Below are 144,179 nucleotides of genomic sequence, written 5' to 3' on the forward strand. Positions count from 1 at the left end.
ACTTAGAAGGTACTAATTTGGGGGATGGGGGGTGAGTAAAGAAATTTCTGGGAGATAAAAGAGAAGGCCAAATGTCCAGGCCACAGGTCCTAGATAGTATATTGTTGGACATCTTGACCTCCAGATGTTGCCAGCTCCACATGTAATAAGACCTTCTCCCTACACAATTTTGTTAAGGAAGAACAAGCAGAGTGAAAATGTATAACCAAGATTTGGTTGGGTAAAGATGAGGGTACTTCTAAGTGCTTCAGCAACTGTGATTTTAAGGCTAGGAAGAACAGGTGAGAATGTTGCTGTGAACAGATTTGGATGCAAGTAGATGCTCTGTTCCATGGATGGCTGGGTATAAACGCCTGTATTTGAATCTGGGATGTAAGGACAAGTTGGGGTGTGCCTACTGGATGTGATTGCCTCCAAGTGGCCAATCCCTGTTTGCTGCTCCCAAAGGGCTTCATGATGTATTGAGGAACTCTGGAAAATAAAGCAGCATAAGTGATGCCTGGAGGTTGTTGGCAGAAGAAAAAAAGTGAATACAACCAAGCTCAGCTACATGATCAGGTTTGGGCCTACATCCTGGCAATAAGGACAGGCAGTATTTCTTCACTTGTGCTGCATCAGTGGAGTGTTGCCCAGTGGCTCTTTTTAAGGTAGCTAGTATCCCATACCCTGGGTAAGAATATTTTCCACTGGGCTACTGTAACTTGTTTGCAGATAAAATTGCTCATATTTATTCTGAATTACTTGCCATTTGTACCAAAGAGGTAACTGTAATGGTTGCCTCATCCCAAATACTCAGTCTCACAAGCCAGGGCTTAAAGATAACTGATTTATTAAAGGAATAGTATGCAAATACAGAGAAAGCTGAGAATGAGCAAAAGCGCGCCAAATACAAACTTAAAAGCCTTGCGTCCGAACCAGTCCTGCCCCCAATGCTCGTTAGCAACCACCCCCCTCCCAGGTGCTAGCAACCGTTACATGCGCCTGGGAAAATAACCTTGAAAGGAGTTTCTAACCCAAACATACATTCCGAAGTAGCAAGATAAAGAACACAGTAGAAATGGAAAATACCAGCAAACGTGCAAGCATGTAATACACGGATTAGAGGTTTGACAGGTTTGACATGAGAAACGTCACGATGTTAACAGAACATTGAAATGATGAACATGACAGTAACTGGGATAACTTATTGTGAAATATCTAGGATAATTTGTAGAATCTAAGAATGTGGGCAAAGTTCTCTGCTACTCCAGGTCTTCTACCTATGAACTAGATCCATACTTCTCTTGGATCCTTTGGGCAGCTTGGCTATGTGTAAAAGCCTGGATTTGGAAAATGGTCAGTGCTTCTTTGGGGAGGGGCTGTTCCTGCTGTCTTAAAGTTGCAGAAGGTGGTATTCCCACTCCTGAATAAATCTCAATCTAGCTATGTTGGACAACTCTCATCCAGTCTCCAAGCTCTCCTTTTTGAGGAAGAGTTTGGAGACAGTAATAGAGTAACATTTGCAGAGAATCTTGGATATTGTGGATTATCATAACCATTTAAGTTCAAAGTATTGTTTATGACTCTTTATGGTTCATGTCCAAGTTATCTTTGGGACCATCTGCTCTGGATACAATCTGCTCATTCTGTGCATTCTCCCTGAGAAGGAATACTCTGGATCCCTGCTCCTCCTGGAGGCTGGGGAGTAGGAGCTCAAAAACAGGCCCTCTCCACACTATCCCCTACTATGTAAAATACCTCCCAAGGTCAGGATGACTTCCATATTGGTTGCTTTCAGAAGCCCAGCTAAAATGATTCTTTTTCACTACCCATCTTTTAACTGTCAACTATATGCATCCATCAGGCTTAAATATTTATCTCCACTATTGGAAAGAACAGCATACTGGGACCCGAATTTTAGATTGTCTTATTTTCTCCAGGGCACTAATATATATATTGTACGCAGAATTTCTATGTTCCTATTGAAGGCTGAGACTTTAAGATCTCAATATATTGAACAAATTGGGGTATCCTGTAAAGGCGACTCTCTCATCTAATTTCTGTCTCCTTGTACTGTGATCACATATATATGTATCTTATTTTATTATTGTATCCCTTTCTATTATTTGATTATGCTTTGTTTATATTTTAATTCTATCTTGCTGTATTGATAAGGTCAATTCAGCTAATCAATAAAATGAAATTACTTCCTTCATTACCCATCTGAGGAATGAAACAGATTTGTAGCATTGTTAGTGATTTTAATTTTAAGTGAATTGGTTTTGAATTTTTATTGTCAGGATTAATATCATTTTTTTATTTTTTGACATTTATTGCTTATTGATGGCTAACTTCATGTTTTAATGGATTGTATTATTTGATGTGATGTGGGATGCCCAGAGTAGCTGGATGGGGTGTAGGATATAAATCTGTCAAAAAAAGAAATAAAAGCAGTCTATCTCTATATAAATACCTATTGCATTTAGGCATGAAAGCCATCTGGGTGACCCTTGGGCCAGTCCCTCTCTCAGCCCAACTCACCTCACAGGGTTGTTGTTGCGGGGAAGATAGGAGGAGGAAGGAGTATTCGGTATGTCCCCTGCCTTGAGTTATTTATAAAAATAATATAGGCGGGATAGAAAATAAATAAATAAATAAATTTAGTAATTGTTTTTCTACTAGAAATAACAAACAACTGTTAAACACATTCAAACAGATAAATACATTCAAATAAATAAATTACTCTTCTAAATCATTGTAATACAGATAGAGGTTCAAGGATGGATCTGGATTTGAAGGGGGGGAAAGGAATTTAATATAATCAAAATATTTATGACACCCCACTCCAGAATTCCAAATGCTCTTTTATCACTCTTAGTTGAAATATGCAGATGAAGATATGGTGTGTGTGTGTAGGCATTGTACCTATCAAAATGAGTGTTTTATCTTGCTTTATGGTGGAATTACATATATCCCACCTTTTATCTTGCATTTTCCTTTTTGGGTAAACAACCTTATGCAAAACACAGAAAAAGGGTAAGAAATAGTAAACCAAAAGCACTAAAGGCTTGAGATAAGAAAAGAAAATGAAACACAGATAAATCTAGTTTACATCAGTCACAATCCTTCTCCATCCCTCTCTGTCCTTGTGAACCATCTTTGCTTCCATCAAACTCATAAACAACTTTATACATTGCTTTTTGTTCAAGTTTTTGCTTCTCTCTTTTTGAGGATCTCATTGACTCCATCCAACCATGGCTTTCTTCATCTTCTCTTTTCTCATGACCCATCACGTTTCCTTCCTATATTTGTAATGCTAATTACAATGCTCCTTACTCATCTCTACCCTTACTTACACTCTATATGCCCAAACCAACACAACATACTTCTGCTGAATCAATGGTCAACTCACATTTACATTTAATCCAAATTCATTCAGCACACATTTATTTATTACCTAATCTTTTCTTCTTTTACTACACTGCATTAAATTTAATTTTGTGTCAGGCTCTGCCTGAGACCCAATAAAAACACAGACGCTAGAGTAGACTTTAGGTTCTGGTTTTATTTAGGACTAGAATGCATGCCCTTAGAAAGCTGAGAGTGAGGGGAGCGTGCCGGAACGGGATTTAAATAGCCCGCGCCGGTCAGCGCTCCACCCCACCTTACCCCAGGTGCACCCCACGAGTCCCACCAGTTCGTCCTTGCCAGGTGAGAGGTCGTCCAGCCCCCTGCGCCCCGGGCATCGCCTCGATCGCCTTCCTGTGCGGTGATGATCCATTGCCAGGTGATCAGGCTTCTAATTCCTCGAAAGCCCGGGCACGCCCTTCTGAACCTTGCCTGTTCAGTTGTTATTCAATTTCTTGTCAGTTACCTTTTATTGTTGCTTCCTGGGTTGCTGGCCTCGGTCGTTACATTGTTTCTTTAGACCCATTACTGCTTTTTGTGTTTCTCTATTGCCCTTGCCTTATCAGCCAGGGACCCATATTCTTGTATTGTCATGTGAGCCGTTGCGATGTTTGTGACATCGCAACGGCTCACATGACATACTGCCCCCCCTGAGAAAAATCAAGCCGAGGGTTTGGAGGGATATGCAGTATGGAAGTTGCGGATTAGCTCGGGAGCCTGGATGTCGCGGGCAGCGACCCACTCAGGGTGTGGAAAGTGTTTCCATTTTACCAGGTATTGGAGGGAGCCCCGCAGCTTGCGGGAGTCGAGTACCTCCTTGACCTCAAAATGTTGCTGTCCGTCTATCATAACTGGTGTGGGGGGGGGGGAGTGCGCAGGTGCCACCGGGAAGAGTCTCTTGCCGGCTTGAGTAAGCTGCAGTGGAACACTGGGTGCAGCTGCTTTAAATTATGGGGCAGGTCCAAGCGCACCATGACTGGGTTCACGATTTGTGTCACCTGGAATGGCCCAATAAATTTGGGGGCCAGTTTCTTAGACGGTTGCGGTGATTTATTGAATTTGGTGGATAGGTAAACCAGGTCCCCTACCCGAAAAGTTGGTTGTTGGCGCCGGTGTTTATCCGCCTGCAGTTTGTATGCGGCTTGTACCTCCTTAAGCACGTCCTTGATGATGGGCCAGGAGTCTGCGAGTTTTGAACCCCAGTCACAGGCGGCCACTGCTGGGGATGGGGGCTGAGGGAGCTCTGGGATGGGGACGAATTCCCGACCTGACACCACCCCAAAGGGGGTTTGTCCCATGCTTTGATGTATCGCGTTATTGTATGCGACCACTGCAAACCGGAGTAAGTCCACCCAGTCGTCCTGGTGGTAATTTATATAGGAGCGGAGGAATTGTTTCAGTGTGGCATTGAGGATCTCTGTAGATCCATCTGTCTGGGGATGCCAGGAGGTTGACAGGGCTTGCTGGGTACCTATTAGCTTCAAAAAAGCCCGCCAAAACCTCGAGGTAAATTGTGTGCCCCTATCGGTCACCAAGCGGGAGGGGCAGCCATGGAGGCGGTACACGTGTACCAGGAAGAGTTTCGCCAGCTGTTGTGCTGACGGGATCAAGGCACAGGGGATAAAATGGGCTTGTTTTGAGAAGTAGCCTTTGACTGCCCAGATTACCGTTTTCTTTTGGCTGGGCGGTAAATCCACGATGAAATCCATCGAGATTTCATCCCAAGGGCATGAAGGTGCAGCCACGGACTGCAGCAGCCCCTGGGGTTTGCCGGCCAGTCGCTTGGCCATCGCAGACACCGGGCAGGACGCCACATACGTTTTGACGTCCTTTCTCAGTGAGGGCCACCAAAATTGTTGTCGAGTTAGGTGGAGGGATTTTAGGAACCCAAAGTGACCAGCCTGTTTGCTATCATGCGACCTGCTGAGGATAGTCGGTCTTTGTGAGTCAGGGACATATAACCTTCCCTCCACCCAGGCGAGGTCCTGTTTCATAGTCACTTTGTTAGGGTTGGCGAGGAGCCAGGGGTCAGATTTTAATGCTGTTATAAAATCTGTACGTAACCCACCTGGCATCTGTGGTTGCCTGCGGCTCGGGGCGGGCTGCGCCGGAGTCGTTTGCAAGGGGGGGGGAAGGCTGTCCCTGAGTGCGGCTCTGGGTGACAGCTGCTAAACCCAATTGGGAGTCAGAAAGCACAGTCCCTACGATGTCGGAGATAGGCTCCACGTCCTGGGGTAATCAGGAGAGTGCATCTGCCAGGAAATTATTTTTTCCTGGGATGAACTTCAGCTGGAATTTGAACCGGCTGAAAAACTGAGCCCAGCGTATCTGCTTGGGACTGAGGCGCCGGGGCGTACAGAGCGCCTCGAGGTTGCGGTGGTCTGTCCAGACCTCGAAAGGGCAAGTCGCCCCTTCCAAAAGGTGATGCCAAGCCTCCAGTGCTGCTTTAACCGCAAATGCCTCTTTCTCCCACACATGCCAGCGCCTCTCTGTTTCAGAAAATTTCTGGGAGAGATAGGCGCAGGGCTTCAGGATTCCGGCGGAATCCTTTTGCAGTAGGATAGCCCCAATTGAAAAGTCAGAGGCATCAGCCTGCACCACAAAAGGCTGTTTGGGGTCGGGGTGGGACAGGATTGGCTCCACTGTGAACAGCGCTTTCAGCCTGTCGAAAGCGGTTTGACAGTCGGGAGTCCAATTAAGTATGGCCCCTGGGTTTTTGACCTTGCGCGTCTCCCCGACGCCTTTGGTCTTCAATAAATCGGTCAAGGGCAGGGCAATTTCAGCGAACCCTTTTGCGAAGGACCTATAGAAATTTGCGAACCCAAGGAAACTTTGAAGCTGGCGCCGGGTGCGTGGGCGCTCCCAGCTCAAAACAGCCTGAACCTTCACAGGGTCCATTTCTATGCCCTTGTCTGAGATTCTGTACCCTAAGTAATCCAAGCGCGACTTGTGAAATTCGCACTTGGAGAGCTTAGCGTAGAATTTGGCTTTCCGGAGCTTAGTGAGAACTTGTCTCACTAATCTCTTGTGTTCCCTCTGAGTCTTAGAGTAGATTAGGACATCATCTAGGTAAACTAAGACTCCCTTGAACAGATGTTCATGCAGCACCTCATTGATCAGTTGCATGAAGACCCCCGGGGCCCCCGCAAGACCGAAAGGCAGTACCTTGTACTGGAAGGACCCCAAGGGACAGTTGAACGCTGTTTTTCACTCGCCCCCCTCCCTGATGCGAATTCTGTAATATGCTTTGTGGATGTCAAGTTTGGAGAACACCCTTCCCTTTGACAAGTGTGCCAGCATGTCTTTTACGAGGGGGAGGGGGTATTTGTTTGACAGGGAGGTGGAATTTAACCCGCAGTAATCTGTGCATAGTCTTAGGGTGCCGTCCTTCTTCTCCCGGAATAGGACGGGCGCTCCAACCGGTGAGTTTGCCAGTTCGATGAAGCCCCTAGCGAGGTTTTTGTCTAAAAAGTCCCGCAGCGCCGCCAATTCCCTCTGAGTCATGGGGTAAATTTTGGGTTTGGGTAGTGGGACGTTCGGGAGCAGTTCAATTGCACAGTCCGTCTTGCGATGGGGGGGTAATTGGTCTGCCTCCTCCTCCCCGAAGACGTCGGCAAAGTCCGAGTATTGCTCCGGCAGTTCTTCTGGGGGGGGAGGAGCGTGGGCTTGATAGTCGACGATCTCAGCCCTCCCCACCGTCAAAGCGGAGGATTTCTCCCTTGCTGGTGCCTGGTAGAACCCGTCCTCGAATGTTATCGAACGGGTCCTCCAATTAATGTAGGGGTTGTGGCGGGTTAGCCAGGGGATCCCCAACACCACTATGGGCTTGCCTACCGGGGTGACCACAAAGACTATGGTCTCCTTGTGGGTGCCCATTTTCAGGGTGACCTTCCTTGTACCCTGGGTGGCCGGTCCCCCCCCCCCCCCCGCCGTGGAGCCATCGAGTTGCTGAAAGATCAGCGGCTTTGGGAGGGGGAAGCAGGGTAGGTTTAATGTGGCAGCAATGTCCGGGTGGATCAGGTTTCTGGAGCACCCAGAGTCCACCAAAGCTCCAACCGTGATGGCTTTGGGGCAGTAGGTCAGTTCGATTTCCCCTGCCAGGATGGGACAATCCCCACTCACCCTGGGGGTGTCGCGCCCATTCTTCACCACCTGCCCGGCGGCGCTGCTTTGGGCAGGTGGAAGGCGTTTCCCGCCAGCTGCTCCTGGGCGTCCAACACGTCCCCTGCAAGGTAGGCGTCCTCTTCCTCGTCCGGGGTCGCTAGCGCTCCTGTCAGCCGTCTGGGAGGGCTGGGTGGCTTGTGCGGTGCCTTCTGCGTTGGTCTGGGTGGGCGATCTGTCGTTCTGGCCTTGAGGCATTCAGCTGCCCGGTGGCCCATCTTCCCACACCTGACACATTGCCCGCAGGCAAACCAACGTTGTCGCTCCGCGTCCCATGTCGAGCCCGACTGTGGAACTGGCCCTTTCCCGCTGGGAGGGGGTCTGTCTTTCTCGGTTGCTAGCGTGAAGGTGCGCTGGGCGTGCTCAGCCTTCCCGGCAAGACAGATCCACTTGTGCAGGGAGTCTGGATCGTCTCTGTATAGTGCCCATTGCAGCACCTCACAGTTGAGGCCATCCTTGAACATGTCGATCAAGGTGGCCTCGGACCATTCCGGGATTTTCCCCGCTAGGACCTTAAATTCAAGGGCGTAGTCCGCCACCGCTTTTTGTCCTTGGCGAAGTCCTTTAAGGGTACTCTTGGCCCTTTCCTTTGCCAGGGGGTCTTCGAAGTACCACTTTAGAGCGGCTAGGAAGGTATGGAAGGCAGCCAGGGCTGAGGCTCCAGACTCTGACATCTGGACATACCAGTCCGCAGCCCTGCCCTTAAGTTTTGTGGCCACCACTGAGATTTTGGCCCCTTCCGTTGCAAAGCAACGTCCATATTGTGTTATATAGTTTGTGGTGTTCGTCAAGAAAAATGACAGGTTCGTGGGGTCTCCGTCGAATTTCACGGGGAAGTCTTTGGCGAACCCCCCAACTTGCGAGACCCCCACCTGTGGGTGGCTAGGGATGACCCCCACCGGAATGGGACCACGGGGCCCTGAGAAAGAGTCCCGTGCTTGGCCCCTTCCTCTCGGGGTTGTCGATAGGGTGGGTGGGGTGCCACGATCCCCCCCTACCCCCTGTGCAGTAGCAGTCTTTGTGAGCTCGCTCATTACTGATGCCATGGACTGGAGCATGTGTTCCAGGGCTTGTACCTTGGACTCCAGGGCTCTGATCCTGTCGGGTGTGACAGGGTCGTCCATCCTCGGTGCTGCCGATTGCTGCCCGATCGGCAGTCCTGCGACTTCCCTCTTGGGCTTTTGGGGGTAGTGGAGTCTCCAGGTGGTGTAGGATGCCCCTGGCCGGGGTCCCGTTACGCCGTCCCAAGTGAAGAGTTGTTGGCTCCTGATTTCCTCTTCCAACGGGGCTCTCCACTCCGGGCTGGAGCTCCAGGTTTGGAACTGGGGTGCGGTGTGGGCAGGGAGGGAGCCCATGTCCCATCTCGGGCACGCCGACTCCAGAAGCTGTCTGGTTGTCTCTCCCACTTGTGTTGTGTCTTTCACGCCTCCGGTCTGAAGCACCGACTCCATGGCCGTCCCCGGTTCCGTCATCACCGGTGTTCTCTCCCACGGAAAAATTTTTCCGGTGGAGACTGGCGAGGTTCGTTTTAAATGACTCTCAGCTTTATGTCAGGCTCTGCCTGAGACCCAGTAAAAACACAGACGCTAGAGTAGACTTTAGGTTCTGGTTTTATTTAGGACTAGAATGCATGCCCTTAGAAAGCTGAGAGTGAGGGGAGCGCGCTGGAACGGGATTTAAATAGCCCGCGCCGGTCAGCGCTCCACCCCACCTTACCCCAGGTGCACCCCACGAGTCCCACCAGTTCATCCTTGCCAGGTGAGAGGTCATCCAGCCCCCTGCGCCCCGGGCATCGCCTCGATCGCCTTACTGTGCGGTGATGATCCATTGCCGGGCGATCAGGCTTCTAATTCCTCGAAAGCCCGGGCGCGCCCTTCCGAACCTCGCCTGTTCAGTTGTTATTCAATTTCTTGTCAGTTACCTTTTATTGTTGCTTCCTGGGTTGCCGGCCTCGGTCATTACATTGTTTCTTTAGACCCATTACTGCTTTTTGTGTTTCTCTATTGCCCTTGCCTTATCAGCCAGGGACCCATATTCTTGTATTGTCATGTGAGCCGTTGCGATGTCACAAACATCGCAACGGCGATCATGACATTTTGTTTCTCCTGTTATATGTTTTTCACTTCCAGTTATATGTTTTTCACTTCCATATAACGAAGTGAAAATACTTTGTTATGCAGATACTCACCAATCACCAATTCTTATTCCTGGATCTCTAAATGATGCAATTACTTTTTTTCTGTGCTCTTCACCTTGTTTCCACCCATTCATTATTCTAAATCACATTTATTCAGACTGTTGAAGATTTCCCCAATTTCATCCCTAGATTTTTCCATTATCATTATTCACTGAAACATAAGATGCAACTATCACTAACTCCCTAAAGCACTATTTGATTGCTCTCTCATTAAATCCAGACAACGTAGCTAAAATCAGGATTGATGGGATTTGTTTTCCATCTGGACAACTACTAGTTCCTAACCCATATTTAACCATATACCAAGTGATTCCATTCTATCTTCTCCTACTTGTAACACATAATCCTATGAAAATTTCAAACAATGGAAGTTTGGAAGATCATTTCCAAGTATGTATTTCTAGAATTCTGCACATGTATTTGTGGAATTGGTTCAATGACAGTCTTGCCTCATTAGGCAAGACTGGCAAGTCTGTGGTCTTGTTAAGAGCCAAAGCATTGCAAACTTTATTCTGGTTGCAAGTGCTAAAATCGTATAAATGAATAATTATGTCTAGAAGTGTCAGTGAGTGTCTGCATAATTAAAGAAGAGCTGGTACTCCACACTCAGTTCAAATGCTGGTATTCTAGGTTTATTGTATACCTTCAGACATGTTGGTTTTTTTATAAAATAAAATGTTAATTAAAAATGGTTATATAGGTGAAAGTTTTAACAGAATATTCTCAACATATTCTTAGTTGTGTACTCAGAATATTCTTAGTTGTGTACTAAGTTGGAGAAATGCATTCCTAAAAGTTTGCAGTATGATTACTGGCCTTATTCTGTGCTGTCCCTATACAGGCATTGTACCTATCAAAAGGATAAATGCTTAATTTACATGGCACATGACAGATGTGTTGACCTTCCCTCCCAACTTTTTTTCCCTTCAAAAATCCATTACCCTCATGCTTTTGTGATACACCTTTGGGGCAATTCTGGCTTCCTTATGATGACAAGTATACTATCTTTCAAAATTGCAGTAGTATCTGTTTTACTTGTGGGATGCTACTAGGGATGTACTGTGCCGTACGATCAGCCTAGCATTGGGAAATTGAGTATTGCCTTAAGTTAAACGGATGTGGATCAACCTGTTCTTTCTTTTCTCCCAATGACTAATTGCTTGACATTAGCCGTGGATGGTTATGGAAGCCACATGAGCTCATCAGGGCAATGGGGTAGTAGAAAGCAGCCAATGACTTTGAGTCACTGGAAGAAGCAACGATGGAAAGAAAAAGGTTCCTCCACTCAGAGAAGCAGCCACTTGCCCACACAGCATGAACACCACCCTTATGTCTTCTCCTTTGTTGCCTGGAGATGGATCTCATTTTCCTTAAAGACTGAAGTTCAAATTACTACATTCTTCATATTTTTAAATTCCCATCTGTACTGGGAGCAGTCCTGAAACACAAGGAAAGAAGAACACTCTTTCTCAACAGTATGGACTCCATTTGGAGAGTAGGTTCTCAGGCAAGATTCTTGTAATGGCCTTGTTTGCTGAGGCAGCCCCCTTCTTTGTCACTGTCCTAATTGCTCACCTGCTTATTACCATCTCAGCAATCTATTATGCTGCTTGATAAAACAAGATGATGCATTTTCCATTCTAATTACAAAATCTGACCAGAGTGGTAACCGAATCTGGTGATGAGAATAGAATGCTGGTGTTCTTGACTGTGTCAGAAGAATGGAGTTTAGAGCAGGATAGGGCATATGTCAGCTATACCCCACAAACAGAAGGATCAGGCATAGGTTGCCACTGCTTCTGTCACCTAAAGCAGCCAACTCCTTCTGTCCAGTGACAGAGCTAGCCCATCTTTTACTCTGGGCTTAATCCATAGCATTTACAGAAGGAGAAATAAAGGCAGGTAAAGCTGCTGCTTCCGCCTGTCTTTGTTACTATCCTGGAGAGCAAACCTAAATAGGCAGCAACAGTAAATATAAGAAAAATGTCAGAAACAGCATACTTAGATGGTTGCTAATTCATCTTGCATTGGTGGTGTGGGCCTTGGCAGGCACCTGTTACTTACTTTTGAGAGTAGCCTTGAAGCAAATATTGTTGGCTCCAGTTTAGAAGTACTTCAAACTTTTTGGATTATCTGTCCAGGTATTTGCTAGAAATCTGTTTTATCGTTTCAGGGTTTCATTTGTTCTGATAAGCTTGGTGTTCATATCAGCCCTAGCCAGCATGACAAATACTGAAGGATTGTGAGAACTGTAATGCAAAATATTTACATGTATACACACCCATAACATTATTCCTTTTCAGGGTAAGCAATAGTATGCATAGCAGAGGGGGAAAAAAAGATAAGAAATAGTAAACCAAAGATACTAAAAGTATGATTTCTTGTCTTGTTCCCATCCATCTATTAATGTCACCTAACAAAATACTTTCCCCCTCTGACAGGATTTATTCAGAATCATGCACAATTAGTCTCCAAATTCATTCATGCTTCTTCCATTATCATCATTCACTGAAATGTAACATGCAACTATCACCAACCTATGGATTCCTACTTTCATATGTACCCACAATGACCCAGATGACACCAATTCAAACTTTTTGATATAGATCTTAGCTCTTTTGTTCATGATGAAGGCTATACCTTCACTTTTCTACATGTATTCATGAATTCAGTTCCACAAGATCAGGCCACCTTCATTCAGATCTAAAGTATTACATCCTTGCCCTTTATCTTGGTTTCACAAATACACAATATATACTCCTTTCTTCCCTTCCCTTTGTTAATTCTTGCTTTTTAAATCATTTATACCTCCTCTTACAAGGTGCATTCTTCCATATTCAATGGTTATAACCACAAGACCATAAACATTGACCTCTGCCCCCATTAGGTCTTTGGTCAATAATGGATTTAACATAATACTTTTTAGTAACATAAACTAGAATACCAGTTTTAATCATGCCCTTGACACATGCAGTATTCCATGCTAATGGTAAGAATAGTGCCAGTAGGTTTTGGCATATTTTGGCCAGTATGCCAGAAGTGCAACAAAAATTCAATTGTACTTCAAGCTTGCTCATACTATTCTATGCGAGCTAGAATCTCAAATGTAGAGATTGCTTGCAAACCAACATACTGTTTACTGCATTTCACCAATAAGGAGGTACATGCAGTATACTAACATACACTCATGATGCTCCAAAACATTTGAAGGGCACTGTAATTTTGCTCTACATCTTATTTGTGCCTTTTATGTACATCAGTGGGCTAGAAATACAGTATTGTGAGTGAAATAAATAATATTAAATAGATTACAACAGAGTGATCCTGGCATCCCTAACTTGGTCCCCAGATGTCTATCAAATTCCTTAATCCTTAATATTTTAACATTAAAAAAATTAAAGCAATAATGGAAGCTGACATGATAAAAAGCAAACCACCAGATTCCAGAATGTTATTTGTTTCTAGTAATGTTTCTGGATACCAAATAGATCACACAGACAGACTTAGTAAATAAAAATAGTGGGTGGAGTTTTCATTTCTAAGTATATGCCTATCTGTCAGAAGAGAAAGAGACAGAAAATAGAGTCTGGTTCAAGGCTCAGTGTAGCAGGAAGTAGCTTTGCCATTTTGTCTTCTAGAAACTTGAGACTGGAGAAAGATGATTAAACTTCCTTTCCTTCTGTACTCCAACCCTATATGTGGAAGCAAAAGAAAAACAAATAATACCACAACAAGATAAAGCTTCCAGTTATGTCGTGAATGTGAATTTTGGTTCTGTTGTAGAGAAAGGCTTAGGCCCACTTTTTGAAATGTTCTAATGCAATTTCTGATTGTCTCCAGCAAAACAAAAGATCTGACAATAGATTAAATACAGGGAAATCAATTGCCATTAATAACCTGTCATTTAACCTCAATTATTTTCCTCTCATTCAACAGTCCTGGATCTGAATCCCAATAAAGTATTCCATTTCCACAACTGTCACCTTGGATCTTGGTTGCTTCAAAAAAAAATCCAGTTGTTAGGATTAAAGGGCCTAATAAGAGCTGGTGGGACTCACACACTACTTTTTCCAAAGCTCAGGTTTTGTGCCTTTCATTTTTCAACTCAAAGGATTCACAGGAGAACTCTGTGGCCACATTGATGCTGCTCTCTAGGACAAGAATGGATGGGGTGGTGGCTTACCTGTGTTCTTCCAGAGTCTCTTAGGTAACCTTCTCTGTCTTCCTTTTGTCTTACAATTTTTCTTGATTAATCTTGAAAAGGTGCATTTTATCTACATGGCTCTAACAATTCATTATTGGTTTGAATGCCCTTGTATTTCAGGCCTGAAATGGCAGCAGCTGAATTTTAAATGGGAAAGATCCTTGCTCTGCAAAGTATATAGTTCTTGAACATGCACCTGTCTTGGTAGAACTTGTGACACAAAGCTACACGTAATTCCAGTCTTGCATTAAGGGCAAAGGTGACATTTTACAAACTTCTGGTGCCCAGTTTCTGTTTCTGTTTGCTGGTTCCAGGAGATTTAGCCTGGATCTGCTCTATTTATCTAAGTTCAGTAGCCACTGGTCTATTTACAAATTCAGTTGCATGAGAAGTTGGCAGTGAGTCACTGGTCAGGAAAATTATCCACAGACCTTTACTGAGTTTTAGACTATATGTAACTGTGAAAGCCAAGAACAACAGGGATGAGAAAGAAATCAGTCAGGCCAGTTTTTCAACTAGCTCATTTACTGGAAGGAGGATTAGATTCATAAATACCCAACAGGGACTAAGCTTATGCCAAAGTACTGAGTAGATTTGCCAGTTCACTGCACCTGCCCAAATTCCACACTTGAGCAAAGTAGCAAGGATCAAGCACTTCTGGCTGAGGCAGGCTATCTGGCCTATGCTCAAGCCAAGGGGTTTTTGGCACCTGGCTTCTAAAGGAGAGGACATCAACTGGAAAATAGAGAGTGCAAGTGAAAGTCAGCTTCTATCCCATATTGTGGCACAAGAATAGAAAGAAAGATGATGGTTTTCTTCTGAGATTTTTTAGAAACTAGAGCAAGAGAAATCTAATTTTGGAAATTAGACCAACATACAGGAAATTAGGCTGGGGTGGTAGTGGTTTGTCCTGATGCTTAGATCTCTAATGTTGCTGTATTCAAATTCTGATGTTCTTTGGTTTCTTAGGAATAAACTGTATTCCACAGAGACCAAACACAAATCAAATGTATTTTCTTAATGCATAGTCTGGATTTCTAATAATCAGGATGTACAACACTCCAGATTGGAACTGAGATGCTGAACTCCCTATGTTAAATGGAACTCCAATTTTAAGGGATTGATGCATATAAGAAATCTACTTTAATGAGGGTCAGAAGGTTAAGAGAATTGACCATTTCTGGGGAGTGCCCTAAAACCACGGGTTTATTTTTTTCAAAGAATGCTCAAGTTGGTGTGATTTAGAAGGGTACCATTAAGTTGTTTTGCACAAATTCATGTCTGAGATCGTGTGGGCCTGATTTTGCCTAACTCCTAAAAGATCATGAGCATATACTTCTGCTTGAATCACTATTAACATTACTAGTATTTTAAGCTGCTTTTAAAAGCATAGCCCTCACATGCAACATAAACAAAAATGAATTGTGTTATAATGCATTAAACCTAATACAATCAAGCCATACTGTATGATTTAAATGAACATAGCATAGACATAAAGAAAAACAAAATCGATTAAGGTCATAAACCCACATCAATTTAGTGAGGAATAAGACCTATTGAACTGAATAAGACCGGTGCTAAGGACTATGTAGTAACATAGCTTTAAAAAAAAAAACAGGGCCCATGTAGCTACTTTAAGGGTAAAGGTAAGGAACAGATCAGTTGGGAGGCTGTTCCACAGTTATGGGATCATTAAGAGAGGACTATATCTCTCACGCCCAATTTTAGGGTTGGGCAAAGAAGTGAAGCTTCCAAAGGTCTGAGCAGCCAGGATTGTCTGAGTGAAAGCAGATCTTGAACTTCAAGGTATTTAAAAAACAATTGCCAACTCACAGATTTATTTATTTATACTATATCCTAAATTTCAGACAGTTTTTGGCTTCTAAACAGAATTACATCATGTCAGAAAAATTTGCAAGATTACAATTTACAAACTGAAAAAAATTGTTTTGTGCAATTCTACAAATGTTGGATTTGCACATATCATAATTCACCCATTTTCTGCTGAACTGTAAGCTAACCAAGCCACCAGGGTTAACATTTTGAGGTAAGCCACAAAAACCTAACCAAATCTAAAACTAAGCAAGCTCAGCATGTTGTGCAAATGCAGCTTCTAGATCTTTAACTGATCCTATTAAGCTTGTATGAACATAGTGATGAGAAATGGAGTCCAGGGAAAAATGAGAGGGCAGAGCTGAGTCCTTCAAGTCTAGAAGAAACTGGCCCAATATAAGCTGGCATTTCTATCCCATTCAGGCTAAGCTGCTCTTCCTTTTCTGGTTTCCCTCTTGATCTTACTTATTTATTCAGTCATCCATTCAAATGTCTCACCTTTCCTTCAGGAGCTCAAGGTTGCTTAGCTAGCATTTCCCCCTCCAATTTTTCCCCATAGCAACACTCTTGCAATAGATTCATCTAAGTGGCTGTGACTGACTGAAAGTCACCCAGTGATCTTCCATGACTGAAGGTGGAACTGAAACAAAGTCTCCCCAATCCTATCCCGGTATCTTAACCGTTATATCACACTGGTCCAAAGGGGATGAGGCCATTGTGACTTTTCAGTCCTCTGGTCCTAAGGCAATGTCAATAGGAGCTGAGTCTTCTATCTCGCAAAAGAAACAAAGCGCTTCCTTGACCTTTCTTTTTCTTGTCATAGTAAGGCTAGGTTGGGTCTCCCTTGGCCAAACTTCCCAAAAGGCAAGGGTACACCTCTTTTTTTTATTCCTAGCAACTGGCAGATTACACATACTGGATGTTCTTGAGCCTGCTAATGATGTAATCTTGTTGCTGGTAATCCTGCTTACCTGGGAGACCCTCATTAGGTTTTTGGTGAAAAGAAGAGGCTGTTGAGCAGAAGCCAATCAGGCACTTAGTAAAACACCATAGTTCTTGGTTCAAATGATCAAAAATTAATATTGATAAATAATATTTTATCCTTTATCATTTGGTCTGATAAAGGATTTAGAGCCTTTCCTTTGCACCTCACCATAACACAAACATACCTATCAGCAGCATCTTGCTTTTAGCAAATCCTCATGTCACTACCTACATCTGGTCCATAGTCCATATCAGAGATAATCTTAAGTCATCCTTGGCTGTTCAAGATAAAGCAGTGATCTTCCTCTTACCTCAACACAATTTTTGCCATGGATACAATTTGATATGCTTCACCAACTATCCAAGAGTCTTGGTGGAGCTTGTGGATGTCATCTTGGACCTTTTCTGTAGAGAAATCATGGAGGATAGATGTAGTGTCAGAGGACTGGAGAAGGGCAACTGTTCCTACCTTCAAAAATGTAGAAAAAACATGCAAAACATGGGTTCTGGAATTCTTTCCAGCCCTTTACCAGCAGGGGCCATATGTTTGAGGGTATATGTCCACTCAGAAACATTGGGCAGGCTGCATATGCTTTGCTCTGGGTCATGTGACTGGGATGGAGAAAGGGAGGGTCTTTACAGTGGAGTTGTCACCAGCAGTCACCATTTTCTAACCTCTACCCTACAGCTTCTCCACGGGGATACAGGGGTGAGGGATTTTTTCTCTCTCCCTGCCTCAATTTGCCCATTTTGTAAATTTGGCCTTTTTTTTTGTTGGCTTCTCTCTCCACAGTAAATTTGGTTCTATTCTCTTTCTGTTCAGCTTTCAGAGAGTTATTATGCTGATTAACAGATGAACAGAGCTCTGGCCCCCTTTACATAATTTATTTTCCATTCCATTGGGTTGAAAAGAATTATAAGGGGAAAAGAGAAAACTTGGGAACTAAAGGCAAGTCAGCTTAACATCTGTATCAGGTAAAACTCAGGAAGAAATTATTAAACAGTCAAATTGTGAGCATTTAGAAAAAATAATGCATTGCATGATAGGTGCTAGCTGGATTTGTCAAGAAATCATGCCAAACCAACCTGGACTCCTTTTTAGATACAATGACCAATTTGCTAGTTGACATACATTGAGTCAAGCAAAGCAGTGACAAAGACTCCCATGAAATCCTAATAGATAAGATAGCAAAACGTAGACTGAACTGTGCTACCATTAGATGGGTACAGAACTGTTTGAACAACTGTACCCAATAAATATATGTCAAAATGAAAGGCAATGTTGAGTGGTCTATCACAGGGCTTTATTCTAAGCTTCATGCTGTTCAGCATATGTATAAATGACATGCTTACAATCAAATATGCAGATAAAACAAAGATGGGGAGATAGCAAACCCCTCAGAGAACAGTATCCAAATTCAGGAGGCTCTTGACAAGTAGGAACAATTAACCCAAGGTCAATTAATACAATACAGCATAATAGCAGATGAATGAATTTCAGCAGGGAAAAACATAAAAGTTCTACATTTGGTTATAAAAATCAAAGACATGAGTACAGGTTATGGTGGGGTATGGGGGACCATACTGTGCAGTGAAAAGAATTTCAGAGCCTTGGTGACTCACAAGCTGAACATGAGCCAACAATATGATACAGGGGTAAAACAAAAAAAGGAATTGAATGCTAGGTTGCATCAACAGAATTATAGTCAGTTTGGTCTATTATACAGCCAGTTTGGTCTAGCGGTTAAGGCAATGGCCTAGAAACCAGGAGACTGAGAGTTCTAGTCCTGCCTTAGGCATTAAAGCCGGCTGGGTGACCTTGGACTCTCTCCCAGCCCAACTCACCTCACAGGGTGGTGGTTGTGTGAAAACAGGAGGAAGAAGGAATAATAGGTATGTTCCCTGCCTTGAGTTATTTATAAAAAATAATAAAGGCGGGATAGAAAATAAATAAATAAATAAAGTGACAGAAACAAGAGAAGGCATTCCTCTCTGTTCTGTGTTGATTAGACATTACATAGAGGTACAGACCTCTTTACACAAAGAATATTACATCTACTTCTGGGCACCACATTTTAGAAAGGGCACTGAGAAACTGGAACAGATATAGAGGACAAAAACCAAGATGATAAAATATGTGGAATGAAAATCTTCTGAAGGTCAGTTGGATGCATGTTTAGCCTGCAGAAGAGAAGAGTGTGAAGATATGATAGCTGTCCAGGTATCTTAAAAGGCTGTACAAGATGAGGCAGAATTGTTTAGAGTTGTTCCAGGAGATGAGACAAGAAACAGTAGGTTTAAATTACAAGAAAGTATATTTCAGATGACATCACAAAAATTTCTTAAAGTTAGGAGCTGTTAACAATGGAATTGTTAAACTGCCTCAGAAGGAAATGGACTCTACTTCATTGGAGGTGTTTAAACAGAGGTAGAATGGCCATCTGTTGGGGATGCTATAGTAGTAGATTTCTGCACTGGGCAGGAGATTGGTATACAGTAGATAATCTCCAAAGTCCTTTCTTCCCTTATGTTCTATTATTCTTTTGTTGATGCAATCAGATGGCTCCTAGGCATTGGGATCAGCACAGTTTGTACTGATAATTTTAGGCTGGTATGGGCACACCTCCTTCCCTCCCATCACTGAGCATTGTTCTCCAGGGCCACTTTTGGTCTGTGCAGCAGAAGAGCTCTGAACCCATGTCCATAAGAAGCCCAAGTATAGTTGAAAAAAGAGAACAAAACCAGAGTAGATTTTGACTGATATCTAAATCCGCTATTCTAGCCATTTGCCAAAACTTGCCTCCTCCCCATCCCCATCCTCATGCCCATACCACTTTACAGAGAGTGACCAATGAATGGTTCCTACTGGGTGGTGTCATTTGGTAGGAGAAGAGGAAAACAAAGCCAGTCCATCTTCTTAACATGTCCTGTGCACCATAAATAAAGACAGTACCATTTGCCAGCATCATGTCTGTACCAGAATAGGAATCAACAGTGAGGATAACAAATTTTATATCAATATAGGTTTTTTGCTGACTCAAGGACTGGTGGATAGCACTATAACAGCCTTTAGGAAGAGCTTTTAGTCTTTTCATCTCACATTGAGATATAAGACAGGTGAGAAAATTTGCTCATGTGCCCTCCAAAGTTATTAAACTACATCTACCATCACTCCGAGCCAGTTTGTGCTCTCCAGACATCCATTGCAACCTCCAAGTTGCAGTACAACTCCCTAAAGAGTTGATCATTTTTTTTCTTTTCCCCAACATCACTCTACCTGTTAAACAAGTATATCTGGCTACTTGCCAGCTGTATCCAAATCATTTACAAGAAGAAAGGATGTAAACAGAGTAGAAAGTTCAGGCTTAATGCCAGGAAAGAGGGTTGGGGAAAAAAGGCTGAAGCGCTTATGTTCAGTAGGGTGTCTATGTCTGAAAGGGAAACTCAGGTCCAAATCTTATTGTTCCATTGTATTTTTGGTTTAAAAAAATCAAGAAATGGGATGTATGACTACCTATGTTCACGTCTTGTTTTCTTTCCAATGAGTCTGTTATTGTCTGTTGGGGATGAGCTGATGAGATTAAGATGGTGGTGGATTACAAAACCTATTCACTAAAGGCTTAATAAGCAGTAGTGTATTTTGAAACAGGATTGCTGAAACAGTTATGGGAGCTAAAGACCTTGATGCTTTAAGATATGAATTTCAGAGGAGGGATCATGATTTTGTTTTATGTATGGCAAAGAATGAAAATGTATCAATTTAAAAGTTAATAAACTGAGGCTTCAATACAGAGCACATTAACCTAGCATTCGTTACCCCACTGAACACAGTGAAAGTGGGTTTGGACTGAATATACATAGGAAGGATTGCACTACTGCTGTACTATGAATCTTTTACAAAGAATAGCTTGTTTCATCAGGTGTTGATGACAGAATTACAGATGGTCACATATTACTTTCTATTTCAGTTGCAGCTGATAGCACATTCTGATTGAGATTATTCCAATTCCGATCTCAGATAATTGGATTTTCCCTCTGAGGCATTGGGGGTGGCTACAATTAGAAGCAGGATTTTCAGCAGCATGACTCAGGAAAGACTCCTTAGTAAGTTTTTGTTCATGCCCTGAGCATGACTGCTAAATTTAGGAGCAGGAAGGAATTTCCCTTACCTCAAGCTGGCTCCTAGCCCATTCTGGTGGGTCTTTCCCCTTTGCTTGTGGCATGCGGGTTAGTTCAATTGCTTTAGTAATTTGTCGTTATTTTCCACAGTGATTCAATATAGTCCATTGGATCTCAGGTGGCAGCATGCAATGCTCTGGATTCTATCGGCTTCTTTGATGGATAATAACTTTGTGATTAGATTATAATAAAACTCCTTTCAGTCCTTTCTATACTGTGATTCTGCTCCCCTATCCCTGTATTTGCAATTTAGAAATTTTTAGTCATCAGATATTGTTTGAAACACTGCATGTAGGTGACTGTTGGCAAATGGGCATTTTTTAAATATTTGCCAGTCAGGTATCAATGGTGCAATATGCCATACTTAGACAAGTAATATAATGTTAATGATAGAACATCTATACTTCTAGGTATTGGATAACTTGGAAGTTAATAAAACAGCATGTAAGATAGATGGATAGATGGATGGATGGATGGATGGATGGATGGATAGAATCCTGTTGTTTTTTTTAACTCTAGAAAGTATGCTAGTTACCATAGTGAGGGCAACTTATTAGCTGTCCTGCTGGGTTCTAGAATTTCTGCATGATTGCTGTACTGTAGATACAAAGGATCTCTCAGCATATTGTTTACCTTTTAAAGTAAAAATCCCCCATGCAAATGACAGATTAAAAACATCAAAATAGATTTTGAATACATTTAGCAACCTTTGCCCCCTACAGATAACCCCAACTCCAGGTAACTGCCTTCACTAACCCAGTGAAGGTAATTGCTTTCACCAACCCACCAACCCAGCTGAAAATTCTGGGAATTATATTCCCAAAACATTTTGAAGGTGCCAAGATAGAGGAAAATAATATATACTACCAAGCCCACTTAAGGATGACATATTTGCTGCATTGTTGTGGAAAGAACCTTAGTAGTATTTATTGATTTGGTAGATGAAATCAAAATCTGATCTATCTGTTCCTCATGATAATCCTTTACCCAAATACTCAGTGCAGATGGAGAACCATAAATGCACTGTACTATGAATGAATGCATTAATTATCGCTAAGTGTATCTGCTGTTATAGCTGATATACTATTCTGAAGGTAACATAGAAAATATAGCCACAAGGCATTAGGACTAATACAGTATTGTACTCCTTTTGCATCATGGCTATGCTTGTTATACCAGAATGCAAAGAGAAGTGGCCTGTTGTGTCCTCTCTCTCTATTGACAAGATAGAATAACCTTCCACTGTGCACATCCAAAACAGCAATTTTTTCCTTTATCAAGAAGGAATAGAGGTATGCAGATCTGGAGCAGTGATGTGTCTCCAAATTCTCTTTCTGGTCTGAGACAATAGGAGAGGTGGGGAACTGGTCTTGGAAATATATGTCGTTCTCCATTCTATCCTCATATCATATCCCCTTGATTTTGGACTCATTTCAGGAATAGCCCTGGCTCCAATTCCTACTCTGAGTCCTAGTCTGAAGGAGGATTAGAATGCTAAGGTTGCCTCACCACACTTAATCATAAATTAGGCAGCCACATTTTAGCTTTGTGTGTTATATAAACCCAGTCTGTGCAATTATTTATGGTTTAATGTGTTATGCAAATGCAAAATATTAATTGAATAAACCATTTAGCTGATCACAAGTAAGCATGTCATGTAAACAGAGCCTTTGTGCTTAAGAAGTCATTAGCAGGTGGCAGTGATGGTAAAGATTAGAAAGCAAGGAATCATAATGGCAATCAAAATGCATCCTTACCAGTGGGGAAAGAAGAAGGTGAACATAAGATTGTGTCCACCAACACAAGCTGGTGGGAAAGGAGTATGGCAGGGTTGTACACTCTCACCCTACCTATTCAACTTGTACGCAGAACACATCATGCGACATGCTGGGCTTGAGGAATCCAAGGCTGGAGTTAAAATCACGGGAAGAAACATTAACAATCTCAGATATGCAGATGATACCACTTTGATGGCTGAAAGCGAAGAGGAACTGAGGAGCCTTATGATGAAGGTGAAAGAAGAAAGTGCAAAAGTTGGCTTGCAGCTAAACCTCAAAAAAAACCAAAATTATGGCAACCAGCTTGATTGATAACTGGCAAATAGAGGGAGAAAACATAGACGCAGTGAAAGACTTTGTATTTCTAGGTGCAAAGATTACTGCAGATGCTGACTGCAGTCAGGAAATCAGAAGACGCTTAATCCTTGGGAGAAGAGCAATGACAAATCTCGATAAAATAGTTAAGAGCAGAGACATCACACTGACAACAAAGGTCCGCATAGTTAAAGCAATGGTATTCCCAGTAGTAACATATGGCTGCGAGAGCTGGACCATAAGGAAGGCTGAGAGAAGGAAGATCGATGCTTTTGAACTGTGGTGTTGGAGGAAAATTCTGAGAGTGCCTTGGACTGCAAGAAGATCCAACCAGTCCATCCTCCAGGAAATAAAGCCAGACTGCTCACTTGAGGGAATGATATTAAAGGCAAAACTGAAATACTTTGGCCACATAATGAGAAGACAGGACACCCTGGAGAAGATGCTGATGCTAGGGAGAGTGGAAGGCAAAAGGAAGAGAGGCCGACCAAGGGCAAGGTGGATGGATGATATTCTAGAGGTGACGGACTCGTCCCTGGGGGAGCTGGGGGTGTTGACGACCGACAGGAAGCTCTGGCGTGGGCTGGTCCATGAAGTCATGAAGAGTCGGAAGTGACTGAACTAATAAACAACAACAACAACAAACACAAGCTGGACAAACCATGGTATATGGTTTGAGAGCAAGGCCCACTCCCTCTTTGCACTGAAGATGTTGCCTAGTCTGGCAATGAATTGTCTGCAAGAAAACAACAAGGCTCAGAGAGCACCAGGGACTCCACAATGCAAGATCTGTTGAAGCTCTATAGGCTTAATTTTCCATCCTGCTTGAAAGCCTGTATATGTAACCACCTCACTCATCCACCAACCTCATGGCTCCAATCTCTCTCTCTCTTTCTCTCTTTCCAAATAATGTGGTCATATAATCCATATAATTGAACAAATCTAACTCCACCTTTCATACTTAAGAGATCTAGTGACTCATTTGAAAAAGCTGTTGTGGAGAGTCAAAGCTGAAAGTTATCCAGTAGAAACCAATACTAAGTATCAGAGTTTGCTTTTATCCTGCATCCTATGCTCTATCACAAAAAACAAGCCTAAAGTTTGTGCAAGTAGAAGAAAAGCTATACAATGTATGGAGAAACCCTGGACTTCATTGTTCCTCATCAAGCAGGGCCCTTGAGAAAGCCAGTCAATGCCATTTCATGTTGTAGTGAAAAGTGATTGCAATCAGTGAATAGAAAGAGAAGGTAATACCTTTTGGGGAAGGGAAGAATCCAAAAGAATAGAAGCAGAAGCTAACCACAGAGTGAGTATTATCATAGGAAAAGCAGACTATAGATTGCAAGCAGTTTGTATATTATTGTTATTCTAATAAACTAAGTAACTGTTGTTTAATTGAAAGTCTTAGGCCATTTTATAAAGGACAAACACTCTGTAAGTAAACAGTAAGAATGGGGATACAGCTCAGCATATCTGGAGGGTGAAAGATTGGAGAAAAAATAGCTGTATTCTCCTATGGTTATTTTCATTATTCAAATGCAGTTTTCTTTGGCATTTGTGATTAATTGGACTTAAAGCAAACAAGATGCCATAATCTGTAGGAGAACAACCCATATTGGGTAGTATTTTATATTGCAATATAGTGTTTGTTTTATTATACAAGTATTACTTGTATATTAACTTATACAAGTATAAGTTGCCTTTTAGGACATTGTCCTTAAAAGATAGCTGACATAGAAATATATTATGTGATGTGTGTTCAGTGCCATTTGGAATAATGTGGTGTGCAGTAATTTTACATGGGTAAATACTTCAGCTAACAGTACTTGCATCATGGGGTGGTGAGTAAGGAATCATGTATTTCACAAGGAGCACTCTGTAATCCTCACCAGTTTTATTCAAACCATACTTCCATAGTCTAAACTCAGTAAAAGCATAGGACCATAAAGAAAGGGGGCTGGGATACCTCTATGCCCTGTATCCCCCATAAATTGAATACTGGGATGAATCAGAATTTGCTATCTGCTGCTGTTCCTGGAAAAGTGTGTTTTGGACTATTTCCACTTGTTGATGGGTTCTTACGTAACTGCAGCAGTTAAGTTGGTTTTTCAGATATGTTTACTCATTCATTTGAGAGAGAGATGGAGCAATACAAAATCCTTTTATTGGACACACCCTTCCCAGGGTCAGGTGGAGAACAGAGTACAGACTTGTCAGCCCTTGGCCTCCACTAGGATCAGACTGTTCAGAGATCTGTAAAATTCCATTTAGGTGCCCTGGAGTCATTCATGACAAAGTGGAATCCAAAATTTGATAATTGGTTTTGGAAAGGCCAACTGTATATCTAAACTTTCTCGGAAATGAATAAAATATCCCCCTATTTTAGAGGTGCTATCAGCACTAATGGGCCACTTCTTAGACAGAGGTTCTCTGGGTTTTAAACACTAGAAACCTTCCTATAATGCTTAAATAGATATTTAGTAGCAGTAAATACTATTCATTTTTTGCAACTGATCAAGGTTTCATTGTTTGGTGAGACTGTTGTATTTCCAAAGTACTCAGTATAGGACTTTGTACCATGGAAAATAAGATTCTTCTCCTAGAGGTTATATCTGGAAACATTATTTCTCTGGCACACTAGTTTTTAGAGGAAGCATTCAAACATTCAGTCCATGGAACCTATCTCCAGCAAGAATTAATGCAATGCAATTGCAATTCTTACTGGCATTTCTCATTTAAAACAGAAGATAGAGAGGATAATAGGGTTCTTCTCTACCTTCCAAAGGAAAATATACTGAATATTATGATAGAGATTCCAAGAATAGATACCTCTGCATCCATAGAGAATCACTTAGCAGGAGCATTTGTTAGTTTGAATTTTTACCAAAAGCTCATGCTTTCTTTTATCACCTTACATTTATTCTGTTTCTATGGCTGATTGACATGGATATATATATATATTTTCCTCCAGCCTGGTAACATATCTTTCTCTAATATCATACCTTTTAGATGGGTGGGGACTACAACTCCTAGAATTCACAACCAGTATGACCATTAACCATTTGAGTTGTGGAATTTAGGAGTTGTCCTAATACATCTACAAGGTGTCAAGCTAAGAAAGGCTGTTTGAGTTCACTTTCTTCTATTTCCTGACAAAATTACTCTGAGAATTCACATACGGACACACACATATGCATACACATCAATTATAGCCTATGATGTGAACAAGGGCATAAAGGCATAAAGTTTCAAATAAAGCAAATTATTCTACATATTGGGAGAATCAAAATCAACAAGTTGCTCTTTTCATTATTATACATTGGAAAGCAAATATAGAGATTGCAGCCCGCCTCAGCTTTCCTGCTCAGCAACTAAATCCCAGATGCCAAGAACCAGTCAAAACAAAATTAAAAGTATTTTGTAAAGGCTCTTGGGATTAGGGACTCTGCACTTGTGGGAATGTGTTTTTATATCCATTTGATATATATCTACATTGGAATACAAAACACCTAATTCAGAGCAAATTACATATATTAAATAAATACCATGCATAACTACTTCTATATTTAATGTTATTTAACCTAGTTTGGTGGCATGATCTGGATCAGGAACACTATTGATACATGAAAAGGAGAAGCTTAATTCTGTCTTACTCACATGGTGTACATGGCCAGTATAAAATACTCATTTACAACCACTACCTGAAACACCCCAAGATACCCTTTACCTTGCAGATTTTTTTTCCTAGGTAGGTAGATAGACAGACTGCCAAACAAGATTGAGATGTGGAACCTCATGTGGTTATTTTCAAACAATGACTATGGGTTCTATGTTGATCCCAAGACATTCTTGGAGATAATGATGCTAGAAACTGAGTCTTTGGCAGAATGCCAGCTTGCAGCTTCTCTGTTGTAATGTGGTATATTAAAAGTATCTCAGGACATGAGATCAGAGAGCTTAGAGGGCACTAAGGGAATGATCCATAGTGGTACCCATGGGGGGGCATCATGTTGCCTACCTCACATTGTTCTTACTAGCAGTGGATCTTCAGCAGAAGTCTTTCACACTGCCCACTTCCTTTTAAACTTGAGATGCCAGGGAATGGATCTGCTACCCTCTGCTTATAAAGTACTTGCTCGACTATAGTGCTGTGATCCGTCCCTTTGTGATGAAATTTTTGGAAACGAGGCAGCCTCTATTTTGATTCCAAAGCTATTATGCTAATAAGAAACATCATTATATGTAATGTATCTTTGATATACCAGAGTCCTAAAATTTCACAGAGTAATTGGTAGGATATAGCTGCATTGATGGATATCTAGATACTTAACTGTTTAGTTGTGCACTGATCATTGTTCACAACAGAACTGACCAAAGAAAGCAGAGTCCTATGACTCTAGATTCAAATGTCATTTGGGCTCAAATAGTTATGAAAAGAATAGACCGAAGCAACCATAATTTGGTATATTCCATAATGAAATCATCCTTCCTGAATTTTCACCCAAGTATGGAATTGGACAAAAATATCAAGTTCAAAGTATACAACTGTCAGCTTTCCAGGAAATGCTACTGCACTGATAAGTGGATAAGGACTGCAAGTGTATGGGCCATGGCAGGTGCTATCATCCCCTCAGATTCTCCAACAGTTACTAAGCAGCTGATAAGCAGTTGTCCGTTATTGCACTATAAAAGGCTTCCTTTCCTAGCTTAAGAGCAACATCTAACAGTTTACTGGCACCATGAAATGGGCACAGTTGTGATAATGGAGAAAAAAGGACTATGTGCCCCCAATGCACTGGGTAGCCTAAATTAAGACTTGATAATGCACACTGAAAACTATTTATTTTTTCTTTTGAGAATCAAGGCCTCCTTCATCCAGAGAGCCAGTTTGGTCTAGTGGTTAAGGCAACAGGCTAGAAACCAGGTGACTGAGAGTTCTAGTCCCGCCTGAGGCATTAAAGCCGGCTGGGTGACCTTGGGCCAGTCACTCTCTCTCAGCCCAACTCACCTCACAGGGTTGTTGTTGTGGGGAAAATAGGAGGAGGAAGGAGTATTAGGTACGTTCACCACCTTGAGTTGTTTATAAAAATAATAAAGGCAGGATAGAAAATCAATCAATCAGTCCAAGGACTCCACAGTTCAACACTGAGCTACAAATATTCGCTTTGATTGGTACAAGATAAACAAGTTAGGAGGGAGGGAGAAGTTCAGGAAGTTCTACTTTCTGTAGCTATTTCCCCATTTCCTCTTAACCACAACACAATTCTTGAAAACAGCAAATTCATCCTACTTTTCGCTATTTTGTGCCTTCAACTTGTCCCTATCCTATCAGTGAGACAGGCTTAGGCATCCTTAAGAATACCAGCATGAAAGTAGTGTTTTAACTACTTTATTCCAAAATTGTCCAGCAATAATCCATAAAATCTGTTACTTTTCACTGTTCCTGATGTTGGAAGCAAAGTCAGGGAACCAGCAATCAGCGTGAACAGAAAAGGGCTTATCGGTGCAGGCACCTCCTATTGTAGGCACCTCCTCCTCCAGCCCCAGATCTGTCTCTTCTGCCACAATTCGGCTATTTCCTCTCTAAAGAGCCTCACTCAGCCTTGCATGAAATGGTAAGAAGTATAATTTATAATATAATATTGCCAGGGGCTGAAATTGCATAATTGCAACACAACAGGGAAATAGTGTAAGAGAGAAATGCTTAAGCGCCCCCCTCCCTGCTTTTGCCTCCAGAGCACAGCACAAAGGAATCTAGATGTTGGCAGCCCATTACTTTGTAGAAAAAGGGAAAAGAAGGGGAAAGAAATGTTAAGGTGCTCTCCCCAAGACCCAGTGCCAGCATCTCAGTTCTATGGTGACATGCTGTGAAGAAAGGGCAGCAAAGCCAGAGGGCTCAACCAATCCCTTTGCCTAATAGTCAGGAGAACACCATTCAGCCATGAGTTGGAACATACAGTATGCTGCAGAGGCCTGATAGGGATCAGCGTCGGAGCACACGCATCTTGTCTTCTTACAATCAGAAGAACCTTGACTTTTCTTTACAAGTGAACCAGCACTACAATACTGAATTTATTTCTTCTGATTTCGAAGGATGGTAGTGGAACTGTAAGTGGAATGAGAAGGCATTACCTGCCTCAAGAATTTTGGCAGAGCTGAGCATACCTAGAGAGTATCAAACAATGTCCATAGGCTTGCCAGTGATTTCATGCAGATTAAGATACTAACCACAGTTCAGAATATACATATCCTTGAGTAAATTGCTCATCCTGATAGGCTCCACATGGTACATGTGCAGGCATTAGTTTGCACTGGGCCCTTGATATCCTCTCAAGAGACATGCCTTAGCAAAAGATTGGGGACTGAGAAAATAGTTTGAATGCATCAAGAAACTCCATTGTACAAGATAGAGTGGGGTAGTTCCTTTTGTCTTTCCAAAACAAGAACACATGCAAATAGCCTCCAGAAAAGCCTGCCTTAACAAATGGAAAGATTAAATGACCCAGAAGCTGTCCCTTACTGTGGGGACTCCTGAGAAGTAGATAAGGCTACATGTATAGGCTTGTCCCACCACAATGAATGGCAACAAGCATTTGTGAAACAGCTGGCTTGATAGTTTCCATTCAGGCTTATATGCTGTGTTCTTCAGCTTGCCTTTTGCTTTCAGCTTGACAATCACTGTGGGCAGAGAAAATGGCTGCAAATTTTTTTATTGACCGAACAATGTACTGTACTGTTGCACTAGAGAAATCCTGGCAGTTAACACCTACTGAATAGAAACATGCTGATACCTCTTGTGGTCTATTAGGTTACCCCTGTAATTACCAAGGGTGTTGCTGCTGTGTGTGGGTAGAATCTGGGGCCAGCTTCATTAATAATGCAGTCAATGACAATACTAGATTATAAAAAAGAGAAAAGGGCTCAGTGACAGCCTTTGAAGAGGGCATAGTCAAGCTCAGGGTAGTTAAAGTGTGATAAAATGGGGAACTGTTTGCTTTCTTTTAATGTGTTTGTACATGGGCAACTCATAGAACTGGGAGTTAATAACTACTTGTACATAATTCTTGCATTCTTCGTTTATTGAACAACTTGACAGCCTGGGTACACAGCATGTTAGGAGAAAGAGGGCAAGGTTGATTCTACAGAATTTGAACTGAAAAAGCCTCACAATCAGAAATGAATGATTCAGTGCTGATGTTCAAAGAAGCAATGTTATAGAAAGCTTTCTCCAAACTGGTGTCCCCCAGATGTGTTGGACACCATCTACCATAATCCAAATTGGGGAATTCTGCAATAGAAAAACTGAGAATCTGAAATGATTTTGAAAAGCGAGTTTCCAAACAGTAGCCTATGTTATCTACCATGTATCTCCCTGTCAGCTTTTATTCTTCATATTCTTTCTATCTTTTTCCAGTATCTGATATGTGTAGCACATCTCATAACATGAATAAATAACTATTAATGGACAAGTAGCTTGCATTGCCAAGGCAATTTTAAAAAATCTATCTGCCTTGCTTGAAGAGACCTCTAAAAGCCAGTTTGGTCTAGTGGTTAAGGCACCAGGCTAGAAACCAGGAGTCTGTGAGTTCTAGTCCCGCCTTAGGCCTGAAAGCCGTCTGGGTTACCTTGGGCCAGTCACTCTCTCTCAGCCCAACTCACCTCACAGGGTTGTTGTTGTGGGGAAAACAGGAGGAGGAAGGAGTATTAGATATGTTTACCGCCTTGAGTTATTTATAAAAATAATAAAGGTGGGATAGAAAATAAAAAATAAAATAAATAAGATGCCCTAAAACCCAAATTCCAATCTTTCCATTGAAGTACTGCAAAACCAAGTTAAGGAACAGTAACAAAATTTACTGACAAATCATCTCAAGTCCACATCCTAGTGCTAAAGCAGTGCTATAAATACTCCCCCAAAATTCACCTCCTGCATCGTCCAAATTATATTATGCCTCGCAAGCACATGGCAAGAAAGTTAAGATGCCTGTAAGGCAAGAAAATCCAGAACTAAGTCCAGTTGGTTTGTGTAAGCTATAACCTTATTTCCTGCAGCAATTCAAGAGTTCAGAGCAACCCAATTCTTCTTAGAAGAAACCTGAAATATGCCAGTCAGACTTTACGTGTAAAAGCAAAACCTGTTCTCTGAGTGGAATTTAGTTTAGTTTTGTTCTTGCATAACAACTGACACCATAGGTGAGGCTTCTTTCCAAATTTTTGGTATCTGAGGCACGAATCTTTTCCTTTTTTTCTTGTACCTGCCTCACTCTGGCATTCAAACAGACTACACCGCAGGGTTCTCCTTGCAAAATGACTTATTTCAGGAAATGCAGAATCTATGCTTCTTCACCTGTCGCTAAACCATTCATGGGATTATTTAACCACTCATTCAGCAACTGTTTGAAGTTACGATGGCACTGAACAAGTGGTGGCTACAACTGGTCCTTGAATTCCAGCTGTCCCAGCACGCTGGCAGTCACACAATTGTGATCTGGGTGCTTGGCAAGTTGCAGCGTCCTGCGGTCATGTGATCGCCATTTGCGGCCTTTCCTGCCGGCTTCCCACTAGCAAAATCAATGGGGAAGCCAGCAGGGAAGGTCACAAGTTGCTTGGGTAAGTCTCCCCCACCCACACGCCCTCCCCGAGCCCCTCTGTGCTCACTCCTCGCTGGGCACCCTCATACCCTCATGCACTCTCCCTGAGCCTTGCTGCACTTGCGCTGCACCTCCCCTGCCGCTCGTGCACTCTTGCACACCCTCCCCCACCCAGTAGCAGTCACCCCAAGCCCCACTGCACTCACACTGTGCCTCCCCAGCCACATGCACACCCCCTCGCTCCCTCTTCCACCCAGCAGCAGCCACATACCTGCTGCTGGCCTGCTTGTGAGCCGCCTGGGACTTGCAACTTCCTGCTGGCTTCCCCACTGACTTTGGTCGTTGGTTGGAAGATAGCAGGAAGTTCCAAGGCGGTGTTTGCTTAACGACCCACAACCTCGCTTAACAATGGCACTGGGGACTGAAGGGATTGCCGTCACTAAGCAATGCAGTCACGTGATGTCGCGCTTTGCAACCACATTGCTTAGTGACAGAAATTCTGGTCCCAATTGCCATTGTAACTTGAGGACTACCTGTATTGTCTTCCAAACCCAGGAGCCATCTCCACACACAGGGCTGGGTATTTCGAGGTGACCATTGTACTTCAAAGGCCCATTTACACCAGTCGCCTGCAAGGCAGAGCCCCCCAGGGAATCCCAGTCTGTCCTTCCTTCCTCCCACAGACGGATTTCATTTTCCTGGCAATGGCAGGGACAAGCAGAAGTAATGTTTTGTGGGACTTCCTCTCTCCAGTGGATGTGCCATGCTATATGCCCTTGCTATTGTGAGGGGGGGGTGAAGAGCATCCCCTGAAGGTGCCTCAAACTCATGAGAGAAGAAAAAGGGAGTTAGCCACAGGTGGGTGACCGGACCCTGAACCCGTGGGGCTGAGGATATGCGTGTTAGATAGAGCCGTTTAGGTTAGGAATTTATAGCTGATTGTGTAGAGTAGCTGGCGTCTACAAAGAGGTGTTTGAGTGGGATTAGCCTTTGAAAGGAGGAAGAGATAAGGATGGCAGAATCATCCCGGACACATAAACACATAAATTTAGTAACTAACTCAAGAATGCTTGGGAAACAAGAAGATTGTGAGCTGAGCCCTCAACAAGAGGGGGAGGACAGATTAGGGTATAAAAAGTTGGTGTTAACCTTGTTCTTGGTTCTTTCCTGCACCTGCATGGAGGGAACCCGCCTTTGCAAATGCGTTACAAATAAACTCTTTTCTCTGTATCATCGAACCTTGTGGATTGGAATTCTTTTGGGAGGTTTTCCCGCTGACAATTTGGCGAGCCAGCCAGGAGCCTGAGGCTTGAGACCGATCCAGAGGGGTTGCTATGAGAGGGTAAGTGGCCACCACTTCCCGTTGTTGAAGTGTCCCTGTTCGAGACCCCTCGGGACCGCCTGCCCAGGTTCCTATATAGAGCGACGATCCAGAGAAAAGAAGCGAAGCCCGACTGTTGGAGCAGCGGGTGGAGAGGCACCCAGCGGTTGGAGCCGGGGGTGGAGAAGTCCAGCTGATTTGGAGATCAGTTGGTGGGACCAGTCGTGGACCCTGACGAGGGTCGGAATAGGTGAGTTGTAAGGCTCGGGGAGTCGTGACTGACCGTGGGGCCCATGTGTGGGTGGTTAAACAGTCGCAGTTCCTGCAGGTAGCCGTGAGAGTCCGGTGCCTCAGGTCGGCTGTAGTGTTCCCTTGGGGACGGGTTTAGAAGAAGTCAGACTTTAAAAATAGCCAGCGTCTGCTGGGAGTCTGATAGGATCTCGCTGCGAAAGAGAGGGCTTAAAATTCGTATCCAGCGTGGGCTGGAGTCCTCCTATTTGGGGCGAGATCAGGAAGAGACCGGTCAGTCATGGGGAAGGCACAGAGCAAACTACCTAGGAGACTGGAGGCCGGGGTTGGAGCCCCGAGCAGAGGGCCAGATCCGGATGTGCCCTTAGGACTGGTTATAAACCAGTGGAGCATGCCATGGCTGAAAAGGTATACCAGAGGATTAGAGAAGGTGATGATGATTAAGCTGTGCACAAAACAGTGGCCAAAATACCCATTGGTCGATCCCGAACGTCCCTATTTTTGGGATCCCAATGGGATGTCCGATGGGTATTGGATCACTCAATTAAAGAACTATATTGTGGAACATGGTCTTATGGACCAGGTCCCTTATGTAGAAGTCTGGTAACATGTGTCTTGGGAAGGGCCAGACCCGCCCACAGGCATTTTTGTAAGTAAAGAGGACAGCAGCAATGAGGAATGCCTTTTTAAACTCGTCTCGATGCCATAGGTTGAGGTCGGACTTTAAAACTAGCCAGCGCTTGCTGGGAGGCCGGCCCGGATTTGCCCCCGACAGTCAGAGGCTTAAAATTGCTGGAAAGCAAATCCAGCGTGGGCTGGAGTACTCTACCTTGGGTGTAAAACAATCAGAAGGCCGAGAGGGGCTAGTGCTGATCAAGGATCAGGGTGAGAGAAGGCAGTAAGCAAGATGGGCTGAGGAGAGTATAGAGGATCTCTCAAAAGAAACAGAAAAATGTAAGCAGGAGGGCAGGATCAGGGTAGCAACAATAAGGGAGGTTATGGAACAAAGGGAACACAGCAGGATGCCGCCACTCAGAGATGAGGAAAGTATAGGTGTGGAAATGGCGGGGAAGAAGAGAACTGGTAGAAATCAATCCTGGGAGTCCTTCAGGACTGTCAGAATTTGTATGAGTATGTGAAAATGTTTTCTGTTTGTAGGTCTTTGTCTGTGTATTGGTATGCATATTTGTTGAGGGAAATGGTGCAGAGTGTGTGTGTGCTCATGTGTGTGTGTGTGGCATGGGCATCTGTCCTGAGCTGAGGAGAGAAAGTTTGAAGAGGGAAGGAAGGGAGAGAAAAAACTATGTGAGCTTGTCCCTTAAGGAGTTAAACGTGAGCCTGTCCCTTTAGAGGAACTGAACTCCTCCACAGTAAAGGGGGAATGCTTCAGGTTTTTGGAAATCCATAGCCCTGGCCAGGCTGCGGGTCTTCCAGATTTTTGGCTTTGCTGTGAATGGAAGGACATGGGATTTGATTGTGCCATGTGTTCAGTGCTGTGAGTAGGTGACCAATTTAATTTGTGTGGAAGGGAATTGGGTAAAAGTGAATTAAATAAAGTGAAGGAGAAATAAGAATGAACTTGTGATGTTGAGATGACTTGAGAGAAAGAATGCCTATGGGGTGGTACACAATTTTGGAAAAATATGGTTAGAGAGGGGACTAAAGGGAAAAAAGTTTTTCCCTGTAATAACACCACAATTAAGCACCGGAGAAAGATGATTTGTGGATGGGTCAAACAAAGTAGAAGAGGGAAAGAGGAAGTTGGGTTTTGCGATTGTTGAAGGAAATGGGGAAGTGATAGAGAGGGAGCTTTGCCTCTGAGTTGGTCAGCGCAGCGATATACCAGCTCATCAGAGAGGCCATAGCCCAGGGGTGGTGGGAAATCGGTGGGCATATAAATGGGCGAAGGAGGCCGCTGGCCAATTGGAATTACAAATGGTGGCGGTGCCAATTTTGGACCCTCCAGAGAGCCCGGTCTGGAAACCCACTGAGCAAGAAAGAAAAAGTTAAGAAAGGAGGGTTGCAGAGAGACGGAGAAAGGATGGCAAACGGAAAGAGGGGGAGAAGTGGTATCTCCCGAGGTTATGAGGGGAATTCTGGAAAAAGTGCATGAAGGAGGGCATTGGGGGACCGATGCTTTGGTAGATGCAGTGAAAGGAAAGTTTTGGTGCTTAACTATATGGACCATAGCCCATAGTGTGTGTTGGAAATGCTTAATTTGCTTAAAAGTCAACAAAAAGGCAGCTAGAAAGAAAGAGAGGCAGGGGGGGGGGCGACCGTTAGCCTCCTGGCCGTTTCAAAGGGCACAGGTAGACTATACTGAGCTGCCAGAAAAAGGGGGGTGCTGGCGGAGCTCATAAATAAACAGGGTGTTTGCAGGGCAACCCCAGGAGGAGAGGGAGAAATGAGAAAAAGAAAGATAAAGAAAAATGAAATGCCTTGTTTGTAGCTCAAGGTTTGCGGCCCCAAAGAGGGGGAGGCAGGGGGAGTTCTCGGAAGATTGGGTCGAGGAGGTATTCCATGGGATGGAGAGCTCGGGAAACAGACAGGCACAAAAAGGACCTGGAGAGACGCAGGCTCTCTGGGGAGGGGAGTTGAGTTGAATCACAATAGGGCAGTTGAGTGTGGATTGTCTCCAATAGGCATGGGAGCGGCTAGATTCATCTTGATGGGAGCTATCGCCCTTTTAATAAAGCATTCCTTTCTCCTGGCTGAGAGGCAGGGAGGAAGAGCTTCTGTGTTCCTGCAGGGCTGTGATGGATTGCATGTGGCAACAGCCTGTTGAGGCATTGGTGTGCAGTTTTCTTTTAGAGAGCATTTGTTTGTCTGAATGTGTGCGTATATGTAAGGTTGAGAAACTGTTTTGAGTTGTGAAAGGAGAGTTGAGAGATTGTGTGAGTCTATTCCTTAGGTTTTGTGTGTGTGTGTGTTGTGATTTATGTAATTTGAATGCATATGATGGGAAAGTTGAAAGGTTTTTGTCAATCCTTTCCCATTTGTTTTGTTTGTTTTTTAACTGTTTGAGGGGTATGTGTGTTTTATTATTTGCCCAGTCTCACCCAAACTCCCCCCTTCAGTCTGCCTCTTGCCTGCTTGTTACAGGCTTGAGGATCTAGATGAGGGGACAGAAGGGTGACAGAGGGGAGGGGCAATGCTTTTACAGAAGATCCTTTACTCCCCCATCTTTTTAGGATTCTTCCTTTTGCAGTGCCTTTACACACATCAGAGACAATCTTTTAAGTTTCAGAGATTTCTCGTTCTGCTGTAGAAGGAAATGATTACTCCTCTTGTGAAAAGGGGGGGGGAATGTGGGCAGTTTCAGAGAAGCAATGACTCAGAGTGAGGGGGGGGCACCCCTTTGCTCTCACAGCTCCACTCTGCTCTGCCCCTGGCATTCCAGTTTTAGAAAAGTGTGTGTGTTTTTTATAAATTTTATATGGCTTAAATTTTAATCACTCCTCAACATAGCACATGATGATAAAAACAGGAGAGAGAGAGAGGGAAAATTTTGGACAATGTATGGTTTTAAGTAGAGCTTCCATGGACTGGTATGATCTATCTGAATTTTTGTTTTTGTTTTTGTTTTGACAATTTTGGTTATGGAAACAGTCCAAACACTAGATGGGCTCTTATGTCAATGCTTTCTTTTTGTTGTGATTGCTTTACAAGTTTTGATTTTAAGGAAGTTATTGGCAAGAAAGTTAGTTTTATCCAAAGTAGTGCTTAAATATATCCAAAACTACACCTACCAATCTAGTCACATGGGACAAACGCTTTGGGGGATTGTGTGTCTAGAACATGGACACAGGCCTTTGTGGTAACAATACTAAGTCTCTGGATTGCTCCTAAGAAAAGACTAGGAGTCAGTCCATTTGAGATGGGTGACTCTATCTTGGAATTCTTAGTGGAGAAGTAGGAGACATGCATGCCATGGGGAGGAAATTTGTCTGCAAGTATTTGAAACAGTTATCTGCGCAAGTCTTGTCCTTGTCTCCCTATCTACAGGAACACAGAGCCCTCCTGTTGGAATAGCAGACGCATCCTTTTAAGTCTGGAAATCGAGTTTAACCAGACAGAGGGGAGTCGGCAACTGAGTTGGGAGAAACCCTAAAGAAGACACTGGTGTTGCCAAATACTGCTGGACACTGGACTGTGCGGAAAAAGAAAAATGCGCCTGAACTTTTGTCTAATACCTTGTAGTTTTGATGACCATACGGGTCCCTGAACCTGGAAAAGAGAGTCACAGGGTTCAAGGGAAGCTTTGAAGACTCAATTTAGCACAATAGGGAATTTCTATTTCCATATGAAAAGGGATTAGGATACAGTTCTGAAATCCAGCCTACCTGTAGTATGGAACTACGGTTAATCCACTGGTATGGATTTGTTAGCCTTATGGGCTGGTGCCTATAACTCACACCATCCAAGAGATGGAAGCTTCAGTTAAACGGCATCATCAACAATGGGGAAATGAGAACCTGGGAGAAGATGATGATTGGAGCTGGCTATGGGACTGGTTACCAGGGTTTGGATGGATAAAACAGCTTTGCTTTGCGATTATAGCTGTAGTTTGCTTATGCATATTAATATGCTGTTGTATTCAATGTGCCCCTGCATGTATTCAGATGGGGAAAGGATTGTGTGACAGCTTGAAGTGGAGGACGGAGCGTTAGATGTTGCTTGAGTTTGAGGCAGTAAGGAAGTAAGAGAAAAAGGGGGGAGTTGTGAGGGGGGGGTGAAGAGCATCCCCTGAAGGTGCCTCAAACTCATGAGAGAAGAAAAAGGGAGTTAGCCACAGGTGGGTGACCGGACCCTGAACCCGTGGGGCTGAGGATATGCGTGTTAGATAGAGCCGTTTAGGTTAGGAATTTATAGCTGATTGTGTAGAGTAGCTGGCGTCTACAAAGAGGTGTTTGAGTGGGATTAGCCTTTGAAAGGAGGAAGAGATAAGGATGGCAGAATCATCCCGGACACATAAACACATAAATTTAGTAACTAACTCAAGAATGCTTGGGAAACAAGAAGATTGTGAGCTGAGCCCTCAACAAGAGGGGGAGGACAGATTAGGGTATAAAAAGTTGGTGTTAACCTTGTTCTTGGTTCTTTCCTGCACCTGCATGGAGGGAACCCGCCTTTGCAAATGCGTTACAAATAAACTCTTTTCTCTGTATCATCGAACCTTGTGGATTGGAATTCTTTTGGGAGGTTTTCCCGCTGACACTATGGAGACTCTCTTTTTCCAATGTATTCTTAGGCATCTTTGGGGGCAGGTAGGTAGGGTGTTGTGTGGCATCTAGCTCAGAAATCGTTGCTTTGGGCCAGGGCGACCCTTCCGCACAGGCAAACTAAGCAGGTGCCTAAGGCACCAAATTACACAGGGGGCCAGATTTTGAGAAAAAAAAAATCAAACGAAACAAATGCTTTTGGTGGGGATGGGCCCTTTGGATGATTTGCCTGTTTGCTTCAGGAACCGAAGTAAGGAAGAACCAGAGCACAAACTGGAAGAGGAGGAGACCATGGAAGTGCCAGGCGATCTCATTCCTCAGCCAAGGCGCGTTGCTTTCTGGCAAAGAAAGTCCACGCCCTCTCCTTTAGGCTCCCTCAGGAACGTCTTTCTAGGAACTGCCAGCACTGATGCTTTTAGGAACACCTACTATCGGGTGGAGCTCGTAGGAAAAGGGCTCTGAACCAACCCAGCTCAGTACACTGAACTGGACAAAAAGCAGCCTGTTTCCTCTGAAATGCCTTGATTCTCTTTTGGCTCTCCTTGCAATCAATCTGCCACCCCATTCCTGCCCCCCACCCCACCCCTTTGCATAGGTTGTACCAGAGCTCGTGTTCATTCCCTGGTTCTGATCCCTGCCTCCTGCTCTGCAGAAAGCCAGGGGATCTACTATACTGGAACAATGGCAGCAAAACAGAGCTCCTCTCCTCCCTGGGCTGGTTAAACATTCTCCTAGCGCTTGGGTAACAAGATCCACCACAGGATAGCCTCGGCAAACAGGAGAAGCTTGCCAAGAGGCAGGATGCGTGACAAGCTGCTATTGCCTCCTTGCCAATCTCCTGCATTAGCTATTGAGTGAAAATAAAACTCACCCACCCCAACCCCAGTTCCCTCCCCAGTTTGTTCTCGACCGAGTTTCATTATCTCATGCTAAAACTATGCCTCATTCTCCCTGGCGTCCAGTCGGCCAGTCTCCTTACCTGGAGGGCAAGTTGGTTGCTGGTGGCAAAGAAACCCATGTCTATATTTTATCTTATGTGTTTACAGCTATAGCACCTTCCATGTATATGCATGTATATGTCTGTGTGTGTGTGTGTATGAATATTTTTCCTTTTTAATTATGTTTTTTGTAATTTGCTGATCATTGATCAAAACAAAATATAAATTTGTGTGTGGGTGTGTCCAGGTCTAGGTGTATATAGGTACAGATGTGGGTAAGACAGAGCGTGAGCACGTGGCCAGATCTACCAGTTGTCTGGGCTCAGAAACAAAGCAGGTTGAGCCAGTTTCTACTACTTAAATGGGAGACCACTATAATAATAATAATAATAATAATAACAACAACAATAATAATATTTATAAGCCATTCTGCATTACTGCCTAAAAATTATATGGATACGTCCATAAAGTCACCAAGCGTCAAGCCTGAGTTTGAAGGAGAGTTTACCTTATGTAATTTTAGCTTTACAGTCAGTAGAATAATTTATCACTTTCTACTCAGCAACTTTCCCACACAGAAATACTATTTTTGGTGCTTCTAAACAATGCTAATGCTTGACATCTGGTTGTAGGATATCAGGGGTGTCCACAGGGTATGGTTAATGCACCTAAAAAACAGGCAGAGCTTTGTTTGCACTATTGTGGCTGCCATCTTGTGATTTTTTTGTCCATATCCTGTGGTCACCCCGTCAGACACCCCACTATTATACCACTTTTTTGTTATTTTGCTGTCCAAGCATGATTGTAGATGGCCTAATGCTATTTAGCCCGCCATGTCCAATGTGAGCATTTTATGAACAAATCTGCAGGGAAATTAGAAACAGTCAAGAAAGAAGGTAATTTTTGTATGTTTGCAAGATGGATGTCAGTACCCTCAAACCCCCCCAAAAAACTGTATGTTCTTTATCTAGGATGTATCACCATACCGGCTTGTTTAGAAGCAGCCATTTGGATAGGATTTCCTGGCAACTCCTGCAGAGGGATTATAAACCCAACTGCCTGTTTATAAAACCTCATTTACTGCAGGGTGAACATTTAAATATACTACAGGGTCAGGGTAAGCAAGTCTGCTATGAAACAGCAGTCACCTCATTTGGGGCAGATTAAAATAACTGCCTGGAGCAGCCCTGCCCAACCCAGTGCCCGGCTCCCAGAATTCCTAGCCAACGGGCTGATCTGTCCAAAGGGCATCGGGCTGAGCCAAATGCCAATTAGCTGGTTGCTGGGGCCACTGTAAAGCTACAGGCCTCTCACTTTCTTTTCAAAAGGTCTGGTAGTACCCACATTTTTGGTATGTTGGAGAATAAGCTCTGAAAAGCAGGCTGATTATCTGGAGGGGAAAAAAGGGTGCAATTGTCCTGCTCCCCAAAGCAAGTGAAAACAGAATAAGCAAACAGACAAAAAGCAAAGACTTCCTGGGATGGGAGAGGCACATTCTCACTGCCGGAAATGCATAGCTGAAAACAGGACCAAGAGTGAATACATGTTTGAATAAAATTTGCATATGCTAATCTGTATGTATACTACCTTACATTTAGAAATCTGTACTACGACTAAAGCAGAAATATACATTTCATGAAAGCAGAGAGGATTGTCTTTTTTGCCTACCCTTTCTATTGCCCAGATGCTAATCTGGAGGACTAACTCTTCACTGGCATCTAGTGAACATCCAGATTTCTGCAGTCTATACCTGGAAGCCCTACTTAAAGGATTTCCTTCCTTCCTTCCTTCCTTCCTTCCTTCCTTCCCTCCCGCCCTCCCCTTTAGACATTTTTGAAAAAGGATATAAAGAAACACAAGTAAAAGACAATAAGAGACTAAACAAGGGATCTAAAAATGTCATGGAGTTTACAGTTTTCCAATATATAATTAATGACTATGAATGTGTATTATATTGCTTTAAAAAATTAAAAATCACTAATAAGCTTTGATCTGGGAATAAATATCAGAACCATGCTCAACACAGTATAAGACACTGACTGAAAGTATAAGCTATAAGAAATTGAATTAATACTGAGAATCTCTTCTGATTAAATATCCCATGAAGTTAAAATATAGACTCTTTACACAGAGACAACCAAATCAATATATTAAATTATAGTCCAGGAATGGTTTCCAATTTGAACTGAATCCTATGTCAGATTTACCTTAAGGTACAAAGTTATTCTGGGCATTGAAGCATACCCCCACAACTTGGTTAACCATTCTTCCAAGGAGGAAATCAAACAACTTTTCCAGGAAGAAGGATATGACATCCTTGTGGCAGTTAGCATATACAAAGCTAACTCCGTATACTTTGAAGAGTTGTGTGGTTTAGTAAAGTTTAATAAAAATAGTGTAGGTTAAAATGGGAATTCAGCTTTTAAAATTTGTTTCATTCTAATATTGTTGAGCTTTACAACATTGCCACCAAATTTTTTAAAAAATGACCCAACTTGCTCATTACATTTCCAGTAATTTTTAGAAAATGGAATTGTCCATTTTAGCAACCAAGATTGGAGCAGTATACCAGTGATAAAACATCTTGTATAATGTTCTCCTTTCTTGCAGCATTTGATGCTTAACTAGACTTAGAAGGGATACCCAGCTAAACAGGGGACCACCTTCAAAGAAAGGACTGTCCTTTTGCACCCCTTCAAATAGGCTAACACTGTCCTAACAGCCAGGAACCACGCTGAGACAAGGAATAGGTCTCTAGTGTTTTATTACTGCTACATTAGACAGAAAATCCTAACAAACTGAAGAAGCATGGGAAAACCCAGACAGATAAACCCCAAAAGTCAAGGCGGGTCTGTTCTGTGTCTCTTTGAATGGCTGCTCAACTCCTCACTACTACGCATGCGTTTTCCCCCCTGGATAGGGGCCCCCTCCTGCTCACCATCAGTGCTCATGACAAACACCCCTGTAAAGTAAGAGAACACATTCTCCCCTAAGGTAAAGGTAAAGGTTTCCCTTGGCATTAAGTCCAGTCGTGTCCAACTCTAGGGGGCGGTGCTCATCTCCATTTCAAAGCCGAAGAGCCGGCGTTTGTCCATAGACACTTCCGTGGTCATGTGGCCGGCATGACTAAACGGAATGCTGTTACCTGCCTGCTGAAGCGGTACCTATTAATCTACTCATATTTGCATGTTTTCGAACTGCTAGGTTGGCAGGAGCTGGGACTAGCAACAGGAGCTCACCGCGTCATGCGGATTCGAACCGCCGACTTTCCGATCGGCAAGATCAGCAGCTCAGCGGTTTAACCCGCAGTGCCACCTCGTCCCTTGCCACAATCTCCCCTAGCTCCGAGCAAATTCAGAGTAAGGGCTATTTATTGAGATTGCATAATACTTTTTTTCCCCCCCTCTAAAGGGCCTCTGGTTATTCTGGCAAGATCCTCTCACTGCATAATACCTGAGTTTCCTTCCACATTACTATAGTGTTTTTCTTAGGGACTGGGCTGAACAAACTCAGACTCATTTTGCTAGCCTGCATAACAGTTGAACATAACATGCATGGTGCCAGTGTGATTTGCTTAACTGAGTACTGAAATGAGAGCAAGGCTGACCTCATTAAAAACCCTGTCCCAAACATAAGACTCTCTGTTTATGACTTTGGACCAGTCACTTTCCCTGCATCTGGCCTAGCTTTCATTGCTGTGAAGAGGAAAGGGTGTCCCTACAGACTCAAAACACAAATTAATTTATACTGACATAAATTAAATGTCAGCAACAGGGCTGCCCTTTGCCAAATCTGATCTCTGGACGAATAGTTAACTCAGAAAGAAAAGCTCAGAAAGAATGGAAGCCACAGTCTCTGCGGAGAAGGGGAGGCTTAAGCCACTGGGCTCTGAAATTATCCTACAAAGAAGACTACCTGCTAACCTGGCTCATACATCCTGCTCAGCCAGTGTGAACTGTGTATGGAGACGTTTTTACAATTTCATCTGCATCTGTTTTTAGCTGCTAAATTAATCAAGCCCTATAGAAGCGATTTGCCAATCCTTCTGTGGGAGTGATTTTCTGACTCCTGAGTCCAGCCTGCAGCCCTGGGTGGAGCATCCCCCGCCCCCCAGATAGACTCACTCTGTATCATCTGCAAATCTGAAGAGAATCCCTTCTATTTATTCCCTCGTCTAAGTATTTTTTTTAAAATGTTGAAAAGTGCTGGGCTTACTTTCCCCCCTTTTTTTAAAAAGTGAAACAACGTTAGCTTTTCTTCCATCTTCTGGCACTTCAGGACTTCTCAAAGATTATAGCGAGAGGTTACAGTCAGAGACTACGAAGAGAGACGGAATCAGACAGAGCCTTTGGCCCTGAGCTAGAAACTGTTTGGGTTGATTGTTTTATACTCTGCCAAAGAGGAATGTTTTTTTAATCCAAAATGGATTTATAAAAGTGAGCACAGCTTCACCCCTATCCCAGTCCTAGGGAATCTACGTTTTTTATTCTAATGAAGAGCATATAAAGCTCCTTTATACAAAGCCAAACTTTCTTTGTTTCAATGGACAACATCTCTTCAGAAAGGGTCTTTTCAGGTTTGTTTGCCCTTTTAACTAAAAGAATGACAACTGCACCTGGAAGCTTCTGTGTGCCAAGTAAGTGCTATATAGCTGACTTGTATCATTATATATCCAAATGTCTCTTTGGATATAATTTTAGAAGAGGGCCAAAGATTTCTCCCATACACAAGGATCATTTCATATTATTTATTTACAGACTATCAATGCTGCTTGTTGTGACGCTGGATAAAAGAATTAGCTATGTGGAAAACAAGACTGGAATTAATAGAACCTGAATTATTTACCTGTATTACATACCTTTATTCAGAAAGCAGAAGTTAATTATTATAATGCGAATGTGCCCCTCTACAGTAACTTTTCTCAAAGTGTTGCCTTCCAGCTATGTTGGACTACAATGCTCATAGTTCCCAAGCAGGTTGATCATTGTTTATGTTTGATGGAACTTCTCAAGGTCAACATTAAAAATACATTTCCCCTTTCCTTTCTATTCTATCTCAATGATAGAATAGAGAATTATCACATTCTATCCCAAATCCAACCTCTGTTCTTCACTGCTTCGCCTGGTGATACACATTTATAATTTATCATGCAGCACACAAGAATTAAAAACCAACAAAACAACGATTTATTGGTTGATTATTATTAAAAAGCAGGAGGCCTGTACATCACACAGGGCTCTCTTTCCTGGATACACCAGTGAACAGGTACAAACATCCTACAAACACATTCTGATTTCAAAATAAAGATTTTCTTTTTTATTTGTTCAGCCCAGCTGAATATTAGCAACAACAATCATTAGTTTTTGAAAATGCCCAGTGCTTCCTGATGCAATCACACAAACTTACTTATGAAAAAAATAGATATCTATGTACATTATATAAACATATATATATATATAAAACATATAAATTAAGAGCAAGAAGAGGCTATTCATAGAGAAAGCTGCAGCACATTCTAGGGAAAAGAGTTCTTCCTTTCTAGACACACATGTACGCAGTCAGCTGGAGAAGAGTAAAATCTGTGGCTACTGAGCCTTGCTCTCTGGAATGGTGTGAAATCCATAATGATCTCAGCTTTACTATTGCTAATTTTCTGCCTGTTAAACAGGAACATTTGCTGGTAATCAGTCAGTTGCTGGATGGGAAGCTACATGTCCAGCTGGCTCTCCAAAGCGGCTATCAGGCTTATCAGCATTCCTATGTTATGGTAGAACAGTGTCAGAACAGCGTCCCAGTTTCCCGCACATAGTTGACCACAGCGTTCACCTTCAATCAGCAGATTATTTGATGTCTTGGGAATGGCCCTCCAGGAATAGCCAAGAACAGCCTGTTCCTTCTGCCTCAATGAGCTTTGTGCACTGTCTTAGACAGCCAAAGGCATTATAATCCTAATTCAGAGTTGGCGGCTGCCAAAGTCCAATCGCAACAAAATAATAATGGTTCACAATAACCTACTTGAGCCAAAATATCAGCTGTAATTGCTTGAACTCCCAGCTGGGAGCCAGCATACACACTTTGCCCATGGAGGGCTAGAGTTTAACACACTGCTTGAGATAGCAGTTTAATGGTTCTGGGCCCATGACAATCCATTGTCCTCATAAGAGTGGGCTTCCTCATAAGAGTGGGCCACGTTCAAGTCCACATGAGGTTCTCGTAGCTCTTTAGCTCTGGTCTTGCACCTCTTCCTCCTTCCAACCACTGGAGTTTTTCCCAAACTTGTACACAAGTCTCCGGCCGTCCACACGTTCCAGAATTTCCCGTTTGTAGTAATACCTGAGAGAAGAGATAGTAAGAGCTTTAGGAAAAAAAGTCCCAAGGATTACCCCCACACAGACACACGGGGAAAAAAACATCAAGGCCAAAATCTTTAAAATGTTTCATGACAGAAGTAAATGTCAGGTTTCCATAATCCAATGCTTGGAATTTATTATTGCAGGAACTGTAACTTTTGGTGACCAGAAGCCATACTTTTGTTTTGTTTACTGTTGGGGTGGGGAGGGGGGTGACTGAGGCACTGCTGTAATTACACCACCAGAGAACATAGGACTGGATTTCTGTCCCTTTTCCCACTTCTCAGAAAGTCTGAGTTTATTTTAAAAAATGATAATAGATGTGCTTAACAGATGTAATTTCCCACCCCATTTTGAGGCCATGAACAGTTGTAGCCATAAAAAAGGGGGTTCCACTGCAACAGCATCTGCTCAGATGTTTATCCCTGTTGTCTCTTCATTCTACCCCCTTACTAAGAATTGCAGTCCTTATAATACACTTGTCAATTTTGTTGATGTTTTTTCTCAAGCGGATCATGTTATTTTTGTAGGCCTTTTAACAAAAACTTAATGTGCTATTTATCATTGAGTTTTAAGAACTTGCTGCCTTTTAATTTCTTGTGACTCTGCTTTAATTGTATTTTAATACAATTAATATGCCCTTTGCAGAGTGCCATGACATTTTTTAAAATTATGAAGATTATTGGTCAGTATAAAAAAATAACAATAGATACCTCATGGCACGGCTGAGTTTCTCATAGGTCATGCTACTATTTTTTTTCTTTTGTCCCCAGAGCTGGGCTACAGCCTCTGATCTCAGGAACTTGAAAATGCCTTCTCGACGGTCTTCCCACTTCAGCAGACCCTCATTCAGCTCAGGATGAATTAGGATGTCCCGGATGAATTCCCATAAGTGGATCCCTCTTGGTGCTGGTTATGAAAAAGGGAACAAGACAGGCAGATCATTCATCTGTCCAAATGGCACTGCAAGCTGGAAAGGTTTCCAAACTGGGCATAAAGGATTTTCCACTGCAGGGCTATGGCATCATTGCATAAGGAGATGGACAGAATACCTCTGAGCAACCTCTATACCTCCAAGGAGACAAAAGATGATCAGATAACTGAGATGCCTTCAGTCAATTTGGAAGACAAGGAATTATAATGCAAAGTGACATAACTCAAGCATTATGCAGGTGATCAATGTTTAAATGTTTAAATCCCTGTTCCATTCTGGCATACCTGGTAGGGATACAGTCACCCGTAACATTTTTATTTATTTATTTATTTATTATTCAAATTTTGCCACCGCCCATCTCCCCCAAAATGTCTCTGCATCTATCCCAATGGATCAAATGTGTGAGCTGCCTCATGACTTGAAGTTAACAGGCCAGCTTATGCAAGTCAAGCAGTTGTATAGGATAGCAAGACTTGTAAATGTCATCCCCTTATGGCACCAGACAGCATGTAATCTGACCAGTGCTGCGGGAAGTGCTTAGACAACTTTGGGTTGCATTCACTAGCCAGATATCATGAACTTCCTGCTCATATACTGTATGATATCCACTTACAGTGTTTGTTCTTTTTGGTCTCCAGGCAGTCTCTGCTGTCCTTGCTGATCTTCCTTGGTCGTCCCCTTTTCCTTTTTTTGAGATCTTCTTTCTTATATTCTGGACAGTGCCATGTAGGAAAAAAAATAAGATGCACTTGAATGTTTTTCCCCAGTACTCTACATTCCTATAACTATCATATGTGAACTTGAAAGTTCAAGCACATTCCCTAGAACAGTACTCAGTACTGGCAATTCAGAGCCAGAATCTGTACCTAGTATATATCTGACAGATCAGGTCCTGATCCCTTACCCCATATGCCTTGCCAACTGGTTTGTTTATCCTTGGGTAAAAAGAATGTGTACATTTGTGCACAGCCAACACTTCAGTTACAATGTAAACAGAGCTTATTTCTAGACAGGGTCATGGGGGGAAGTGTCTAAAAAGTCAACATGATAGCTACACATTAAAAAGGGGTGGGGCTTTGATCATACGGTCATGGCCACCATCTGTTTCTAAAACAAAATTCTCCATCCTGATATTCTAAGAATGTGGACAAGTCTCATTACCTCTAGCAAGCATGGCTCCCATTATTCTATATCTTTAACTGCCAGGAAAGAGTTTGGTTAAGTTTCATGCTGTTTTTTTAAATTCTACTCTACATTTCTTTAAAATGAATTTGCAATAGAATTCTTCAAAATCAGAAAACACTAGATCAGCGTCTAGGTCAGTTGCTCTCCTACTCTGGCTATACTATGAGAACAACTAGATAGCAATTATATGTACCTTTCTCTTAAAACAGAAAGCTTCCATAAAAAGCTGGAGACTTGGATGTTTCACTGGTTCAAAATGAAGAAACTATTTGTTTTTTCTCCTTAGGCCAGTTCCCCATTTAAAATTAAACCACCTCCATCCAAAGAGGGCAAGATAAGGGCCTTCATATTGTTTTTCTCCAAAGAAAGAAAGGTCACCAGTGCCTCATTCTGAGTACAGAAACAAAGCTAAACAAATTGTCAGCCCTTATTCCCATCCTTAGAACTGCAGCCTCCTACAACCGCTTTTTATTTTAAAATGGGGTGGGTGTAGGATAAAAATACAAAGAAATTATATACAGTTGCATTAATTTGAAGCATTAATCTGAAGTGCAGAACACCTTGGTGTGCCTTGGTTTGTGTTTGCTAAGTCAATTCTATCTATGTATGTGACAGCTCATACCGCTTCTGACCCTTCTTTCCTTTAGCAGTGTTACTGGCATTTGACTTGGTCTCCTAGTTGTACTATAGTAGTCATTTCCCCAGACTATCTTGACAAAACTGCTGTAGACTAGGTGAGAGGGGTTTGTATTTGCAGAGAACAAAGCTAGAATATTCAGAATTTGATTTTGGTTTTAAATGCTGGGCTCAAGCTTGTAAGAAATCCAATTTATTTGGAAACCCTTTTCTCACATTTAAATATAGCAAGATTATGTTACTTCTGTTTACACAATGACGAGGGAATAGACTCTGCATATGCATAGATTATTCTGTTACTTTGCTCTGGGACTCGGCTCTAACATTAATATTTTCTAGAATTAAGCTGTTGGAAGTCTATGATTCTATTCATTTTTTTAGTTTTGATTTTTTCCCTTCATGTTTGTCTTGTTTTTATTTTTTTTAATGTCTTCTTCTAATTTCTACTCTTCCTGTTCATAGATTTAGGAATCTTTTGTCTTCCTCCTCGTTACTTTGACTTTGAAGATGCGAATCATTCTACTGCCAAAAGAGCTAGCAGCAAAAACATTTAAGCAAGCATATCCAAAATCCTGTTGATCAGTCTGAGTCATAACTCACCATCAGGAAATTTGCAGTGCTTTCTGTCTATGGGATCAAGATCTAGGTCACTTCCACCGGAGTCTTGAGACTGAGGGCTCTGAGACATTGTCCCTGAGGAGAAAGGAAAGGAAATTAAAATCTGTGCTCTGGATACTAGCTCTGGAAATCGAGCATGATTTGTCAAATGTTCTCTCTTAAGAGAAGGTAGGCACCGCACTGGAACCTGAGGATTTATTTATTTATTTAAAAGACTTATATTGTGCTATCATTCTACTTCTAGGACTTAGGTGTTTTTGATATTAGGTACAGGTATACGGCCAAATATCGCCCCCCCCCCCGCCAAATAAAGAAAACTGTTAACAGATTGCAATCTGCTTATGTGAGTGAGTTTGATGTGAAGATGGATCTATTAAGGCCAATGGGCTTCCTGTGATAGCTAAGCTAGAACCTGCAGGAGGCAAAGGACATCAGCAGTTAGGGGAACATACAGTACCTGCTAGAGATGCAGAGCTGTCTGGTGACATGGCTCCAGAGATGTAGCCAAGATCAGGCTGTAAGAAAAACTTCATCTCATCCAGATAGTCCTGACTGCATGAGTTCCCCAATTCTAGAAAAAACAAAAAAAGAGAAATTGAGGGTTAAGCACACTCACAAAAACAGATGTAAACAACAGGGAATCTTTGCAAGACAGAGCAGCTTTCATTATCATCTCACCTAAAGGACTGGATTCCAGAAGGACCTCCTGTGATGCATCTTCAGTCCTCAGCACTGACATGATCCAGCCAAGTTCATCTGAGACAGATGCTACAGGGGTGAGCGAAAGAAAAATATGTTATTCCTGAACTGTAAGACCAAGTGCTTTTCCCTTGTTCATTCAGAGATAAACTAAAGGCTGCTTTGTTGTCCTTATAGGGAAATGTGATATAATAGGGGTAGTGTCTTTCTGGAAATTTAGATTCATCCCTGATAAATAATGATTAATCTGGGACAGGAACCAGGCATTTTTTATTGCTCTTGTAAATAGAGATAACTAGTCTCCTTGATGCTTTCCAGACTGTTGCCCTTTTCATTGGCTGTGATCTGTTGCCTTTGCAGTAATACAACATGTCGTCGCTTCACTGAGCAACTGAAGTGTCCCCCTCTCCTGCGATGAAGATGAAGAGAAAGGTTTCATTGTATAAATTTGGAGATGGGGGTAGGGCAAGCTAATGTTAGAAGACACTAGGGTGAAGCCAATAAGAAAAGGTAGCACTTGCTACTGGTCCAGAGTAAATTCCCAGCCCTTTCTCTCCCTAAAGAAGACCTTGTGAAAGATGAAAGGTCCCCTGTGCAAGCACTGAGTCATGTCTGACCCTTTGAGGGGATGCCACTTTCACAACGTTTTCTTGGCAGACTATAGCAGGGTGGTTTGCCATTGCCTTCCCCAGTGGCCACCTTCCCCAGCAAACTGGGTACTCGTTTTACTGACCTCGGAAGAATGGAAGGCTGAGTCGACCCGAGCCGGCTACCAGAGAATCCAGCTTTTGCTGGGATCGAACTCGGATCGTGGGGAGAGTTTTTGGTTGCAGTGCTGCTGCCTACCACTCTGCACCACACGAGGCTCTTAAAGAAGACCTTACTTCCATGAAATAGGCTGGGTTCATACAAGACACGAATCCATAGTGAGATTTGCTATGGTTTGTAAAGAATGGTTTATGGCTTAGTGTGATGTTCAGTTGTGTGTTATTCAAGAATCTATCATTCAGCAAACCTTAGTTTAGTGTGAGGTGTGGACCTTGTCATTTAGTTTTATACTTAATAACCCTCATTTTCTCAATTTTTGTATTTCTGCCTCAAAGGGTGGGGTGTAATGGGGAGGAATCCCAGTGAATTTCTGCATTGAGAGAAGAGGGGGGCACCAACACATACCAATCTCATGCAAGCGGTCATACAGCTCATCCCCAAGGGGCCCAAAGATAAGTCCCAGCTGATCCCGTGTATATTGGCAAAGAGTGTAGCCATCCATGTTGCAGCAGGAGAAATCGATGGCACTGGCATCATACTTGTTCTTCTCCACATGATAGCTGATCCACTCCAGTACCTGAGACCTGCTCCAGCAGTGTGGCATCTCACCATACCATGTTGGTTTGCCTGCAGAGTGGTAGAAGGGAGAGGCAAGAGGAGGCGGGGGGAGAAGACTGGGCTTAGTTGAGCAGGTGATTGCTTTGCTAGTGCCAGCCCAGCCCCTGGAACACTGCTGCCTGAGCTGCACAGGGTGCGGCCAGTTGATTTACGCACAGGATTTATCTTGCTTAGTCACTGTGGTTGGGTTAACACGTACACCTGTCACCTGTCCCCTTATCTCTGAACATGCCCCTCCCAGCTGGGATGAGGTCATTTAGGGCAGCAGCCTCTCAGCTCTCTGTGCAGCTAGCCATGCCTCCATTAGAATACTGTATGTGATCAACTGCCACAGTGTCAGCAGCGCTGTTCAGCGCTGCAGTGGCCCTTGACCTATAGAAGGCCATGAATATGGCTTTTCACTAGTAGGAAAGGCGGACTAGAGAAATTACAACTGGCCTTTTGGCTCTGCAAGGTTTTAAGACAGCCTTCTCCAACCTGTTGCCTTCCAGATCATCATCATAATTTGTACAGAACATGACAAATGTTCAAAGCATTTCAGAGGCATTAACCTAGCATTAGTTAGGGAATTTATTCAAGTTCCCCAAGTAAAGGGGAGAGAGAACTGCTTTGCATTGAAATCCATCTGCTGTGGGAAGTTAGGCCTCCAAGGCCAGTAAACCAGAGTTCCAAAATCCATTCTGGGTACAAGGTACCCTATTTTCTCTTTTATTCAATTGCCCAGTCTCCTTGCACCGTCAGATTGTGGACAGCTACCTGTTGTCTCCGTTGCCGTGCTTGCATTACTCAGAACAAGAGACAGGTTGTCATCTTCAACAAGGTGGGTTAGCAGATCAGGGTCTGGTGGGGCCTCCTCTGGCTGGTACATGGCACTGATATAATTGGAGATGAGGTTGCTGATTTCACAGGAACCTGCCATGGAATTTTCTGTTGGAAGATTGAAATTGTTAGATTTGGACAGAAATGGACAGCAGAATGAGCAAGGAGGGCCATTGATCACATGCAGTTTTTTTCTTCTTTAACATTTTGCATATATTTGCTTTGCAATAGTAACTCCTGTTTCCTGATCGTTCTTCATATTTTCTGCAGTATTTCAAGTCCTTGCACAGTCTCACTCAAACTAGTGCCCTCTAGGTAAGATTGACCGCAACGCCCATCATACTTCATTCCAACTGAGTGGAATTGTAATCAGGCAATTTTAGAAATCACCAAGTAGGGAAAGGCTACCTTAATGGGTGGGATCTTCAAATATCCGAGGGGAAGCCTTCTATGTTCTAGACAAAGAGGTCTGTCAACAAATCCAAATATATCCCAACTCTCATTTTATCAGTGTTTTAACTATTTTGCTTGGAGAAGCCACAGAAATAACTTTATACTTACATTTCCCATCCCACCTCCATCCCTGCTCCCTAGATTTGACTAATAGAGCAACAATGTAAAAGAGAGGTGGGAAAATAATTATCACTTTAAAAGTAATGCAGTTATTTACTAATTAATAATAATAATAATAATAATAATAATTGTTTGGAATTTTAACCTTGTTTTTATTGTAAACTGCCCAGAGTCCCTTCTTTGGGGGCGGGGAGATGGGTGGTGATAAAAATCTGATAAATGAATAAGTAAGAACCTTCAGAGACTGCATTTTAAGTTTATTTTTTGAGATGGAAGTGCCTCTACCTTCATTTGTATGTATGTGAATGTTTAGCCTACACTCCATTAAAAATAACCTCTAAGCTAGGTACAGGCTACAGCATGGCCCCTCTTATCAGACAGCATGCATTCAACAATCCTCTTACCAACTTCAAATAATTTTCCGTCTATCTGAGAAACGATTCTGCTTTCTCTGAAAAGAATTATTTCTTGCATTTTGCTCACCTAACTTTAAACTTTTCAGGCATTATCATTCATCACTGGCTGCCCTCTCTCCCACCCTTCATCTTGCTTATAGACTTTAAGTGCTCCAGGTGAGATGGGAGCCCCATCCCTTTAGATCTGTAGAGCAAAACTGAAAGTACATCAAATATAGAAGAAAATTGCTAGAGAAAACCAGCCACAATCTCTCTCCCCTTTGCCAGAAAGTTGCAAATTGCTTGCCTGTGTAACAATAAACCCCTTGATGTTTAACTTTTCTGGATGCTTCTGAACTAACCATCCAAAGATATTGTACAGCTATTCCATAATTTTTGTCACCCCCAAAAAAGAAAATGAAAAACCAGGGGGAAAACATAGTAGGAGGGTTACAAGGAAAAGGTGTCAATCTCTACCTCCCCAATACATTTCTATGAATCGGAGAGGCTGATGGTGTGAAAAAAAAAAAATCTTGCCTGGAAACATCATCGGAGTCCATAGGAACAGAAAAACTGACTAGCTGGAGGAGGGCAAAAGGTTCTTTGAGCCGGCATTTTGGTTCCAACACCAGGCAGTCAGATACATTGGTAAGCTCACAAGCCAATCATGCACTTGGTACTTCTCTGAAGCTTGTGGGATAGGGCAGGGTTCTGTATATATTGGCATCAAATAAGGAGCTAAATAAAATGTACTTCAGGTGCTGCAACAACATCCTGAACAAAAACTGAGTTGAATATTGAGCAGACACAGCTATTCCACTTCCATCCTTCCCCTCACCCACAAAACCAATCTACCATCTTCCTTTCATACCTACCAGGCAGGTGCTGCAGCAGCAGTTAATCCACAAAGTAGTAGGCTAAAAGTAGCAGAGAGTGTTCAGTAGCTCCTGCTCACCTGTGCCCTGGTATTTGTGTTCCCTTCCAGAATATAACTCAGCCCCTCCCCATAGCTGGGCCTTTATAGGGCGCCTCTCCTGTAACATGATCTCCGCCTCTAGGGAAATTCCAAACACAGGTACTCGACTCCTGCCTAGAGAATTTGCATATGTGCCACCTGGGTCAATGCCAGCCTACCTTGCCGGGAAATCTGGGCAGATAGTTTAATCATTACCAAAGAAGCCCTGGCAGGGCCTATGCCAGTTTCACCCAGGACAATGTTTTTCTACCTTTCCTATCACTTGTGTTTGCTCATCAAAGCAGTAAACTGCCCGGCTTTCCCCTCCCCTGCCAAAAATAGAACTATATAAATGGCTTGATGGGGGCAGCTGCCACCTGCCATTCCAGTGGAGGGTACCAGGTGTGGTTTGAAGGTGACAGGCACACCACTTACAGATCAGGAATGGCCAAATCCATAGTGAAGGTGGCTTGCAAAGCCTACTGTGTCCTGTGTAAGAATCCCTTGCAGGCAAATACTGAAGCCAAAGTTTTTCCAATGTACTAAGCAACAGTTAAGTTCTCTGGTGAGCTGCTTTCCACAACAAATCTGGATTCTTGGTTAAGGACACAACAACAGTTAGTCAGTGTTAAGAATGCAATTATAGATGAATTTACCTGGAAGTAATTCCAATGGAAATTGATAAAACTGATTTTATGTTAGCTATATATAGGATTGTGGCATGCTTTTTACTACAAATCATGGGATTTCAGTAAGTGGTAATTTAGTCCCATTCCTTTGCTATCAGTGTCACATGTACCCTTATCTTATGATTACTTAATGAGATTGCAAGTGCCAATGACCCCAAGAGGTCTTACTTCCTCACAAATGTTGTCACAAGTCTGTATTGTGTTCATGCTGGCTTTCTAACCCCAGTGTTGTTCATGAAATAAAAAAGGGGGTGTTTTCATATGGAAGAAGTTTGTGCCACTGTAGGAGATAAATCAAATATTTGTATTAAGAGGCAAAACCCAGAAAGACAGGCTTGTGTAGTCAGTTATAACAGATATAAAAAGCAAATTTTATGGCATCATAATATACTGCAGCATGAAGTATCCAACTAACTGATTTGGGCTGTTCTCAAACAACTAAGCAGAATTGGATCTAGTTAGTATTTGAACGGAAGACTGTGGAGGTGAACAAAAGTGTCAAAAGAAGGCAGTCTCAAACCACTTCTGTATTATTGTCAACAAAATGATTGGATGTGTCCACGAAGCCACCAGGTATCAGGGTCAACTTGAGGGAGACTTTATTGGATTAGAACCAGCTACACCACCAAAAACCAAATACAGGTGACGTTTGTGGACTTCCCAGAGAGATCAGCTGACCCCCGCATGGTTGGAAACAGGAAGTAGGATTAAACGTAGGGTTTTTTTTCCTGATTCAGCACAGCTTGCCCCATATTATTGGTTCAGACATAGGAGGCCAGGAGATAGCGTGGTATTTATTCTTTGCTCTACCACTGCCCCCTTCTGTCACCACAGGCAATACTGCAGAATGTTTTTTCCCAGTGACATAAGGAAGCTTTTAGCCTGGGCTGCCTTATACATTCAGTCTAGGAAATGGGGGAGAGGCTTTTTTGAAATTGACAAAAACACTTTCTAATCAATGTAGATTTTAAATTGACCCAACTAGTTAGAGACAGGCAAAAAACAATTAAGCATTCCTTGTGAAAACAGCCGCAATTTCACTGAATTTCAGAGGATTAATTCCCTTCGTACATGGACCTGCCTCACAGCTGTGTGGGATTGTGACGAGCTAGATAAATGACTTTTGTCACTGAAAGCTGGTAAGGCTTATTAATGGGCAAACTCTGCATTCATAGCAGCTACAGCTTGGTGGAAACTGAGACAGCCCACCAACTTGCCCAGCTGGCTGAGCCACTTGCAATGTACACGCCACACCCTATTGACGTCAAGTGGAGAATGTTGCTTGGCAAGAGGGTTGCCCCACTACTCTGGTGCCACTGTGCAGGCAATAGGTCAGACAGGGCAGTTCTTCCATCTGATTCCTGCATTCTTCTTAACAAAAGTGATCAGTGAAGTAGGTATATCTCTGTTGATCCTTAGGCAGTTCCTTTGCATTAGGAAGAAGACTTCCCTATCAGGTTAAACCTCACAACTGGATCAGCAGCTGGTGGTGGTTTACCTGGTGGGATCTGGGGCTTTGGCAGCTCCATGGTAAAGAAACATTTATCCCCAAGATATTTTAATGCCATGAGGGGAAGAGCTTAATCTCTTGAATTTGCACAGGTCACAATTTTCAAGTCAAAGGAATCAAGTGGGTGAGTGGGAGGGATTAATGCCTTTCTATTGAATGTTAAGGATTGGCTTGGTTTTAGTTTGGTTTGGGGGATCTGAAATAATACATTGCTTACTTCACAAATGCCTGGTACACATGTACTAATGTACTTGATGGGAGAGAGAAAGAAAAAGGAAGCCACTGAACATGTCTGGATTGCAGTCCTATCATTCTGTCCTCACTAAGCACAACTTTTGGGGCTTCTGGATCTTGTGAAATAGTTGGGGCCACTCACACATGAGGCAAGAGAAAATGGATGTAGTCACAACATAAACAGGGCAAATTGAAACCATAATTCGTCTTAAAACCCATCCACTTTTTCATAAATTGATTCCATCCCCATATTAACCCTCTTCCTTTCTTATCCAGAGTAAACAAATAAATTTTAATGTTAATATCTTTACCAAGAATTGCAGGCTGAAGGCCATATAAAACACTGTGAGGCTCTGTGTGGTTCCTGGGTTACAGGCTGTACACTAGAGCTGTCTGCATGGGAGGGCAGGCAGTCAAAATGGTGATCTTGATTGTGGGTTGCAGCTGCAATCTTGACTTTTTAAAAAAACCCTCCCCACTGTGGACACCCTTTTTGTGCATTGTGCTACCTATATCTATTGAATTCACTGAACTTTAGGCTTATTCTGGAGTACTTATGTAAAGTATTGCTCTGTTACTTGGAAAAACGTGCTAAAGATACCAGTTTTAAGGAAACATGCTATAGACTTATATAGAGTGTATACATATAATTCATTTATTCCAGAGGTTTTAACATGGACTAATTATTTATAAACAACTGTGTTAATTAAGTAAACTCAGAAAGGAAGGCAAATAAGAATGATTTAAACAGGGCAAGGGAAATGTTGTAGAATAAAAATCTGGGTGTATGGCTGTAATACTGTATTTTATTTTTCAGCAATCGATCCATGATACCCCAAATTAATTCAAGACGATAAGAGCTGGTGTAGCAGATAAGGTGTTGAACTAGGATCAGGGAGATTCAGGTTCAAGCCTGTCCTTAAATGCAGAGGCTCACTGGATGACCTTGGGCCAGTCACTGCTTCTGAGTACAACTTAACCGACAGTGTTGTTATTGTGGGAAAATCTGAAGGGAGTGTCATTTTTGCCAGTTTGAGTTCCTAGATAAAAGTTGGGTTAGAGGAAGCAGCAGCAGCAGCCTCGGATATCATGCACCTTGACTTGAGCAGGTGGATGGAGGTGCTGTTTGATATTTTGCCTGATGCTGGAAGCAGTCATAACTACATGATTTTAAAAATGGTGAAGAACAGTAGCCTATGCAGTTAATCACACTATAATTATTATTTTAACAGAGGTTAAAAGACTCTAAAATTGGTACATCCATGAGTTTTCTTGGAAACATTATTATCATCATCATCATTTTTATCCCACCTTTTAATATATTTTGGTCAACTCAAGGTGGTAAACATATCTAATACTCCTGCCTCCTATTTTCCCCACAATAACCATGTGAGATGGGTTTGAGCTAAGAAAGAATGACAATAGAGACAATAGAGAAATAGTTTGCTCTTGCTTCCTCTGGGATGAATATTTTTCCAATTTCCAGTCCCAGGATTTCCTATTAATCTCCTATACCAGCACTAATGAGCCTTTCCTTGCTTAGCTTGTTTGAGGTCAGCCAAGTGTTGTCACCTGTGGTGACACTTGTACAATGTCGTATTTATATATGGAGTGTAATTTTTGAGCCCTATGTTGCTGTATTCTGTCATAATTCAGTGGCATGCAAGTATCTCAGGCATCTGTTCATATATTTAAGAAAAATCCCTATCTGAGTTATTGGAACGGTGCTGACAGTGTACAGCTCCATTCCAGTATGGCAACTCCCATATTTCCCAGTTACTTCTTGCTAATTATGGGAGTTACAGTTTAAATTAATCTGGAGATTGGAAAGGATGGTTTGGAGACAAAGACCGTGGATATTTTAAGCCTGATTAGGATGAAATGCTTCAGACCTTACACAAGTGCAGGACCTCACAGTTACCTAGTTCATTAGAATGATTGGTTGATTATGTACCATCAAGTTGGTATTAACTCTTAGTGACCACATAAATAGACCTTTTTAAAAATAATCTGTCCCAGCCTGGCCCTTCAGGTATTCCAATAGTCCATCCACCACTGCTATAATTAAGCATATCACACCTTGCTGCTAGTTGTTCTCCTTTCTTCCATCTTTCCCAGCATTATGGACTTCTCAAGAGAGCTGGGTCTCTGCATAATCTGTCCAAAATATGATAATCTGAGGCTGGTCATTTGTGCCTTGAGTGAGAATTCCTTCTCAGTGAGAACACCTTTTCCTTATTTTACCATGTCTGTTTCCATCTTTGATGTCTTTACAGATGCCAATGTAACACTGCTTCTTGTCTTTTCTAATAGCTCCCTGAAATTCTTTATTGAGTTCCTTCATGAGATATTTGTCTTTCTTGCTTTGGCTTCTGTTCTGTTCTTAGTAATTTTCACTATCTGTTCTGACATCTAGATTGCTTTCTTATGTTCCTTGGTTGTTGGAAATCTCTTTTCACATTCATTCTTAACAACGTAACTGATTTCATTCCACAGTTCCTCTGGTTCCCTATCAATGAAGTTCAGGATTTCAAAATGATTCCTGTTGTGACAATGGTGGATATATGCTCAAGATCATATTGTGGAAACTGATTGGGTATGTTCTTCTGCTTTAGCTTGACTTGGAACTTTCTCATGAGCAGTTTGTGATCTGGTGATGTCCATGCATATAAGCATAATTTTGGTTGTTTGAAGATTGTATTAGTAATGAAAAAATCTTTGAATTTGCAGAAATGGTTAAGTCCCTCTCCTGCTTCATTTCTGCTTTCTAGGCCATGTAATCCAATTATGTTTTCTTCCGCACTATTTCTAAATTTGACATTCCACTCTCCATCCATAAGCAGCACTTCTTGCTTGTGTGTTCTGTCAATTTCAGATCAAACTTGACCATAACACTTTCAGCCTCCTCTTCCTCTGCATCATTGATTACAGCATAAATTTGAATTACCATCATATTAAAGGGTTGACTGCAAAGTCTAATTTATATTATTTGGTCATTGATTACATGATACCAAAAGTACCACCTTTGCTATATCATTCAAGATAATGAAAGCATGCTGTTCCTTCTTTGTTTTCATGTCCTGAGTAGAAAACAGTGTGATCTTCTGACTGAAAGTGTCCAATTCCAGCCCATCTCAATTTGCTGATCCCTAAGATGTTAATGTGTAGTCAGTTCATTTCACCTTTCACTGTGTTGAGGTTTCCCACATTAATGCTTCTTAAGTTCCATGTTCCCACTGTAATTCTGTCTTTGCAGCTTCACATTTTCTTTTCCCGCATGGCAAAATCAGCAACTACTGTAGATGTCCTGAAGGCTTTAATCTAGCCACATCATAAACATGATTAGTACTCCAACAGATCTTCAGCTCTTCCTTAGTAGCATGTTGAATGCCATCTAACCTAAGGCCCCATCCTCTAGCACTACATGATCAATCACTTTATACTGCCTATCCATGTAGTTTTCTTGGTAAAATATAGCTTACCATTGCCTTCTCCTGAGCAGTATGAACTGATGCCTTTGCCATTGTTACTAAAGTGATCATCCACCTCCAGCTGCTCCCCAAAAGAGATGCCTGCTTGCTTTAACTGGGCAGCTGGGATGACCTTCACACCTTGGGTGACCCTGCTAGGAGCATATACTCTTGGTATGCATTCCAGACATTCTTCACTCATCCCTCCCAGGAACACCGTCCTCCTGCCATGATGACGCAGTATAGCAGAACCTGGGGGCAGGGGGTCATTAAAGTACTTGACTTTTTTCAGGCCTATTGGGAAGCCTGAAAAAAGTGTTCCAGCAATGACATCTTTTCTTAGGCTTGCTTGAAAGATGCCTGAACATGTGGGCCACTGTAAAGAATACCAGAGAAGTGCTATGCTTCTGCTCATGCAAGGTTGAAAGTGCTTCCGAATCATTTCTGTTGTGCATAGACCTATTACAGACAATTAGTAAACACAAAGAAGTGAGATCCACAAGGCATGTTAGGTTTAAAGATGGCTCTGAAAACACTCTTAATATAAACTGACATCAGAGTGATAGGTTGCTCAGTAATATGACTCAGTATAATCCAACTCTATATAGTGCGTCTCGCTTCACATGGATATTTTTATTAATCCCAAACAATTTCTATGCCAAATTAATTAAATGCATTTCATAATAAATTGTTTCCATCTGTTTGGGACAATCATTTTAAATTGCCATGAGGCTGCTCACGTCCTGATCTTTGATGGTTGCTGTTTCAGAAAAGAATTCTTAGCCCTAAACATGGATTGTGCTGGGAAACAGGGGCACCAGGGCAAGCAGACTTGGCCTGGCTACCCTTTGGTGGCTGGCCTACTTTTTAGTGATTATAACCTTTTCCACACTAATGAACCTTAGAGGAGCCCAGTCTTTCCTGTAGTGAAGGAAGGAATAGCTGGCATCAGGGTAAACTGCCTTGAGTCTCTTAGTTTCCCTCTGTTTTGAGTTTGGCTGGTTTTGGAGTACAGAGAATAGCAGGATTTGCTGCATAAATCATAACCTGGGGATAAGGCAAGGTCAGAGTTATAGGGAGAGGGTTTAAAATTGGGTTTGCCAGGCAGTTCTGAATTTTTTGTAAATAACTAGTGTAGAAAGACTCTAAGTTTCTCTTAAGATCAACCAGCTATGGGAGTATATTGAGAATATATAAAAACACAATTCTTCCCTATCTCTTATGGAGGAGAATATATGATATATTATAGAAATGTGTTTATCAAATTTCTATCCTGCATGCTCCCAGGCAAACCAGCCCATGGCAGTTAACTTGTAAGAAGTTTGGTTTGCAAGGAAAGATAAAAGTGAAATACTATGAGCCATGCTAACCAGACATGGGAGGATGTATTATCTTCCATTCATTTTTAAGTACAATGTGCCCCTTATCATCTTTGGCTGTAGAATCAGTTTTGGAGTCTATGAACTTGTGCAGAAATCCAATGCAAACTTATCCTTTTTCAAAACAAGAACTGCTTTCCTGTTGCAGTTACTGTAGTTGCACTTTTTCAGATTCATAGGTGGCCCTACAAAGATATCTGTCTGCACAAATATTATACTTCTCTGTTTTAGGCTGTGAATAACAACATGAGTAATGGCACACAAATCTGCTTATCCTCTCATTGACCTTGTCAAATTTACATGCTTATGACTTGGAAGTTCTTTGTTCAACATGGATGACCAAATCAAACTATTATGTAGAACTTCTGGTCCTTCTGATGTTCCTTTACTACAGATCCCAGCATCCCTCATGTCAGACTAAGTTGTTGGGCCTGTCAGCAGCTATAGTTCAGAAACATATGGAATTTGAAATGCTTTCCACATACAAAATAGAACTAATGAAAAACCATGACATTATATCCAAATAGCAATTTTCACCATAGCTGTAAATCAATAGAACCTATTTCATAGAAAATATTTTGTAAACTGGGAGAATTATAATGAAATGTACTGGGGGGGGGGTGTTCAGAAATCAAAAATATGATATTTGCATACACGCACACACATACACACACACACACACCAAATTCACTTTTTTTGCTGAGGCTGCCATTCGTGCTCTCAGCCTTACAGGAATAAACTATATTCTATGGAATTCTATTGTTCTCTTGAGAAGAGAAAACCATTTTTGCCTAGCAATCATTTCGAGTTCTGCTGTTGCTTCCAAATTCTCAAGTATCATCTGTTATGGGAGAATCTGCAAAGCAACATTCTTGACTCAGAACATCTTATCAATCCTTGTTGATGGAGTCTTGGATGTTTTACAGGTTGGCACCAAAGTACAATTGCAAAATCTAGGAATATGTTTATTCTGTACACTTAATAGTTCCACAGAATCACAGAACTGATTCTCAACATTTTTCATTTAGGTACGTCAGTCAGATCAGAGTCAAAACAAATCATACCACAGACAGAACCTGAATTACTCCATCAGAAGACAAGTTGCCTTTCAGCTCTGAAATGACAAGGCAGATTTGGGTCACTTGTGCCAGAATTATCCCAATTAAAACGAGAGTGCACAGGCCAAAACCAGGACTGTGGACTGGGTATCCTATGTGTTCCCCTACTTCAGATTCTCACTTCGATTAATCATTTTTGTTTGTGAGTATCTAGAGTTAGCATGCCTTCTAACTGATCACCTAATTTAAATATCTGGATTCTTATTTTTAGCTGGCACATCACAGATTCTGCTGCTCTGGACGCATTTTTGTATTACCAGAAAACCAACCCTACATCACTCTCTCATTGCTGCTTACATAAATATATTAAAAGAACAAGCAATGAATTGGTGAAATCAAATACTCACTTTTTGCCATGTATTTTTTTAGAATTGCCTCTACCATTACATATGTCAAATCATCGTCCTTTCATCATAATGGTCATACTAGAATGATCTTTAGTCTTTCATAATGCCCTTGGTGACTCTTGCAAGAAACATAGTTGTGAAATACACTGAAATGTGCTGTTTTGTTCCAATAGCCCCATTTGTATTGTTTTTTGTTTTTGTTTTAGTTGCTCCAGGTTTTCTGTTCTCATATTTTACTTACAGGCATATTCAAGGATCTGAGGACTTGAGGATTTAAGAAGGCAGATATTTTCACCAGGGCCAGTAAGTTTCAAATGTCTACATGTCAAAAGTCCATTTCTGAAGGACATGATAAACGCTGTCATGTATATCACTGACTACTATATGGGCAGATTAAGGAAGTGATAGATGATCCTTGTCCCTAAAGTCTGAAACCTTTGGCATTTAAATTTCGATAATTTGGAACTGACCAAAAATACTACCCCACTTCAATTTTCTATGTTAGTCTTCAGTCTGATCCCCACTCCAAAGTCTCTCTCTGAAAGCATCTACTGCCACCTTCTGTACAATACAGAAAAAACAGGAAATATCCATTTTGTATGCCCACACATTGAACAGAACAATGGGTACCTCAATGCCCATTTTTAACCATTATCAGCATAGCTGGAAGTCCTCAGGTCCTGGAAACACAGATACACACAGAGGATGGATTCACACATTACACTAAGTCATAATAGGTTTTGGTACTATGAACCAAGCCACTGTGATTTATGAAAAATGTTTTATGGTTTAGCCCAATGAGAGAACCCAGCCAATAAACCCTTTTCAATAAACCATAATTAAAACAAAATGCAGTGTGTGCACCTAGCCAAGGCTTTTTTTCCTATCTGTATGCATGTGTGCACACACACACACACACAAACTGAGCAAGCAACCTTTCAAAGACCTCCAAGATTCTGCTGCAGGAGAGAGCGCACATTTATAGTAACCAAGCCAGTTCTTTTGGTACACGGATGTGGGGGGGGGGCGGAAACCTCTCCACAAATAAGTTTTTCCACATTTAGCAGTAAAAATACAATATTGACAATTAAAGTAACATTTTCTGCCCTTTAATGATACCTCCAACCTGCTGCCAAATAGCCTCCGGTAGTAGGGACGCCCTGAGAGATAACACTCATGTGAAGGGGTAGCATACTAATCAGAAACAAATATTGAACCAATGCATCGATGGCTCCACTCCCTGGCAGCTTAATGTCAGGGTAATGATTGTTCATAGCTGCCTTGAAACAGAGATTTCAGCATTCGTGGTTAGGGAATGAGGTTTGGATAAAATTGTTTCTTCTTACCCAGGAATCTGTCTGCTTCTCCCCCGGGAGTTCTTGCTGCTTCCATTTTGTCTACCAACAGCTGCAGCTGGAAGATGGCTTCTGACCCTTTTCGAGAAAAATCTCTTTATAAACTTCAAGGAACTAAAATGAGCAGAAACAGCAGCTGCTCCTAGGGAATTAGTTCAGACCTTGCTCAGTCACACAAGGGAGGTAATTTCCTGCCTCACCCCACAGGTAGTTGTGGTTGCAGCTACAGCAGAGCTGCAGAGACTAGAGGAAAACCGCAAGAGGCAAATGGCTGGCCCACCATGTGGTCACCAGTCATGGCAGAGCCGGGGTGGAGGGAGCAGTAGTGAGGAAGGAAGGAAGCTGTGTTTGAGAGCCTAGCCCTCTAACAGAATGTAGTTCCTCAAGTTAAAATGGGGAATAGTTGGCCCAATACATGCAAAGCAATGAAGCAATCGGCATTAAAGCAAATGCTGAATAGGCCTTTGCAAAAATATTTTTTATGGGTGGTGGGAAATCATTTTATTCTTCTGTTTGCAGCATTTTACACTCTTTCTTTTTCTTTGCCCAACGCTGACACCTTCCAGATGAATTGGGCTGGAACTCCCACTATTTGTAGCCAGCAGGTCCATGGTGGATGTGGGTTATAATCCCAACTTTTGGAGGACATGAGTTTGCTGTTTGGTAGTTATTCTTATTCTTTCTAAAGCATGTTAATTGAACTGCAGCACAATCATGTGCTGACAACACTTATTATGCCTTTGGCCCAAAACTACCTCAGCTTTGCAAATATTAAAGTAGTCTTTTCCCCCTTATTCCACCAGTATCCTATGGCAGCCTCAAGGTGTGTAAAATCTGATTGGCTTTCTTGCCCATAACTTTGGAGAAGAGTCAGGGCACTCTGCAGTAAGTAGAGACTGCAATGAGGGGACTTCCGGGGAAGACATGGCGACCTGAAGCAGGCTCTGCAACAAGCAGAGCTGACAACCTGGCAGAATGAAGAGCCTGGCTCTTCATAATTCTTCTCCAGACAAGAGGACTTGGGATCACCCACAAGTGCTCCAGACAGCTTCTTCTTGCGAGGAGACCGCAAGACAGCAGTCTCCAGCAAGTTTAATGCTCTGGGAGATGAGGAAGAGTCTTCTTGCTCAAACCATGGTCAGTGCCATCAAAAGGACACTGAGTTCTCATACTTACTTTTCTAATCACTTTTGGAAATTGCTTGTTAACTGCTTTCCAGCTATCAGGAAACTTTGGATCAACAAATTTTACAGCACACTGTGAATTTTCTTCAATCCTTAGCAAAAGAAGTTTTAAATACAAATTCAAGGACTTTTTTTCTGGAATAAACAGCAAAAGGGTGATAAAAACTTTAATTTTAGAAAGTTGCAAATGGACTAAGGGCCCAGATAAATTTGAAATAAGATTTTGGAATTAATTATAAAGAATCCTTCCTGTGGAAAACTGCTCTTGTTTTAAATTCTTTTTAAAAAACATAATAAGATAAGACTTTAAAAATTGGACACTAGAGGGAACTAGAAGGAACTAAAGATTACAATTAAAGGAGAAGAAACAGAATGAAGCAAAATATTTTAACATTGGACATATTGAAGGATATTTTTGAACAATGGACCTAGAAGTTAACTAAATGTCTGCCTCTATCGATAGGCTGTGTTTTATCTGAAAAGATTAAGACAGATTTGAAAGGGAATTTAAAAATGGCAGGCTACAAGAATGACATGGAAAAAGATGCTATACTGGACATACAAAAGAAACCATCTGATGTCTTAATAATTAAAAGGGATATACAAATAATGAACCAAGAGAGTGACTTGGATAATTTTCCTATATTAAATTTACAAAAGCTTGTTAAAGCTTTGAAGAATTTTGTGAGCAGAGGCAAAGAAAAAATAAAAAGAAATCAAGTTCTAGGACATTATTTGAAGGGACTAAAGATCAAGATTGTTAAAGTAAAAGGAAGGGATATAAAGTTGGGTTATCTGATCAAGGTTAATATAGATATGTTGTTATCTCTGGTAACGCTTAATGGACTTTTGCTGACATCAGGAGTGAAACGACAAGGTTGTATGGATTTGTTTATAGATAAGGGATGGGATATGGGAAGAAGAGATCATTTGTTGTATTTTAAGAGGTGATAAGTTACTAAATTTGTTTATACTTCTTGTGATGAAAGGAGAAGTCACTTCTTTAAATATTTCTTTTCTTTTTCTTTACTATATTCTTATTTTTCTCTTATTTTTCTTTCTTTTTCCTTAGTTTTTATTGTTGTAAATAAAAACTTTAATAAAATTACTATACAAAAATAGGGACAGCAAATTTTACACCAGTATGATCTTCTGCCAACTCAAGGATGGGTGGTAGCACTTGAGCTCAATAGTAAGGAAAAACTCCTAAAGAGGGAATCAAATAGATATTTCCTGGTAGTTCTGTAGGTTTCTATGGTTGACCTTAGGGCTGAAAAATGCATGTGATTGCATGCAAGTTTTGCTGAGGGTGGGGTTAGAGCCAAAAAATTTGGTGGATGAGGAAAATGTTGAGGAATGCACTACGATCAGGCTTGGTAGTGATGCTTCCTGGTACAAGATGGAAAAATATCACATCAGCTTTCACTTGCCTCTACCACCTCCAGTTCTCAGATCTGTTGCTTGTCTTCTTTTCAAAGTGTCTTTCTGCTTCTACAGGTCTTTTCCTTAAAATTCCTTCTTTGCTGGCTATCTTGTGTCCATATGTACTGGACTGAAACTCCTAACACCCCATGATAATGACTGATGGAATTTGTAGTGCTATGCATCTGGTGAATATCACATTAGACTTCACTTCAATTAACTTTATTTCAGAAGCCTATTCATTCTGCACTGCATTGTGTGGTTTACATTCCAAACTATTTTTGTGTTTGGTTCATAATCTGCTTTTTCATTCTTTCCTTTGTTTACTCCCTCTCCTCCCTGTTTTTTGAAAGCGCGTTTTTTACCTTTCCTGCTGCACTGACTGATTTTATATTGTGAATCCACATGAAAGGATTTTCTTTCCACAAGATTGGAAAGAATTGTAGTTAAAGTTCCCCACTTATGAAAAAAGTAAAAAAAAAAAATTATCAGGTTGGGTGAGAAAGGTAGAGAAATCATAGGGCTGGGCAAGACAAAGAACCCACTTCCACATACTTGCAAAGCTTTGTCAACTCATGCTGACAAAATTAGGAGATACAAGTTATCTTAACCAGTAGATCTTTGTGATTGAAGGGGTACGGTGGGGGTGGGGGGACAGGACTGAGGCAGGATTAAAGTCAGGGTTGGAAGGGGCCATTTAGGCTGTTAAACATGACAGATGGTTGGCCATCCTCTGCTTGAACATATCCAGAGAATGGGAGCCAACCACCTTTCTGGCTATCTGCTTCCACTGTTGAATGGTTGTTTTTTATTTTTTATTTTTTTCTTGCATTCAACTGGATTATTTCTGGTTGGCTTGAGGGTTTCAATCTTGCGTCTTTTTCAGCAAAATAGAAGGATCTGGATCAAACATCTCTAAAACCATACCCAGCTGGGCCTGTTTTAGGGCCTACTGTTAGCAAGAACAGCACCAGCAACTTTCCACAGGCGTAAGTAAGGAGTCCTGATAAAAAGTACCCCTGCCAACTACAGAGTTCCCTCATTCTGGTGAGAGGAGTCCCTCCGCCCTGCAGTGTAACTGATGCAAGGAGTGTGTGTGTGTGTGTGCGCGCAACAGAACTTCAATCACATTCCTTCATGTGATCCTTCAAACTCTTACAGCCATTTCCTATTCTAATGCCATTACTATTAGAGATCTAACACTTTCTTCTAGGACATTATTGTTACTTAGACTTCTTTCTCTACTCCTATTAGGATGAACACCACTTTGGCTCTGCTTTTAATCTGTGATATATATTTTTTTAATCCATTCAATCTTGTCTGATTCTCAGAGACTGTCTGGACAAGTCCCTGCAGTTTTCTTGGCAAGATTTTTGGAAGTGGTTTGCCATTGCTTCCTTCCTAAGGCTGAAAGAAAGTAACTGGCCCAAGGTCACCCAGCTGGCTTTGTGCCTATGGTTGGACTAGAAGTCAGGGTCTCCCAGTTTCTAACCTAATGCCTTAACCACTACACCAGACTGGCTCAAGGAGTATATATATTAACTCAAAACTAAGTAATGAGGATACTTGTAGCAGAAGACAGGGAAAGAAAAATCTAGGAATAATGAGGTAGTGTATAAATACTGCAGAATAAATGAATTCTCACACAACTCTAAGACGTGAAAATCACAGATAAAAATGTATTAGAGTCAATACCAAATGGTAGCTATTTTTAATTGAAATATGCATGTTGCTCATATCTTTTAATTTACTTGGAAACATGTATGTATGTATATTTAAATCTGTATTTTTAACATTTTCAAAATTTACAAAGAAAAGAAACAAAGATCTTTTACCTAGCAGGTTACCCATGAGTAAAGATTACCTTTGGGGAGCTTTAATCTCCTGAAATTTCCAGCATTTAATCAAAGGAAGATTGAAGCCAGTCCTGTACACCAGCAAAAGTTTGGAAAATTGCCTTTATTTCTTCTACTCCTTTAATCCCACAGATCACACACAGACATTCATACAAACTGGTCTGTATTTGCGGCTTTCTTCTTAGCTTTCTTCAGTTTTCAAACCTAAGATCTTTTTTACATAGTTCTGGACATTAACGTGTAGCTGTGAAGCAGTGGATAAAAACACCTCCACGGCCAATGCTTGAGCTGTTTCTGAGCCACTCATCATGGCCTGGTAGATGGGAAGGGTGTACTTCTGTTTTCCCTGAAATAAAACATAAAGTAACTTATTAACAAGCCAATAGCATCCTGCAATTTTTTCAGGAGGGTAGCAATTTTCTCCAAATCTTGTTGTAAGATATACTAGTCAACTAAACATTTCTTTTTCAGTTATAGAAGTTTTTAGTATACTGGCAGTATACTGGATTTTGTATCTAGGATCCAGACAAAACTGGGACTCTGGGCTTGAAAACTTGTAACTGCAAGTAGTAAGACAACAGCCTGTTGCTGGATAGAAATAGAAAAGAGATTCTTGCAAAGCTACAGCAACTTCATTAAAAGTTGCAATCAAAAGTATGTCTGCTGTCAAACGTATATATAACAATAGCCCCATTTAGACATATACTGGCTGGTCCTCCATGCATAACTGCAATCCAGGTAAAACAGAATTCCCAGCTATATGGTGGTGCATGTACCCAATAGGGCTGAACAACTAGGGCTATCTGACCCGGGCTGGAAAAATCTAGACACCAGATGGCAGCACTGCAATACTAAAAATGCTAATTCTGTGAGCCAAACTACAGGTACTCCTCCCTTAATAACTATTTGTTCAGTGACCTTTTGAAGTTACAACAGTGCTGAACAAATGGTAGTTACAGCCACTGCAGCCCCCCCCCACAGTCATGTGATCAGAATTTGGGTGCTTGGCAGCCTGCCCACATTTACAACCACAGCATGCACTTCAACTCCCCCTACCTGCCTACCTCTCCCTGACCTCTGCCCTTTGGGATGCCCTACACTCCACCGCCCCTGCCACCCTGCTTTCCACCCTGCACCCCCACCGTCCTGCACTCTGCCACACCTGCCACCCCCAGCTGCCCCTTGCTGTCGTCTTCCTCCCGCTGCTGACAAGGCACACCCAGCTGAGGCAGCTGCCGGCCCTTCACAATGCCTCATGAGGTGCTTGCAGAAGCATTGCAAAGGGCCAGCAGCTGCCTCAGCCGGGCATGCCTGGTCAGCAGCAGGAGGAGGACGATGGCAAGGGGCAGCTGGGGGCAGCAGGAGGAGGCAGTGAGGGCAGAGTGCGGGGCGGCCAAAAGGGCAGAGATGTGGGGAGACAGGAGGGTGGGGGGAGCTGAGGTGGAGGCGAGCACAGCAGGGTGGCCCAGCCTCATCTGCCGGAGCTTGCCAGTCCCAGCTAGGGAGGAGGCAGCATGACGGAGCCGGCAGTTCGCACGGGGCACAAGTGTGAGTTCCTTTCCTAAAGACTGCAACCGGGACTACTGGAACTGCCATTGCTAAGCAGTGCAGTCACATGATGTTTTGCCTAATGACCACTTCACTTAGCAATGGAAATTCCAGTCCCAATTAGGGCTGTTAGGCAAGGACTACCTGTAATGGCTGTCTGGATTTTTTCCAACCCAGATCTGATAGACCTATGAACAACATATCAAGCCTAACCCTCTTAATTTCCAACAAAGCATTGAAAAAAGTCAGTACTTTAGTGTTTCTAGGAACTATCCCCATGCAGCAATATCAAACACCAACCTGGCTGCGAAGAAAGTCTTTCACTTTATCAAACTCTGCTTCATGATTATTCTTGAGCACAATTTGGCACCAACGAAGACACAGCTCAGCATTCTGTGCTTTAGAGATCTTAGGATACAAGGCACTCATCTTCTCAATATGCCCTTAATATGGAAGGACAATGAAGGTAAGTTTTTCCTCAGGATAGAAATGTCCATGGCACTCTGGACAATGATACTCTTTCAATTACTTTTTTAATGGTCACTGTGCTTATCTTTCATGCATATTTGAGAAAGCACATGTCAGATTACCTGTTGCATATTAAGCACTCTCAGATTCCTGTTTCATTTTATCTCCGCAATATACTCAAGCTTTCTGTTTTTTCAAGCGCTCCTACTGTTTTTTCAAGTGCTACAAGATTTTTATATTTTTAATAACTAGCATGATTACCTGTTTGAAGGCTATTTTGTTTTATTTTTATAATGACTGTTAAAGGAAAGGCAAATTCCAAGATCTTTCTGTGCCTGAAAGCCTCTCATACCCATGCAATCGCTAGTTTCTGGAACTGCCAGCTTGCATCCCACTAGGTCAGCCTCCATAAAGCTTCCTTATAGAGCTGCGGTCACACCTTCAGTTTAGCGGAAGGTGTCTCACCATCTGGTAGAGGAGATTTCTGCAAGATATTATCTAGGAAATAGGCCAGCTGGTAGGCCTTCCATGCAGAGATATCTACTGCTCTAATTGCTTCCATGTCGTGGTCAGGAAATGCCCAGAGTTCTGCCAGTTTCTCAGCTGGCTTCATCAACAATTCTCCAGGCGAAAGATCAGGAAGGTACGGGGGCCAACCAGGTGTATTCAGCCATCGGTCAAACTCAAAGCCTGCCACAGGAACAAAGGGAAAGAAAAAAAAATCTCCTAGTTGGAATCTGTGTCAGTAATTAACAAAATTGCAACTAAAGATTTCAGTAACATAGTTCAATTTCTGAAGTATTTCATGTACATTATCCCAATGCTTCTTCCAATTGTGCCCAAGAGGCATATTTTTTACTAGCAGATGACAATTGAAAGTGAAAACAAATATGGTCATTCATGTCTCAGCAAGCATTCCACAATATCACCATTCCTTCTGTGATCCTCTGTCATGAAAGAACAGGCACATTGGTTCCAATCTTCAAACAAAGCAGAACTCTGTGATATAACTAGCATCTTCTCAACCATGAGACTGATTCAAACTCAAGTAGAAATTAAGCTAAGAGAAAAATTATCTTCACTGAGTGGGAAAAAGGTTATTTCAGTCAGTGCCAGAAAATCCAGAACCTCAACTAGAGAAGTGGTTCCTGAGTTACTACAGAATGGTTCATCTAATGAACAGTGATTCTTTCCACATCAAAAATGATACCACGGGACTTCTGGTGGGGACATGGTGGACTGAACAGCTGTGCCCACGGGCTCAGCGGGCAGAACTAACAACACGGCAGTTTTTTCAGGGTCTGGCAGATTTTTCCTGAAGCTCAGGAGTGTTTTTCCAGAAAAAGGAGAACACCTGGAATCACCCCATCTGTCCTCTGGACAGCTGCTTGCAGCCAGAAGATCGCAAACAGCATTTGCGCTCAACTGGTAAGAGCTAGCCAGGAGGCTGGGATGTCACCATTTCCAAGTCGCGCTGTAGCCTTAAAGAACACTAAGACCGGCCATCCCATTTCTAAATCACCCAATTTATATTTCTTTTAAGTATACATACCCTAAGAGAGCTTTCTACAGCAAGGAGAAGTGGTTCTCTTGGTATTTATTGTTATTTTGGGGATCAATTTTTTAAAAAGTTCTTTTTAAGTTTTGGACTTTGTTTTCCATCCAAATATTAAGGAGGACTGAGAGTAAATAATTGTCCCCCTGTTATTATTTTTCTACTAAATTTGAAGATATTAGCATTTTCCTACACGTTGAATGGGCTGTTTTGAATGTTCAGTTTTCTGCTTCTACTTTCCCTGGGGAACTGTCTGCATATCTAAACTTCGCTTATGTAAACATATTTCAGAATTCTTTCATATCTTTGACTTTCGCTGGTTAAGCTCCTAGGGGGCGCCATAATCTACTGCGTGAGACATGGAGGATTTTAAACAGACTTTCTCTGACTTCCAACAAGATTTTAAACAGATTCTTTCTGATTCCTACAAAGTTTTTATGCAAGGCATTCAGGACACTGTGGAAAATATGAGGTCTAAAATGTGACATTTGGTTGGGGATCTTGTGGATGAAACAGGAATTTAACAGCGACAGAAATGTCTCTTCTAAGAGTGGGATTGGGACTTCTGTTGAAATGCTGGATGAAGATCAGATAGTTGAGTTGAAGAAATTAAAGGCAGAGATCAAATTGCAAGCCATAAGTGAAACTGATCTTCTGATGGAACGCCATGGAAAAGAAGGGATTATTATGTATGGGAGGTCTCCTGAAGTGAAGTCTGAGTTTTTGAGGGGGACAGTTGGGCTGTTTGATTTTTTTAAGAAAAAAGATCTGTGCGTATTCTGGCGATATGTAAATGCTCTGGTTTTGTCAAGATTTAAGACTAAGAACCACGCTGAGATCAGATGCTTAGCTCTAGTGTTTATTGTTCTGCCCTATAGTACAGAATCCTGCTAAACTGACAAAGTATCAGCGATTCCTTCTAGAAAAGCTCAGAAAGTTAAGGCATTTCTGTTCAGGATTTCTTGAAAGAAAGCTGAAGAGAATCAGAACTACGCGTGCGCTTCTTCCCCTTGAGAGGGGCCCCTCCCTCTCCATCAGCAATGTCCACAACAGGTTTATTTTGAAGTGGGATAAGGGTTTAAGAATATTTATCTGGATTACTTTTAGGGTCTGTCTGATTTCATTTATCTTTAACCATTTGGATTAAGATTATTAAGGTATAATAAAAAATAATAAATGTCTGGTTTTGGGTTTAATATGATTAAGATTATTAAAATTGTTGTATGATCAAGTACAATAGCAGACAATTTATATGTTCTTTAGTTTGATCTTTATTATAGTAGACAGGAATGTATAGAATAGTAGTAGGAAGGAAATAATTAAATAAATGTTATCTTTGAGGGGGAAGTTGATTAGGAGGTTTATATATTTTTTCCTTTTAATATAAGGGGAGGGAGCAACTATATTTAGTGATTTTTATAATGTGCCAAAGGAATAATTTATAGAGATAATGTGATTTTGGTTTAATATAGAGAAAGGGATTGATTATGGAAAATTGTTGTATGCCCTTGCTATTAAAAGTTGCAAGTCACCTCTTTTTGTAATTTTGAAAAAATTTCTCTTGTGTTTCTACACTTTTTTAGTTTTTTCTTTTTTTTTCTTTGTATTTTTTGTTTTTCTGTAGCTTTTATCTTTGCTTGAAACTTAATAAAATTCTTATAAAAAAGAAGATACCACAGGTCTGCCTTGTTCCATGGGCTATATATCCTAGGGGCTATGCAACATATCAACAGCTGGATTCCATGTACTCACATATTCACATGAATCTATGTACATTGGCTTCTGACTTACACTCAAACTGAAATTAGCAAATCCTGAAGGAGAACTAGTTGTTTCCTGAAGATTAGGCTTCTTTTAAGAATAAATGGCATGCCATATTGGCCTAGACTGAATAATGACATCTTGATGTCTTGCTGTTTTAAAATTCTGGTCTATTTTCTATGGTCTAATTCAGACTAACGATAGATTCCATAAATAAATCTGCTTCTTGATGTCTTGTCTTTGGGCAAGATACATGCTTCATTACACAAATTCAAAATCTGTGCATTCTGTTTAAAAACATTCAAGGTGGCATTAAAAGCAAGCATGCTTAGCAGAGTGCCAATGGCCAGTTTTTTTTTTTAAATAACAGCATCTTTGAAAGGTGTATTTTTCCCTAGACAGAGGCAATGTAGGTTAGTTTAACATATTCCCTACCTACCATTTTGTTGATGCCACTTCCTTACCTGTTACTTTATTGCAAGAATAAACTTGAAGCAGAAAAAGAGAAGATCCAATGGGCACTTAAAAGCCCCTCCTCCCTAATGTTTCCTAATTAAACGTGTTTTCCCAGGCTATTTTAATTTAGAAAGAAATGGGCATTGGGGCTTTGTCTGCACACAGTGTGTACATTCCCTTAAGCATGCTCTCTTCAACCACCTTCCTCAAATGTGTAAGATTTCAATTCTCATAATTTCCAGCTTTGTGCAAGCACTTTGGGGAAGTTTTAAAACAAATATTTGTGAGAAACAGTGAGTGGGAAAGAACAAACTTTTAAAAACAACTTGTTAACTTCTTCTTAGGGCTAAGGACATATGTTAGATTTATCTGATTAAGAATGCTCCTGCCATCAGATATCAGAAACACTTAATATTTGGCACAGTGATAACGTTCTGGACTGCAAGCCTTCTATACATGGTGGTAGCAGAGCACTTGCAACGGTACATGTAATTTGCAGATATGAGATCAGTCCTTTATGCATCATGTCTGCAAATTATTCCTCTCTCCAGCCTTGGAATTGCTGCTGACAGAGCAGCAACTGTCTGACTTATTATAAGAACACTTTATAGGAGTGTTCACTACATGGATGCTGCTGAGTTCAGCAACATTGCCACAAGGCCTTTTTCCAGGAACCAAGGTAAGATGTTTTCCAACTGACTTTTTATTCTAACCTGTACTGCGGTCAGGCAGAAACTTTAAAGATAGCAGAGCCTTCGCTATTTTTAGCTTATGGGAACTAGCACACAATTTCCAATAAAAAAACAACCAGAGTGGGAGCAAAACAGTGAATAACTCAGCAGAATCGAGTTATTCTAGCAACTGGAGACAGGAAAACATGGAGCTAATTGATCTACAAAATGGTCCAGGAGGACTCTGGGGGGAATTGCTACCCAGAGAGTTAGGAAAAACAGAAATGTTCTGCTGCCTTATGGTAACTGAATGATTTTGTTATCTATAATGTCTTTGCTGACCTGGAATGGTGTCCACCCCTTGCTTCTTCAATTCTGGGAAATACTGCAAGTAGAAGTTGAGGGCATCATCTGCTGTGATGCTCTGAAATTTGAACTGGTTCACATAAGCCTGCCACAAAAAGAAATTGTCCTGAATTATGCTGCAATCTACTGGTTCATCTCTGGTCTTTCAGCTCTTTTTTATCAATGTCTCATAAATGTTCTTCGCATATAAGGCTCCCTTGCCAAATTCAGGCTCAGCTTACTTCTACCTCCTTGGTTGTAGCCTGAGAGCTACAGTATCAATCTCTGCTTTAAAAAAAAAAATTCCACATTTTTTCAATTCCCCAAACCTTGTAAATTTGAAAAGCCAACCTTCCATGTCATCTGGAAGACAGCCTTGCTTACTTAATTGGCTTACTATTTCTTAAAACCAACTGAAGGCTCCGTATATGTTATTCATGCAGCCAGCTAGAATGCCTTTCACTGGAGAAGCAGCACAAAAAAATTGCCCTACTCCTCTAGCATCTTTAACTTTGGTGACTTCTTGCTTCAATCCCAAGCAGTATTATAACAGCAAAATGAACTCTGATTTGCTTGGGATTGTACTAGCAGCAAACGCTTACTTTACTGAATGGCATGATGCAACCATGCTCCAAAAGCTGTTGGTTCACTGTCAGAGGTGAACTTAGATGGGTATGCTAGATCAGACTACAGGTCTGTGTATTCCAACATTCTCCTCACAGGGAGTGTGGGGGTGGGGGTGTTTGTAAAGAGATGCTTAAGGAATTCCTACCACAGAACATGACTGCTATAGCACTCACCTCCTCTTACCCATATTCCTCAGCAACTGATATTGAGCGGCAAATTGGCCCTGGGTTTGTCTAATCTCCTTTTAAAGCCATCAAATTGGTAGCCATCAATATGACTGCAAATTTCACAGTGAACAATGCCTTTTATCTCCCTTCGATAGGCCACCACACATTGTCATGACAAAAAGAGAGAAGTTTTCCTATTCTTTTTTCCAACACCATGCATAATTTTCTATACTTCCTTCATGTCCCTGGCACTATAATCATGTAGCTTCAACAAAACGTTCATCCTCTCTATTGTTCTGTATCTTTACCTGATCTACACTATTCCTGATCAGAATATATGGCATGATACAATGATCAGAACCATATGCAGCTTTCTAAACTTGAACGCAAAGCAGCATCCTCTGAAAATGCATAATGAGATGAGTGCAAAGCACAGACAAATTCCAGGCTAACATACAGTACCTGCAGAAAAGCATCAAACTTAGGCTGATCCCCCACAAGATGGGCAAGGTATGAGACAAAACAGTAACCCTTTTCATAAGGAGTTTCGTTATATGTGTCTTCAGGATCAACACCTGAAAGGGACAAATATACAAGCTGAAATTAGCAGAACCAATCAACTTGTTAATGCGGGAAGAGTAGCCTCACTGGAAATAATCAAACATAGAACTTCAGCATGGCAGGTTCTTAAGAATTACCTCTCATTTAACATTCCCACAACTGGTCCTCTTGGGAGCAAGATAGGTAAGAGACAAAGGGCTGCCTAGCTGCTGGAAGGACCAGCCACAAAGACCTACACTCCAGAGTTAACTGCTATGACTTCTGGGAATTCTGGGAGTTGAAGTCCACACATGTTAAAGTTGCCGGGTTCGAGAAACACTGCTTTAGATCAGTACAGACCTGGTTCAATTTGCACCCTGAGCTTGTTGAGAGGATGATCTTCCCCAACATTGTCCATGTGCTGACGAAGCAAAGCTCTCCCTGTAGCAGCTTCCAAAGAAGTATAAGCAGCACCTGATTTTAGGGGGAATCAACAGGAGCAACTCAGGTTATGAAGCCTCTGGCAGCAGCCAAGCAATAAAACCAGAACTGCCACTTTGGTGCTCTGGAATCAGCCGTCAACCACAGTCGTGAGATGGTCATTAGGAGAGCAGCACCAAAGCAACAGGGACACAAGAATGCACTGCTACAAATTTGCCAGGCAAGGCAAATCCTACTGGAAGTGCAATAAAAACAAGAGCACCCCACCCCCTTCTCTCAATGGCATATATTTAACCGTACACAAATTCAGCTTGTCACTCCTCAAGGGTGGAAGTCTAAAAGTTCACTGGGAGCATTTATGAGTACACTGTAGTCCTCTTAGGCAGCTGTATCACTTTGATACAGTTTGATAACATCCTCTTCGTAAACACTGGACACAGAACGTAGATATTCTGGGAGCTGCTAGCCAAACACATCTGGAGGCTGCCAGGATGGGGATGGCTTAACTCTGGGCATTGGTCATCAACCACTCACCATAGAGTACTGCAGAAATCCGCCTTTGGGCATACATGGTGAAGCCCTCGTTCAGCCAGAACTCCCCCCAATGGGCATTGGTGACCAGATTTCCAAACCAACTATGTGAGATTTCATGGATGATCACATCTGCCAGGGAACGATCGCCAGCCAACAGGCAGGGTGTCACAAAGGTGATACAGGGGTTTTCCATCCCCCCAAATGGGAAAGAAGGTGGCATAAACAGGACATCATATCTATCAAAAGCGAAAAGTGTTAGTCAGAAGACTATCTCTTGTTATGTGAATCATATTCTAATATGTTCCTACATACCACACTGCAACATTGAGTTTATTTCACCAATTTCAGCTAGCAGAATCCAGAAATAAAGTGAATGTATATCAGACTTCTCAGGCAATCCACCTTGCCTCAGCTCCTGATGGTTGCACCAGTCCCGTTCTCTTAACTGAGAAATGACTCTGCTGCCCTTTGGTAATCCTCCTCCTTCCCCAGCCAAAGTTCCCAGTGCACTCATCATAGATGTGCCCTGGGTTATTTGTCCAGTGATGCTGCACTGAGCATTTTTGGGCCAGAGCTTTACACTGAGGCAGGGCTGTGCAGCGTTTCAGATTCAAAGGCAAAAAGGTGCTTTGACATGCCTAAACTCCTTAAACAAAACACATACAGTATTTTCCGGGAATTGTGCTGCAACTAGGTGAGCATCCCTGTGAGATGTAAAGCTTCTTTTTGCCTTTGAAAAAAGACGGGCCAATGAATCAAGAAGTTTGATTCAAGAGATGGACGTACGGGGCATGCATCTTTTCCAACTTCATGTGCTCTAGATGTGTGTTGGGATGCTGGCTGAAATTCTTGCAGGTGCAGTTCCAACCCCTCTGGGTGCACCAGGAAGAGAAGACCACCTTACACAAAGTCAGGTCACAAAACTACGTACCTCAGGATTGCCTATACTGATGATCAGGATGTCAGACTGGTTTTTTCCCCCTAATCCTACTTGGGAAGAGCAGAGTTTAAACCTAACACCTTCTCCCATCAAAGCCTAGATTCTGTCACTCAGCTATGATTTCATCCTAGTGCGGCTGAGAACAGGGATGGGCAGTATTTTTTTCCACCAAGGACTACACAGCCCCCTCCCACTTCTTTCAGTCTCCAAGAGCCATGCGGAGCATGTGAATGACATCATAGCAGGGGGCAGGCACCACAAGTCTGAGGCCCAGAGTTTTTTGTTTTATTTTGCTTATTATGGGAGGGTTTTTTCTAAAGTAAAAGATGTTAAGCCTACATACACCTATTTTGCTAGTTACTTTGCTAAAAAAATCACTGCCATAAAATGTTGGCATGTTGCTCTCAGGTTTTGGCAGGCCCAATCTCGGAATACTCTAGGGCAGTATTTCTCAACCTTGGCCACTTTCAGATAGGTGGACTTCAACTCCCAGAATTCCCCAGCCAGCCTTGCTGGCCGGGAAGTCGACACACCTGAAAGTGGCCAAGGTTGAGAAACACTGCTCTAGGAGCTGCCCCAAAACCAGGCTGGGCAACACGTGGAGCCCTGGATTGCCCTTTTTTTTGGTGAAAAACAGGCAAGAATAGCTCTGCCTAAGTGTGTGCTTCTGTTTGGGAGGATGGGTGCTTTCCTGGGAATGCTTTCCTTTTTGAAACAGGTTCAGCAACAAAAGGGGTACCTTTCCCATATGTATGGACCAAAAATCTTCTCTCCTGCGGTAAGAAACTTTTCAATCACACCTTCGTACTCTTTCTTAGCGGCCTCAATCAGGCAGGGCTCAGCCCATACATGACTCCTGGGGAGAAAGCAAAAACGGCAGGATGGTCAGCCTAAGAGGTAAGAGAATATCCCTAGCTGTGTAAGCAGCGAGCCACAACACACATACTGACCTTTGTGCACACTTGGATGCCTATGGCAAGGTAGAGCATATTCTGTCCTGGACAAGGAGCAATGGAGCCATTCTAGCAGGGAGCAGGCCTATTTTAAAACAGTTCTCCTTTTTTACTGAAGATCTCCCACATAGAATAAATGTAAAAAATGCAACTAAATAGAAAATGTGTCAGAAATCTCAGGGGTCAGGCAGAAATATGCAAAGTGCAACAGGGCTTTTTGTTTAGAAAGAGACAAAGAGAATAACTGCTTATTCTTCTTAAATGCTGGCTGATAATATCCAGGGCCAGATGCAAATCTCAGTTTGTACACACATTCACTCATCGCTACCTCAGTTCCCAAACTGAGCAAAAAACAGACCTGTACTGAGTAATGCTGAAGGGCAAGATAGTACTGCTGTTGCCGCATGGCCCTGGGGAAAGATGTGGCTGCTTTAAACAGTGGCTGCAGTCAGGTGCTACATTTGTGCCTCTGCAAACTTTGCAACACCTTTTCAGAATCAAATCTGAAGAACCACCCAAACTGGTTAGAGAGGCATGGGGTAAGAAACCATTTTGAGAGACAGGGCCAGTGGGCGGAATAAGGACTTTCCCCTGTGCTCCACCACTGCCACCTGATTGTGGGAAGAGCTTTCCACCAATCCCAAGGGAAGCCAGATTGCAATTCCCTTCCTAGGATTCATCTGGAGAAGATTAGCCCTCTCCAGCAATCTTGGATTAAAATGACAGTTATCTTTGTAGCAGCCTGTTACCTTGGTCCCACTTCTGCTGAAACAATGTCCCCAACAACCAGGGCCACCAAATAGGAAGGGATGGGGTGAGGCATCTCGAAATGGAAAGTGTTCCCCTTCTGCTTCTCCCTGGTAATTGCACTCATCACAGCAGTGAAGCCTGCAGGGACCTAAGAAAAGAGAAAAGAAAAACTGGCTGAGTGGCAGAAAACAGCATACCTAGTCTTGCCTTGGGAAGAAGGATTAACCCCTTTCATTTTCCTCACAATCTAGATGGAAAGAAAGGGTGAGGACTATTTTCTGCAAAAGGAGAGAATATGCAAATGCTACTGAAGACATCTACACAGTGAAATGTCATTGTGCACGTGGCAGAATACATAGCAATGAGTACAATGCACAGGAGCTGACCTCCAGAAGGCCTCCATCTCTCAAAACCCAAACTCCTCTTTTTGGAAGGGAGCTTGCAACTGAAGATTCAAGAAGCAACAGTTATGCAAAAGAAAAGCGAAAACTGTGGTTGGGTGGAAAACTGTCTGGGTGAGTTCACACCTTCTTCAGGTTTTGAAGGCAAAGCTGATATCGGTTTATGGTCTATATCGTGGGAGACACATAATGGAGAATATCAGCACTGAAAAGTAACTATCACTCCAGTCTTGTTTGCTTGGTTTTGCCTTGTACAATGCCAGCTATTAGGACATATTCAAAGCAAAACAGGGTGAAACAAACCATAGGTTAATATGATGCATGACTTCAGGCTCTGAAAGCCCTGTGGACACCACCTTGAGGAAAGAAAAGCGAGATGGCATTTTTAAAAAATGTACAGCAATCTCTCCTGTAATGAATTCTAGGTTAAAGACACACTTAATTATGGAGTTTAAGCGTGCTCTGCTCCTGTGCAATTAAGGAACTCCTTACCTTTATAACAGCTGAATATGAACTTTTAACTGCAGGGGTGTCAAAGCAGGGGAAAACGGATCTATTCAGAACAGCCTGGCCTTGAGTGTACATGTAGGGCTTCTGTTTTCCTGCAGTCTGCTCGGGTATAAGCCAACATACCTGCCAGGAGACAAAAAAACAGCCTTCCATAAGCAATGGGAAGCTCTGAACATGAGCAGAGTATGTGTTCTTGACAGCTGGAGTGTGAAATTCTGGGAAAAGGGACCAGCTGAGCACAGGAAAGCCAGAGGTGTAAAGAAACAGCCTTCCCTTCTGGGCAGTTTGATAAGAATCCAGACAGGAAATCTGTAAAAGTGGGCACAGGATTAAACTGTCAGGCTCTCTTGATGCTACTCTGGTTTTCACCAACCTTAACAAAGAATGAACAGATCTTCATTAGGCCCAGCCACCCCTTTACCAAAGCAAAGATGATTTTAATATCACCCTCCACCTGATGCCAACAGTGAGCTGAGAAGTATTTGAGGGACTGCCTCTTCCTGATTACTTCTTCCCACCCCATCAGGCCTGGCAGAAGAGACTGCTAAGGAACTTTGTTTTGTGAGGCCTTTTCTGCTGTGGCGCCCACCTTGTGGAACATCATCCACCCCTGAGGTGACACTGGCCCCCTCGATGTCCTTCCAGAAGTCCCTTAAAATCTGGTTAAGTCAACAGGCTTGGGGGTCTCATGGAAATGGGGTAACTGTATTGTCTGTAACATTTATACTTTCCCTATCCTTTAGTTTTTTTTATATAATAATAATAATATTTATGTTTTAATTTTAGAGTATTCTTGCGATTACTGTTTTTTATGGCTTTATTGTATGCTGCTGAGTCATGTTTCTGTAAATTGGGTGGTATATAAATATGATAAATAAATGAATTTTTCAAATATGAAAGTCAGATGAAAACTAAAATTGTCCAGGCTCATCTGCGTTTAGAGGTAAACATTCTTCACATACCCAAATCTTTTAGCTGTGCAACCCAAATCTTCAGCTTTCCAGAACTGCTGCTGTGAATTATTTCTGAAGGAATTGATCACCTGGTCTTGGGCTCACGTGATGTTCAACTTATTTCCACAAAGTATATTAATGCAAATCAATATTACAAAGACTGGAGATGTTGGGATTAAGGAAAGCTAAGGAAAGGAGATTTTTTTTCCCCCTTTCTTACACATGGGTTAATCTGTAATGCTGCTGTAACTGGTTTTATTTAAAAATGAAACATTTATCAGTATGAGCTTTGCCCAAACAACAAACTCTGTTTTGTTCTAATGTTTGCAACAGTAAGGAATGTGGCCTCAAAATTATCAAATAAAGTATAAATGCAGTGATTGGGGATGGGAGGAGACATAAGAACAGAAGCTGTGCCCTGCTGGATCGGACCCCCGGCCCATCTACACCAGCAGTCTGTTCTCACAGTGGCCAACAAGCTGCACAAGGAAGCCCAACAGTTTCCCAGCAGATGGCCTTCAGAGGCAGTCCCACTGCCATCAAGGCTAATAGCCACTGATCCCCATGGCTTCCCTGAATTGTTCCAACCCTTTTTTGAAGCCAGCCAAGCTGGTAGTCAGCACATCTCATGGTAGCAAATTCCAAAGTTTAATTATGCATTGTGTAAAGCTAGATAGCACAAATCTCATTTATGGGAGTCAATTCCATATGAATTGCATCATGTGAATGACAGTAGAGATATGGATGCCAATTTGGTCACACATACACCATCAGGAAGCGGTCAATTTTAGGGAAACAAAATATTTTGCTTGGGGAACACAGCTTTTCATCAACCTTTGCAAGGAAGCCTTTCTGTTGGAGGGTCCACCTCAATTCAAGCCTACAAACCATCTTTGACACAAACCTCTTCCAATCCCCAAATCCACATCACCTATCGCTCCTGATTAATGGGTGTTTGGGGATTATACCATAAATGCTTATATCATCATTTCTCAGGGGGAGAAACAGCCAGCTGATACAAAATCCAATCTACAGCAGCCCTGCATTGGGATTTTAATTTACAGAAATTTCCAAGGCTTTGCTGGCTGGTAAATCCAGGAACTGTGGTCTAAACACATCTGGAGGGCACCAGATTAGGGAAGGAATCTTTATTTTTAAAGGAACACAGTCAGTACAGATTAAGTCAGCCAACACAGGGTAACTTTACAGACATCTGTATTGTGGTCCCACTTTATTTACAGGAACTGCACTGCTCTGGGCCATTTCAATCTTTGCTTTGGAGTTTTCCCTAAATAGGACAGGAAATGCCAAACCTGTTTTGCCCCCAGCAAAAAAGGAAGAGGTAGAAGTTACAGAAGAAGATCAGGGAAGCCTGCCTTCCATACCCACAGCCTTAGCTTTTGCTGCAGCTCTAGTTCGCTCCTCCTCCCCATGAGTTGGACTACAGCCCCTATCATTCCCGGCCAGTGTGTCAAAGGGAGGAAGAAAATGGCAGCTAGGAAAGCACCAGATGAGAGAGCGCTGAACCAGATCAAGGGAAGTGATGGCCTCACCACATGCTGATGCTGATCCACAAAGAGATGAGAACTACAAGCGGTTTGTACTGCCTCTCTCCCTTGTTTGGCAAACAACCCAAACACTATACATGCCATCATCAGGGTCAATGGTGTGATGATGGCACTATAGGAAGGTCAAGGTAATGGTCTCCCTTGAGCTGAGCTGGGCTTCTAGTGACTACACAGGAATCCCCATATTATTTTCTTGGCAGCAGTACAGGAGTTGTTTGCCTCCTTCCAAGATGACTTTGGACTCTGTTCTAGTCTACAATTCTGGGATTTCTTGGTGGTCTCCCATCCATGTACTAATCAAGTCTGAGCATGCTTATTTTTTTCAGCCAAAGTCAACTAGGTGTTGCCATCTATTATTTCATAATAGCAAGGGAGGATGGCATATTTAAGCTTAAGAATTATCCCCCAGTTTGTCTAATAAGTTGAAAACACTATACCCTGGGCAGTTACGGTGGCACTCCTAAGCACGTACAGAGTGCCTTCTTTCACTATGGAGCCATCATGCAGCCACTATAAGGGCAAGGATGAGCCTTGCTCACTAGAGAAGTGAAGGAGCGGGACGAAAATGGGGGTGGGGGGCAGAACACCAACCCATTGCCAGGTCGGGCCGCCCCTCCCTCAGCCACTCACCCCGGGACCCCCTCCCGCTCGGTAGGCGATCTCCAGCACCACCGCGTCACCGCAGATCAGAGGTTCAGGCAGGGTGACGTGCAGCGCGGAGCCGTAACTGGCGAACGGACGGTTCTGGAAAGAGACGGGGCGTAGGGCGCCCGGCTCTTGGCCTTTTTCTTCCTCGTGGCGTCGGCTCCTCGGCGGTGCGAGACCGGCGCTTTCCACCTCCACGCTGGGATGCGAGTCCAGGATGATCTCGCTCACATGATCCCGCAAGCACGTCAACTCCAGCCTCACCGAGCCTCGCAAACGCCCGGAACCCGCTGGCCCGAAGTCGACGCGCAGAGCCAAGTGCAGATGCCGCAGCCGGAAGGAGTCGGCGCTGCAGGCACTCGCTGTGTCCCGGCCCGCCATGGCGAGTGGAATCCAGAGGCCCGCAGCGGCAGCGGCGGCAGCAGCAGCGGCGGCGGTGGAGGCGTGCCGGTGGGGGGTGGCTGAAGGGTGGGACGCTGCCAGGGCTCGGCCCACGGGGAGGAGCCAGCAGGAGCGCCCCAAAGCGTGGAGCGGATTGCTGAGGTGGATTTTTGTTTTGTAAGTCTGTGACGCTCCGGCTTTTAAGTGGCAACAACAGTGGCATCTGAATGCTGTACAAGAGAGCACCTAGGGCTGCAAGCCGTCTCCTGCTTGCAAAAATTGTTGTAATTATTAGACTATCAGATTAACACGGTTTCGCAACCTTGGCAACTTTAAGATGTTTGGAGTTGAACTCCCAGAATTCTCCAGCTAGCCGTTCCTGGCTGGGGAATTCTGGGAGTTGAAGTCCACACATCTTAAAGTTGCCAAGGTTGAACCCTGGACTAGAAGTTCAAGTGCTATCTCTTAGGTCAGCCTACTTCACAGACTTGTTGGGAGAGTAAAATGATAGGACAGGAAAACCCTGTCACGTGTCCTTTTGAACTCTTTGAAAGCAGTCTATAAAGGTGGTACAATAATGTCATGCTTTCTGAGTCAGTATTCCTTGTGTGGAAAGACTTGGAGTTGTTTAACTTTTTATTTTACTGTTTACTTATAATTTATTTTATCCTGCATCATCAGAAAGGTAATTCCAAAATTGCTGGGCAAATGTTAGAAGTGCTAATTGATAAATGCTTCAAATAAAGACTCCATATTATTTGTCCGTCATTTGCATGAGATACTCAGTATGTTGGTTTATTTTTTATCCCCCCTTTTCCCAAGCCAACTTATGTTTCTCTTCATTTTATCCCAGCAGCAACCAAGTGAACAGGTAACTTGGGCTGACAGTGAGTGGCCCCAAGACCTCCAGTAATATCCATGCTGAGGGAGATAGATTTCACTCTGGGTGGGTCTCCCTGGTCCCTGAGATTTGTGATTTGTTTCCATTTTGTCAAATAACCTACCTTGACACCAAGGTAGCATATAAAAAGATTTCATTCAGTTGTTTTGCCATCTCATTATTTTTTATTATTATTATTATTTGTATGCCTCCCAACTCAATTACTGTGGGCTGCTCACAACAAAGAAATTACAATAAAATCAATAAAACAAAAAATTAAGATAAAAGATGGCAAGTGCGATGAGGTGAGTATTCTTCATTTTAGTACCCCTCAAGTCAATGTTTTGATTCCGCTATATTTTTAAAAAAATGTCCTATTATTAATGTAATTATTAATACACCTCATAATTTGTTTTTGCATCCCCTTATCTGTTTGTGTTATTTTGTGCAAGTTTCTTCCTTTCAATTTGCATTCCTTGAGCAAAAGTTCCACTTCTTCCTTGACAACCTCTTCTCTAATAGCTTTTTTAATGTGGCTTGTTAACTTTGCTAGTAATCTCTCATAAAATTGCTAGTATTTGTTCGTTTGCTCGATTTGTAAGACTGTCCACTCATCAACAATTCTGGGAGGTATTCAGATTGAAAACAATAAGAGTAAAAAGCACAAAACACCAATAGCAAACAATTCCAATAGGGAGGCAAATAACCTCCATACATCACAGTTACAATGCAGTTAGTGGAATCACACCCCATCTTCAATCCAGCCTGTGTGATGGAGTTTTTGACCTATAGTAGGCATTCTACCTGAGTTTTAATTACAGTACTGAAGTTCTAGAAGGAAATATCCCTATTGACTTTCAACTATCTTTTACAAAAAGTTTCTTCCTTTGAAGTAAAATGTGATTATACTGAACTTTCTCAACAATTCTTCTCTTAATGTAAATTAAATTACAGTAAAACTTGATAGCATTGTGGTTAGTGTTTTCAGCCAGTGTGGACTTCTGTCATGCATGAAGTTTTTAGGATTAAATCCAGTTTTTTCCCCTCTAGTTTTCCAAGCTTCAGCAAAGGATTGTTACCTTGTCGTGGTGCTGGAGCTTGAGCACCTCAATGATGCCATGAGCTAAACCGTGAAGGGCCACCCAAGACGGGAAGGTCATGACAGAGAGGTCAGACTAAATGCGATCCCTGGGGAAGGTAATGGCAACCCACCCCAGTATTCTTGCCGTGAAAACTAAATGGATCAGTACAACCAGAGATATGTTGGTATACCATCGGAGATGAGACCCCCAGGTCGGAAGATGGTCAAAATGCTACTGGGGAGAAACAGAGGATGAGTTCAACTAGCCCCAGACGTGATGACGCAGCTAGCTCAAAGCCGAAAGGACGGCTAGCAGCCGACGGTGCTGGTGGTGAACGGCGAATCCGATGTTCTAAGGATCAACACACCATTGGAACCTGGAATGTAAGATCTATGAGCCAGGGCAATTGGATGTGGTTATTGGTGAGATGTCAAGATTAAAGATAGACATTTTGGGCGTCAGTGAACTGAAATGGACTGGAATGGGCCACTTCACATCAAATGACCACCAGATCTACTACTGTGGACAAGAGGACCACAGAAGAAATGGAGTAGCCTTCATAATTAATAGTAAAGTGGCTAAAGCAGTGCTTGGATACAATCCAAAAAACGACAGAATGATCTCAATTCGAATTCAAGGCAAGCCATCTAACACCACAGTGATCCAAATATACGCCCCAACCACAAATGCTGAAGAAGCTGAAATAGAGCAGTTCTATGAGGATCTGCAGCACCTACTGGACAACACGCCTAAAAGAGATGTTATTTTCATCACAGGAGACTGGAATGCTAAGGTGGGCAGTCAAATGACACCTGGAATTACAGGTAAGTATGGCCTGGGAGAACAAAAGGAAGCAGGACATAGGCTGATAGAATTTTGCCAAGACAACTCACTCTGCATAACAAACACTCTCTTCCAACAACCTAAGAGATAGCTTTATACATGGACTTCCCCAGATGGACAACACCGAAATCAGATTGACTACATCCTTTGCAGCCAAAGGTGGTGGACATCTGTACAGTCGGTAAAAACAAGACCTGGAGCTGACTGTAGTTCAGATCACGAACTTCTTCTTGCACAATTTAGGATCAGACTAAAGAGATTAGGGAAGACCCACAGATCAGCTAGATATGAGCTCACTAATATTCCTAAGGAATATGCAATGGAGGTGAAGAATAGATTTAAGGGACTGGACTTAGTAGATAGGGTCCCGGAAGAACTCTGGACAGAAGTTCACAGCATTGTTCAGGAGGCGGCAACAAAATACATCCCAAAGAAAGAGAAAACCAAGAAGGCAAAATGACTGTCTGCTGAGACACTAGAAGTAGCCCAAGAAAGAAGGAAAGCAAAAGGCAACAGTGATAGGGGGAGATATGCTGAATTAAATGCAAAATTCCAGAGGTTAGCCAGAAGAGATAAGGAATTATTTTTAAACAAGCAATGCGCGGAAGTGGAAGAAGACAATAGAATAGGAAGGACAAGAGACCTCTTCCAGAAAATTAGAAACATTGGAGGTAAATTCCAGGCCAAAATGGGTATGATCAAAAACAAAGATGGCAAGGACCTAACAGAAGAAGAAGAGATCAAGAAAAGGTGGCAAGAATATACAGAAGACCTGTATAGGTAGGATAACAATATTGGGGATAGCTTTGACGGTGTGGTCAGTGAGCTAGAGCCAGACATCCTGAAGAGTGAGGTTGAGTGGGCCTTAAGAAGCATTGTGTCATGTTCCCCATTGCAAGGCATCCATGCATCACAACGGGGAACATGCCTTTCAGGAAGGAGGAAGGGATAACCCTAATCCCTTAAGCACTCAAACACTAAAAGCAATTACAAGGACAAAGGAAGCACACCTTTGCCTGGACCGGAGGACCCATCAACAGATCGGCAGAACTTCCACACATTACCCCGGGGGACGCACCTGCACCGGACAAGGAGAGAAGACAGAAGAGACCGGCAGTGATCACCCTAATCGCCCATCAACAGACCAGTATCGTTTCCAGATCGCCCATCAAGGATCCGGATCCAGCCTGTGGGACAATGGGGGGTGGAGGTGGACAAGGTCCGCCACGCAGGTATATACGGGGTACCCCGCAACCACGCCCACATTCCCGTCTTTTTGTGTGCGTGCACTCTGTACTCAAACGGAAATCCTTAGCCCCGTCTAAGTGAGTCCGCGCCTTATTGGGAAACGCACCCATTACATAAAGACGGGAATCGAAAAAAAAAATTTCCGCCAGCACCAATCCAGATCTGATCTGTGAGGGACCCGAGTTGGCGATGAACAGAATCAACCGACAGAGCGGCGGCAACCCAAGGACCGGCGACAGGTCACCCGGCTCCACAGAACGAGCGATCAAAGGACCCATACACCCCGACACCGCGAAGTCCGGGTAGGTTCGGGATCGAGCTCGGAGGAGGAGACCGGGAGGAGCGGGACTCTCAAAGCCACGAGAGAGTTGCAAGGCGAGTGGGTCACCCTGGATGAGACGGCGGGATCCCTGCCCGGAGCGTTCGGGCTGTCGAAAGAGGCGAGAGAGCACCGGCTCACGACAACCCCAGGAGCTGAGGGAAGGCGGCGGAGCGGATGGCCCGCAGACGGCTCCCAAGATGATGAGCGGCTCAGCACGGTGGAATCGAGGCTGGAGTCGATAGAGCAGCTGCTCCTGAGGTTGGCGATCGGGTGGGAAGCCTGAGGGAGAGGGGAGCCGGGACCAGGCTCCAGAGGTGTGTCACCCCCCCCCCAACCTCCCAGACGAGACATCTGGGGCGGGGACGGAGGTGGCAAGAAGAGGACGCGGAACCAGGCAGAGGTTTTCATGAGCTGAACAGGGGGACGTCTCCCCCCCCCATCCCAGAAACGCAACGTCGGGGTCGAGGTTGGAGCAGGCACGAGACAGGAGCAACGCCATCCGGAACCTGGCTGAGGGAATCCCCACCGAGAGAATGGAGAACCCCAGCAACCCGGGAGGTGCCAAGATGCCCAGAGGTGAGGTGGAACCCACCGGGAGTGGGTGTCAAAGACCTCGGGGTCAAGTTTGACGGAGACCCGACCACGCTGTCTTTCTTCATCACAAACACAAAAAATTACATAAAGGAATATGGACAATATTTCCGGACCGAAAAAGGCAAAATCAACGCCATAGCAAACAAACTAAGAGGGAGGGCAGCTGATTGGTACGTACAGCTGTGCCAAGCAGGGGCTCCAGAACTCGATCACGACGAGTTCATATGGGCGCTCGACCTACATTTTAGAGATCCCCTTGAACAGGACAGAGCAAAAAGAGCCCTAAGGGGAATTAGCCAGGGGCAACGTTCTGTGGCAGACTATGCCATGGAATTCCAAGCCCTGGCTGGAAAGGTGGAGGACTGGTCACAATCAACCCTGATCGAGCGTTTCAAGGAAGGTCTGGACCTGAACGTCTTGAGGTGGGCGTTATGCAGGGACGACCCTAACACTCTCATTGAGTGGATACGGCTAGCCGGCAGGGCGGAAAATGCCCAAGAAACGTTCCTGCAAGCAAAGCGGACAGCCATGCAAATGACACGGGGACCCCGAGCTGCGGTCGGACTGGCGAGACCAGCACCCCAATCCTGGAAGGAGGAGAGGGAGAGGCGATTCGCCAAGGGGCAGTGCCTCCGTTGCGGGAAGTAAGGGCATAAAGCCGCATCCTGCCCAAACGCTAAAACAAATGACAGCAGACCGAGGAAACCACCGGGTAAACCACCAACACCGCCCAAAAAGATGCCAGCGGCTACTGGGGAGGTCGGACTGAAATCTTTACCCTACCCCATGGAAGAGTCAGAGAGCGACGACGACGAGCCGGTGGGAAACACCAACCACCTGCCCTAAGAAGCGCCAGGGGGCAGGTGAAGGATCAAGAAGGGCGCAGCAACAGCTGGGTGAGTGAAAACTGCCCCACCTTGTATGTCAAGGTTGAACTGAAATCACAGCTGAAGTCCATCAAAATCTGGGCCCTGATCGACTCGGGCTGCTCCAGGTGCTTAATGCACCCGGACCTGGCGGCTGATTTAAAGCTCCGCCGCTATCCACTTCAGCACCATATAGTATTCACCCAATTGGACGGATCAGCGGCGGGAGGGGGCCCGGTCACCCAATACACCGACGAAGTGGCGCTGCAGCTCGGCAGCCACCGGGAAAGCCTGCAATTTATCCTGGCACCAGTGGGCCAACCCTTAATAATCCTGGGTATCCCATGGTTGGTGCAACGGAACCCACACATCAATTGGCAGACCAGGACAATCACCTTCCCAGATGGCTCCTACCAAGCGCCTACAGGGGATGAGGTCCCCCGTGCTGCGGTGGGGAGGGCAGTGTCCACAACAATGCATCTGGAAGCAGCGGGCCTGGCAGGTTTGCCAGACAGGTACGCGGAGTTCGCGGAAGTGTTCGGGGAGAAAGAGGCGGACAAACTCCCCCCCCCACAGAAAAACGGACTGCACAATAGAACTGGTTCCCAATACACCCTTACCGAAGCCCAAAATCTATGCAATGACCCAGAAGGAGCTGGCAGCATTGCGGGAATTCGTGGACAAAAACCTAGCACGCGGCTTCATTGAACCCGCTAACTCAGCAGTCAGAGCCCCAGTCCTTTTCAGGGAAAAAAAGGATGGGACATTGAGGCTTTGTACGGACTACCGCGGCTTGAATGCCGCGTCCATATCAAACAAATACCCCTTACCCCTCATCAAGGACATCCTAGCACACCTCTCCAAAGGCAAAATATTTTCCAAACTGGACTTGCGGAAGGCTTATTTCCATATACGGATACGGGAGGGGGACGAATGGAAGATGGCTTTTAATTGCCCCCTGGGGTCGTTTCAATATAAGGTGTTACCATTTGGTCTGGCGGGGGCACCAGGAGTATTTATGCAACTTATTAACGAGGTCTTGCACGACCACTTGTTCAAGGGGGTCCTCGTCTACTTAGATGACGTGCTAATATACTCAGAAACGGAAGAGGAGCACGAACACTTGGTTAAGCAAGTGCTCAGGAAACTCCGCAAAGCAGAGCTATTTGCCAAGCTCTCTAAGTGCGAGTTTCATAAATCACAAATTGACTACCTGGGTTACAGAATCTCAGCGAGGGGCATCGAGATGGACCCAAGTAAGGTCCAAGCCATCCTGGCATGGGAGCGCCCACGCACGAGGAGGCAACTAGAAAGTTTCCTCGGTTTTACGAATTTTTACAGGGGTTTTATCCAGGGACTGGCAGAAATTGTGCTACCTCTAACCAACCTACTACATACAAAGGGCTTAGGGGACACGCGAAAGTCACGGAACCCAGGAGCGCTCCTGAACTGGACGGCTGACTGTCAAAAGGCTTTTGAGCACCTCAAAAGCCTCTTTACAGCAGAGCCAGTACTACAACACCCCGTCCCCACCAAGCCTTTCGTGGTACAAGTAGACGCTTCTGATTTTTCCATTGGGGCACTCCTGCTTCAGCGGGATTCTGACAATAAGCTGAAACCCTGCGCGTACCTTTCCCGCAAGTTCTCAGAAACAGAACGGAGATGGCACATGTGGGAAAAGGAGGCGTTCGCTGTCAAAGCCGCCCTAGAGGCATGGCGGCACCTCCTGGAAGGGGCCACCTGCCCCTTTGAGGTCTGGACAGACCACAAAAACCTAGAAGCTCTCAGCACGCCAAAATGCCTCAGCCCCAAACAGGTTCACTGGGCACAGTTTTTCAGCCGATTTGACTTTAAGCTTAAATTCATACTGGGGAGGAAGAATTTCCTGGCCAACACTCTCTCCAGGCGGCCCCAGGATGCCAGTCAGGCATCCGACATTGTAGGTACTGTGTGGACCGACACACAGCTGGGTTGCCAAGCCGTTACATGCAGCCAAACCGGGACACAGCGCACCCCAGCACAGCCACCCACAGAGGGAGGGAAACGCAGGTCAATTTCACCTAGCTTGCAACAACAGTTCGCCCAAGCCCTCAAAACGGATACATGGTTGCAAACCAACCAACACAATGTATCTTTCACAAATGGTCTGGCTTGGAAACAGAATAACTTGTACGTGCCAGAGCGATTGCGAGCGGAAGTTTTAAGCCGCTCACACGACAAAACAGCTGGGCACTTTGGGTTTGTAAAAACACTGCATCTAGTCAGACGACAATTCTGGTGGCCCACTCTTAGGAGGGATGTAAAGGAATATGTCGCTGCTTGCCCCACATGTGCCATGGCCAAACGAAAAGTGGGGAAGCCCCAGGGACTGTTGCAGCTGGTAGCGAGCCCCTCCCGCCCTTGGGAAGAAATCTCGATGGACTTTATTGTGGACTTGCCACCCAGTCAGAGAAAAACGGTTATCTGGGTGGTAAAAGACTATTTCTCCAAACAGGCACACTTCATACCCTGCGCCTCCATTCCCTCCGCGCAACAGCTGGCACACCTCTTTTTAAACCGCATCTATAAATTTCACGGTGCCCCCTCCCGTTTGGTGACGGATAGGGACACACAATTTACTTCCAAATTCCGGAAGGCATTTTTAAAATTAATTGGAACAAAGCAAGCACTGTCCACGGCTTGGCACCCCCACACAGATGGCTCTACGGAGATTCTTAACTCCACCCTGGAGCAATTCCTATGCTCATTTATAAATTATCAACAGGACGACTGGGTAGACCTGCTACCCTTTGCCGAGGTGGCCTACAACAATGCAGTGCACCAGAGCACGGGTCACACCCCATTCAAGGTAGTATATGGTAGAGACTTTGTTCTGATCCCGGAACTGCCCCAGCCAGACACCCTGCCCTGTTCCCCAGATGACTGGGCGGCGCAACTGGCCACGGTTTGGCCCATCATCCAGCTGGCTCTCTCAGTCGCTCAAGCAACATACAAAAACTTCGCGGACAACCACAGGGCAGCCAAACTTCAAAGTGGGAGATAGGGTCTACCTCTCCACTAAGTTCATCAAGTCTCCGCAGCCCTCGAAGAAACTGGCACCCAAATTCATTGGTCCGTTCTCAATCATAGAAATTATCAACCCAGTGACTTTCAAGTTGGAGCTACCACACAACTTGAGACGCATACACCCAGTGTTCCATTGTGCCCTACTAAAACCGGTCACCCTTTCAAAGTGGCACAACGAACCCCCCCCCCGCCCCCGCCCATCATGATAGATGGACAACATTTCGAAATTAAGGCGGTACTAGACTCCAGAAGGCTAAGGGGCACTCTACAGTACCTCGTCCGATGGAAACATTTCCCCCACCCTGAGTGGGTGCAAGCGCAAGAGGTCTCAGCACAGCAGCTTGTCAAACGCTTCCACGAAGCATACCCTGACAAACCGGCACCATAGAGTTTTCTTGGGGGGGCAGTATGTCATGTTCCCCGTTGCAAGGCATCCATGCATCACAACGGGGAACATGCCTTTCAGGAAGGAGGAGGGGATAACCCTAATCCCTTAAGCACTCAAACACTAAAAGCAATTACAAGGACAAAGGAAGCACACCTTTGCCCGGACCGGAGGACCCATCAACAGATCGGCAGAACTTCCACACATTACCCCGGGGGACGCACCTGCACCGGACAAGGAGAGAAGACAGAAGAGACCGGCAGTGATCACCCTAATCGCCCATCAACAGACCAGTATCGTTTCCAGATCGCCCATCAAGGATCCGGATCCAGCCTGTGGGACAATGGGGGGTGGAGGTGGACAAGGTCCGCCACGCAGGTATATACGGGGTACCCCACAACCACGCCCACATTCCCGTCTTTTTGCGTGCGTGCACTCTGTACTCAATAAACGGAAATCCTTAACCCCGTCTAAGTGAGTCCGCGCCTTATTGGGAAACGAGGCACCCGTTACACATTGCTAATAACAAGGCAGCAGGAGACGATGGCATCCCAGCTGAACTGTTCAAAATCTTGCAAGATGATGCTGTCAAGGTAATGCATGCTATATGCCAGCAAATTTGGAAAACACAAGAATGGCCATCAGATTGGAAAAAATCAACTTATATCCCCATACCAAAAAAGGGGAACACTAAAGAATGTTCAAACTATCGAACAGTGGCACTCATTTCACATGCCAGTAAGATAATGCTCAAGATCCTGCAAGGTAGACTTCAGCAGTTCATGGAGCAAGAATTGCCAGGTGTACAAGCTGGCTTTAGAAAAGGCAGAGGAACTAGAGACCAAATTGCCAATATCCGCTGGATAATGGAAAAAGCCAGGGAGTTTCAGAAAAACATCTACTTCTGTTTTATTGACTATTCTAAAGCCTTTGACTGTGTGGACCATAACAAATTGTGGCAAGTTCTTAGTGGTATGGGGATACCAAGTCATCTTGTATGCCTCCTGAAGAATCTGTATAACGACCAAGTAGCAACAGTAAGAACAGACCACGGAACAACAGACTGGTTTAAGATTGGGAAAGGAGTACGGCAGGGCTGTATACTCTCACCCTACCTATTCAACTTGTATGCAGAACACATCATGCGACAAGCTGGGCTTGAGGAATCCAAGGCTGGAGTTAAAAATCTCTGGAAGAAACATTAACAATCTCAGATATGCAGATGATATCACTTTGATGGCTGAAAGCAAAGAGGAACTGAGGAGCCTTATGATGAAGGTGAAAGAAGAAAGTGCAAAAGCTGGCTTGCAGCTAAACCTCAAAAAAATCAAGATTATGGCAACCAGCTTGATTGATAACTGGTAAATAGAGGGAGAAAATGTAGAAGCAGTGAAAGACTTTGTATTCCTAGGTGCAAAGATTACTGCAGATGCTGACTGCAGTCAGGAAATCAGAAGACGCTTAATCCTTGGGAGAAGAGCAATGACAAATCTCGATCAAATAGTTAAGAGCAGAGACATCACACTGACAACAAAGGCCCGCATAGTTAAAGCAATGGTGTTCCCCGTAGTAACATATGGCTGCGAGAGCTGGACCATAAGGAAGGCTGAGAGAAGGAAGATCGATGCTTTGCAACTGTGGTGTTGGAGGAAAATTCTGAGAGTGCCTTGGACTGCAAGAAGATCAAACCAGTCCATCCTCCAGGAAATAAAGCCAGACTGCTCACTTGAGGGAATGATATTAAAGGCAAAACTGAAATACTTTGGCCACATAATGAGAAGACAGGACAGCCTGGAGAAGATGTTGATGCTAGGGAGAGTGGAAGGCAAAAGGAAGAGGGGCCGACCAAGGGCAAGATGGATGGATGATATTCTAGAGGTGACGGACCTGTCCCTGGGGGAGCTGGGGGTGTTGACGACCGACAGGAAGCTCTGGCGTGGGCTGGTCCATGAAGTCACGAAGAGTCGGAAGCGATTAAACGAATAAACAACAAGTTTTCCAAGACCATGTTCTGGGAACACCACAGTTGTAAGCAAGGTCCCAATACTTTTCAGGCAGGGAGCCCCACTTGACCTCCCAAAGTTAGAAGGACCCATCCATAGAGGCTGTTGGAGAGGTGGGAAGGGAAATTCAGTTTCATGGGGGACATAGATTGGCATGCTAATGTTATACTGTTAAAGAACTGCTGTACAACACCCCCACCCTGCAACTTAGTGGGAAATCACAGAGATATTTGCAAATCACCCATTCCTTAATATAAAGTTCAAGTTGCAACAGATCTGAAGGATTTTATCTGCCCAGGGAAGAACATGCCTGCCTGTTCTGAAAATTTTAAGGAATTATGGATGACAAGCTGTCAAACCCCTTTGATCCATCAGCAGCATAAGCCTTACATTCCTCAGTTTAGTCATAAACCAGAGTCCTGCACATATAGAATGTCTTGGGCTCAAGCCTTCCTCGTGCAGAGTATTTACCATTTTTATCTCCTAAGCTAAAACAGATTCATTTCTAAAGAAAGGACATCTAATCTATAAACACTTGTGTCCAGCTAATGATTTGCTATGCTATGCATATTTTCTAAGAGAACTCAACCTGGGTTTAAAGGGGCTTATCTCAAGGAAGTAGCACAGCTTTGCAGCCTTAGGCTGCTATCTTTGACATCAAAAATCAGAAGGAATTTGGTAGAACCTTTCCAGACTAACATACTTTATTAAAATTAGCAAATGGCCATAGCTGAGAGTTACAGTGGTGGTGTGAGGACACAAAGTGGGAGGGGAACATCACATGGAGGGGCAGGAAATCCAGGGTTTTAGACGTTGGGAGGAGAGTTTGGTCCCTCTGCTCCAGCTCTTTTAAGTCTATTTTAGAACATATGCACTGCAGTACATTTTAAAAGTGTTTCTGACTTCAAATGATAGCAGACTGTGCAACTGGATTTTGGGCATAAGAGCTGCAAAAAGAGCTTAGCCACTGTGTGCAGCCCTAAAACAACAGCTTTTGATTGTGCTCCCTTTAACCCAGTAAGTCTTATGTTTGAACAGAAATGTAAAGTTGCCTTATTGGGTGGGGTCAGATCCTGTGGCCTTTCAGGTGTTCTTAAACTAAAGCCCCAATTAGGGTGAACTTTAGCAATTCTGCCTGGAACTGATGAAAGATGGAGTCCAACCACTTTTGAGGGCCACAGTGTTCCGTTTCTGATTTATGAAGTTGCTGCCTATTGGCCTTATTTCCACATACACTTAACTACTGCACTAACTACTAACCCAGTCAGATATAATGCCTTCCTCCTCAGCCAGATAGGCCACAATTATCTAGTGACCATAGGCTTTTTTGTAGCCCTAATTTATACAGTACCCCTGTCAACCCAGTTAAGGAAACCCCTGGAACTCCACCTTTCCCAGCTATTTACTTACTTCTCTTCCAAATTTGTGCTTATTGCAATGAGCATAGATTGCCACTAGGTGTCAGTGTAATGGAGCACTTTACTCAGAGATGGTCCAACAGAGAAATGTCCCGCTACTTCTGGTATTTCATTCTGGCAGGGACTGAACCATCATGATGAATGACATGCATCTGGTTTAAATATCAGTCTCTCCTCCCTCCCACCCATCCCCATACACACCGTGTTTGTGGACATTCCTATTCTTTCTTCTCTTTTATTATTAACGTTCTTTAGCAAAGGTAAGAAAAGATGAAGGCTTTTTCCTCTCATTTTTTATTTTCATGTCACCTTTAAAATCAGTATTATACCTTCTTCTTGCCTGGATGCCTTGGTGATGAAAATTCTAAAGACAATTAACTATCAGTTCTAGATGGGAAAAGGTCAATATATTATTTATTTATTTTATTTATTCTATTATTTATATCTTGACTTTCCATTCAGAGAAAGGGCTCTCAGCATTTTGGAATGTTTTAGAATTACAATAATAAAGAATTATATTTATAATCATTTACATAATAAATGTATATATCACATCTTCAGTCAATGCACACCCCTAGGGAGTCTGGGCCAGGCTCATCTTAGAACAAAAATTTCAATGGAGCCCAATAAGAACAGAGTATAAGTAAATAATAAGTAAATATAATACTTATTACACAATAAGTAAAGTTTATTCTTTATATATTTATTTATTATTTCAATTTATATAGCCGTCCATCTCAAATACACGTAAGTCAGCTTATGATGACTTATGCTTGAAAAGCAGAAAACTTAAAGACCAGCCTAGAAACATCCTAAGTGTCCATCTGTGGACACAGATCACAGAAAGCAGAAGACACTCTGGAGTGACTTTAGCCAGTCCCTTTGCTATAAAATTCAACTTCTGCCATACTGAGGTGGCTGCCCCAGGTGAAAGGTCCCCTGTGCAAGCACCAAGTCATGTCTGACCCTTTGGGGGGACACTGCTTTCGCAACATTTTCTTGGCAAAGAGGTCTAAGACCCCTTTTTCTGGCCCTCTGAGATCCCTCTAAACATGATAACTGAATTATTTGAAGATGATAACTGAATGATAAATGGTTTCCTGCCACTTTGAGATGGGAAACACTGGCGTAAGTTTAAAATAGGCATATTACAGGAACCGTTCTCCAACTCCCCCTGAAATTCCTGCCTGTTCCCTGCCTATGATCCTGACCTGCTTTGTGACTCAGGCCTGCTCTAAAATCTTAAGTGTGGCCTTTAGGGAAGGCTGCCCACCCCTAACCTACATAGTGCCTTCCAGATATGTTAGGACTGTAGCTCCCAGGATCCTCAGCCAGCAAGATCAATTGGTAAGTGCTTGCTGGGAATTCTGAATGGGGATGCATTTGCAATACCAGGAGGGTACTAAGGGGGGAAGCTGCATATGCATTATACTGACACTGCTTAAGCTGAGTGTGAGCCAAACCTCCGTGAAGTGTGAAGCATTGCCTGAATCCGTGCAGAATGCACATTTACTTTTCTACTGAGTATGCCGCAGCCAAGTTCCTGGATCAAAGGGCATACATTCAAGAAAGCATATGTTCTGGCACATCTCTTGTTAGAAATTGAAAACCGAACACAGTCCTAAAGAGCTGAGTGGGAACTGGAAAGTCTGAGCTTAGTACTGTGGCAAAGCAGCTGCTCAGGGGGTGGATGCTCAGGAACAGCTCAGTCCTAAACAAAGCTTTTGCAATGAACTATGTTGGCCAGACCATCTACAGATTCCAGGATGTTGGCCAAACAAGATGTTATGTGTTTGGTTCACTGGAGAAATGGGCCCCCTAACTACTAGCACCACCCTGCTTGTCAAGTTAATGCAGAATTAACTTGACATACAGTATGTTTCAGCATAGATACAGGATCCTGCAATGCAGCAGTGGGCATTTCTAGTATTTCACTGTGGCAAAAGAGAAGTGTGAGCTGCTCCTCATGTGGTGGGTGAAAGTTTTTGCTAAATTCTGATGTTAATGGTGAGAACAGAGTTTCTCTGAGAGCAGTTGGAAATCTTGTAATGGGTCACTCAAGGCCAAGAAGGCATCTTACAGAAGGATTGCATTGCTTTCTTCATCCTCAAGTCAAGGATTAAATGTATTAACATGTGCCATGTAATGACTGATGCTGATGCCTTTTTTCATAGTAACAAAATGAGGTAAGAAAAGTAGACAGCTTTCTCATGGGCCAGCCGAAATGTTGGATAACAGAATAAACACGATAATAGAATAAAGGGATCTCCAAAGATAATTGCCCACTATCTAATCTTTCCTTGCAAACATAGTTTCCAAGTCTGCAGGATTCTGCTGGCTTGGAATTCTTGGAGTTGCAGTTCAGGATACTTAAAAGACACCAGAATAAGGAAGACTTTTTGTTTTATGAAATGTACAAAGAGGAGTTTTGAAGCAGAATATGGATTCTAAATGATCAGTGATAGTATACAACAATGATGGGTCTTCAGATATTGTATCTTAACCCCTGACTTGGCTATATTGCTTTGCTATAATATTTGTTGTTGTTCAGTCATTAAATCGTGCGACTCCATGACCCCATGGACCATAGCATGCCGGGCCTTCCTGTCCTCTACTGTCTCCTGGAGTTTACTCAAATTCATGTTCATTGCATCGGTGATGCTATCTAACCATCTCATCCTCTGCCGTCCCCTTCTCCTTTTGCCTTCAGTCTTTCCCTGCATCAGGGTCTTTTCCAGTGAGTCCTCTCTTCGCATTAGGTGGCCAAAGTATTTGAGCTTCAGCTTCAGTATCTGTCCTTCCAATGAACAGTCAGGGTTGATTTCCTGTAGGATTGACTGATTTGACCTCCTTGCAGTCCAAGGGACTCTTAAAATTCTTCTCGAGCACCACAGTTCGAAAGCATCAATTCTTCGGTGCTCAGCCTTCATTATGGTACAACTCTCACAACCATACATCACTACTGGGAAAACCATAGCTTTGATTATACAGACCTTTGTCAGCAGGGTGATGTCTCTGCTTTTTAATATGCTGTCTAGGTTTGCCATAGCTTTTCTCCCAAGGAGCAAGCGTCTTTTAATTTCATGGCTGCAGTCACCATCCGTGGTGATCCTGGAGCCCAAGAAAATAAAATCTGTCACTGCTTCCATTTCTTCCCCTTCTATTTGCCAGGAAGTGATGGGGCCATGATCTTAGTTTTTTTAATGTTGAGTTTCAAGCCAGCTTTTGCACTCTCCTCTTTCACCCTCATCAAGAGGCTCTTTAGTTCCTCTTCACTTTCTGCCATTAGGGTGGTATTGTCCACATATCTGAGGTTGTTGATATTTCTCCCAGCAATCTTAGTCCTGGCTTGTGATTCATCCAGCCTGGCATTTCTCATGATGTACTCTGCATATTAGTTAAATAAGCAGGGTGACAAAATACAGCCTTGTTGTACTCCTTTCCCAATTTTGAACCAATCAGTTGTTCCATGTCCAGTTCTAACTGTTGCTTTCTGACCCACATACAGGTTTCTCAGGAGACAGGTAAGGTGGCCTGGTACTCCCATCTCTTTAAGAATTTGCCAGTTTGTTGTGATCCATACAATCAAAGGCTTTAGCATAGTCAATGAAGCAGAAGTAGATGTTTTTCTGGAACTCTTTTGCTTTCTCCATGATCCAGTGAATGTTGGCAATTTGATTTCTAGTTCTCTGCCTCTTCAAAACCCAGCCTATACTTCTGGTAGTTCTTGGTTCATATATTGCTGAAGCCTAGCTTGTAGGATTTTGAGCATAACCTTGCTAGCATGTGAAATGAATACAATTATGTGGTAGTTTGAACATTCTTTGGCATTGCCCTTCTTTGGAATTGGAATGTAAACTGACCTTTTCCAATCCTGTGGCTACTGTTGAGTTCTCCAGATATGTTGGCATATTGAGTGCAGCACTTTAACAGCATCATCTTTGAGGATTTTAAATAGCTCAGCTGGAATACTGTCATCTCCACTAGCTTTGTTGTTAGTAATGCTTCCTAAGGCCCACTTGACTTCACTCTCTAGGATGTCCAGCTCAAGGTCAGGTTATCAGGGACATTAAGATCTTTCTTGTATAGTTCTTCAGTATATTCTTGCCACCTCTTCTTAATCTTTTCTGCCTCTGTTAGGTCCCTGCCTTTTTTGTCCTTTATCATGCCCATCTTTGCACAAAACATTCCCTTGATATCTCCAATTTTCTTGAAGAGATCTCTAGTCTTCCCCATTCTATCGTTTTCCTTGATTTCTTTGCATTGTTCATCTAAGAAGGCCTTCTTATCTCTCCTTGCTATTCTCTGGAAATCTGCATTCACTTGGTTATATCTTTCCCTTTCTCCCTTGCTTTTCACTTTCCTTCTTTCCTCACTTTGCTTTCTTGCATTTCTTCTTCTTTGGGATAGTTTTAGTTGCTGCCTCCAGTACAATGTTATGAACCTCCGTCCATAGTTCTTCAGGCACTCTGTCTACCAGATCTAGTCTCTTAAATCTATTCATCACCTCCTCTGTATATTCATAAGGGATATGATTTAGGCCATACCTGAATGGTCTAGTGGTTTTCCCTACGTTCTTCAATTTAAACCTAAATTTTGCAATAAGAAGCTCATGATCTGAGCCACAGTCAGCTCCACGTCTTGTTTTTACTGACTGTATAAGCTTCTCCATCTTTGGCTGCAAAGTACATAATCAATCTGATGTTGGTATTGACCAGCTTGTGATGTCCATGTGTAGAGTCATCTCTTGTGTTGCTGGAAAAGAGTGTTTGCTATGACCAGCGTGTTCTCTTGACAAAACTCTATTAGCCTTTGCCCTGCTTCATTTTGTACTCCAAGGCCGAACTTGCCTGTTATTCCCGTTATTTCTTGACTTCCTACTTTAGCATTCCAATCCCCTATGTGAAGCCAATTAGTGGACAGCTAGGACCAACTGAATTCAAGCAGAGCTTAACACAGTGGAGGAAGCTGTGCACAGAAAAAGGGTATTATCTTAAATAGCTTAAATGAGCATGTCAGAGAAACACAGGTTATTGATCTTACACACTCAGCTCTCCCAAGCATAAAGAATTACATGCTTAGACATAGTAGGTTTAAAAGTAAAGTAAAAGGATTCTTACTGACTTTTATTCTTGATTCTGTTATATCCATCTCTGGTGGAAAAATGATGTTCCTTGTTTCTTCTGTTCTTTCCCTATACTTAGTGATTTCTTAGCCCTACAGCTGCTAAGAGCTGCATGGAGAAAGGGGAATTCCAGGCCCACTGCATGGTGCCCAGAGATGGAGCAGCACAGAGCCATGTGCTTCACTCCCAGTGGAAGAAGGAGGAAGAGAGAGAAAGAAGAAGTGGGAGTGGCAACAGCTTCCTCAGAAACACAAAGAGTTGCATCCTGGAACGAAACTCAATTTATATGCTAATGAGGCATGCCGGATTTGCCAGGACCTCCAACACTATGATGAAAAGGACATCTATTTTTGGTGTTAGTTCTAGAAGGTGTTGTAGGTCTTCATAGAACTGGTCAACTTCAGCTTCTTTGGCATCAGTGGTTGGGGCATAGACTTGGATTACTGTGATGTTGAATGGTTTGCCTTGGATTCAAACTAAGATCATTCTGTCATTTCTGAGGTTGTACCCCACTACTGCTTTTCCCACTCTTTTATTGACTGTGAGGGCTACTCCATTTCTTCTAAGGGATTCTTGCCCACAGTAGTAGATATAATGGTCACCTGAATTAAATTTGCCCATTCCCATCCATTGTAGTTCGTTGATTCCCAAGAAGTTGATGTTCAATCTTGCCATCTCATGTTTGACCACATCCAGCTTACCTTGATTCATAGATCTTACATTCCAGGTTCCTATGCAATATTGTTCTTTACAGCATCAGACTCTCTTTCACTTCCACTTCCAGACACATCCACAACTGAGCATTCCTTCAGCTTTGGCCCAGTCGTTTCACTCTTTCTGGAGCTACTCATAATTGCCTTCCACTCTTCCCCAGTAGCATATTGGATACCTTCCGACCTGAGGGGCTCATCTTCCGGCGTCATATCTTTTAGCCTTTTGTTACTGTCCATGCGGTTTTCTTGGCAAGAATACTGGAATAGGTTGCCATTTCCTTCTCCAGTGGACCACATTTTGTCAGAACTCTCCGCCATGACCTGTCTGTCTTGGGTGGCCCTGCACAGCATAGCTCATGACTTCATTGAGTTACGCAAACCCCTTCACCATGACAAGGCAGTGATATAGGAAGGAGTTTGCTATAATATAGCAAGGGTTTAATCAGTATGGTCTATATGCATGTGTTCCTGAGTCAGTAGAATTTCCACAGAACTGCATTCAAAGCTATCATCATTATAAATGTACCATACAACAACTATAGCCAATAAAATTTCCAGATCATTTGGATGAGTTTATTAGGTATAATTTCCTTTCAGAAGGGAAGCATAAACATAGGGTAAAGGCTTTGCTCCTCAATCAGATGGTTAACCCTTCCAGAGCAATTAGATGGCTAAATTCTCAATTCCCGTTGTCAATCATACTTTGGATACACTTCTTGTACATACAGGAGTAGACAAATGAGGACATATTGGTAGATTATTGTAAGATTTGCCATAGGTTTACAAAGGGTTTTGACTTTTTAATGTTGAACAGTAAGAATTTTCCTCTCCTTCACTTCTAAATTTGTTTTACTTGCTTTATTTTATACCATCTCACTTCCCAAGAACTCCTGATAGTTACAACACAAAATGCCAACATTGCCACATTATAGTACTATAAGACAATATGCCATGATGATTATGATCCAACCTCCACCTCACAATGACCTTAGATATTAAAAACTTTCTTAAATAGCTCTGTTTTCACTCTCTTCCTAAATATAAGAACGAGGGCAAAATACAGATGTCTAGAGAGAGATTATTCCAGAGGGCAGAGGTCATTACTGGAAAATATTGGCTTCTGATCACTCCTCCCCAAATTATCTTGCAGGGCAGAACCTTCACTATTCTTACCTGGAATGCATGGACCAGATGGGTGGGTTCTCCTTTGAAACAGATGCTCTGCAGCTACTTGGGTGCCAAAACATGTAGGGCCTTATAGGGTAAAACCAGCACTCTGAATTGTATCTGGAAGCCTATTGGTAATTAATGCAGAGCCCACAGCAATGGAGTTATATGAGAACAGTGACCCTCACATAGCCACAACTGGGCTACTGTATTTTGCACCAACTGCAGCTTCCAAGTCTTTAAACAGGGTGCATTGCAAATTTATGCAAGAGGTGACAGGAGCTTAAGTTACTGTTGCCACGGCCTCTTTTTGCTGGAAGGGCTGCAACTGGCATTCCCTCTGAATGCTCAAATGAGGAAAATTTGGGGTGAAGAAAATGAGTTTGGTGTGAAAGGATTGCCAGCCAAATTCTGGATTTGGCTGAAGACAGTTACTCAGTGTATTGGAAACATCCTCTCAATTAAAATAACTACAAGCCTGCATTCAGCCACTACTTTCACATGAAGCTCTAATAAAAATCTGAGTGGATCCCACCACAGTTTGTCTCTGGCCACTGAATTACGGTCACCCTTAATTCAAAAGTACACAGATGCAAGAGCTCACACATTATGCACCTATAAAAGTGGCCTAAGCTATAAATCAAAAGCTAGTAGCTTAGTTGGCAATGTAAGAGCTGTATTACTGAGGTGTGACAGGGACAATCTATCAAGCACTCTTTTTATTATTTGTTCTATGCTCCTTATCTCTATTATTTACAACCGGTCTTATTAGGGACCTTTCTCTGTCTGAAATCCAAGCTGCTGAACAGGGGTTTAGCTGGATGATAATCTTATTCTATTGTACGTATCACCTACTGTATTGATTTATCTTGCTCAAGAAAATGGTCAAACTAGGATTATGGCTGTGAATGCTGTGAAGATTTATATTGTGGGACTTAACTACAATTTGGAGTTAACCTTGAGAGCTAAGCACATTACAATTGCACCTTGTTGTCCGGACTTCCAGAAATGGGTGGGATGGTCCATACTGGGATAAATATGATCTAAGTTTATTGCCCAAGCTATACAAAACCAAGAAATAACAAGTATTTTATCTCCACTCTGTGGAGATAAAAGCATTTCATAACATAGGCAGCTTTCTTTTTCCAGGTCAGACTATTTGTCTCTTTAATCAGATCTCCATCACCTCCTTGGTCCACTTGATTCCAGGCCATTTGGTCCCTTCCAGATGTTTTGGACAGCATTCCTTCCATCCCTTTCCACTGGCTTAGCAGAAGGTAAAGAGAACCAATACCTTCTTGAGGCTAGCAATCACTGAGCCTGAGCCCTTCTGCATGAAAAATTATCCCATTATGATTGAAGAGTTTTTCCCCAACAATATTGCTTCCATTTAATTGCTGGGAAAATGCTGTATCCTTCCATAGAAGTGCAACTTCAAAGACATCAGAAGAATAAAGATGGTGCTCTTATTTTCTAAACAACTGACTCTTCTACAAAGGCTCTTAGGAACGCTGGGTAGCAGAAACCTTGCCAAGCCTTGCCAAGCTTGTTCCTCAAATACTGGAAAGAAATAGATGCCAGTGGAGTTTTTCTGCATCTTAGAATGATTTTGATCCCCCTTTCACCAATTTCCTGAAGCCTTTTCAGGAATTTGAACAATTTGGTTCAAAAGGGTGTCATTTTTGCTCTTTTGTCACTGAGGATCTAAACGTCTTTCTTTCAAACCTATACTTTCAGTTTACTTTGCTTGCTTTATGTATATTTAAATTCATAACATGCATCTTTGAAACACAAAGCAGCTTATATGGAATTGCCAAGTGGTCTCCCATCCAAACATTGCCCAAAAGTAAACTTGCTTTGCTTCAGCAGGTAGTACTCAAGGTTAGCACAATCTATTACTATTATTACTGCAAAAGAAAGAGCTGAATTGATCACTAATGTCTGTTGCAGACAATGGGGAAGTTGACTGTCACGTGAACTCATCCCACCTTCAATGTAAACTTTTGCTTCCAATGATAAGGAGGAGCCTGTGATGCAATGTAAGGTGAAATCCCATTATTACTTCCAACAGGAGACTTGAGCATATGCCTAAATGAACGGAATGGAATTAATTCCAGCTATATCCTGCCCAATAGGATTTGAAGCCTGCTCGCTCTTAAAACTTGCAGAGGGAAACCAGCATGAATTTATATTTGATGTAGCCAGGACAGTTGGCAAGTGGTTGGTAGAAAGATTTTTGAGCCGCACTTTGACAGAACTGGGTCTGACAGTTTCACCTGTGTATTAAATCTGCCAGTCCAGCAAGTCCATCATTCAGCAAGGCTGGGGCGTTCTCAGCGAATGAAAAACCTGAAGACTTTGGGAGGACCATTCTCCTCCTGAGTTTCAGCTGGCAAGCGAGTTCAGCTAAGACCAGTTTCCGCAAACGTTTATGGAATCTTCTTTTCTTTTTAATGGCTTCTGGAAACCGAAGTAAGTCTTGTCAATTCCGCAGACAGTGTAATTAAGTAACTCCTTTAAGAGGAGAAACGGAAGTTCACGCTCGAGTTTAATAAGCGGGGGGGGGGGGCGAGCCTTGAAACAAAGCTGCCCCCCCCAGCAAGGTCTCCCTCTTCTCCCCCTCCTCCACTGAAATTGATGCCATTTAGCGAGGGGCTTGTCAGTGGTAGCGCAAAGGAAATGGTGTGTGGTCGTTGGAAGAAGGTGACGGGTCTCAGAGTGACCAGGCTGTCCGACCCCGTGTGCTGCGAGCTCGCGCGGGTTCCCAGACACGCGGTCCTCCGGAGAAGGTGGAAATCGCGCCGCAGCTTCTCGGTGCACCACACCCGTCCTTCTCGGAAGACCGGCATTGTTGCCCCGAGCTGGAAGCAGCGGAAAACTGGAGGAGAGGTTGCATCCGCGTGCACGAGCACACACGCGTGCGCACAACGCCTCGGGAAGAAGAGCGCTGGATAGCTCTGTTCCCAGTCTCTCTGGATCGCTGCTGTCTGGACCTGGCTCTCAGACACGATCGTGGGAAGGAAGGGGTTAGCCCCAGGCTTCTCCCCGCCCTCCCCTCCCCCTCCCCCCTGAGAAAATCTGACACAAGGATAAACAGATTGCCTCCCTCCCTCCCGCCAGCCAGCCACGATTTCTGAGACTTTCTGAAGAAAGCGGGAGAGGGGGGGGGGGGAGCGAAGGAAGAAATCTGGGAAAGAGAGGAAGGGGAACCAAGTCCGCCAACGTGTGAGCGGCTGGGTGGGTGTCGCGTCACGCTGGCCTGGCACCTTCCCTCCCACGGCAGCGTCGAGCGCCGGGGTGTGCCGGCGGGGCCAAAAGGCCCACGTGACCGCCCTTCCCAGCCGGCACCCCCGGGACCGGCACTTCGTGCAGGAGGCGGCAGCTCGGTGTCCCGGGGTGAACCGCAGAGCCTCCCTTGCCAGCTTGCCGGGAGCGGGAGAAGAGGAGGGAACCCGTCTGTGTGCTTGCCCATCGGACAAGGAAGGCGCGAGGGAGAAGCCTGGCGGCGGCAGCGGCAGCAACAGCAGCAGCAGCAGCAGCAGCAGCAGCAACTGCTCCACTGCCCAGGCCGGCCTTCGCGGGCAGCGCGGACTACCCCGCAAGGGGGAACTTCGGGGGAGAGGGCGGGGGCGGCGCGGGCTGCGGGACGCGCCTTCTGGACCGGGAGCAGCGGCGGTGCTTCTCTGCCCTCCCCCGACGCGCAGGACCACGGAAGAGGGGATGGCGGGCCCCGCGCAGACCGCCTAGCCGGGTGAGTGCCCGGGGCTGCCCTGTGGGTCGGGTCGGGGGCCTTCAGAGGGGGATGGTGCTCTCCACGCCGCGGCCCGGAGGTCTGGGCGGGAGGGGCTGCCAGATGGTCCTCTCCGCCTGCTGGCTCCGCTTGCCAAGCGGCGAAGGTTCAGGCGGGGTGGCTGCCGGCGGGGCCGGGCGTCTGCTGCAAAAGCCGGTGACTCAGCCGAAGGTCGGAGCGGCGGGCGCTGGGAAGAGGCGGCCGGCAGAGCAGGCTACCCTGCCCAGCCCGGACTGGCGGAGGCCGAGGCTGAGCTTGGCGCGGGGCAGCCGCTCAGCCAGCCGGCCTGCCCGTCCGCCCCTGCAGACGGAAAGCGCCGCTGGGGAGAACCCCCTCGCTCCTTCCGCCCGCCCCAGCGGAGGAGCTGCTGTCTCGTCTCCGCCCAGCGCCCCCCGCGCGGACCCTCGCCTCAAAGAGGAGTGGTGCTCCCGCTTCCATCGTGCCCAGCTAGCATGGTAAGCTGGGGAATATGGGGTGTCTTTAACTGTCCCCTTTATACTTCGGCAAGAACTCAAGGCTGTAGACCAACACGCGGGCACACCTTCCTACCCTAACAAGGGAGCTCCTCCCGTCGTTTTGACTCTTGCCTTCGCAGTTTTCTCTTGGACTGCTTAGTGGGAATCGGACTTTCCCGGGGGGACCAAGCCCAGAGAAAGTACTCTGATTCCGCAAGGGCCGTTCTGTATTCTAGACTTTCTCCCCCATCTCAGGCCACGTGTAGTGTGGGAGATTCGCTGGCTTTCAAAAGCTCCCCATAGAACAGGCTTGATTCTCACCATTTATGCTTTTCCCTATAATGCACAAAAGGGGAGCGGGATGTTGCAACCAGCCAGTCTCAGGAAGAAAGAAGGATGCTGTTCTTGAGGCCACTTAATATCTACAGTAGAACTGCAGCGCTCAGAAGTGTCATAAAGATCCAGTCATCAGGGAGCTGAGCTGTTGGGCAGGCTGGTTCAGGTGGGAGGGGGGGATGCTCACTTCAATGCCCCCCCCATCTTTTCACTGCATCCTCTGCCAATGTAATTCCTCTCTCCATTGTTGCTGTTGTCCACTGAAGTCTCTGGCTGAGCAAAGGGGGGAGGAGCATTATAACTCCTGGGATGACATTTTTACTTCTGTCTTTTCTTAGATGAAAAATATTGATTCAATGGTTATAAATACTAAATCATAACTTGGTGGGAAAACACAATGTCTTGGGTCCTTTCCCAGTAGAAGCAAAGGAGGCTCCTCTTCCCTTTTTAGACATGCACATGTCTGTCTTCTGTAGCTGATTTCATTGTGTTGCAAACCTCTCTGGAAGCTTATTTGTCTTAGGGAGCAGCAGTCCAGCCCCCTATCCAAAACACAAGGCCAGGGAGAAGGCTTAGTGTACAGCCTCCTTTTTCTCAATATCCAAACTTCAGTCTTTGCCAATGCACTCTGTACAGTATGTTGCTGAGAGCTCCTGAGCTTGACACAAGGGCCAAGTCATTTCTGGTCATAGTGTGCCAGGAAATAGATCAAACTGACTCGCAAGCACTAAAAGGCTGGTTGGGGGAAGGGGAAGAAGGTATGTGATCATCAAAAGGCCTTGCAGTCTTTGAGGAAGCTGATAAATCCTAAGGAACAAGCTTAGCGAACAATGAGCAGAATTCATCTTTCTGTCTGGAAAATCAGATGCCCTTTTGTTTTTCTTTTGCTTCAGAGTGTGTGTCCAGGGCACTTCATTGCTTGTTTGTTCTGAGCTCTGTTGCTTTACCAAACATGTTTGGTGCCTGTTGTTGTTATGTATATAACAGACACGTGCCAGGCTTATGATAAAAGGCACTTTGCCAACAGACTGAACGAGAGGCGACCCAGACGCATAGCAGGCGCAGACAAAGAGAAGTAAAACAGCAGGGAGAGAGAAACATGTGTCAAAGGACCACCCATAGAAATGAATAAAGTAGGAGGTTTGGGGGGACGTTGGCATGGATTTTGATAACAGTCCTTATAAACTGTTAGAGGATTTTGGTTCATGATGATTGAAAGGTCTCCTCTCATTTCTTCAGAACTGCTGTGTTTGTCCCTTAGGCTCAGCTTGTGAATACTCCAAGGTGAGTGTTTTTGTAAGGGATCCCATAAATATTGGAGGAAGGTCAGTAGTCATTTAATTGGGTAGGGGAAGAGAAAGAAAAATCCACATCAGGATGAAACTGTGAAAAGTACAGCAGGCATAGCACACAATGGCCTTGTTTAAGGAGGGAGAGACCAAAAGTGGCAACAGTTCGGCAGAGGCAAATGTAGAGCTTCTCCTTCCTGCTCCCAAGCCTGCTCACTTCTGCCACTTTGGTTTGCAGATAGTTTCCAAGCATAGTTGCCTGCTACAGTTTCATCCCATTGGTATCCAGGTTGGACATTTCTTCAGGTGCCTTCACTTAAGGCAGGGAAGGAACCTGGGAAATTCTGAAAGCAGGGATGTTGGAGAAAGCTGTTTCAGATTACAGGCGGAGGCCAGGAAGGTCAATATACTTCCATGTGATGCCCACTGATGTCCCAAGATTTGAAGTCCTTTCACACAGCCATATTAACATCCACAGTGCTGGAGGAACTAATTTGAACAGCAGCTGGCCTTGAGCTGAAGCAGGTTTCCCACATTCCCAGCTTATGACTTGGCTCACATCTGGCAATATCGCTGTTCCTGTGTGATTTGCAAAAGCTTTGAGATAGCAAAAGGTTTAAGTAAAGTGCATCTGAAAGACACCAGGCAGGGGAAGCTGAAACAGAGTTTAGAATTGCAGGGCAAGTCTTTTGGATGAGGCTGTACAATCACCATGCCTTGTTCGTGGAAATTTTATAGATGCTCCAGATGACATCATCTCTCATTTGAAATCCTCTCTTGTTTTCCACTTCCTTCTCTCTCTCTCCCTCTCTCTCTGTCTGTCTGTCTCTCTCTCAGCCCCCCCTCCTCTTTTTCCCCTTAGTGGACACAATATTTGTTAAGGAGGAAAGCTCAAAATACCTGCATACCTCATGGTAATACTAGGAGCTGTCCCTCTGAAGGTGCCCCTCTTGATGGAATCCAAAAGATAAAGCAGTAAGTGCCTGATAGATGTTTCTGGGAAAAGGACCATTGTAAAGGTAAAGGCCCTCCCTGAACGCTATGATCTAGAATAAAAATTCCTATGAGTGGAGGTGATCTCTGTCAGCATTCAGCATGTCAGCATAGTTTGTGTGTGTATGCCTTTGAGTCAGTCTTGACTCCTGTTGACTGCCTGGACTAGTCCCTGCAGTTTTCTTGCTAACGTTTTTGGAAGTAGCTTGCCATGGCCTTCTTCCTAAGCTGGTCACCCAGCTGATTTAATGCCTAAGGCCTGACTACAACTCAGAGTTTCCTGGTTTCTCGCCTGGTGCCTTAACCATTACACCACACTGGTTATCTTTTTTAATCTTCTTTAGCTCAGACTAAAGAAGATGAAAATGTGGAAATTGTCGTGTAGAAGATGGAACACTCCTGTTTTCTCTTGCTGGAGAGAGCAGGATTGATTTAACGATTGGAGCTCCTTATGATTGGAGCTACTTAATACTGGTGGGCTTTCCTTCACTAAGTTCTATAAGCAGAATTTGGATGGACATCTGTCTGGGAGGCTGTGGATGTATCCTTCATTACAAGTTTGAGCAAAGGGTAGATTAAATTGGAACTGAGGAAGTTGTGTTCTAAAAGTCCCATGAAGACAATAGCATGTCTGGACCCTCCATCCCTTCAGTTCCAAAATGCGGCTCCTGATAAAAGAATAATGATGACGGGGGGAGTGATCACTGCAACTCCCAGGGCTGAGGGATAGGCAGGCAAAATACCACCTTGGGGAACTGGAACTTCTGGGTGCTCTTTCTCCTAGCTGATCCTCACATTTTCCTCTTCAGTATGCTCTTTATTCTCTTTTTCTCTTTCTCTCTCTTGCATTTACTACGCACTGCTCTTGCATCCTCTGCCTCTCCTCTCTTACTCATTAGCAGCCATTGCCAACACTGATACTGATAGTGGGCTGTGAGAATAACCTTGGGAGACAAGAGGAGGAACTAGCGCAGTGTTTCTCAACCTTGGCAGCTCGAGGATGTGTGGACTTCAACTCCCAGAATTCCCCAGCCAGTATAGCTGTCCACATGGTCCACATATCTTCAAGCTGCCAAAGTTGAGAAACACTGGCCCAGTCTGACAAAAGAAATCTGAGTCCAAAGGAGAGATGGGGGTGGAGAAAGCATCTCAGAATAGATTCCCCCTAGTTCTCTGGAACATAAAGGCAGGGGAGGGGGAAGAGCTTTCAGACTTGCAAGTTTTTGTTACCATAACCTTACAATAAAGGTGGTGTTAGTACTCATGGTTTTGGTTTCCTGTCTGGACTATCCCAAAGGTTTGACAGATACCTTTTCTTTCTCTCTTGCCTTCAATTTTCTTTCTTTTTTTAGTAAAAATTTTATAAAGTTTCAAATAGAGATAAAAGCTACAGAAAAACAAAAAACTACAAAGAAAAAACAGAGAACTAAAAAAAGTGTGGAAACACAAGAGAATTTTAAGAAAAAGTTACCAAAAGAGGTGACTTCCGACTTTTAACAACAAGGATGTACAACAAATCCATAATCAATCCCTTACTCAATATTGAACCAAGATCACATTATTTCTATAAATCATACCATTGGCACATTATAGAAATCACTAAGTATAGTTGCTCCCTCCCCTTATATTAAAAGAAATACACACACACACAGTATATATATATATACACACCTCCTAATCAACTTCTCCCCAAAGATAACATTTATTTAATTATTTCCTTCCTACTACTATTCTATGCATTCCTGTCTACTATAATAAAGATCAAACTAAAAATCATATAATTTGTCTACCATTATACTTGATAATACAGCAATTTTAATAACTTTAATCATGTCAGACCAAAAACCAGACATTTTTTTATGCCTTAATAATCTTAATCCAAATTATTAAAGATAAATGAAATCAGCCAAACCTTAAAAGCAATCCAGATAAATATTCTTAAACCCTTATCCCACCTCAAAATAAACCAAAGCATTTAAATATCCCCACAATGCATGCAATGCTTTTTTCTTAAAGAAATCAAACAGCCCAATTGCCCCCCCAAAAAACTCCAACTTCTCTTCAGGAAACCTCCCATATGTAATAACCCCTTCTTTTCCAAGGCATTCCATCAGAAGATCAGTTTCACTTATGACTTGTAACTCAATCTCTCCCTTTAATTTCTTCAACTCAACTATCCAATCTTCCTCCAGAATCTCAACAGAAGTCAAGGAGACATTCCTGATGCTGTTAAATTCCTCAGTTTCATCCCTGACATCCCCGACCAGATGAGACATTTTTAAACTCATATTTTCTACAATATTCTGAATGCCTTGCATACAAACTTGGTAAGAATCAGAAAAAATCTGCTTGAAGTCTTGTTGGAAGTCAGAAAAAGTCTGTTTAAAATCCTCCATGTCTCACACGGTAGATTATGGTGCTTCCTAAGAGTTTAACCAATAAAAGTCGAATATATGAAGGAGTGTGTTTACTTAAGCGAGAGTGAGATTGCAGACAATTCCCCAAGGAAAGTAGAAGCAGAAAAGTGAAAGTTCTAAACAGCTGATTCAATGTGTAAGAAAACGCTAATTTCTTCAAGTTTACAAAGATAATAACAGGGAGACAATTATTTACTCTCAATCTTCCTTAATATTTGGATGGAAAACAACCCAAAACTTAATTTTTCTTTTTAAATTAATTACAATTTAGAATTAAAGAAATTTTAACCCCAAAAATAACAATAAGCACCAAGACAGCCCACTTCTCCTTGCTGTAGAAAGCCTCTCTTAGGGTACATATACTTAAAAATATATAAATTGGGTGACTTAGAAATGGGGTGGCCAGTCTGACTGTCCCCTTAAGGGTACAGTGCAGCTTGGAAAATGGTGACGTCCCAGCCTCCCAGCAGCTCTTACCAATTGAGGGCGAATACTATTTACGATCTCCTAGCTGCAAGCCGCTGTCCTGGAGGACAAATGGGGTGATTCCGAGTGTTTTCCTTTCCTGGCAAAATTCTCCTGGACTTCAGGAAAGCCTACCTGAGCCCCACAAAACTGCTGCATTGTCAGTTCTGCCTGAAGAGCCTGTGAACATAGCTGTTCAGTCCACCATGTCCCCACCGGAAGTCCTCTTGCCTTTGATTTTCAAAAGAGATTGCTTGCCTCTCTGGTGAAGTCTCTCAAGGAGGCAGGAAGGAAGAAGAAGCAGGGTAGCACCTCTGCCACATGCCTTTCAGGAAGGAAAAAGAGATGTCTATGGTTACAAATTCAAGAGCCTTTCAGGCTGCAGGGGCCTGGAGCTTTGCCCAATGATCTGGCCATAGAGGCATCACTTGCGTCAACCCCCACCAGGCCCTGTCTCCACGCACCCTTCAGTATGGCACAATTGTGGCCTAACAAACCCTTGTCTTCATATCACTGCTCAGAGTCCTTCTTGGGGGCGTGGGGGGAGATGGGCAGTAGCAAGAATCTGAGAAATAGATAAGCATCATTCACACCGCCACCCCCTTTCCTGGATTGCGGGGGTTCATTTTTGTTTGTTTGTTGCTATCTGTTTATTTTTGTCATCCTTGTTATCTTTTATTCTTCATTTTTGTCTATTACTATATATATATATTAATGCTTTTATTTGTGAACTGCCCAGAATTGTTAGGAGTTGGATGGCATATAAATTTAAATAAACAGATTTTCCTTATGTCATCCCCAGCCCATTAACTTTAAATTTTCATGAGCTGCACAAGTATCAAAACAGCTCCCCACCCCACCCCCACTGCCCAACAACAACCTCAGTGGGTGTAAAATCTGCTATCCTTTGCCTTGGAAACAAAATCATGGGATCAGTAGGGGGTGTGATTTGAGAGAGTTTGGGGAAGTGAGGGGAGGCCCCTCCCGTTCTGGTATTAGCGAATGTTCATCAGAGCCACTTCCTCCCAGCCTTTGTCCTCTTCATTAGCACTTTGTTTCATGATTTCCTTTCATATGAATCTCCTCCCCAGTTTCTGTTTTTGACACCAACTTCTCTCTCCAATTTCCAAAAGATAGAGGAGAGAACAGCCCCCTGCTACCCTGAGGGGAAAAAATTGCTAATCTGTTTTACAGTTGTTTTGAAATATCAGTTCAATGTCCAGTGAATAATAAGGGATGTTGAAGCTGGTTTTTGTTGCTTATTTGCCACTTTCCTAGTATTTGTCAATTCCAGTTGCTTCCCTTCTTACTCCCCTTGAAGACCGGTTGACCATCAGCTAGTCAGGTTCAGTCCTCCCATTCTAGAGGACCTAACAGACCTGGTAAGCTTTGCTTCTCTCCTCTCCAGGGTTATTCCTGCCCTGGTATCTTCCCATATTTCTTTATTTCACATTATTTCAGCATGAGAGATGCCCAAATGGCTGTGGGAGAATTGGCAGACAAGCCACCCTAGAAAAGATAACCAGAATCTTAGAGTGAGACCCACCGCATTCCTGCTGCAGTGCCCAGAGTGGTAGGTATTCTCTCTGCTGGGTGGTGATGTGCTGAAAGGGGATATAGAGCAAAGTCAGAAGATACAATCAATCACCATCTCTGTAATGGACTAGCACACTCACAAATCAAGACAACACCTTTTGGCAGTGACTCAAAACTGACATAATAGAAGCAATAGAGGACTGAGCTACTTGAAGCAGACTCAAGGATGGGTGGAGAACACTTGATTCAATAGTAGAGAAAGACCCTTTCCCCGTGGATTGCAGTGTGCTTGGAAAGATTCAGTCAGTTGTGTATTTTCACAAAGCACTAAAGACACCCTTTTGGGGTATCTGTGTATGTACTGTATATAGTGAATGGGGTGTGTGAGGGGTGTGGGTAGATTCACATAGAAAGACATTTCATATGCCCCATCCATCCATCCATCCATCCATCCATCCATCCATCCATCCACCACACTCTTTACTATCCCACCCATTCATTCACACATAGTGCTTGCCATCCCATAGTCTATTGTGAACAGCCGGTCAGGAGAATGTGGAGTTTGTAGTTGTGAGGAAAAAGAGAGAAAGCAGGGTGGGACAATTATAATTTGAAGGCAAAGAACGTTTAAATGTGTGTGGGGAGCTGCTCTCACCCAGGTCACTACCCCCATACAGATATCTATGATACCTGCAGAATCCCTGTAGTACCTTCTTCCCTGGTCCGAGAGTCCTGTTTAGAAAGCAGTTGAGCCTTGTGTAAATCTGGCTGGGTTTACATCAGTGTTTCTCAAGCTTGGCAGCTTGAAGATGTGTGGACTTCAACTCCCAGAATTCCTCAGCCAGCTTGCTGGCTGTGGAATTCTGGGAGTTGAAGTCCACACATCTTCAAACTGCCAAGCTTGAGAAACACTGGTTTACATCGTATGTTCAGATACCTTGGGAGAGGGAGACTGTAAGAGCTCTGATCATTAGCAAAATTGCTGCCCTGTAAGTTGCTTTTCCTATGATGGATTTAATGATGGAGCTGGCTGCTATCAAGTGGGACATGGTTTATGGAACCCCCAATTCCAGTGACCCAGATGAAGACGGGGCTGGCAGAAATGCTACAGGAACCTTTCCCCACTCAAAGGAGGGAGATGCAGGTTGTGCGACAAAACTGGCTGGTTCAGCTCAAAGAAACAAAAAGCTCTTTGCTGCACATTTGCATCTACTATTGATTATTCAGCAGGGAAGGTTCACAAGGTAAGGGAGCTGATTTGGCCTGCCTAAGCATCATGGAAAAGGGTTTCTCTTTGGAGCTGGCAAGAGTCAGGAATAGATTCCTGGAAGAGGACCTTGAGAAAGCTTAATAAGGTCCACAGATGATGGTTATTATTGGACTAGATCAGCACAAAAAGCCTTTTTAGCTTTCATTTTTAATTAGAGCATTGATTCTTAAGTGTTGAGTCAGAGCTCATTGGAAGGCTTGCAGAACGAGTAAGGAACCATCAGCAACATCTTCCTTGAATGATGGAGGGAAATGGACTAAAAGGAATGAAAAATAAGTCTTGATGGGGAAAATGTCTAACCGGTGGGTCCTCAAACTGAGGCACGACCACATAAGTGCATTTTCTCATACAACTATCTTATTCAGAGACTCTGTGTGTGTTTGTGTGTCCTGCTCCAGATAAAGTCTTCCACTTCCAGTCTTTCTCCACTTTTTTTCATATTTTGTTTCCACATAAGATGCATAAAGGAACACACATTATTATTCTGCACAATGTCTTTGGCAATAGCTGAAGCTCTTTTTCTAGAAGGACCTGAGATTAAAAATCTTAGTAGGGATGGGATCATGCATATGCAAAGAGCAGGATTTGAATGTCTCTGATACTTTCTGTTTATAATGCTTTGCCTTCTGCTACCAATTTCCACCTTCTATAACCACCTTAGCCTCAGTGCATGCAGGTGTTTGTGCCACTAAAATTTGTTTGTGAAAGTAAAGAGCCTTCCTTTAATGATACTTAACATACTTACCTTTCATGCACCCTTAAAACCCCAGACTTTGCATAGTTACTAGTTTGGGGGGGGGCAACACTGCACAGAGGCTGGCTCAATATTCTTGGACATCTGTCTGTTTTCAAAATTAAAGTCCTGGTTATGCTTTGCCACTATTGCGGGGGGGCAGTGGGGACAAGTGACAAAATTCTGCCCCTTTCATGATGTTCCAACACTAGTACAAAAAGGTGGCATGTGTGTCGTGATATGCACATTCCAAGATACTGTGTAATGGTTGCCTAACCTAACAAAGCCAGACTCACAAGTGGGCTCTAGGAAATCTGGTTTATTGAAGGATTAGTATGCAAGTACAGAGAAAGCTGAGAATGAGCAAAAGTGCACCAAATACAAATTAAGAACCCTCGGCTCAAAACGTAAGACCTCCCCCCACCCAGCCGTTCTAACCGCCCCCCTCCCAGGTGCCAGTAACTGTCTTCACCAGTCCTGGGAAAGCAACCTTGAGCATTTGAGAAAACCCAAACACATTCCATTCCCTCAACCAAGAGATAACAGTCCGGGCTATGGCAGCCTCCCTTCCCTGCAAATCAAACACGCAATTAACAACTGACACGTGAAGTGTTACAAATCAAATACGTGGTTGGCAAATGACATGTGAAGTGTTACGATGTACCAGGCACATTGAAACAGTGAACATGACATACCGCCCCCCCAAAGAATACTATGGCGCAGGTTTCATAGGATAAGCAGAATGAAATCGTGCAATTAAAAGGGGAGAGCGCACATCGCGTGCAGCCACCCACTCAGGGTGGGAAAAATGCTTCCATCGAATGAGGTACTGTAGTGTGCCACGAAGTCGGCGAGAATCCAGGACCTCCTTCACTTCGAAGTGCTGCTGGCCATCAATCATGATTGGCGCGGGAGGAGCGAGCTGAGGGTGCCAGCGAGCGGAGTGGGTAATGGGTTTGAGCAAGCTGCAATGAAAAACAGGGTGTAAATGGCGAAGATTGTGAGGCAGGTCTAACTTAATCGTGACAGGATTCACAACAGCGACAATAGGAAAAGGGCCAACAAATTCAGGTGCCAACTTCTTAGAAGGTTGAGAAGATTTGATGTACTTGGTAGACAGGTACACGTTATCTCCCACCTTAAAAGGGGGCTGAGGTGCACGTTTTTTATCAGCATGGAGTTTATAAGTCGAGCGGGCGTCAGCCAACGCTTCCTGGATCACCGGCCAGGACTCTGCCAAGTGTGCAGCCCAATCCGAAGGAGAGGAAGGTGGAACAGTGGGCTGAGGAAGGTCAGGAATGGGCACAAAGTCCCTCCCAAATACAGTACTGAACGGTGTGCGCCCAGTGCTTTGATGAACGGAGTTGTTGTATGCTACTTCAGCGAAGGGGAGGAGATCTACCCAATTGTCTTATTGGTAGTTTACAAATGAGTGGAGGAACTGCTTAAGGGTGGCATTAGGAGCCTCCGTGGCTCTGTCAGTCTCAGGATGCCACACCGTGGATAAGGCTTGTTTAGTGCCAACAAGTTTTAAAAATGCCCTCCAGAAGCGGGAGGTAAACTGTGTCCCACGATCTGTGACCAAACGGGAGGGGCTCCCGTGGATCCTGTAGATGTGGATTAGGAAATGGTGGGCTAATTGCTGTGCCGATGGAATGGAGGCACATGGAATGAAATGGGCTTGCTTAGAGAAATAATCTTTCACCACCCAAATCACAGTCTTTCTTTGGCTGGGAGGCAAATCGATGATAAAATCCATGGAGACCTCCCCCCAAGGGCGGCAGGGACTAGCGACAGGTTGCAGTAAGCCCTGAGGTTTACCCCCCTTCCGTTTTGACATGGCACAAATCGGACAAGAAGCAACATAATCCTTGACATCACGTCTTAAGGAGGGCCACCAAAATTGCCTGCAGATCAGGTGTAGAGTCTTTACAAATCCAAAATGACCCGCCAGCTTATCATCATGAGACCCCCTTAAGATTTCCTTTCGCAGAGTGTCAGGCACATAGAGGCGATTTTGCCTCCAAGCGAAGCCTTTGTCAAAAGAAACCTTGTCCCTATTTGCTTGGAGCCAGGTGTCAGATTTCAGCTCAGAGAGAAACTATTGTTGCAATTGGGAAGGAACAGCCGGCGCTCTAGCAGCCGGTGAAATTGACGCTGAGGCCCCCCCCCCCCACGGGTCTGGCTGCGTGTGACAGCTTGCATCCCCAATTGGGGTTCTGTCCAAAGCGACCCCACGACTTCAGGTGCCTGGGCTGAATCCTGAGGCAAGCGGGAAAGCGCATCGGCCAGGAAGTTTTTCTTCCCTGGAATGAACTTTAACTGGAAATCAAAACGGCTAAAGAATTGAGCCCAATGAACCTGCTTAGGGCTGAGTCTACGAGGCGTGCTAAGGGCTTCAAAATTCTTATGGTCAGTCCACACTTCAAATGGACATTTAGCCCCCTCTAAAAGGTGGGGCCAAGTGTCTAAAGCTGCTTTCACAGCAAAAGCCTCTTTTTCCCAGACATGCCACCGTCTCTCTGTTTCAGAGAACTTTCGGGATAAGTACGCACAAGGCTTGAGGCAGCCGGCAGCATCGGCTTGCATCAAGAGAGCCCCAATGGAAAAATCCGAAGCATCCACCTGAACCACAAAGGGTTTATCGGGATCAGGATGTTGCAGAATAGGTTCAGCAGTGAACAACCCCTTAAGTTTGTCAAACGCCGCCTGGCATTGAGGCGTCCAATTGAGCACAGCCCCCGGGTTTTTCACCCGGCGTGTATCACCCCACCCCTTGGTTTTCAGTAAATCAGTTAGAGGCAATGCAATCTCAGCGAACCCCTGGATGAATGGGCGATAATAGTTGCAAAACCCCAGGAAACTTTGGAGCTGCGTGTGCGGGCGCTCCCAATCCCAAATGGCTTGCACCTTGGCAGGGTCCATTTCCATCCCAGCATCCGAGATTCTGTACCCCAAATAGTCCAGTTGTGTTTTGTGAAATTCACATTTAGAGATCTTGGCATACAACTCTGCCTTCCGTAGTTTGCTGAGCACCTGTTTCACCAAACGCTCATGCTCTTCCATCATCTCAGTGTAAATCAGCACATCATCCAAATACACCAAAACCCCCTTAAACAAATGATCATGTAATACCTCATTAATTAGCTGCATAAACACCCCAGGTGCCCCTGCCAACCCAAACGGCAACACCTTGTACTGGAAGGAGCCCAGCGGGCAATTGAAAGCAGTCTTCCATTCATCTCCTTCCCGTATACGGATACGGAAGTATACCTCCCTCAAGTCCAGTTTAGAGAATATTTTCCCTTTGGACAGATGTGCCAGCATTTCTTTTAGGAGCGGCAACGGGTATTTATTTAGGACCGAGACCACATTGAGCCTGCGGTAATCCGTGCACAGTCTCAAAGTCCCATCCTTCTTGGCTTGGAACAAGACGGGAGCGCCCACCGGCGAATTAGCTGGCTCAATAAAACCCCTGGCTAGATTTTTGTCCACAAACTCCCGTAATGTTGCCAGCTCCTTTTGCGTCATGGCATAGATTTTAGGTTTGGGCAGCTGCGCATTAGGGACCAATTCAATCGCACAGTCAGTTCTCCAGTGAGGGGGGAGTTGATCCGCCTCCTTTTCTCCAAAGACATCTGCAAAACTCTGGTACTGTTCCAGCAGGCCCTCCAGGGGGCCAGCTGCGAGATGCGGCGTCGCCGCCACCACCCTCCCCACCGCAGCCTGCGGGGCGTCTTCTTCTATAGGGATTTGGTAGAACCCATCCCCAAATGTCAGAGTTCGGTGCACCCAGTTTATGTGTGCGTTTTGCTGGACCAACCAGGGCATCCCCAGAATGACCAACGGCCCTACCACCAGCGCCACAATAAACGGCAGCCTTTCCCTGTGGCTACCCATCTGCAATGCCACCAAATCTGTAAAATGGGTGACTGGCTTCCCCCCCGCCGTAGAACCATCCAGCTGGGTAAAAATCATAGGGTGTTTTAGGGGGAACGTGGGTAATTCCAATGCATCCACCACGTCCAGGTGCATCAAGCAGCGGGAACACCCCGAATCGACCAACGCCCATGCTTCAACAGTTCGGGTGCAGGAGCCCAGCTTAACTTTCACTGCCAACGTAGGAAAGTTTCCACTCACTGAGGGGTAGTCGCGCCCTCCCTCCTCCACCTGCCCAGCGGCGCCCTTTAGAGCAGGTGGCTGGCGTTTCCCACCGGCTGGAGCAATTCGGGCTCCCCCTCCTCTCCGAAATATGGGACTCCTTCTTCTTCGCCCTCAGCTACAGCCGCCTTCATCTTTCTGGGGAAGGTGGGCGACTTCCCTGACGATCTCCCCTGGCGCTCCTCAGGCCTCCCTTTTGGGCATGCCGCCGCTCGGTGGCCCTCCTTCCCACATCGAAGGCACTTTCGCGTAGCGGCTTTCCCTTTCCTCCTGCCATGCCGTTCTTCCTGCTCTGGCTGCGGTGCCCATGGGTTTGGCAGCTCTCATCATGGCCATTTGCTTGGGACCCTCTTGCTTTGCGCAAACTTCGCGTGGGCCTGCTCCACATTCCCTGCTAGCTGTATCCAATCATATAGAGTGGTTGGGTCTGCCCTCCCCAAAGACCACCTCAACAATTCGGGTCGCAGACCATCCTTGAACATTTTTATCAGGGTTGTCTGTGACCAATCATCCACCTTGGCAGCTAAAGCTTGGAACTCTAAGGCGTAGTCTGCCACCGACCTTGATCCCTGGATTAACTCCCTCAGGGCCACTTTGGCTTTTTCTTTTGCCAACGGGTCAGCAAAATGTAACTTGAGCGCCCACAAGAACTCCTCAAAATCGGTCAATTCTAGGGCCTCCATTTCAGTCAATTGCATGAACCAATCAGCTGCCCTGCCTTCTAGCTTGGTGGCCACCGCATTTACCTTAGCCCTCTCCGAAGGAAACAGCGCCCCAAACTCCTCCATATAGCTCTTCGCATTTGTCAGGAAAAATGACAACTTCGTGGGGTCCCCATCAAACTTAACCGTAAACTCCCGGTATCTAGCGCCCAGCGGGCTCTTCTTCTTCTCCTTCTGCCCAGTCTTTCGCTTGGCACCCATCGACTTTTCATCTGGGGGGGGGGGGGAAATCCAAAATCCTGACTTTGGGATGTCTCTTCTCCCCCCTTTCCATTTTCCTTCCTCGGTTGTCCAAACGCCATGGGGGCGATGGGGACGATCGTCTGGGGCTGCTGGATGGTGAACCCGCCCGATGTCTCCTCCGACCTTTCATCCTCGCCCCCGGGGAGGAGGGAGGAGAGGGGGACCTGGCGGGAATGGTGCTCCCTTCTCTCCTCGACTGGGTCCCACAAAGCCAACGATATTTTCAGCACCATTGCCTCTAGGGATTGCAACCTGGCGTCCCACCCTTGTGCCTTCACAGGGGTTGCAGAGTCCTCCGACCCTCTTTCACCGGCCACAGTCACAGTTGGGGACAGCGGGTACCTCAGCTTCTAAGACGTCCTCAACGTCCCTGGTAGAGGTCCCTGCTCCTCATCCCACATCACCTGCTCGGTCAGCGCCTCGTCTGCCTTCTTCATCACCTTGGACTTCACAGTCTTTTGGATCGCAGGACTGGGACTCGACACCCCCGACAGATCCTCCGATTCCGGAGTGGGTTCTCTCCCTCCTCCTCTAGCCGTGGAATCCGGCTCCCCAGCGTCTGAGTACTCACTCTCCCCCGAGTACGGAGTGGGCTCAGTCATCGCTAACTCTAGTTCCTCACAGATTGCTCTGGATAGAGGTTAGCGGTAAGGGTTTAAGATTCTCAGCTTTATGTAATGGTTGCCTAACCTAACAAAGCCAGACTCACAAGTGGGCTCTAGGAAATCTGGTTTATTGAAGGATTAGTATGCAAGTACAGAGAAAGCTGAGAATGAGCAAAAGCGCGCCAAATACAAATTAAGAACCCTCGGCTCAAAACGTAAGACCTCCCCCCACCCAGCCGTTCTAACCGCCCCCCTCCCAGGTGCCAGTAACTGTCTTCACCAGTCCTGGGAAAGCAACCTTGAGCATTTGAGAAAACCCAAACACATTCCATTCCCTCAACCAAGAGATAACAGTCCGGGCTATGGCAGCCTCCCTTCCCTGCAAATCAAACACGCAATTAACAACTGACACGTGAAGTGTTACAAATCAAACAACTGACATGTGAAGTGTTACAAATCAAATACGTGGTTGGCAAATGACATGTGAAGTGTTACGATGTACCAGGCACATTGAAACAGTGAACATGACATACTGGCAGCATTGTGCTTAGCAGTGAATGCCTATGCTTGGGATTAAGTTATGTCAAAGGCTTTTCTCCCTGAAGAACCTTTTTAATTTTTTAAAATTTAAAATTATTTATTAAATATAAAAGCAGAATTAAAAAAGGAAAAAAGCACAAAGTAGACAAGAGATGTACAAGCATCATAACATTAATTAAGTACAAATTCTTAGAATTTATTTATTTATTCTTCGAATTTCTATCACCACCCATCTCTCCCAAAAGGGGACTCTAATGTTGATTTAGTTCTATATATTTGAATACCTTATGTAATTTTAAAACTACAGTTCATTGTTAAAATCAAGTTAATGTACTGATCAATGACAGTAATCTGCACAGTATGAAAAGAAGTCTTATTTAGTCAATAGGAAAGCTAAGTTTATTTAACAAATTATCCATGATTTAAGTGTTAAAACATTATGTTAAGAGAAAGCAAAATTTTGGATGTAGTAAAAGCCCATGGGTAGAATTATGGTAAAAACAAAAGTTTTCCATCTTAAATTCCATATCAGATATATAGGTAAAGGTAAAGGTTTCCCTTGACGTAAAGTCCAGTCGAATCCGACTCTAGGGGGCGGTGCTCATCTCCGTTTCTAAGCCTTGGAGCCGGCGTTGTCATAGACACTTCCGGGTCATGTGGCCAGCATGACGACTCGGAACGCCGTTACCTTCCCGCCGAAGCGGTACCTATTGATCTACTCACATTTGCATGTTTTCGAACTGCTAGGTGAGCAGGAGCTGGGATTAACAACGGGAGCTCACCCCGCCGCGCGGTTTCGAACCGCCGACCTTCCGATCGACAGCTCAGCGGTTTAACCCGCAGCGCCACCGCGTCCCTATCAGATATATAAATATAGGTTAATGTAGACATTGAGGCATACTCCCACAACTTAATTTGCTATTCTTTTACTGAAGGAAATGTTTGTGCTTGAGCAGTGCAGAATATCCTAGTTGTTCTCAACATATACAAAGCTAGTTTGATATATTTTATAGAAATATGAGGTTTAGTAATATTTAATAGAAAGGGAATTGAACTTTTAATTTTTTTCATTCTAAAATGAATGTCATTTTTGCCAAATTTGGGGGCTTTACAACACTTGATCCAATACAATTGTTACATTTAGAAAATGAATCATCAATTTTAGCAAGCAATACTGGATTGATATAGCCTCAGTAAAACATACAAATTTTCTTAAGTGTGATGTTCAATATTTTCTTCCATTGAAATTCCCATTGTTGTGTATCAGTTGTACTGTATAAATTCTGCATCTGTTTAATCATACAATCTTTAACTTGTTCGGCCTTTGAATCATATTACACCAGCAACTTATATGAGGCCCAGCAAGTGCTCTGAGTTTTATGGTACAAGGTTTTCAAATTCAGTCAAACCTCTTCAGTGTTCTATCTTGGTTTTGCAGTTCGTTTAGAACAGTGTTTTTTTGGGGGGGGAAAGTTGCCAAGTTTGAAAAACACTGCTTTAGAACAATACTGCTTATATGAAGATATTGAAACTGCTCAGGTGGTTCTGACGGTTCCAGAGAGTCTCAAAGGATTTCAGCTTTGTCCTTTTGACAAGTAAATCTTGCAATCTATATGACTGAGCCTGATGAGGGTTTAATGTCTCTTCCCTTTATCCCACCATTTGGTGGAAAGGCAAGCAGGCATCTTTTCAGGGGCTGGTTATAAACTCTGGAACTCCTGTCAAGACAGATCAAGGAAGCTCTTCCTCTTTTGAACTTCCACCAATAGGCAAAACAACATTTTTTAAAGAAATCAGATAGACCTTTGGAAAATATCCAAGGTTACAGGGTGGGTACTGTTTGATATATTTTTAATGATTTTTTTTGTGGGTACTGTTTGACATATTTTTAATGTTTTTGTTATGCTTTTAGTAGTGCTTTTCTAAATTGGTGTTATTGATAGCTGTTTTTCACTCTATTTGTTGTTGGAAAATTAAACAACCAATAAATAGTTTAAACCCCAACCTCTGAATAGTCCCTTGAATTATATGCAGTGGTTTAGTTTGGATCTAGTTACAGCAGGTCCAGTTTGGTTGGAACTTTTCAAATGAGTCCCATGGGCCTGGGCAGGATCTTTTTAGTCTCTGTGCAGTTGTCATCAACCTTTTGGGTGTCAGGAACCTCTTCAGTCAATCTCATCCAGGAAATCCTGGGGCCAGATAGTGGCAAAAACAGCACCTGGCTGCCCAAACGTTATCTGGTGAATAGTTACCAGGGCTCTTTCCCTCTGTCAGAAGAACAGGCCTCTGATGTAGGAGACACATTTATAAATAGGCTGCTAGGACTCAGTATTTTTCCTGTTGAAAAAGCAACTGTTCCTGCTGCAGTTAACAGAACAGGAAAAAGGTGCTTCCTCTTGCTGAGGTCTGTGGTGTGGCAGATGGGGTATCCTTTGGGACAAGACAAGTGAAGCAGGAGAGATGAGATTTCAGCAGTGAAGTTGGTCCCATCTGCTTTGGGCTCAACAGCTTGCTGCTGAGTCCTGGGGGATGGACGGAGCCTGTCACACCCACAAGAAGTACTAATTTGGTAGGTTCTCTTCTGTCAGCCCTTGGGCCAAACAAGACTTTCCTATCCCAGATGGCTTCAGGAAGATTCTTGATGCATCATGTATCCTATTAGCCTAGTGGCTGCAGGGGAAAAAAAGAGTTGAAATTGAGTCCTGGGGAGATACTGGGGAGATCCATAGATGCTTTCCCTGCCTCCTCCTCGCGTAGTCATCAGCTCAGAGAAGTTGATAGTCTGATTTATAGATTAAACAAGGTTGACCAATTTCCTTATCCTGGCCTTTAAGGTATATATCTCCTATTTGGAAACATTGCAAAATTTGGGGGAGTGTTGCTCAGAAAACTCACAGAATAGACAACATAGTAGAGTTATATAACAGTATGGATGGTGCAGAGAAAATGAATAGATCTCTCTCCAAATGCTGGAACCCAAGTCATCCATTGAAACTGAATGGTGAAAAGATAAAAGCAAGAGTCCCCCCCCCCCAAAAAACCATAATGCATAGTTAACTTGTGGAATCCTTTACTCAAAGATTGCAGCATAGATGGCTTAAAAGGGATTGGACAATTCTTGGAGGGTAAGGTTATCAATGTATTTTAGTCAAAATGACCATACATTACTTCTAGGATTGGCAGAAGTAAGTTTCTCAATACCAACTGCAGGAGAACCAGAGGATCACACTGCACCAATGCCCTGCTTTTGGGACTGCCAGCATCTGGCTGGTCCACTATGGGCTCTTCCTGTGCTATACTGTATGTATCTCCCTCTCCATCTTTGTCTATGCTATTGTCAACACAGTCCTCATAAAGTAAGTCAGAGAATTTAAAACATTAAAAAACACCAAGTGCCACCAGGTTTCTCATTCCAAATAGCAGAAACCTTCTGGTAGAAAACTGTATTTCTATAAATGTTTAAAAACAAGCCCTATTATTTGTCCAGAATGAATATATTATCAGTTTCTTCCTTCAGCATTTTCCACCCTGCTCTGCTGGCACCAGGCAGCTCTGTCCTACATTGAGAACTTTCAAAAGGAAGTAATTTGGATCCGTCATTTCATCATTTATTTAAAACTAGGAGGAAAGTCCATGTACTTGGATATGGATAGAGCTGAGGGCTTCCCAGAGTAGCTGCATATGGTAACCCTGCCTGGACAACCTGATTTTGCAATGCCTTAGCAGATACCTCTGTGGTGATGAAATCGCTATCAAAGAATCCAAAGGAATGTTCGATACAAACACAATTTTTGTTGCTGGGGGTTTGCTGGAGCCTTTGTCAGGTCAAGACATTGCCAAAAAACAGAACAAATCAAACCTCCCTCTCTTTCTTTCCTCAATAAGTAACAGAGTGATAATCTGAAGCAAATGGTAGACCCTATAGCAAATGTTGAAAGAGAAACATGGATCAAGGCCTTTTTAAATAGGAAATTTAAATCCCTAAAAGCATATTGGCCAAAAGAGAGAAAATAATACTGGACAGAGAATTCTCTTATATTTCTGTCTACCAGTTCTCATTCAATTTTATGTGAGAGAATTTGTTTCAAAATTTCTTTTAAAAGACACAAAAATTTTGGTGAAATTCTCATTGGTGGAATGTGTATTCCTGAGTTTCATTGGCCAGTCCCATCTCTCCAGCAGTTTGCTGCTTCCCCAGCTTCTTTCAAGCCATTCCCAAGGAAACAATTGTGAGCAACATCTTCTCACTGGCCTTTTTCAGTACCAATGCTAAGGGAGAATTCTGCCTTGAGAAACTGTTGGAGAATTTCTCATTTTCTTGCAGAAATTTGGAGGAATTTTCCAATCAATTTCTCTGCTTAGAAATTTGGTGAAGAACTTCAAAAAGCTCTTTGTGCCAGGATGTCCACAGAGGAGGAAGTAAAAACTGTCTACATGGCAGTCACAACCACACAAACACAGTCGTACCCCTTTGTAACTGTGTAGGACAAGGGGCAGGGCTTCAGTCACATGGCTTAATTTTTGGACTCCCGACTCCAGTATCACAAAACTCCATGATCTTTTTTAGGCCAATACTTAAGGCCAACCCAAAGAGTCACAAGGGCATAGAAGTTTTGAGTCCTTCAGAACAATGGTAAGTAAACAGTGCCTTAGTCATCTCCCAACTGAATTATTGCAACATGCTGTATATGGGGCTGCCCTTGAAGACCATCTGGAAGCTTCAGTTGGCCCAGAGTGCAGTGGAGTGGATAGGTACATGTGCAACCCATTACATCCACATGACACTGCTACTCTGCAAGCTGCCCTGACCCCAAGAACATGTTCCTATGGGGAGGGCATGTTCCAGGTTCCCTCATTTAACATCTCATGGGACCTAGGAAGTATGCTTTTCTGGTGGCTGCCCTTGCTCTCTGGAATGGCCTTCACCCCAACATACAATAGGCCCCAACTCTGCTGGCTTTCAGAAAGGCAGTTAAGACCTTGCTTTTTCTCCAGGCATTTCCCCCCTAAGTTAGTGGAGTCCTCTGTTGGTTGTTTTCATCTATTCTCTTCAGTTCACCATTTTGCACATCTGTGTTATCTTTTAATGATACATACCCATATATCATGAAAAGATTTCTTGTTTAATGTCAAACATTTCTTGTTTAATGTTTTGTCATGTTGGTTGAGTTGGGTGGCCACGTAAATGCTTGAAATAAATAAATAAATCAGGCCATGAATCTGCAGGATCTTATAAACTTGTTGGAGTACAACAGCTGCTTTTCCCACATTTTTAGAAGACTGTAACTAAATGCTGATTCATGGATTTATTAACAGCTACATTTTTCTCCTGTCTTTTTTCTTTGTAAAAACTTTGTTTACCATTTTATTGAGCTTGAAAACTTGCACATTATTTTATGACTTTGAATTGGATTTTGTTCAATTTCCTCTTTTCTTTCTTGGTGTGGAGAAATGGAGCAGCAGAACAGCAGGATGGAACAGACAATCAGTCAAGCTTAAAAACTGCTTACTCATTAGTGCTGCCTGCCCGTAGTCAGTGAAAATAGTTGCAAATGAGACGCTTTAGCACTGAGCTGTTTTCTCTTCCTCTCCATCTTCCTCTGTTTCTAATTTGTTACAGTTGTCAGAATTCCTTCAAACACATTTATTAGCTTATTTAAGCCATTATAATCCTATAGTAGTCTCTTGAATAGGTTCACTATCTAGATGTTTCAGCAATCTATTCAATCTGCTATGCTAGATTTCTTTTGAGGATTAATTTTACATTTAACATGATTACACTGTAATGCTTTACTTAGCTACCTGGAAGTAAGCCCAATTAATTTAATGGGGCCACTGAGAAGACAGGTTTAATTGAGCATTGTTAGAGTACTCCCCACCCCCCCAACCCCTGGAAACATAAACTTTAGTAATCAGCTGTTTCTCTTACCTCTTTTTTGTAGGGCAACCTTTCTCAATATGATACTTCCAGATTAGCACAAATTGTTATGCAGCCTTCCTACTATAGCAACTGGATAGCCTGTCCTCATCTAGCACCTGATCCAGAAGGGAGCAACAAGGCTGGAAATGGGCCATCTTTAAGTTAAAATGCCCCATTGGATGGAGATGGGGATCTAAACCAATCAAATGAGGAACTTGATCCAAGCTTCTGCTACCAACAACAGAGGTTAATGAATAAGAGAGGGGACCCTGTAAGCCTCCAGATAAAACTGAACTACAACACCCAGCAGCTCTGGTGAGCATAGCAGACAGTGAGGGGTTCTGGGAATTTGGGAGAGCCCCAAATATCAGCCTTTTTCATCATGTTGCCTTTCACATGTCCACCTCCAATTCGTATTATCTCCAAGATGCATGGCCACACTGTCTGGGGATTATGGGAGCTGAAATTCAACGTATTTTGCAGGCTGGAGAAATCCGGGCTTCTATGTTTCTTTGAAGAGAAATGCCTTTTAAGGATAGGCAGCAACCATTTCTTTGTATTTTTCCTGGGATTCCCATGAGTTGCCAGGAGGGGGAGCAAATGCTTTACGTACTTTAATCCAAGCACAGCCCTTTCCGTTTCTCCTGATGAGTTAGTTACAAATAGGCCTAAAATCCTCTTTAGCTGCTTACTGTTAAATCAGTCTCTGCCTTCAGCAGTAAGTAAATGAAATGAAATCAGATCATAGCAGGGGGAGGAGGTCTTCAAGTTATGGAGAACCCCCTGAGACTCAGCAAATTAGATGGATCAATGGGTGATACTGTGGAGTCTGCATAATCATTCATTATCTATTATTTTAAAAAGCAACACAAAAATTCTTTAGGTCAAAAGGCAAAGTACTCAGGTAAAGTACAGTACATAGACTCCTGAATTGCTCCTTAGACTCCTAAGTAGGGCAACATTTTTAAGATAAATGTTCTATAACACACACATCTTAAGAAAGTTTGTTCAAACTCAGTGATGTAAGACTTGCAGCTATGAAAGGAAATCAGCTTCTAGAGTTTATAGATGGGAAGGGTCCTTTAAGACAGAGATTCTGCCATAAGTCACATTTTCATACCTCATCCTAAAGGATGAAAACTTACCTAAGATCAAATTGCTTACGCCCTCTAAAATGTTAATCTAGCACTTGTTTAGTTATGGCTGGGTTCCTGCTAAGACAAATGTGGCTTGAAAATCAGAATATTAAGCCAATCCAGCCAGTGTGATTACCTTTATGTTTCACTGTGTTGTATATATCCTGGCTGATGGATAATTTCGTAAATCATGGTTAACATGTACAAATACATATTAAGATAACAATGGAAAGCAAATTAAATATCCTTAAATCTTTATTAAGAATCAGTTTGGTTTAGAGTTAAAGGCACTGGGTAAGAAAGCAGAAGACTATGAGTTCCAGTCCTGTCAGCTGCGTGACTTTGGACCAGTTACTTTCTCTTAGCCCTATGAAGAAGGCAGTGGCAAACCATTTCTAAAAATGCTGCCAAGAAAACTGCAGGGGTTTATCTAGGCAATTGCCAAGAGTCAAGATTGACTCAAAGGTATCAAAAAAAGAAAGAAAGAAAAAAAAGAAAGAAAAACCAAAACTCTGCATTAAAATGAATTCAAGTAAGGTAGCTTGCATTGATTCATATATGACAGTGCAATAAATATATGTATTAAACACGTATAGTATAATTGTGTATAATGTGATCATCTGCAGTATAAATGCCTATCTGAAAGAATATCTAACTGACCTAAAGAAATAATCTTATATGGCATAAGATATACTTAACTCCTTGATTTTAATTTGCTAACTCTACACAGGGTAAGCCCTATGTAGAATATAAGTCCCATACACACTTATTTATTATTCTGCCTTTCCTCAAAGGAATTCAGGGCAATTGTGTGGAAGGGTTTGACACACGTGATAATCAAGGCTGGCTGCCTGGCTTATTTATTTCACTGTATTTAAAACAAATGACTTCATTGCATTTTAGAATGACATCAACCGTTGTTGCAATAACCATCACTGGAGGGCTTCATGGTAGGGGTTGCTTGCAATCCAATCTAAGCAGACATAGTTTAAGAGCAACATTTTAAAAAAAGAATAGCTGGCAGACAGGAAATTGGCAGTGAAGTCTGCCTATCCAATGTGGTCCATGTTGGTTTAATCTGAAGATGGACTCTGCTCAAAAGACTGAAAGATTTTTGTTCAACACAAGGCCTGGATTTCCACTAAACCCTAAGCTAGGTCAAATACTTAACTGCTGCACTCAGACATCAATATAAACCTGATCAGTTCTAAATATGGTTAGTTTTTTGTTGTTTACAAGGTTGTGGAAAGTGCAGCCTGTTTGGTCAGTTTATGATTCCATTTATTATTATACAAACCCAGAAAATGGATTTATTTATTTTATTTGGCACCAACCAACTCCAGAGAAACTCTGGGTAGCTCACAATACAATAAACAAAATAAAAACAATAACCTGGTAATTGGACAATCTTAGCAAGTGTATAAAAAGTAAGCCAGGTTAGAGGGGGAGGGGAGAATTAAGGATTATGTCTCCTCCACTTTTGCTAATCTGCAGATATTTCAGAAGAGTTACTTAATAATAGTTGTATTTGCAAGTTGTAAACAATCAGAAACTACGCAGCCACATCTTACCCTCGTGTATTGTTAACTGCAGTTAGGTTAATCACGAGTAGGTATCTTATGCACAGTGTCAGTCTCTTAGCAGTGTGGTACTGCTGTAGAAAATAACCCAATTCACATATTATGCTAAGCTAGAGTGCAACACTGGATGCAAACATTGGAACAGTCAGGCATATGGGGCAAGACCGAACAGCATTTTGTTTTGTTATACATAGGGTCGCCATGAGTTGTAGACAACTCAACAGCAACTAACAACAACAACAACAACAACAAAGCGTAGCTGGTTTTGTTTGGTTTACTGTGTTATGGGAACCCAGGCAATGGTGGCTTATTCATCAAACCATGGTTATGTTTAATGTCTCCCCTCATGGATCAGAATGCATGTCAAAATCTACTTCCGCTGAGCATCTGCTGGATCACTGAGGGAGAATGCTCCTGTAGGATGGGCAGTTGTAGTCTTGGCCATCCTCCAGCAGAAAAAATGGCACCTCCAACATCCAGCCTTTTTTCATCCCTCCACATCAGCTGCAGCACCACCATTGGACACCCTTTTTGTAGAACAGCTGGGGAAGGGGCGAAACATGAGTAGAGAGGGAAGGTGGAGGACTGCATGAAGTCAAGATAAATCAACTTTATTTTTGGATCACTTTGAACACAAAATATGGGATTTAAGTCAATCTGCATGGCAACTGTCACCATAGCTATGCTAAACCCCCATAGTTCCAATAATAGAACAGTGAAATTATGATTAAAAACAACAAAACAATCCCAAATTATCCTCACCTTGCCTATTGTTCCTGAAATTTTGTTATGATACTGATTATTAATATTGTATGTAGTGTATAGTTTTTATAAACCAGGAGACTGTGAGTTATAGTTCTGTCTTAAGCACAAAGACAGCTGGGTGATCTTGGGCCAGTCACTTTCTCTCAGCCCTGGAAAGGAGGCAATGGCAAACCACTTCTGAAAAACCTTGCCAAGAAAACTGCAGGGACTAGTCCAGGCAGTCTCTGAGAATCAGACACAATTGAATGGATTTTTTTAAAGTGTATATTTACTGTATATTGTCTTTTTAAGCCATTTAGTTTCATTTTTTGATTGAAACAACATAAAAAGACATAATAAATAAGAAACAAAAAAATGTCTTGCCCCCTTCCCTATATCATGGTGAACCATATCAGCTATAACTCCCACCTGAAATAATCTTGAGTCATTTTCAACATGTACTGACGTCAGCCACCATCCCAGATCACCTTCCCCCAAAGTGACAAAGATGATGTGGGTGGGTGCTTCCTTCAGAAAGGATTTTGATCATTTCAAGATTATATAGCTGTGGCCCTCCAGTGCTGTTGAACTACAATTCCCAACAGTCCCAGACAGGATGGTTTCTGATGAAAAATACTGTTAGGACAAATACTGTGATAAAAGTTTAGTAATTTCTGGAGGCTCACAGAAGGTGATAATTAATTCCACTGCCCCAGAATTAGTGACATGTGGGTGTAAAACAAATTGAAACACATCAATATGCATTTCTTTAAAAAATAATTTGCTATCTGTCACAGCAAAGTTGCCTAATAATATATCAGGAGTCTTTTCCAACTAACAAATTTTATTAAATGACATAAGCTTTCGTGAGCTGCTGCTGAATTCAGCAGATGCATAGAATGTCTATACTGCTGTAAGACTTAAATTGGAAAGCGGTGGGAGGGAGGGGAAGACAGTTTGGTTATACAAGTATAGGTTACATTTGAGACAGATTACCTTATCAATTAACTATTGAAATGTGTTAAAACTCATTGTGTTTATTGAGACCTTTTGATGTATGTCAGTCTAGCAATCTTTTGCTCAATGGTGCTGTTAAAGTCTTGTTTTTCCAAGATGGCCACTTGGAAAAACAAGTGTCCTGGGAGGTTGAAATGCTCTGATATTACTTTGTCCTTGTTTTGTGTGGTGTTCATTAATTCTTTTGCACAAAGTTTGTCCTTTTTATCCAATGTAGAATCCAGAGGGACATTGCTGGGAGATTGTGGTTTTGCTACCATAGACTAAGGGGCTCTCCTCATACAATGTCTGTAAATTTATAATCCTTATGGAAATGATGACCAGATACCAACATATTCTGTACAGATCATACCTTTATCTCCTTTATGTGATTGTGTACAAGCCTGTGTTTCTTTTTGGTCATTTCTATCTGCATACCTTTGCCAGATGAGCTTTCTGTCTTGTACCTGCTTTAAGGAATATGACCATACTTCCTATTTGTAGTCATATTTCACTAAATAACAGTCCAACCTGAATATTTTCATGCATCAAAAGGTAAGAGATCATTTGGCTCATAATTATGTTACAGGCCTGAGATAGCTGTACAAGCTGTACACATATAAAGTAATTCCTACTATCTTTATCACTTAAGCTTTTCACTGCTGTACATATTTGTTAGTTGACTCCTTGGCTTTATTTAAATTCATTTAAGTCCATATTCATTATTCCGTAGTTGTGAGTCTGCTATGGTTTTTGGTGCAGTGATATTTGACCTTGTAAAATCATTGTGAAGGTCATTTCTGAAGATGGACGCTATCTACAAGCCTTTGCCATCTTATGTACAGTTTGTTATGGGTAGCTCTTCTGAATTTGCCACTTCTGAATTTGCCAAAGCTGGTAACTAGTTGTCTAACCCATTTTTTGGATGTTGGCTGAACTAACAGTAGAAGCTTCTTCCCTGGAAAGAAGGGTGGGTGCCTTATAAAACTGTGCTAGGTAGTATCTTTAGCTGACCTTGATCGATCTCAGAAAGCTAAGTAGGGTCAGACCTGATTAGTGCTTGTATGGGAAACTGGCAGAAAACCCCAAGGCTGTAGGCTAGACAGGGAAGTAAAAAAAAAAATGAAGAAAAACCACTTCCATATTGTTGCTGAAAGTACCACGTGAATGCGTCTGTATTAAGCCTAGGAATGGAGCTGAATGTGACGGAGATACATTGAAGTACTTTTACAGATAATTTAATGCTTACCATCAAATTCATCTTAAAATATTTTTAAGCAGGCTCATCTGTGGTTACTGTACAGTATCAACAAAATCAATTGCTGGTTTCTTTGTTTGCTTTCCCCTTTGAACCATCAGTGCCCCAGTAGGTGGCAGCATCATTTTAGAACAAATAACATTGCCCTGAACAAGCAGCAATTTTAAGAAGCCTTGTATCCAGGCTTCTGACTGTTTAGGGCCTTCTGATTCATATAATTCTATGCCTTGAGAACATGTTTTTGAAATAAATGGACACTGTTTTGCTGTCAACATTGAATGGCATTAAGTGGGCTCAGTTAAGTTGTACATTATGTGAACTGTTAAATAAGTGGGTAGAACAATATTTCTGGAAGCTCCTAATTAAGCTGATTTTGAGTATGAGATGTTCTGAAGTTGTCCCAAAAGTACCTCTTCTGCTTGGTTTTCTAAATTTTTTTTTAAATTAGTCAGCTGGTCTAGACAAGGTCAGATGGGTCCTGCCACTTGATAAACTTTGTCTGAATGGCTGACTATAAGTGTCACATCAGTTAGTAGACAGTAAATTTAGGTTTGATCTCCTTCTAATCCTTTCATATTTCATTTTTTCTTATAAAATCTGCAGCTGATTTTTCTTTGGTACATGATCCACACTGATGTACATTCAGATTCTTTAAAGCAACCTTTTAACTTGGTTTCCTCCAGATGAATTGTACTACAGTTCCCATCCTTCCAACCATGTTTGGTGGGTGGGTATAGTCTGCCACAATTTGGAGCATGTCAGGTTCAATAAGGCTGACCTAAGAAAAGAGTGTCACACTGCAGCAGTGTTTCTCAATCTTGGCAACTTTAAGATGTGTGGATTTCAACTCCCAGAATTCCCCAGTCAGCATGGGGAAGAAGTCCACACATCTTAAAGTTGTCAGAGTTGAGAAACACTGCACTGCAGGGTTCACTCTGACTGCATATAAACCACTGAACAAATCCTGACAAATACCACCTTCATAAGGCAGGCTAAACCAGGTCATTTTTAATGTTAGGAAAAATTCTCTAGCAGTGAGAATAGGATGATTGTAGGCCAATTACCAAGGAAGATGCTGAGTTTCCCTTTGCTGGATGTGTTGGAGATGTTTTAATTAGGATTCCTGCCCTCAAGCAGAGGGCTGGAATCAATAGCCCTAACTGCTTCTTCCAGTTCTATGATTCTATGATTGAAATACCCTTTTTTGTCATATTGGTGCAAATTGTGGTTAAAGTGCTTTAATCACACTTTGTACCATAGATAATTGTTAGTTCCTTGGCTTGCCTGTGCTCTTTGTGTTGTCCAAACCCAGAAAAGAAACTGAAGTTAATCCGCTCATTCTTCTGGCCTCCAGATACTGAGAGCAGAGACTACAACAGGCAAAAATGGAGCTGCTTCAGCTACTCTATCTCTGCTTCTGTTTTTTCCTCTTCCCGTGGTTTACAGATTACAGTGCCTGGTTTCAAATATCATACTAAACCAAAAGTGAACTTCAACAGCTAATGGAGTGTACAAACCTGCTTTTGTTACTGATCTTCTCCACTATGTCTATCCCGAGATGTAGACTATACACCAATATAATCTTTGTCCTTAAATATCTCAAGAGACATTTCTAAATAACTAATAATACTGCTGGATAGGTATGAGTGCAATATTGCTCAAGGCAGAGGCTCTTCTGAGGTATATATCACCTTAGATTCTAGCAAATTCCTGGGTAGGTCATTTTACTGCTCAAATGAATGTTTCTGATGTTAATGTCCCCCATTGTTTCTTGCTTAGAACATCCCTGAAAGGTTAAAGCCCAGTGATGTATCAGAAAAGCTTTAGGATTATTTAAAAGCTTAATGATCTTAGTGGCTCCAACATCTTGGTTTCTTTTCTTCTGAAACCGATCTGCAAGGTTCCCATTGAATCACCTTTCAGTTTCTGATTCTGTAAAGTAAAGCAGTTTACAATAATCTTTTTGGCATTTGTGATACACTGGAGTTTTCAAAACAGAAAATTGATTTTGTAGTTTTTCTCTGAAATGTTTATCATGGTGCAGTATCCCACTATATTCCAGAACTATATTCCAGAAGTAAGTAATAAACTCACCAGTAGTTGAGAAAGAAGCTGCTATCCTTCTCATTCCCACACAGTTCTTTGGCACATTATGGACAACGCCTCCTAGTTATGAACAACACTCCCTATGGGATAGAATATATTATAATAGGTTTTGTGTTGTTTTTTGGCAAGAACTTCATTTCATATCAGAAGAGTGGATTGGAAAGTTATTTGGAGGGAGATGTGGACTGAGGCAAAGATAGATGGGGGAATAAGCCCACGCCACTACCACCTCTTTGTTCCTAAGTTACCCTGGAGAAAAAGCTTGCTTTCAGCAAGAAAAGTCATGTTCGAGTTTTAATATGTAGTTAATTTATCTCTAAATAATAGGTTACTTCTTTTTGTCCGGTGCATAAGCACATGGGTTTCAGTATAAGACAAATGTATTGGATTATATATTCACATGTTTTTGAAGAACTAGCTATTTCCCCTTCCCTTTCTTCTTTGAAGTACAGACAAATATGAGATGGGCAGCAGGGAATAGTTGTCTCTGGTATATTTTTATTATCAGGGCTATGTGAATTTTGCAACTGTACCACTTTGTGTTGCTGAATTCCACATCTTTAGAAGCCAAAAAAAAATTAGAATTAAATTGAGAGAATTTAAAAACAAAAGAGAATTTCTCAACTTTAAAGATGCCCATTGCTTATAAAGTCTTAGAAGATAGAGGAGAATCTGAGCAAGAAGTGTGGAAAAGGCATCTGTGTGTCCCCAATGAGCAGAAAGCAATATAAACTGGGAAATCTATTTAATTTGAAAGTATATAAATATTTCTTCTTTTAAAGTATAGAAAACCTGCTGTGATTATGACTATGTCTTTGGCGCTGTTAAATGCTCAACACATAGCACAAAATGAAAACCTGAGCTGCCAGAGTATAGGGCAGTGTTATTCTACCTGCTGCAGTGCCTTTTCATGCTCCTCTGTCTCTCAACTTTTTTAAGCTCAAATTATGGCCACAGCATAATAACATGCATGAACCCAGCCAATATCACAATCACTGAGACTAGTTGGTTGGACGTTATCCCTTAGCAAATGTGTCAAGTGATTTGTCACATATGTATATACAGTACATACAATGTGGATGAGCCCTTAGAATTTCTTCATCAAGTAAATGTAGATGGACTCCAGGGCTGCAACTGGGGGGGCGGGCAAACGGGGCACATGCCCCAGGTGCTGCGCTGGGGGTGTGCCAAAATGAGCACTGGGGGGGCGCCAAAATGGGCACGGAATCCATGTTTGTCCTGGGTGACACAGACCCTAGCTGCGGGCCTGATGGACTCCCACAATTAAGGTTCTGCTGGTTGGGAATTATGGAAGCAGAAGTGCAACATGACTGGAGGGCAGTAGGTTGGGTAAGGCTAAAGACTTAGCTAGAAAGATTAAGATGTTATTGGCTATAGTTCCATCTTCTCTCCTTAAACTTTCTATCACTTTCAAGAAGAGTTCAGATGTTACATTAAGAACATCCTAGCGAACATTAAAAATTGATAGTGAGGTCTTCATCAATCTTATTTTTCCCCATCAAGTACACTGTTCAAGGCTACTTTGAAATGTAAGATTCCAGATGGAGGCCTTATTTGTCTGCCCTTGTGTAAAGGAATATAGAGATGTCTTTGGTGAAGGTACGAATGAGCTGTTAAGGGAGGAGAAATGGCAACTCAGTCCTGGGAAAGTGGAAACCGTGAGAAAGAAACTCAGAATAACCCCACCTTAATTCTGCTTGGTGTAATAACTGGCAGAGAGAAACTCTGATGAGCTTTCAAGATTCTATTGTTATACCTTACAACAATAAATCAGCATTCTTGGAATCTTTGCAGTGTCTGTTTCCTGACCTGGCTTCCCCCAAAGGGCTGACATTTTAAGATTAGCTTCATTATAAATCCTTAACTTCAAACAATTCCTGAAATGGCTTTGAAGATTTTGCATTTACTTGTAAGTTTCTAAACCAAAAGAGCACTTAGTTCTGCTTGCTAGGTACTGTACATCCTCAGACCTGGAAACTGCTTGGTACACTGACTGCTTGTCATTCAATAATAGCAAAAGAAAGGTGCTTTGTGTATACCTTTTGTTTCACAGAGGTTAATCCAAATTTCTTGGTCTCTGTGCATCTGCTTTGGGTTAATACCCTACCACCACCAAAGTCCTTCCTTTTTCTACTCTCTTCCATTATATTTTCATTGCAAATGAAATAGGGCTTATAGTAGCCTATTGTTTTTCTTTTATGTAAGGCTAGTTTGTCACAGAATAACTCATATTATCCAGCAAGTTCTGTTATCTGTTTCCATATCTTCAGAAGTGGTCTGTTGCCTGCACTCGGTGTCCTTAGGTTTCTTTTTCATTGCTCACTTCTGCTTGACAGCAAACAATTATCATGCACTCTGCTATATTAAAAATTGACCTGACATTTCTCTATAGTTTGCATTCAACAATGGCTTCATAATACAAGGATCTTGTATTATGTATACAATACTACATATTATGTATATGTAGCTAAAAAGGGAGTTAATAATTTAAGACAGGCAGAGATAGTGTGAGAATGCCTGATTTGCCTAAAAAAGACACACATTGCCTCCCATGGTACAGCCTGTGAAAAACTGATTCTGCAGGTTTTCAGCCTTGATCCAGTTAAGACTAAAGAAATGCCAACAGTAACTGCGTTATAGTTAGAATGTGAGTCTGTTTATTTCTAGACTTACATGTGGAATAATCTGCATGCTTATTAAAAATAAAATCCCCTGTATTCATCAGTCAAGCTTATGTATAGAGACGACCCTCCCCTATTCTTGGCACCCTCCAGATTGGTAAGTTCTGGGATTTTGATCTGGAGGATGTTCAGATTGCAGAAGGCTGGCATAGGGACATCTTCCTTACTTAGGTGCTGTTCTAAAACAGATTATTAAAATTAACTATAGGAGCATTTCCCTGTTTTTGGGGGGCAAGGCCCCTGTTTTTGGGGAGTAATGCTTTTTTAACCAGAACCCAATATACATAATAGGCTGGTTTATCTACTATACCGATTAGTTTGGAAATCTCTGTAGGAAGGGTACATTCTCTTTGAGCACTGAATAACTGAACGAATATTCAAAGAATGCATTGCATTAAGCAGATCTTTGAGATTTGGAAAAACAGATAAAAAGCATTTGTGGTGCAGTTCATAATATCCACTCAGCTTTGCAAAAACAGATGTTTAGCATTCAGTTGCATGTTCCTGGTTCATCTTCCCCTTTGTTATTCATTATCCATTCATTATCCATTCCTTTGTTTTTTTGCAGAGGTTGACTTTGATTTTGTGCAAGTCATTGGTTGGCCATAACATTTGATGAAAGCAGAGGAACAATTCATTAATTCAGCCTTGGTTGGGGATAATAAGAATGGAAGTCTAACATGTCTTGAGGGCAACCTGTTGGTGAGGACTGAACTACCATAACTGAAAAGCTAATGGCAAAGACCCTAATCCAGCAAATGAACTAGGTGTCACAAATCTGAACCTGTTCTGTTCACTAGAAAATAGAATATGGATCACAAATAATGAAATTCTGTTCACAAATATGTATTCCAAGTCTACTGTCTTTGAAAAAAAAAATTAAATTCATATGACATGTTGCCTGGGTGGCCTCTAAAAAAAAAACAATTAGTGTCCTCTTTTTGTGAGGTGCTTTGTCATATGGTACATACAGTCGTAGGATTATAAAAGAAGAAACAGTTCTGGTAGCTTAAATCACTGGAATCACACAGGGAGCTGCCCCCACAGGTTGTTTGCCATATAAAGAACATAGTTTATGCAGTTGGACTTCCAGCTATTACACTCAAGAGTAATACTGTATATATGTGTGAGTCAGACATGTTGCCTCCCCTCCCTCATTAGCTGGTGTGAGGGTCCTGATATGATGATATATATGCATATGCAATATTGGGAAAAATATTGATTGAATTTTGAATGCAGTTTCTGCTTAATTGATGCTCCCTGGCTGCTTTTCCCCCCTCTTCATATATAGTACTATTAATGTGCATAAGATTTCAACAACACCTTCTTTAATGAGGTGTCCTCCAGATGTGTTGGGACAGAACTTCCATAATTCTTATGCCTAACAGCCATCTTGGATAAAAATGATGAGACCTATAATTTATCACATCTGAACATGACTTGATTGGGGAAACTTGCTTTCCAAGGGATGCTCGCAGGAAAAAAATCTGTTAAAATTTAATGCAGGGTAAAATAGCAAAAAAGAATGAGACAGAGGTGGGATAAAACAGGCCATCAATACGTGTTTGAGCTTGTTTCAGTTTTTTGGCCTTAGGTAGGCTGACCATATGTCCCGTTTTGAATGGGACAGTCCTGTTTTTTTAACATTTCCAGACTGTCCCGTTGTTTTAATATAAATGTCCATTTTGTCCCGTTTTCTTAAAAACCTTACTTAAAAATTTGAAAGTTCCCTCGAACCTGTCAGAATGCAGTCAGACTTTGAGTGGAAGGAGGAGGAGCTCAGCAGAAATGGCTGGAAAAAAGCCACAGAGCTCAACCTGGCGGGAAGCCTAAAAAGAAAAAAACAGGATCAGCTGATAGGCGGTGATCAAAGGGCGAGCCGATTGGCTCCTGCCTTGAAACGGCAGGAAGAAAAGAATGTAAAAGCACAGCCAGAGGAAGAACAGCTTGTCGGGGACAACTGTTCACTAGACTCTCCAGCCCAGCCTTGCCTCTCGCAAACAAAAGAATCCAAAGATTCCCAGCCCGAGAAAACCGGAGAAGTTCCTGCCTGCCAATCCAGCCCGTCACCCAGCCCTGCCCCATTTTGCCATCCCAGTGTCCTGTTTTTAACCCCGTCCCATTTTGCCATCCCAATGTCCCGTTTTTGTCTCAAGGAAATATGGTCAGCCTAGCCTTAGGCTTACCTACAGGATAAGAAATGATGAGACTTGGGACAGAAGGGGTACGAAGGAAGGTGATAACATGTTATATTCTGGGCAACAGTTCCAATTATATGGAGCACTTAGAAAGAAAGGCCAAAATGACTTGAAGAATGATGTATGTGAACTGATAATTCATTCCTAACATGCTGATAAAATCCTTCTAAGAGTTGGAACTGTTATATAACTGAGCGGTTTTTAAGGTATTTTGTTATTAATATGGTGTGGTCTTTAAGTGAGCTTCAGCTAGCCATCAACCAAGTTGTACAAACCTCAGAGGAAAATAAAAATAAATAAAAAAGAGAGGTTAATATGTGCAGGTTTGGTTACCAAAAACATGATGGATGGAGTATTATAACACAGCTATATCACCTTGTCTATGGTATCACCACTGTACATATTTAAGCATGCAAGCAGACACTATGAATTGATGGCTTGAACAGCCTTTTTTTTTCCCTTGTCAAAGGCTCTGCCAGGTCTAAATGTTGTTTAAGAGGGAGGTCTCTTTCCATTCTCTCATTGTTCAGCCCGTGAAGCCTAATCCAGCCACGCTGAAAGTAGCAAGTACCTTCTTAGAGCAATGGTATGCTGTTTATATTAACTTTACAAGCTTTGAGGTGCTCTTGCAGGCCAGATGCTCTGGTTAAGCATTTGGGCAGCTATGAAGAAATAAGCAAATGACTCACAGGTAGCTGCCTCAGAGCATTCCCTTAACAAATTATTATCTACTGTTTCTCTTCACATGAATTTATCTACATTGACTTATCTGCTGCTTCTTGTGAGGCTGTTAAAACAACACAGAAAAAGGGAGTTACTTTTTGAAGGTTGGACTCCCACAGTACACAAGGCCACAATGTGATTTATTTGATGTTGGTGCAGTTGTAGTTTATTCAATAAATCATGATTTTTTTTAAAAAAATGGCCTTGCTAACATGTGAATCGAACCACTGTGTAGTGCTCCAGACAGTTGCTCCTCATGAGGAGACTGCAAGACAGTGGTCTCCAGAGGGTTTAGAGCTCTGGGAGATGAGGGAATAGCCATCTTGCTCAAACCACGGTAGGTGCCCTCAAAAGGTCACTGGGCTCACATACTTCCTTTTCTAATCACTTTCAGAAATTGCTTGTTAACTGTTTTTCAGCTATTAGGAACCTTTGGATTAACAAGTTTTACAGCATTGGGTGAGTTTCCTTCAATGCTTAGTGGAAGAAGTTTTAAATAGAAGCTTAAGGACTTAATTTTTTTTTTCTGAAATAAACAGAAAAAGTGTGATTAAAACTTTGATTTTAGAAAGTCGCAAATGGATTAAGGGTCCAGATAAATTTGAAATAAGATTTTGGAATTAATTATAAGAATCCTTCCCATGGGAAAATGCTTTTGTTTTAATTCTTTAAAAACAACATGATAGGATGGGACTTGGAAGGTTTAACACTAGAGGGAACTAAAAGGAACTAAAGATTATAATTAAAAGAGAAGAACACTTAACTGTTCTTAAGTAACACTAACACTTATTGATACGGAATAGAGCAAAATATTTTAACATTTGACATATTGAAGGATATTTTTGAACAATGGACCTAGAAG

General features: G+C 43.0%; 2 protein-coding genes across 3 annotated transcripts; both read right to left on the reverse strand.

Annotated features, from left to right (window-relative positions):
• Window positions 1-44,522: 44,522 nt before the first annotated feature.
• On the reverse strand, window positions 44,523-54,011 carry ELF3 (E74 like ETS transcription factor 3). Of its 2 annotated transcripts, none has more exons than XM_063297355.1 (9): window positions 53,910-54,011; window positions 51,924-52,094; window positions 50,955-51,176; window positions 49,761-49,850; window positions 49,540-49,653; window positions 49,065-49,157; window positions 47,257-47,355; window positions 46,423-46,618; window positions 44,523-45,692 (listed from the first exon to the last, which is right to left on the reverse strand). In XM_063297355.1, exons 1-9 carry the CDS (start codon window positions 53,995-53,997, stop codon window positions 45,581-45,583), a joined length of 1,185 nt encoding a protein of 394 aa, XP_063153425.1. In that variant the 5' UTR covers window positions 53,998-54,011; the 3' UTR covers window positions 44,523-45,580. The 2 variants fall into 2 exon arrangements, with proteins under 2 accessions (XP_063153425.1, XP_063153426.1); XM_063297356.1 differs by having other exon boundaries at window positions 53,830-53,952.
• A 14,547-nt stretch (window positions 54,012-68,558) lies between these two features.
• Window positions 68,559-84,717, reverse strand: RNPEP (arginyl aminopeptidase). The gene is made up of 11 exons (XM_063297357.1): window positions 84,292-84,717; window positions 81,123-81,263; window positions 80,229-80,377; window positions 79,266-79,382; window positions 77,587-77,822; window positions 76,972-77,085; window positions 76,534-76,646; window positions 75,275-75,383; window positions 70,955-71,179; window positions 70,322-70,464; window positions 68,559-68,819 (listed from the first exon to the last, which is right to left on the reverse strand). The coding sequence occupies exons 1-11, from the start codon at window positions 84,685-84,687 to the stop codon at window positions 68,655-68,657; spliced, it is 1,908 nt and encodes a 635-aa protein (XP_063153427.1). The 5' UTR covers window positions 84,688-84,717; the 3' UTR covers window positions 68,559-68,654.
• Window positions 84,718-144,179: the final 59,462 nt, after the last annotated feature.

The sequence above is a fragment of the Candoia aspera genome, chromosome 3 (genome assembly GCF_035149785.1).
Source record: "Candoia aspera isolate rCanAsp1 chromosome 3, rCanAsp1.hap2, whole genome shotgun sequence".
In the NCBI taxonomy this organism is placed as follows: domain Eukaryota; kingdom Metazoa; phylum Chordata; class Lepidosauria; order Squamata; family Boidae; genus Candoia; species Candoia aspera.

Excerpts from the sequence above, each read along its gene's own strand:
- ELF3 (XM_063297355.1), bottom strand. The coding sequence starts at position 53,997 with ATGTTACAGGAGAGGCGCCCTATAAAGGCCCAGCTATGGGGAGGGGCT. Across the intron at positions 52,095-53,909 it reads ACACAAATACCAGGGCACAG|AAAATTCCATGGCAGGTTCC; the intron begins GTGAGCAGGAGC and ends ATCTTCCAACAG. Across the intron at positions 49,158-49,539 it reads CAGCTCTGCATCTCTAGCAG|GGACAATGTCTCAGAGCCCT; the intron begins GTACTGTATGTT and ends CTTTCTCCTCAG.
- RNPEP (XM_063297357.1), bottom strand. The coding sequence starts at position 84,687 with ATGGCGGGCCGGGACACAGCGAGTGCCTGCAGCGCCGACTCCTTCCGG. Across the intron at positions 80,378-81,122 it reads CATATTCAGCTGTTATAAAG|GTCCCTGCAGGCTTCACTGC; the intron begins GTAAGGAGTTCC and ends CTCTTTTCTTAG. Across the intron at positions 77,086-77,586 it reads GATTTCTGCAGTACTCTATG|GTGCTGCTTATACTTCTTTG; the intron begins GTGAGTGGTTGA and ends CCCTAAAATCAG.